Source organism: Heptranchias perlo, chromosome 8, assembly GCF_035084215.1.
Source record: "Heptranchias perlo isolate sHepPer1 chromosome 8, sHepPer1.hap1, whole genome shotgun sequence".
Lineage (NCBI taxonomy): Eukaryota > Metazoa > Chordata > Chondrichthyes > Hexanchiformes > Hexanchidae > Heptranchias > Heptranchias perlo.
This window is the reverse complement of record NC_090332.1, coordinates 557,518-701,696: the sequence shown is the minus strand read 5'-3', so window position 1 is coordinate 701,696 and position 144,179 is coordinate 557,518. Positions and strand designations below refer to the sequence as shown.

The window sequence follows — 144,179 nt, the reverse complement described above, 5'->3', positions numbered from 1 at the left end:
CTGTTCTAAATCTTTTACATTTAATCTTGTATCTATGGCACAGACACGATGGGCCAAATGGCCTCCTTCGTGCCGTAAATTTCTATGATTCCCATCCTTTCAGAATTTTAAACAGTTCTATCATATCATAGTTCCATAGTCTGATACAGCGCAGAAGGAGGCCATTCGGCTCATCATGTTTGTGCCGGCTCTTTGAAAGAGCTGTCCAGTTACTCCCACTCCCCTCCTCTTTCCCCATAGCCCTTTAATTTTTTTCCTTTCAAGTATTTATCCAATTCCCTTTTGAAAGTTACTATTAAATCTGCTTCCACCACCCTTCCAGGCAGTGCATTCCAGATCAGAACAACTCGCTACTTAAAAAATGATTCCTCATGTCACCTCTGGTTCTTTTGCCAATCACCTTAAATCTGTGTCCTCTGGTTACCGACCCTTCTGCCACTGGAAACAGTTTCTCCTTATTTATTCTATCAAAACATTTCATGATTTTGAACACCTCTATCAAATCTCCTCTTAACCTTCTCTACTCTAAGGAGAACAATTCCAGCTTCTCCAATCTCTCCACATAACTGAAGCCCCTCATCCCTGGTACCATTCTAGTAAATCTCTTCTGCACCCCCTCTAAGGCCTTGACATCCTTCCTAAAGTGTGGTGCCCAGAATTCAAAACCATACTCCCGCTGAGGCCTAACCAGTGTTTTATAAAGGTTTAGCTTAACTTCCTTGTACTCAATGCCTCTATTAATAAAACCCAAGATCCCATATGCTTCTTTAACAGCCTTGTCAACTTGTCCTACCACCGTCAAAGATTTGTGTACATACAACCCTGTTGTCTCTCTGTTCCTGCACCCCCTTTAAAATTGTACCATTTAGTTTATATTGCCTCTCCTCATTCTTCCTCGCAAAATGTATCATTTCACACTTCTCTGCATTAAATTTCATCTGCCATGTGTCTGTCTATGTCCTCCTGAAGTCTGTTACTATCCTCCACATTGTTTACCATATTTCCAAGTTTCGTGTCATCTGCAAACTTTGAAATTATACCCTGTACACCCAAGTCTGAGTCATTAATATATATCAAAAACAGCAGTGGTTCTAATACCGACCCCTGGGGAACGCCAATCTATACTTCCCTCCAGTCTGAAAAATAACCGTTCACCACTATTCTCTGCTTTCTGTCCCTTAGCCAGTTTTGTATCCACGCTGCCCCTGTCCCTTTAACCCATGGGCTTTAATTCTAACAAGTCTATTATGTGGTACTGTATCAAATGTCTTTTGAAAGTCCATATACACAACATCAACAGTACTACCCTCATCAACCCTCTCCGTTACTTCATCAAAGAACTCAATCAAGTTAGTCAAACATGAATTTCCTTTAACAAATCTGTGCTGACTTTCATTTATTAGTCCAGACTTTTCCAGGTGCCATTTAATTTTGTCCTGGATTATTGTCTCTAGAAGTTTCCCCACCACCGACGATAGGCTGACCGGCCTTTAATTACCGGGTTTATCCCTCTCCCTGTTTTTGAACAGGGGTGTAACATTTGCAATCCTCCAGTCCTCTGGCACTGCCCCCATATCTAAGAAGGATTGGAAGATTGTGGCCAGAGCCTCCGCAATTTCCACCCTTACTTCCCTCAGTAAACTAGGATACATCCCATCCCGACCGGGTGACTTTTCTCGCCCTATAATCTGTGTTGTTCTAAAAAGACTCAATTGTTAAAATCTTTCTTCATATATATATTTCCTCATGCCACACAACATCCTAGTGAATCTGTGCTGTCCCCTCTCTAAAGCTTCAATATCCTTCCTATAGTGTGGAGCCCAGTACTGCACACAGTACTCCAACTGAGGTCTTATTTAAGATTTTATACAGGCTCATCATCACCTCTTAGCTTTTATATTCTGTACCTTGTGATAAAACCTAAAATGCCATTAGCTTTATTTACAGCCTATTAACCTGAGGTGCTGCCTTTAATGTTCTGTGAACCTGGACCCCCAAATCCCTCTGCTCTGCCACAGCACTGACCCGACTTCCATTCGCAGAATCATTATTGCGGTTATATGTTTACTAAAATGTATCACCTCACACTACTGACATTGAGTTCCATCTGCCACTTTTTAGCCCATTCCCCCACCTTATCGATATCCCTTTGCAGCTTCCTTTGGTCTTCTAAAGAATTAACTATACCTCCTATTTTGGCATCATCATCAAATTCAGTCACCACTCTCTTGAGGCCTTTATCTAAATTATTGATATACACAGTGAACAGAAGTGGCCCCAGAACTGAACCCTGTGGGACATCGCAACCCACTTCCAACCACTCTGGAAAACTCCTACTCTGTTTTCTCCCTTCTAACCAATTTTTAATCCAGTTTACTATCCTCCCCTATTTCCCCTTAATCTTCTCTAGTAATTTCCCATGTCATACCTTGTCAAAGGCTTTCCTGAAGTCCATATACACTACATCCACAGCATTTCCCCCATCTATCATGTCTTAATATTGGGTTCAGTTTTGAGTGTCGCACCATAAGAAGGATATATTGAAGGACCTCATGACTAAGGTTAGAGCATGCAGAGTCAAAGGACAAGTAGCAGAATGGATAGCAAGCTGGCTACAAAACAGAAAACAGAGAGTAGAGGTAGTTACTCAGACTGGCAAGAGGTGGGAAGTGGTGTTCCACAAGGATCAATGCTGGGACCACTGTTGTTCACCATTTACATAAAAGATTTGGACTCAGGAATCGGAAGTACAATTTCAAAATTTGCGGATGGCACCAAATTAAGGGGTATAATTAAGGGCTATAATTAAGAGGAGGAGTACAACAAAATACAAGAAGACATTAATAAACTTGCAGAGTGTGAGTGTAATTGGCAAATGAATTTCAATATAGATAAGTCTGAGGTGGTGCATTTTGGTAGAAAGAATAAGGGGGCCACACACTGCTTGGATAATAAGAGTCTAAATAGGGTTGAGGAGCAGAGGGATCTAGGGGTACAGATACACAAATCACTAAAAGTAGTGACACAAGTTAATAAGGCCATTTAAAAAAAAGAAAACTGAGCACTGGGGTTCATTTCCAGAGGGATAGAATTGAAAAGCAGAGAAGTTATGTTAAACTTGTACAGAACCTTGGTTAGACCACACTTAGAGCACTGTGAACAGTTCTGGTCTCCACATTATAAAAAGGATATAGAGGCACTGGAGAAGGTACAAAAAATATTTACTAGGATGGTAGCAGAAATGAGAGGTTATACTTATCAGCAAAGGCTGAACAGGCTGGGCCTCTTTTCTCTAGAAAAGAGAAGACCAAGAGGTGACCTGATAGAGGTCTTTAAGATTATGAAAGGGTTTGATAGGGTACAAAAGACAAGATGTTTCCACTTGAGGGGGAGACCAGAACTAGGGGCCATAAATATGAGATAGTCACTAATAAATGCAATAGGGAATTCAGGAGAAACTTCTTTATCCAAAGAGTGGATAGAATATGGAACTCACTATCACAAGGAGTAGTTGAGGCGACTAACATAGATACATTTAAGGGGAAGCTAGATAAACACATGATGGAGAAAGGAATAGAAGGATATGCTGATAGGGTGAGATGAAGTAAGGTGGGAGGAGGCTCATATAGAGCATAAACACTGACACAGACCAGTTGGACCGAATGGCCTGTTTCTGTGCTGTATGTTCTATGCAATTCTATGTAATATTAATGAAGAAAGTCCAGCGATGATTCATCAGGATTGTGCCTGGGACAAAGGGTCTGAGCTATGATGAGAAACAGGTAACCTTGGATTATACTCGTTGGAGATAAGAAGGTTAAGGGGTGATCTCACTGAGGTATTTATAATAACGAAGGGAATTGAGTGTAGGTAGGGAATGACTCTTCCCTCTGCTTGGGGAATTGGAACAACGGGACAGAATCGTAGAATTTGAGTGCAGCCAGTTAAAAGGGAATCCTAGAAAAACACAGGGCTATGAGAGTGGGGAATGCACTGACTCAGAGGGTCATAGACACAGAATCAATTGAGATGTTTAAAAGGTAGGTGGATGCTTATTTTGGGACTAAGGGTATAATGGGATATAATGAGAGGATGGGGAATTGGGATTAAAAAGATAAAGAGCTCCCATGGGTACTATAAGGGCAGATCAGGCTTAATGGGCTGAATAGCCAACTCCTGTTCCCAACCTCAACATCTGTCAGTCCAGATTTAGAAAAGAGAATGGCCAGCTGTAATGCAGAAATACTGGTCTTTGTATTTTGTTTGTAGAGTGTGAGACTCGGTTTATAGTTGCTGCTGGGTTTTTTTTTATTCGTTCATGGGACATGGGCATCGCTGGCGAGGCCGGCATTTATTGCCCATCCCTAATTGCCCTTGAGAAGGTGGTGGTGGACCGCCTTCTTGAACCGCTGCAGTCCGTGTGGTGAACGTTCTCCTACAGTGCTGTTAGGTAGGGAGTTCCAGGATTTTGACCCAGTTATGGTTATTTTTGTGCTGTAGAATCTTGCCAATCTAGTGCACTGCTGTTTTCTAAAAGGGGAGTAATAGAGGAAGGTGTACTGACATTCCATATATTGGGAATGATGGAGTAGGGTTTGGTCCTGAAGTTAAGATAATTGAATGTAAGATATCCTGTACACAATCGTTGCCTGTCCGGTGGATCATTTGATGGTTTTACATATTTACGTTGTGCTTCTCATTCCTTTAATTTCAGGCAACCATTCTGCAGAGTAAACTGAATCAAATATTTGAGATAACTATAAGGTAAGTTTTGCGGGAGACCGAAGTACCTACTTACCTTGCACTATGAAATCGTTGAAAAGCCCATCTGAAAACTCAGACAGCTGTGGAGAATTGTGGGTTAAATTGCCATCAGTTTTGTTGAGCCCAATGGAGATAGACAATCAAAGTTTGGTGCTGTACAGTGAATTGTATGGAGGGAAGTTCTTTTTATTCATTTTCAAGCTGTGGGTGTCACTGGCGAGGCCGGTGTTTATTGCCCGCCCCTAATTGCCCTGAGAAGGTGGTGATGGGCCGCCTTCTTGATAGCGGTTTGATACAACTGGGTGACTTGCTCGGCCACTTCAGAGGACAATTAAGAGTCAATCACGTTGGTGTGGGACTGGAGTCACTTACAGGCCCAGACCGGGTAAGGACGGCAGGTTTCCTTCCCTAAAGGACATCAGTGAACCAGTTGGGTTTTTACAACAATCCGACAGCTTCGTGGTCACTTTTACTGAGACCAGCTTTTTATTTCCAGATTTTTTAAACTGAATTCAAATTTGAACTCAAGTTCTCTGGATTATTACTCCAGTAACATAACCACTAAACTATCATGTGAGAAGGCAAAATAAGGGAAATACTGGAAGTTTCTGATCCCACTATAAGGGAGGGGGGAAAGAAAGGGAGGAAAGCTTCAAGGTGAGACCAGAGGTCAAGAGTGAGAACGAATTAGTTCTCAATAAGGTACAAGGATTGAACAATTTGTGGGCTCAACCTCTGGCAAAAATAACTGAAATGATTATTAGATGTTAGATTATTTTAATAAATGATTAATAGAGGAGAATAGATAAACAACAAGAAGCAGGAACGTACCTTATGGTGGTGTATGAAGTACACAGACTATTAAAGGTGAGACAAGTCCCTTCAGGAAGAAATTAAATGGAAATATGATGGAAAATCAGGAAATGATGGTCTTCACTAACAAAGATGGTGGACTTGGCCCAGTGGTAGCACTCTCGCCTCTGAGTCAAAAAATTGTATTGGACTTGAGCACATAATCTAGGCTGATACTTCAGTGCAGTACAGAGGGAGTGCTACACTGTCAAAGCTGCTATTTTTCAGATGAGGTGTTAAACCATGGCCCATGTTGCCTGTTCCACGGCAGTATTCGAAGAAGAGCAGGGGAGCTCTTCCTGATGTCCAGGCCAATGTTTATCCCTCAATCCACACCACTAAAACAGATGAACTGGTCATTTATCTCATTTGCTGCTAGTGGGACCTTGCAGTGCGAATATTGGCTGCTGCATTTACCTACATAACAACAGAGTCAGCACTTCCAAAGTAATTCACTGTGACATGAAACATGCTACACATATGTGTCCTTCCTCTTTCCCTCCCTCCCTTCTGCCCCACCTACCCACCTTCTCACCGTATCCCTCAACATTGGGGTTGTATTCTCTAGAGTTTCGAAGGTTAAGGGGTGATCTGATCGAAGTTTATAAGATATTAAGGGGAACAGATAGGGTGGATAGAGAGAAACTATTTCCGCTGGTTGGGGATTTTAGGAGTAGGGGGCACAGTCTAAAAATTAGAGCCAGACCTTTCAGGAGCGAGATTAGAAAACATTTCTACACACAAAGGGTTGTAGAAGTTTGGAACTCTCTTCCACAAACAGCAATTGATACTAGCTCAATTGCTAAATTTAAATCTGAGATAGATAGCTTTTTGGTAACCAAAGGTATTAAGGGATATGGGCCAAAGGCAGGTATATGGAGTTAGATCACAGATCAGCCATGATCTTTTCAAATGGCGGAGCAGGCACGAGGGGCTGAATGGCCTACTCCTGTTCCTATGTTCCTAACCCCATCCCTCACCTTCTCACCATATCCCTCAAATCCACCCACCCACCTTCTAACCACTCAACCCCAGATATTCACCTTCTCCTCATATCCCCCAACCCCACCTATACACCTTCTCACCATATCCTTCTGTCCCTTCTCTCTCCATAATCATGTCTAATCGTTGTATCACTAACCCGATTTATACTGTGCACTTCAGTCTCCTTCCCTGGAAACTTATTCCTTAATCCTATTATCTTTGTATTTAACCTGTAGATTTACTTGCATCTCTGTCTGGTATAGCTGTATACCTGATACAATAAGAACTGCTACTGGTTTGTAATGTGACCCATATAACCTCACTGAAGAACTGAACGACTGTTAGCCCACTCTCTCACTTTGTCTTTTCTAACCATTTCTCTTTATTTCTAGGCCACCTCCAAGCCCATCAGGCACGATCACGGCTGGTTACGGCCAGACACAGTCCCGGTCAGTGCCAGTTTATGAGATGAAGTTCCCGGATCTTTGTGTGTACTAGCAGGATAACAACACAGCCCAACACCACACTTCATTGGATTGAAGAGATTATGGGTCCCCATCCAGTCCGATTTGCTCATTGTGGGATCGGCCTAGCAGCAGAACCTGTATTAATGTGTCACGACAACCATTCCCCGCAGAATGTTAGCAATCGCACAACTGTTGTTTCCACTGGTACAAACGTATCAGCCATCGTCCTTACAGCTTAGTAGTGCTTTGTTGTTAAGACGTGACGTTTCAGTGTATTGCATATGCTTACCTGAGATCATGGACAGGCTTTACGGCAACTCGGGGCCTCCTGTGGGAGTGTAAGATCAGGCTGGTGAGTACTAGTGGCCAGTTGGGATGAGAAAGTGATGTCTTATATCAATACAATAAACATCCATTGATAATCACAATCTAACAAGGTACCAACACTCCCAGCATTTGCCTCTCAGATGCCACAATCTGGGCCCAGGTTAGGAAGTTTGGTTATGATCTTGACCAATTTCACTTGGTCCATGATCGTCTTGGTTTGGGGTGATTGAGGTAAGCAATGGGACAGTTACATTCTGTTTTAAAATACTGAAAAATCTGTTAACTAACCAGTAGTGCTGGGTAATTGTTCGAATCTGTGGCCCTTTTCTGTTTTGAGTTTCTTTTCTCCCTGATGAACCCTGGCCTCCCAGATTATTGGACAGAGCTCCCTCTGAAATGGGCAGGATGTACACCAGTAATGAGTGACCCCAGGAGGGGAGCAGAGCAGAGGGCCGAATCCTGGCTTCTCCTGACTTGTTTTTTGTGGATTCTGAATTAAGTGGACTTTATTTTATTGCACACTTTCATCGGTCAGCTTACACCTCAGAAATTCTGTCAGTTCCTCTACAAAAAACAGACTGATTGAAACAAGAAAGGCAGTACTGCCTGATCCTGCACTCTCTACCGGGACACTTCAAACAGGGAGCCCTGTTGTCAGGCCAAGCCTGTCTAAAGTTTATTTTTTGTATTATTCTGTGAAGGCAAATATGTTCCATCTTCAGCAACTAGAATGGAATAACCTACATTTTTGACATTGATTATTGTGAATTGATCTCTGAATGTAAGTGTAGTGCTAACAGAAAATATTACTGGTGCACTTCCAGGCTTTACTTGAATTTAAATGGATGTACAGAGTACGGTTTAGCAAATGCTAGATTCCCACCAGCACACTCTCCCACAGTGCCCTTTCCATTCTTTCCGACTTGTACAGCAATAGTGGGGAGTTGTTGGTAGGCACTGGAGTATTTGAAGGAAGTGTTGTACATTGAGCTTTAGTCTCACTTTTTCCACTGAACTCTAAAAAGAAATCTCACCGTGAGCCAGAAGGAGACGCTCACAATCTCTCAGATTTATAGGACTCCTGACAGAATGTTGATGGAACACTGCACTCACAGATACACACACGCTGCATATACAGACATATATACACCCACTGTACACACAGATACAGCGCACACACACCCGTATACACCCACTGTACATACACACCCATTTACACCCACTGTACACACAGATACTGCAGATACACCCCCATATACAGACACTTCACATATGCATACACTGTGCAAACAGACACTGCATATACTTGCACACATACATCCACTATACACACAGGCATATATAGGAACAGTTTCAGGAAGGAGAAGACCTTCGGTCCATCTAGCCCACCTGTCTATATTATTATCATGGTGCCTTTCTAATGATGCTTGAAGTTTCTTATTCCACCACTCATGCCACTAATCTGTTCCACATACTTGCCACCCTTTTATTAAAAAACTTCATCTTGCATTTCCTCTTTTTGTTCTCCTTAATTTGTAAAAATGACCCCATGTTAAAAAAGTTAAAAAACCCCAGTTAAAAAAGCATACAGGATCCTGGGCTTTATAAATAGAGGCATACACAGAGTACAAAAACATGGAAGTCATGATGAACCTTTATAAAACACTGGTTCGACCACAACTGGAGTATAAGAACATAAGAAATAGGAGCAGGAGTAGGCCATCCGGCCCCTCGAGCCTGCTCCATCAACAAGATCATGGCTGATCTTCTACCTCAACGCCATTTTCCTGCACTATCCCCGTATCCCTTGATGCCTTTAATATCTAGAAATCTATCGATCTCTGTTTTGAATGTACTCAATGACTGAGCCTCCACAGCCCTCTGGGGTAGAGAATTCCAAAGATTCACCACCCTCTGAGTGAAGAAATTTCTCCTCATCTCAGTGCTAAATGGCCTACCCCTTATTCTGAGACTGTGACCCCTGGTTCTAGACTCCCCAGCCAGGGGAAACTTCCTCCCTGCATCTACCCTGTCAAACCCTGTAAGAATTTTGAATGTTTCAATGAGATCAGCTCTCATTCTTCTAAACTCTGGAGATTACAGGCCTAGTCTACTCAATCTCTCCTCATACAACAATCCCGCAGTCCCAGGAATCAGTCTGGTGAACCTTTGTTGCACTCCCTCTATGGCAAGTATATCCTTTCTTAGGTAAGGAGACCAAAATTGTACACAATACTCCAGGTGCAGTCTCACCAAGGCCCGATATAATTGCAGTAAGACATCTTTACTCCTGTAATCAAATGCTCCTGTAATAAAGGCCAACATACCATTTGCCTTCCTAATTACTTGCTGCACCTACATGTTAGCTTTCAGTGACTCATGTACAAGGACACCCAGGTCCCTTTGAACATCAACATTTCCCAATCTCTCATCATTTAAAAAATACTCTGCTTTTCTGTTTTTCCTACCAAAGTGGATAACTTCACATTTTTCCACATTATATTCCATCTGCCATGTTCTTGCCCACTTACTTAGCCTGTCTATATCCCCTTGAAGCCTCTTTGCATCCTCCTCACAACTCACATTCCCACCCAGTTTTGTGTCATCAGCAAACTTGGAAATATTACATTTGGTCCCCTCATTCGAATCATTGATATATATTGTGAATAGCTGGGGCCTAAGCACCGATCCCTGCGGTACCCCACTAGTCACAGTCTGCCAACCTGAAAAAGACCCGTTTATTCCTACTCTCTGTTTTCTGTCCGTTAACCAATTCTCAATCCGTGCCAATATATTACCCCCAATTCCATGTGCTCTAACTTGTTCATCCACCTCCTGTGTGGGACCTTATTGAAAGCCTTTTGAAAATCCAAATACACCACATCCACTGGTTCCCCCTTATCTATTCTACTAGTTACATCCTCAAAGAACTCCAATAGGTTTGTCAAACATGATTTCCCTTTCATAAATCCGTGTTGACTCTGCCAAATCCTATTATTATTTTCTAAGTGTCCTGTAATCGCATCCTTTATAATAGATTCTAGCATTTTCCCTACAACTGATGTCAGGCTAACAGGTCTGTAGTCCCTGTTTTCTCTCTCCCTCCTTTCTTAAATAGTGGGGTTACATTTGCTACCCTGCAATCTGCAGGAACCGTTCGAGAATCTTTAGAATTTTGGAAGATGACAACCAATGCATCCACTATCTCTACAGCCACCTCCTTCAAAACCCTGGGATGCAGATCATCAGGTCCTTGGGATTTATTGACTTTCAGTCCCATTAATTTCTCTCGTACTATTTTTTTACTAATACTAATTTCTTTCAGTTTCTCATTCTCGCCAGACCCTTGGTTCTCTAATATTTCTGGGAGGTTTATTGTGTCTTCGTCCGTGAAGACAGACACAAAGTATTTGTTTAATTTCTCTGCTGTTTCCTTATTCCCCATTATAAATTCTCCCATCTCTGTCTGTAAGGAACCACATTTGCCTTCGCCAGTCTTTTCCTTTTTACATACCAATAGAAGTATTGTGTCCAGTTCTGAGCACTGCACTTTAGGAGTGATGTGAAGGCCTTAGTGTGGGTGCAGAAGAGATTTACTGGAATGATTCCAGGGATGAGGGATTTTAGTTATGTGTCTTGACTGGAGAAGCTAAGGTTGTTCTCCTTGGAACAGAGACGGTTACAAGGAGATTTGATAGAGGTATTCAAAATCATGAAGGGTCTAGAGAGAGGAGATAGAGAGAAACTGTCCCCATTGGCGGAAGGGTCAAGAACCAGAGGACATAGATTTAAGGTGATTGGCAAAAGAACCAAAGGTGACATGAGGAAAAACTTTCTTACACAGCGAGTGGTTAGGATCTGTAATGCACTGCCCGAGGGGGTGGTGGAGGCAGATTCAATCATGGCCTTCAAAAGGGAACTGGATAAGTACCTGAAAAGAAAAGATTTGTAGGGCTACGGTGATAGGGTGGGGCAGCGGGACTAGCTGGATTGCTCTTGCATTGAGCCCGCGCGGACTCGATGGGCCGAATGGCCTCCTTCCGTGCTGTAACCTTTCTATGATTCTATGTGCTTAAATTCTGTACACAGCAGAAAAGCTTACTTGGATCTAATTGACCCTAACTTTTCATAATTTTAAATATTTTTATCATACCACCTCTCAATCTTTTCAAGAGAGAAAAGACCCAGGGTAGACAATCTTACCTCGCACGTCATTAAGTTCTGGCATCAACCATGTAGCCCTTCTCTGTACCCCCTCCAATAACTGAATACCCTTCTCTGTACCTCTCCAATAACTGAATACCCTTCTCTGTACCTCTCCAATAACTGAATACCCTTCTCTGTACCCCCTCCAATAACTGAATACTCTTCTCTGTACCCCCTCCAATAACTGAATACCCTTCTCTGTACCTCTCCAATAACTGAATACCCTTCTCTGTACCTCTCCAATAACTGAATATCCTTCTCTGTACCTCTCCAATAACTGAATACTCTTCTCTGTACCCCCTCCAATAACTGAATACCCTTCTCTGTACCTCTCCAATAACTGAATACCCTTCTCTGTACCTCTCCAATAACTGAATACCCTTCTCTGTACCTCTCCAATAACTGAATACCCTTCTCTGTACCTCTCCAATAACTGAATACCCTTCTCTGTACCTCTCCAATAACTGAATACCCTTCTCTGTACCCCCTCCAATAACTGAATACCCTTTTTAAAATGGAGAAACCAAACTACACGCAGTACTCCAGATGTGGTCTGATCAGGGCCAAATAGCATTTTAAAATGATCTATCTTGTATGTTATACCCCTTGCTATATATCCCAACATTCTGTTTGCTTTTTTTACCATCCTGGGACATTTTGCTGATGGTTTTAGTGATCTGTCCACTAAAACTCCACGATCTCTCTCCTGCTCCCATACTTCAAGTACTTTCCCATTCAGCACATAACCCACATTAACCTTCCATCTGCCTAACCTCATAAGTTTACATTTCCCTGTTTTAAACTGCATCTGCCATTTCTCTGCCCACTGTGTCAGCTTGTCAAGATCATGGTTTTGAATTTGTGTGCATTGATATTCAACATGCACACACACTGCACATACACACTGTACTGTATGTACAAACATTACACATATACACACTGTATACAAACACTATATATCCGACATATAAACACACTGCATATACACACACATACACAATGCATATACAAACACTAGATACACACACTGCACGTACACACAAATATACACACTGTATATACAAATACTACACATATATATGTATATATATACTACATACATGCATGCACACACTACACATGCACTACATACACAGGCACAAGCACACAAAGGGACTACAGCTACACACACTCCATATACAGATATACACGCGTACAATGCACAGACACATGTGCACTATACATACACAGCCTCCATACTCCACAGCTGCTCTTAAACTCCTCCTTTAGGTGGTGGTCTAGGCATGTGTGAAGCCTGTACAGCTGACATGAGTTAACTGGGACACCCCAGTAGATATGAAATAAACTTGCAGTCTAATGCTCAAATTAAATGAGCACTGGTTTTGATACATTGCAAAGCAGTTGGTCTCTGGCTCACCATGTCCTGTTAACAGATATTGCCTGTAACACCTTCTGTCCTGCCTTCAAACATGAGCCAAGACTCCTTTTGTCTTTGTTTCCACACCTGTTAGTGGAGGATCAAACGTCTCAGGAACAGAATGCTGCTCCCTTCACCTGTTCCTGGGCTGATTTACCACCTAGTTATTCAATGAAAAAAAGCAGGGGGTAGGTAATTGGATGCATGTATAATACAACCAAAAACTTCACAGGACCTGGACAGCTGTTGAGGCAAGAGAGAAACTCTGTCTTTCTAACCCATTCCCCATTGAGACGGTTCACTCAGAGTGTTGGATCAGGACAAGGAGTCTCTATCTATCCAATCCATTCCCTCATTGGGGTTCAGTCAGATGGTTGGATCAGGACAAGGACTCTGTACATCCACCATCCATCCATTCCAGTGTTGGATTAAGACCAGTACTCTGTCCATTTATCAATCCCACTTTTGCATCAGGAAAACATAGGAACAGGAGTAGGCCATTCAGCCCCTCAAGCCTGTACCGCGATTCAATTAGATCATGGCTGATCTGTATCTTAATTCCATCTACCTGCCTTGTTTCCATGACCATTAATACCCTTACCTAACAAAAATCTATCAATCTCAATTTTGACATTTTCAATTGACCTAGCCTCAACGGCTTTTTGGGGGAGAGACCCCATCCATCTATTCATCCATTCCACTTGGATCAAGTCAAGGACTCTGTATATCCCACCATCCACACATTTCACTGTTGGATCAAGAGACGGATTCTCTGTCTACCCAATGCATTTCCTCATTGGAACAGTTCTGTCATCCACCCATCCAAATGTATTTTGAATTGCAAACAGTCCATCTATCCCACTGTCAGATCAGGAAAAGACATCTGTCCATCATCTATCCCACTGTTGGGTCAAGATAAGGAGTCTGTCCATCATCCATCCCACTGTCAGAGCAGGAGAAAGAGTCTGTCCATCCAACCCATTGTTAGATCAAGAGAAGGACTCTGTACATTCATCCAGCCCAATGTTCCATCATGGATCAAATGGGATAAGGGAAGGGGAATGGGACTAAGGGGAGAGCTCTTGAGAAAGCTGGCATAGGCAGGTTGGGTCGAATGGAGAAAGGCAGGCGATTTGAACTAAGGTATAACTCTTTCAGGGAGAGGGTACAGGGACGATGAGCTGAATTGGGAAAGGGTAGGGCACTGAGGCTAAAGGGATAGCTCTTTTCGAGAGACATAGGGGCGATGTGCTGTAAAATTGTTTGATTCTAGAGTTCCTCCATTGCCAACGAAATCAATTTAAAAGCAACGAATTGCTGAGCACAGTTTTCTTTCCATGTTGGTTTTGCAGGTAATGTCTTCCAGTGAGGAGGTGCAGCCCAGTGCAAGCTGCTTCCAGTGTACCCGCACTGTGCCACTGACCTAGTTCCTGATCTCAGATGGGAAGGAGCTTCCACATCGAATGAGGAAATCGGGAAGGGAGGCTATCCCAGCTGGGGTCTTGTTACAAACCCATCAGAGGACTGGGACAGGCAGCAGCCTGCCATTTCCGAGGGGTGTGTGGGAGAGGGGTTTGGGGATGGAAGGATGAAAAGACAACTTTTGTTTAAAAAAGGAGACAATCACTTTTATTGCAAGAAGCACAGAGACACTAAAACAGGGACAGAGAGTCTGTTGGAGCTCACATGTAGCCTGAACTGCCCAAAGGAAAGCTGAGGTTAACCTCAACACCTGGGTCCAGATAAATAGGCGAAGAAGCAGCCTCCATGCCAATATCAAATTCACAATCCGTAATCTGAATGTAATATTTCTTTACCCTGGTTAGCACCTTCCATTTAAGACAAAGTCAAGACGAAATGTATTCATAAATGTCCCAATTGTAAAGGGTGATGTAGTGTGTTCAACACTGGTCCCTCACCACGAGGACTGGCCTCTGAATCCAGATGAAAGTCTCCTCTGTCTACTGGCTGTCCAGGGTCATACATGAAGTGAGTTTGGCCAGCCTTGGCCCAGTTGAGCCCACAGTACCGAACTACCCCTAATTTGGTGTCAATCCCACACTGTACCGTTGTGAGATTGTGGCAGGGTAGGGGAAGCTTTATCCAGCACTGAGAATATAAGAACACAAAGATTGGTGGCATTGTAAGCAGTGTAGATGAAAACATAAAATTACAAAGGGATATTGATAGATTAGGTGAATGGGCAAAACTGTGGCAAATGGAATTCAATGTAGACAAATGTGAGGTCATCCACTTTGGATCAAAAAAGGATAAAACAGGGTACTTTCTAAATGGTAAAAAGTTAAAAACAGTGGATGTCCAAAGGGACTCGGGGGTTCAGGTACATAAATCATTGAAGTGTCATGTTCAGGTGCAGAAAATAATCAGTAAGGCTAATGGAATGCTGGCCTTTATATCTAAGAGGACTAGAGTACAAGGGGGCAGAAGTTATGCTGCAGCTATACAAAACCCTGGTTAGACCGCACCTGGAGTACTGTGAGCAGTTCTGGGCACCGCACCTTCGGAAGGACATATTGGCTTTGGAAGGAGTGCAGCGTAGGTTTACTAGAATGATACCTGGACTTCAAGGGTTAAGTTACAAGGAGAAATTACACAAATTGGGGTTGTATTCTCTCGATTTTCGAAGGTTAAGGGGTGATCTGATCGAAGTTTATAAGATATTAAGGGGAACAGATAGGATGGATAGAGAGAAACTATTTCCACTGGTTGGGAATTCCAGGAGTAGGGGGCACAGTCTAAAAATTAGAGCCAGACCTTTCAGGAGTGAGATTAGAAAACATTTCTACACACAAAGGGTGGTAGAAGTTTCAAACTCTCTTCCGCAAACGGCAAGTGATACTAGCTCAATTGCTAAATTTAAATCTGAGATAGATAGCTTTTTAGCATCCAAAGGTATTAAGGGATATGGGCCAAAGGCAGGTATATGGAGTTAGATCACAGATCAGCCATGATCTTATCAAATGGCGGAGCAGGCACGAGGGGCTGAATTGCCTACTCCTGTTCTTATGTTCCTATAAGAAATAGGAGCAGGAGTAGGCCATACTGCCCCTCAAGCTTGCTCCGCCATTCAATCAGATCATGGCTGATCTTCGACCTCAACTCCACTTTCCTGCCTGATCCCCATCAGCCTATGGGAGTGCTTGACACTGATACTGGGGGCACCAATTGGAAATTATGACATTTCCAACAGTAACATTCTTCGGCTCCATGAAGAAGAGAGGAATTTAAGATTGGAAAAATCCCAGAGTAATATTGAGTGCAGGTTTAGCTCAGCAGCAGACCCCCTTATGTGGTTTAGGTTATTGGGTATCTTCATTGTTTGACATACCAACAGACGGAACTGAGATAACCAACATCACGGCACAATAACCTTGGAGTTCCTGAATACCAGTGTTTGCATCTCTACTAAATTTGAGCATTCATTTTTGATGGGTCTGCTTTGAATGTAAATGTCTCAGTGGAAAACCTCATGGGGATTGGCCCCATGTTAGGGAGGATTTGAGTAACCTCAGGATGTCCTCACTCTTCAGATGGAAATATCGTGCACCCTCCAGCCAGTTCTGCTATTGGAAATTCTGTGTCATGTGTCAGATTATAACCTTTAGTCATAAAGCAATGTGCAAAAATTGGAATCATTAAATAACCCTTCCCTTCTGCTCGGGACAGGTGGTGGTGGAGTGAGAAAGAGTTGATGCACCAGAGTGACAGCCTTGTATATTGATCAAGAAGGGAATATCACACAGGCAGTGTCCAAAAGCCCTTACGGGGGTGTTGGTTTTGTCATTGTCCCAGTCGATATCCTCAGCTCACTCCTTGTGGTAGTTGGACAACACTTTCAGAGAATGAAGAACATCCTACAAGGTAGGCAACCTCCCTACACACAGTTACATTCTCAGTGATTGAGGTACATGCTTCAAAATGTTAGGCATGAAATTCCTGAGGCCAGGAATGGCAGAAAAGGAGACTTCTGCCCTTGGGGGGAGGGGGGGGGCGGAGTTTTAGTGATGAAGAAGATTGGATATTGAGTCCAGTAGCAAGGATTCTGACCTGGATGGTGTTGATCTTCTTGAGTGTTATTGGAGCTGCACCCATCTAGACAAGTGGAGAGTATTCCATCACACTCCTGACTTGTGCCTTGTAGGTGTTGGAGAGGCTATGGGGAGTCAGGAGGTGAGTCAATCGCTGCAGAATACCCAGCCTCTGACCTGCTCTAGTACCCACTGTATTTATGCGGCTGGTCCAGTTGAGTTTCTAGTCAATGGAGACCCCCAGGATGTTGATGGCGTGGGACTCCGTGATGGTAATGCCATTGAATGTCATGGGGAGGTGGTTTGACTCTCTTGTTGGAGATGGACAATATCTGGCACTTGCATGGCAGGAATGTTACTTACTGCTTATCAGCTCAGGCCTGCATGTTGTCCAGGTCTTGCTGCATGCGGGCATGGACTGCTTCATTAGCTGAGGAATTGTGAATGGAACTGAACACTGCAATCATCAGCGAACAGCCCCACTTCTGACCTTATGATGGAGGGAAGGTGAAACAGATGACGATAGCTGGGCCTAGGACGTTGCCCTGAGGAACTCCTGCTGCAATGTCCTGGGGCTGAGATGATTGGCCTCCAACAACCACAACCATCTTCCTTTGTGCTAGGTAAGATTCCAGCCACTGGAGAGTTTCCCCCCTGATCCCCATTGACTTCACTTCACTTTTACTAGGGCTCCTTGGTGCCACACTGGGTCAAATGCTGCCTTGATGTCAAGGGCAGTCACTCTCAGCTCACCTCAGGAATTCAGCTCTTGTGTCCATGTTTAGACCAAGGCTGCAATGTGAGCTAGTGCTGAATGGTCCTGGCAGAACCCAAACTGAGCATTCTGGAATGAGCAGTGGGAATGGTGTAGGAATGGGCCCTGAGTAATTTCGGAATGAGCTCTGGGAATGGTATACAAATAGGCACTGAGAATGATACCAGAATGGGAACTGGGAATGGGCACTGAGAATGATATTGAAATGGGCAGTGGGAATGGTGTACAATTGGCCACAGAGAGTGATTCTGGAATGGGCAGTGGTAATGATATAGTAATGGGCACTGAGAGTGATTCTGGAATGGGCAGTGGGAATATAGGAATGGGCACTGATGGTGATTTAGGAATGGGCAGTGGGAATGGTGTAGGAATGGGCACAGAGGGTGATTTAGGAATGGGCAGTGGAAATGGTGTAGGAATGGGCACAGAGGGTGATTTAGGAATGGGCAGTGGGAATGGTGTAGGAATGGGCACAGAGGGTGATTTAGGAATGGGCAATGCGAATGTAGGAATGGGCACTGAGAGTGATTTAGGAATGGGCAGTTGGAATGTAGGAATGGGCACTGAGAGTGATTTAGGAATGGGCAGTGGGAATGGTGTAGGAATTGGCACACTAATTCTGGAATGGGCAGTGGAAATGGTGTAGGAATGGGCACAGTGATTCTGAAATGGGCATGGGAAATGGTGTAGAATGGGCACTGAATGATATCAGAATAGCACAGGGAATGGTATTGGATTGGGCACTAAAAAGAATATAGCATTGGGTCCTGGGAGGTCCTCAGAATAGGGATTGGAATGAGATTGGAATGGATGCTGGTACCATTGTTGGAATGGACATTGAGAATGGTGGCTGCCTGGGATGGGTAGTTATCCCCAGGATAGTGTCTTAGGCCCAACTATCTTCAGCTGCTTCATCAATGACCTTCCCTCCATCATAAGATCAGAAGTGAGACTGTTCGCTGATGATTGCAGTGTTCAGCTCCATTCACAATTCCTCAGATAATGAATAGTCCATGGCTGCCTGCAGCAAGACCTAGACAACATTCAGGCTTGGGCTGATAAGTGGAAGGCAACATTCACACCAGACAAGTGCCAGGTAATGATCATTTCCAACAAGAGACAGCCCAGTTATCCCACTGTTCGGTACATGCTACAGGGAGGGGCACCAGGATGAAGCATTATTGAGGAAATACAAGGTGCACGGAAGACTGGGAGAGAGGAAATTTACTAGAATGGTACCAGGGATAAGGGATTTCAGTTATGTAGAGAGATTAGAGTAGCTGGGATTGTTCTCTTTAGAGCAAAGAAGGTTAGGGGGAGATTTAATACAGGTGTTCAAAATTTTGAGGGGTTTTGATAGAGTAGATAGGGAGAAACTGTTTCCACTGGCAGACGGATCAGTAACACAGATTTAAGGTAATTGGCAAAAGAACCAGAGGTGAGATGAGAAGAAATTAGAACAGCATTAGAATAAAGAGTAGTTCAGAAATAGGAGGGATCAGACAGGGGGGAAATGCAAGGCCAACAAAGATGGGTTTGGAGTGCATGTGTGTAATTGCAAGGACCGTGGTAAATAAGGCTGTAAGCTGCAGGCACAAATTGCCACATGGAATTATGATACAGTGGCAATAACAGAGACCTGGCTCAAACAAGGGGAGGGTTGTGTATTTAATATTCCTGGCTACAATGTATTCAGGAAAGATAGGGAAGGAAAAAAAGGAGTGGGAGGGTGACAGTATTGATCAAAGAAACTGTACAGCACTAGAAAGGGATGATGTAGTTGAGGGCTCAAAGACAGAATCAATTTGGTTAGAATTAAGGAACAGTAGAGGAGCTATTACCTTGCTGGGTGTATATTACATGCCACCGAATAGTGGGAAGGAGATAGAGGAGCAAATTTGCAGGCAAATTACAGAAAGATGCAAGAACTTTAGAGTAGTAATAATGGGGGATTTCAATTATCCTAATATAGAGTGGGAAAATAACAGTGTAAAGGGCAAAGAGGGGAAGGAATTCCTGACATGTGTACAAGAGAACTTTCTGGAACAATGTGTTTCCAACCCAACGAGAAAGGAAGCAATGCTGGATCTCGTGTCACCCGTGACTCTGGGTAGCACTCTCGCCTCTGAGTCAGAAGGTCATGGGTTCAAGCCCACTCCAGAGACTGAGCACAAAATCTAGGCTGACACTCCAGTGCAGTACTGAGGGAGTGCTGCATTGTTGAAGGTGCCATCTTTAAGATGAGACATTAAACCGAGGCCCTGTCTGCCCTCTCAGGTGGATGCAAAAGATCCCACGGCCATTATTTCGAAGAAGAGCAGGGGAGTTCTCCCCAGTGTCCTGGCTGATATCTATCCCTCAACCATCATCACTAAAAACAGATTATCTGGTCATTATCACATTGCTGTTTGTGGGATCTTGCTGTGCGCAAATTGGCTGCTGTGTTTCCTACATTACAACAGTGACTACACTTCAAAAATACTTCATTAGCTGTAAAGCACTTTGGGATGTCCTGAGGTCATGAAGAGCACTGTATAAATGCAAGTCTTTTTTTCTAGTTCTGGGGAATGAAGTAGGACAAATAGAGTATGTTTCAGTGGCAGAGCATTTGGGAAACAGTGATCACAATATCATAGGTTTAGACTAGTTATGGAAAAGGACAAGGAAAAATCAAATGTGAAAATATTCACTGGTGGCGGGCTAACTTCAGTGAGTTGAAAAGAGATCTGGCCAATGTGGATTGGAATCAAAGATCGTCAGGTAAAACAGTAAATGAGCAATGGAAAACCTTCAAAGAGGAGATAGTTTGGGTACAGACTAGACACATTCCCACGAAGGGGAAAGGAAGGGCATCCAAAGCTAGAGTTCCCTGGATGACTAAAGATATAGAGATTAAAATGAAACAGAAAAAGGAGGCATATGATAAATGTTGGGTTTATAATTCAGTAGAGAACCAAGCTGAATTCAAAAAGTACAGGGGAGAACTGGAAAAGGAAATAAGAGGGGCAAAGAGAATGTATGAGAATAGATTAGCAAGTAATATAAAAGGGAACCCAAAAGTCTTTTATAAACATATACATAGTAAAAGGGAAGTAAAAGGAAGAATGGGGTCGATTAGGGACCAAAAAGGAGATCTTGAGGAGGCAGAGGGCATGGCTGAGGTACTGACTGAGGTACTTTGCATCTGTCTTCACTAAAGAAGAGGATGCTGCCAATGTCACAGTAAAGGAGGAGGTAGTAGAGAAATTGGATAGGATAAAAATAGATAAAAGGTACTAAAAAGTTTGGCAGCGCTCAAAGTAGAGAAGTCACCCAGTCCAGATAGGATGCATCCGTATATATTAATAACTTGGACTTAAGAACATAAGAACATAAGAAATAGGAGCAGGAGTAGGCCATACAGCCCCTCAAGCCTGCTCCACCATTCAATCAGATCATGGCTGATCTTCAACTCCACTTCCCCCCCCCCGCCAATCCCCCTGACTTGGGTGTACAGGGCACAATTTCCAAATTTGCAGATGACACAAAACTTGGAAGTGTAGTGAACAGTGAGGAGGATAGTGATAGACTTCAAGAGGATATAGACAGGCTGGTGGCACGGGTGGACATGTGGCAGATGAAATTTAACGCAGAAAAATGCGAAGTAACACATTTTGGTATGAAGAATAAGAGACAATATAAACTATAGGACACAATTCTAAAAGGGGTACAGGAACAGAGAGATCTGAGGGTATATGTGCACAAATCGTTGAAGGTGGCAGGGCAGGTTGAGAAAGCGATTAAAGTAGAGAGGGTGCAGAAGAGATTTACTAGAATGATTCCAGAGATGAGGGACTTTAGTTACGTGGTTAAACTGGAAAAGCTGGGGTTGTTCTCATTGGAACAGAGAAGGTTGCGAGGAGATTTGATAGAAGTATTCAAAATCATGAAGGGTCTGGACAGAGTAGATAGAGAGAAACTGTTCCCATTGGCGGAAGGGTCACGAACCAGAGGGCATAGATTTAAGGTGATTGGCAAAAGAACCAAAGGTAACATGAGGAAAAACATTTTTACACAGTGAGTGGTTAGGATCTGGAATGCACTGCCAGAGTAGGTGGTGGAGGCAGACTCAATTATGGCTTTCAAAAGGGAATTGGATAAGTACTTGAAAGGTAAAAATTTGCATGGCTATGGGGATAGGGCAGGGAAGTGGGACTAGCTGGATTGCTCTTGCATAGAGCCAGCATGGACTCAATGGGCCGAATGGCCTCTTTCCGTGCTGTAACCCTTCTATGATTCTTCTATAATCCAAGGTTACTGAGGGAAACAAGGGTGGAAATTGCAGAGCCTCTGGCCACAATCTTCCAATCCTCCTTAGATATGGGGATGGTGCCAGAGGACTGGAGGATTGCAAATGTTACACCCCTGTTCAAAAAAGTGGAGAGGGATAAACCCGACAATTACAAGCCAGTCAGCCTAACATCGGTGATGGGGAAACATTTAGAGACATTAATCCAGGACAAAATTAATTGGCACTTGGAAAAATATGGGTTAATAAATTAAAGCCAGCATGGATTTGTTAAAGGCAAATCGTGTTTGACTAACCTGATGAAGTAACAGAGAGGATTGATGCAGGTAGTGCGATTGATGTGTAGATGGACTTTCAAAGGCGTTTGATAAAGTACCATATAATAGACTTGTTAGCAAAATTGAAGCCCATGGGATTCAAAGGGCAATTGCTGCATGGAAACAAAATTGGCTAAGAGACAGAAAGCAGAGAGTAGTGGTGAACGGTTGATTTTCAGACTGGAGGGAAGTATACAGTAGTGTTCCCCAGGAGTCAGTGTTGGGATCACTGCTCTTTTTGACCTATATTAATGACCTGGACTTGGGTATACAGGGCATAATTTCAAAGTTTTCAGATGACACGAAACTCGGAAATGTAGCAAACTATGTGGAGGATTGTAACAGACTTCAGGAGGACATAGGCAGACTGGTGAAATGGGCAGACATATGGCAGATGACATTTAATGCAGAGAAGTGTGAAGTGATTCACTTTAGTAGAAAGAATGAGGAGAGGGAATATAAATAAAATGGTATAATTTTGAAGGGGGTGCAGGAACAGAGAGACCTGGGGGTGTATGTACACAAATCTTAGAAGGTGGCAGGACAAGTTGAGAAGGCTGTTAAAAAGCACATGGGATCCTGGGCTTTATTAATAGAGGCACAGAGTACAAAAACAAGGAAGTTATGCTAAACCTTTATAAAACACTGGTTAGGCTCCAGCTGGAGAATTGTGTTCAATTCTGGGCACCACACTTTAGGAAGGATGTCAAGGCCTTAGAAAGGGTGCAGAAGAGATTTACTAGAATGGTACCAGGGATGAAAATCTTAAGTTATGTGGAGAGTGTGGAGAATCTGGGGTTGTTCTCCTTAGAGCAAAGAAGGTTAAGAGGAGATTTGATAGAGGTGTTCAAAATCATGAAATGTTTTGATAGAGTAAATAAGGAGAAACTGTTTCCAGTGGCAGAAGGGTCAGTAACCAGAGGACACAGATTTAAGGTCATTGGCAAAAGAACCAGAGGCGACATGAGGAAAAGAAAATTTATGCAGTGAGTTGTTCTGATCTAGAATGCGCTGCCTGAAAGGGCGGTGGAAGCAGATTCAATAATAACTTTCAAAAGGGAATTGGATAAATACTTGAAGTGGAAAAATTTGCAGGACTATGGAGAAAGAGCAGGCGAGTGGGACTAATTGGATAGCTCTTTCAAAGAGCCGGCACAGGCACGATGGGCCGAATGGCCTCCTTCTGTGTTGTATCATTCTATGATAAGGACCGGACAGAGCCTAGGGACACTGCAATGAGTGGCTCATCTCCTGACACATTAAAGCCTCTCCTCCACCTACAAGGCACAAGTCAGGAGTGTGATGGAATACTCTCCACTTGCCTGGATGGGTGCAGCTGCAACAACACTCAAGAAGCTCAACACCATCCAGGACAGAATCCTCGCTGGTGGACTTAATATCCATCCTCTCCACCACAGACGCATTGTGGCTGCAGTGTGTACGATCTACAGGATGCACTCCAGCAACTCACCAAGGTTGCTTTGACAGCACCTCCCTCCCCTGCGACCTTTACCACTGAGAAGAACAATAGCAGCAATGTGGGAACAGCATCATCTCCAGGTTCCTCTTTAAGTCACACACCATCCTGACCTAGACATATATCGCTCTGTAATCTACGCTGCCACTCCTGTGCAGTACTGAGACAGTGTTGCACTGTCGGCGATGCCATCTTTCGGATGAGACCTCTGTTAAACCGAGGCCCCATCTGCCCTCGCAGGTGGACGTAAAAGATTCCGTGGCACTATTTCAAAGAAGAGTAGGGGAGTTCTCCCCGGTATCGTGGCCAATATTCATGCCTCGACCAACATCACTAAAACATGTCATCTCGTCATTATCACATTGCTGTTTCTGGGATCTTGCTGTGTGCAAATTGGCTGCTGCATTTCTTATATTACAACAGTGACTACACTTCAAAAGTACTTCATTGGCTGTAAAGCGCTTTGGGATGTCCTGAGGTTATGAAAGGCACTATATAAATGCAAGTTCTTTCTTTATTGTTAATGCAGTGCGTAAACATTCTACCCGCCTATTTCTTCATTCATTTTACTACACATTTGTGCTTTATCTAGGATTGCAACGGGATCTTGGTAAATTGGGCCAGTGGGCCGATGAATGGCAGATGGAGTTTAATTTAGATAAATGTGAGCTGATGCATTTTGGTAGATCGAATTGGGCCAGGACCTACTCCGTTAATGGTAGGGCGTTGGGGAGAGTTATAGAACAAAGAGATCTGGGAGTACAGGTTCATAGCTCCTTGAAAGTGGAGTCACAGGTGGATAGGGTGGTGAAGAAGGCATTCAGCATGCTTGGTTTCATTGGTCAGAACGTTGAATACAGGAGTTAGGATGTCTTGTTGAAGTTGTACAGGACATTAGTTAGGCCACACTTGGAATACTGTGTACAGTTCTGGTCACCCTATTATAGAAAGGATATTATTAAACTAGAAAGAGTGCAGAAAAGATTTACTAGGATGCTACCGGGACTTGATGGTTTGACTTATAGGGAGAGGTTGGATAGACTGAGACTTTTTTCCCTGGAGAGTAGGAGGTTTAGGGGTGATCTTATAGAAGTCTATAAAATAATGAGGGGCATAGATAAGGTAGATAGTCAAAATCTTTTCCCAAAGGTAGGGGAGTCTATAACGAGGGGGCATAGATTTAAGGTGAGAGGGGAGAGATACAAAAGGGTCCAGAGGGGCAATTTTTTCACTCAAAGGGTGGTGAGTGTCTGGAACGAGCTGCCAGAGGCAGTAGTAGAGGCGGGTACAATTTTGTCTTTTAAAAAGCATTTGGACAGTTACACGGGTAAGATGGGTATAGAGGGATATGGGCCAAGTGCAGGCAATTGGGACTAGCTTAGTGGTATAAACTGGGCGACATGGACATGTTGGGCCGAAGGGCCTGTTTCCATGTTGTAAACTTCTATGATTCTATGATTCCTTCATCATTGATGAGTCAGTATCCTTTAATTCCCTACCTAACACCATTGTGGGAGCACCATCATAGAATCATAGAAAATTTTCGGCACAGAAGGAGGCCATTCAGCCCATTGTGTCCACGCCAGCTGAGAAACGAGCCACCCAGCCTAATCCCACTTTCCCGCATTTGGTCCGTAACCCTGAAGGTCACGGCTCTTCACGTGCACTTTTTAAATGATTTGAGGGTTTCTGCCTCTCCCACCCTCTCAGACAGTGTGTTCCAGACCCACACCAACCCCTGGGTGAAAAAAAATTTCCTAATTTCTGCTCTAATCCTTCTACCAATCACTTTAAATCTATGCCTCCTGGTTATTGACCCCTCCGCTAAGGGAAATAGGTCCTTCCATCATCACATGGACTGCAATCGTTCAAGGAGAAGGCCCACCACCACCTTCTCAGGGCACTGAGGGATCGGCAATAAACGTGGCCTTGCCAGCGATGCCCACATCCCAAGAATAAAAAGAGAAGACATTAGGACAGTGGCTGGTCTGGACACTGGGACGGAGGCTGGTCTGGACACTGGGATGGAGGCTGGTCTGGACACTGGGACAGTGGCTGGTCTGGACACTGTGACGGAGGCTGGTCTGGGCATTTGGATGGAGGCTGGTCTGGACACTGGGACGGAAGCAGGTCAGGACACTGAAAGAAGGCAGGTCTGAACACTGGAACGGTGGCTGGTCTGGACACAGACAGTGGCTGGTCTGGACACTGAGATGATGGCTGGTCTGGACAATGGGATGGTGGCTGGTCTGGACACTGGGACGGAGGCTGGTCTGGACACTGGAAGGAGGCAGGTCTGGACATTAGAACGGTGACTGATCTGGACACTGAGATGATGGCTGGTCTGGACACTGCGACATTGACTGGTCTGGATACTGGGACTGAGGCTGGTCTGGACACTGGGACGGAGGCTGGTCTGGACACTGGGACAGAAGCTGGTCTAGACAATGGGACGGAGGCTGGTCTGGACACTGGGACAAAGGCTGGTCTGGTCACTTGAAGGAGGCTTGCCCGGGACACTAGAAGGAGGCAGGTCTGGACACTGGAACGGTGGCTGGTCTGGACACTGGGAGAGTGGCTGCTCGGGACACTGGGATGGAGGCCAATAGATTGTTGACACTTTACTCTGTTAAAGTTAGAGGATTCGTATAGTACTGCTGCAGATGCACCAGATAACTTTGGTCTGTGATTGACAGAGTGAAGGACTGCACAATCCATTTCACACCATGAACTTGAAACAACATGGAAATAAGCAGACACTCCCAGGAGATTGACTTAGCTTGCAAAAAAGAGTGTATTTGTCATCCTTCATTTACATATTGTACAGCTCAATAAATAGGAAAATATCTTTGCACAGCCCATGACTGGGCATTGGACTCATTGAAGCCTTTATGTACAACATTAGCTCCTTTATTGGTTGCCACATACAGTAAACCAGACAAGGTGCATTGCACAGGTTCTATTTGAAAGATTTTTTTGTTTCAACAACCGCTTCTTATCAACTGCTATTAAAGATCTATTGACTGCTCCTATTTGTTACACCTAAGAATCTTCATTGAGGGTTGTCTATCTATTGGCCTTGAGCATTCTTCTCATGACCATCCTTGATGATGACATTCCTGAAGAGAGTCAGCAGTGGCTTCTGACCTCTCTCATCCCATGACTTCATGAAGCCTCCATAACGCTTGTCTTTCAGTGGGACGCTCCATCGGAAGTGGCCGAATTTGTAATCTTCCCCATCTTTCTTCACCTCTTCTTCAGGCAGCCCATTGTCCATGTTTTCCTGGAGCACATCGTCAAGGTTTGTGAATTGCAATGGTTGAGTGCGCATGCGGTCAGAACCCCAGCTCTGTGCGCCTCCTTTTGGTCCCCTGCCCCACCTGAAGTGGGTCATTTTGTAAATCTTCCCATCCTTCTTCTTGGCATCTTCCAGCACCTCCTCCTCCCCTACTTCTGATGGGTATTCAAAATCCACAGATGCTTCACGCTTGAGTTCAGGTCCCATGTTCTCCACTGACTCATCATCAAAACTATTTGGGTAGACCTTAATGGGCCGTCTCTTCCTGCCCATGGGTTTCCCCCATCGAAAATGTTCCATTGAGTAGGACCTCTTGTCATCTTGCCTTGGAAACAGACTCTCCATCTCCTCACCTTCCAACTGAGAGGTTTGGGACTCTATGGCAGGGAGTTGGTTCAGGAATACTCTGGCAGATACATCTTCTCGCTTGTCACCTGAAGACCCTGTGTTGTTGCCTCTTTTTTTCCCAAACTTGTTCCAGCGGAAATGACCCATGACATAATTCCTGATGCTCTCTGCAATTGGCTGTAGGTGGCCATTGCCAGGGTAGATTGGGGATTCAATTGACTTGTCCACTTTGCAGGCTTCAATACATTCCTGTTGAGAACAAGTGGAAGAAGAATTGTTATTTTCAATATATATTTGTGGTGTACTTTTACTTGGCTGAACACCTTGGAGTTAGTCAGAATAATATATTCAATTCTGTCAAAGGAAGAATTTCTGCATCCCCATTGTCTCTCTGTTTTTCTTCCTGCCCCGAAGTGCTCGCTTTTCTCCCACAGGGACCAGGAGCCTCGGCAATGAGTTTGGCAGGGTACATGATGGTGGAGAGAAGGGAATCACGGCCAAGCCCAATCCAGTCCTCCCAACATCCACACAGGTGTCACTGGACAGTGATCAGGGACAGGAACCCTAGCCCAAGGGCACTCAGGCCAATTTTGATGCTCCCAGCAACATCCCAGATGAGATTGGCTAACTCAGAACCTTCCAGCAAACTATCACAGTCCCAGTGTCTCAACCAAAACCTTGGTCAAAGAGGAAGGTTTTAAGGAGCATCTTAAAGGAGGAGAGAGAGGTGGAGAGGTGGAGAGATGGAGAGGTTTAGAGAGGGAATTCCAGAGCTTAGGTCCGAGGCAGCTGAAGGCACAGCCGCCAATGATGTGGCAAAGGAAATGGGGGATGCACAAGAGGCCAGAATTGGAGGAGCGCAGAGATTTTGGAGGGTTGTAGGGCTGGAAGAGGTTACAGAGATAGGGAGGGGCGAGGCCATGGAGGGATTTGAAAACAAGGGTGAGAATTTTAAATTTGAGGTGTTGCTGGACCGGAAGCCAATGTAAATCAGCGAGCACAGGGATGATGGGTGAACAGGACTTGGTGCGAGTTAGGATATGGGCAGCAGAGTATTAGATGAGCTGAAGATTATGGAGGGTACGACATGGGAGGCCAGCCAGACGAGCATTGGAATAGTCGAGTCTAAAGGTAACAAAAGGTATCAAAAGCATAGACGAAGGTTTCAGCAGCAAATGAGCTGAGGTAGGGGCGGAGACGAGCAATGTTACAGAGTTGGAAGTAGGCGGTCTTGGTGATGGAGCGGATATGTGGTCGGAAGCTCAGCTCAGATTCAAATAGGACGCCTAGATTGCGAACAGTCAGGCTCAGGCTCAGAAATTGGCTAGGGAGAGGGATGGAGTCAATGGTCAGGGAACGGAGTTGGTGGCGGGGGCCGAAGACAATGTCTTACATTACATAGAATTACATAGAATGTACAGCACAGAAACAGGCCATTCGGCCCAATAGGTCCATGCCGGTGTTTATACTGCACACGCGCCTCCTCCCACCTTACTTCATCTAATTCTATCAACATATCCTTCTATTGCTTTCTCCCTCATGTATTTATCTAGCTACCCCTTAAATGTATCTATGCTAGTCGCCTCAACTCCTTGTGGTAGTGAGTTCCACATTCTATCCATTGGGTAAAGAAGTTTCTCCTGAATTCGCTATTGGATTTATTCATGACTATCTTATATTTATGGCCCATAGTTCTGGTCTCCCCCGCAAGTGGAAACATCTTCTCTACGTCTACCCTATCAAACCCTTTTATAATCATAAAGATCTCGATCAGGTCACTCCTCAGTCTTCTCTTTTCTAGAGAAAAGAGCTCCAGTCTGTTCAATCTTTCCTGATAGGTATAACCTCTCAGTTCTGGTATCATCCTAGTAAATCTTTTTTGCACCCTCTCCAATGCCTCTATATCCTTTTTATAATGTGGAGACCAGAACTGTTCACAATACTCCGAGTGTGGTCGAACCAAAGTTCTATACAAGTTTAACATGACTTCCCTGTTTTTCAATTCTGTCCTTCTAGAAATGAACCCCAGTGCTTGATTTGATTTTTTTATTTGTAAACAATTTTACAACACCAAGTTATAGTCCAACAATTTTATTTTAAAATCCACAAGCTTTCGGAGGCTTCCTCCTTCCTCAGGTGAATGTGGAAATTCCACATTCCACATTCACCTGAGGAAGGAGGAAGCCTCCGAAAGCTTGTGGATTTTAAAATAAATTGTTGGACTATAACTTGGTGTTGTAAAATTGTTTACAATTGTCAACCCCAGTCCATCACCGGCATCTCCACATCATGATTTTTTTATGGCCTTATTAACCTGTGTCGCTGCTTTTAGTGATTTGTGTATCTGTACCCCATGATCCCTTTGCTCCTCTATCCCATTTAGACTCTTATTTTCCAAGCAGTATGTGGCCTCCTTATTCTTCCTACCAAAATGTACCACCTGACAATTTTCCATTCATTTGCCAATTATACACCCAGTCTGCAAGTTTATTAATGTCTTCCTGTATTTTGTCACAGTCCTCCTCAGTATGAACTATACCCCCCAATTTGGTGTTAGCCGCAAATCTTGAAATTGTACTTCCAATTTCCGAGTCCAAATCGTTTATGTAAATTGTGAACAACAGTGGTCCCAGCACCGATCACTGTGGAACACCACTTCCCACCTTTTGCCAGTCTGAGTAACCATCTTTAACCCCTACTCTCTTTGTAGCCAGCTTGCTATCCATTCTGCTACCTGTCCCCTGACTCCACATGCTCTGACCTTAGTCATGAGCCTTATCGAAGGCCTTTTGAAAATCCAAATATATTACATCTACGATATTACCCTTGTCTACCCTTTCTGTTAGTTCTTCACAGAATTCAATAAGGTTGATCAAGCCTGACTTTCCCTTCTGAAATCTGTGCTGACTATTCTTTATTATATTTTCGTTCTCCGGATGTTTTTCAATTACATCTTTGAGTAAAGATTCCATTATCTTTCCTACCACCAACATTAAGTTAACTGGCCTACAGTTCCCTGGACTTCTTCTAACGCCCTTTTTAAATATGGAAATAACATTACCATGAGTGCCGGTGTGAGGCTTTCGGTTAGATTGTGTCTTACCATCAGTTTTGAAGCTGAGGACAGCTCCCTGCACTTGCTGCGGTCCCAACACTCTCCCAGCTGTCCCGAGGTCAGAGCCCACACCGTGCCCAACACCACTAGGACTCCGCTCCACATCGACTGCTGCATCATAACAAGGCCTCAGGATCAACAACTCCTGCCAGCAAAGAAAAAGGAAAACGGCATCACTCAGTAACCCTTCCCCCAGCATCCTGTGTCACAGACTGTATCTCTACCGGTGTTAATCCCTCTCCCTCACACTGTCACTCAGTAACCCCTCTCCCCCAGCGCCCTGTGTCACAGACTGTATCTCGACCGGTGTTAATCCCTCTCCCTCACACTGTCACTCAGTAACCCCTCTCCCCCAGCGCCCTGTGTCACAGACTGTATCTCGACCGGTGTTAATCCCTCTCCCTCACACTGTCACTCAGTAACCCCTCTCCCCCCAGCGCCCTATGTTACTGACTGTATCTCTACTAATGACAATCCCTCTCCCTCATACTGTCACTCAGTAACCCCTCTCCCCCAGCACCCTGTGTTACTGACTGTAGCTCTACTGATGTTAATCCAGCTCCCTCACACTGTCACTCAGTAACCCCTCTCCCCCAGCGCCCTGTGTTACTGACTGTATCTCTCCGAATGTCAATCCCTCTCCCTCGTACTGTCACTCAGTAATCCCTCTCCCCCCTGCGCCCTGTGTTACTGACTGTAGTTCTACTGATGTTAATCCCTCTCCCTCATACTGTCACTCAGTAATCCCTCTCCCCCCAGTGCCCTGTGTTACTGACTGTATCTCTCCTGATGTTAACCCCTCTCCCTCACACTGTCACTCAGTAACCCCTCTCCCCCAGCGCCCTGTGTTATTGACTGTATCTCTACTGATGTTAATCCCTCTCCCTCACACTGTCACTCAGTAACCCCTCTCCCCCAGCGCCCTGTGTTATTGACTGTATCTCTACTGATGTTAATCCCTCTCCCTCACACTGTCACTCAGTAACCCCTCTCCCCCAGCACCCTGTGTTACTGACTGTATCTCTACTGATGTTAATCCCTCTCCCTCACACTGTCACTCAGTAACCCCTCTCCCCCAGCGCCCTGTGTCACAGACTCTATCTCTACTGATGTTAATCCCTCTCCCTCACACTGTCACTCAGTAATCCCTCTCCCCCCAGTGCCCTGTGTTACTGACTGTATCTCTCCTGATGTTAACCCCTCTCCCTCACACTGTCACTCAGTAACCCCTCTCCCCCAGCGCCCTGTGTTATTGACTGTATCTCTACTGATGTTAATCCCTCTCCCTCACACTGTCACTCAGTAACCCCTCTCCCCCAGCACCCTGTGTTACTGACTGTATCTCTACTGATGTTAATCCCTCTCCCTCACACTGTCACTCAGTAACCCCTCTCCCCCAGCGCCCTGTGTCACAGACTCTATCTCTACTGATGTTAATCCCTCTCCCTCACACTGTCACTCAGTAACCCCTCTCCCCCCAGCGCCCTGTGTAACTGACTGTATCTCTACTGATGTTAATCCCTCTCCCTCATACTGTCACTCAGTAACCCCTCTCCCCCAGCGCCCTGTGTCACAGACTCTATCTCTACTGATGTTAATCCCTCTCCCTCACACTGTCACTTTAGGTGCAGGTCCAGGTACTTTTTAAAAGATTTGAGGGTCCCTGCCTCTACCACCAATTCGGGCAGTGAATTCCATACACCCACCACCCTCTGGGTAAAATAGTTTTTCCTCATGTCCCCTCTAATCCTTCCGCCAATCAGCTTAAATCTATGTCCTCTAGTTCTTGAACTCTCTGCTAGGGGAAACATGTACTTCCTGTCTACTCTTTTTGGCCCCTCATAATTTTGTACACCTCAATCAAGTCTCCCCTCAGCCTCCTCTGCTCCAAGGAAAACAACCCCAGCCTATCCAATCTCTCCTCGTAGCTGCAATTTTCTTGTAAATCTTCTCTGCACTCTCTCCAGGGCAATTACGTCCTTCCTGTAATGTGATGACCAGAACTGCGCACAATACTCCAGCTGTGTTAATCCAGCTCCCTCACACCGTCACGCAGTAACCCCTCCCCCAGCACCCAGCATCACTGACTGTATCTCTACTGACGTTAATCCAGCTCCCTCACACTATTGATCTCTGTGCTTCCTCCTGATCTTTCTTCATGTGTCATGAGTCCTAACCTGTTGAAGGATATGATGTGAGTGTAGGCGTGGAGCTGGCAGTGAGCAAGCTCCCTGTGAGGATCCCTTGTACCTGATGGCAGCACCTCTGGATTCCAAGGATCTATCCTTGCTCCCCGCCTCCTCCACCTCTACAGGCTGCCCCTTGGCAACATCAACTGCAGACATGGGGTCAGCCTCATATGCTAATGACACCCAGGTCCACCTCACCACCACCTCTCTCCACCCCTCCACTGCCTTTGATTTGTCACGCTGCTTATCTGACATCCAGTATTGGATGAGTTGCCATTTCCTCCAGTTAAACATTTGGAAGACCGAAGCCATTGTTTTTGGACCCTGCCATAAACTCCGTTCCCTAGCCATCGACCGCATCCCCTTCTCTGGTCACTGTCCAAAGCTTAACCAGACCGTTTGCAACCTCGGCGCCCTATTTAACCCTGAGCTGAGCTTCCTACCCCATATCTTCTTCATCACAAAGACAGCCTACTTCCACCTCCATAACATCACCCGCCTCCGACCCTGCCTCAGCCCACCTGCCACTGAAACCCTCATCCGTGCCTTTGTTACCTCCAGACTCGACTATTCCAGTGCTCTCCTGGCTGACCATAGGACCATAAGACCATAAGAGATAGGAGCAGGAGTAGGCCATTCAGCCCCTCGAGCCCGCTCCGCCATTTAATGAGATCGTGGCTGATCTGATTTTTACCTCAACTCCACTTTCCCGCCTTTTCCCCATATCCTTTGCTGATCAAAAATTTGTCTAAACTCAGCCTTGAATGTATTCAATGACTCAGCCTCCACAGCTTTTTGAGGTAAAGAATTCCAAAGATTCACGACCCTCTGGGAGAAGAAATTCCTCCTCATTTCCGTCTTAAATGGGCGACCTCTTATTCTGAGACTATACACCCTAGTTTTAGATTCCCCCATGAGGGTTAACATCCTCTCAGCATCGATCCGGTGGAGTCCCCTCAGAATCTTGTATGTTTCAATAAGATCTCCTCTCATTCTTCTAAACTCCAATGAGTATCGACCCAACCTGTTCAATCTTTCCTCATAAGACAACCTTTCCATACCCGGAATCAACCGAGTGAACCTTCTCTGAACTGCCTCCAATGCAAGTATGTCCTTCCTTAAATAAGGGCACCAGAACTGTACGCAGTACTCCAGGTGTGGTCTCACCAGCACCTTGTACAGTTGTAGCATTACTTCCCTGCTTTTATACTCCATCCCCCTAGAAATAAAGGCCAATATTCCATTTGCCTTCCGGATTACCTGCTGCACCTGTATGTTGACTTTTTGTGTTTCATGTACGAGGACACCCAGATCCCTCTGTACCGCAGGATTTTGTAGTATTTCTCCATTCAAATAATATTTTGCTTTTTTATTTTTCCTCCCAAAGTCGGTGACTTCACATTTTCCCACATTATATTCCATCTGCCAAATTTTTGCCCATTTGCTTAACCTGTCAATATCCCTTTGCAGACACTTTGTGTCCTCATCGCAACTTGCTTTTCCACCTATCTTTGTATCATCAGCAAATTTGGCCACAAGACACTCTGTTCCTTCATCCAAGTCATTGATATATATTGTAAATAGTTGAGGCCCCAGCACTGAGCCCTGCGGCACCCCACTAGTTACAGATTGCCATTTTGAAAATGACCCTTTTATCCCAACTCTGTTTTCTGTTGATTAGCCAATCCTCTATCCATGCCAATATATTACCCCCAACACCTTGAGCTCTTATCTTGTGCAGTAATCTTTTATGTGGCACCTTATCGAATGCCTTTTGGAAGTCCAAATATACAGCATCCATTGGTTCCCCTTTATCCACCCTGCCCGATACTTCCTCAAAGAACTCTTAATAAATTTGTCAGACACGATTTCCCCTTCATAAAACCATGTTGACTCTCCTTGATTGTGTTATGAGTCTCCAAATGTCCTGCTACTACTTCCTCAACAATGGATTCCAGCATTTTCCCGATGACAGATGTCAGGCTGACTGGTCTGTAGTTACCTGCTTTCTGTCTCACTCCCTTCTTGAATAGCGGTGTTACATTTGCGGTTTTCCAATCCGCTGGGACCTTTTCAGAATCTAGTGTATTCTGGAAGATTACAACCAATGCATCCACTGTCTCTGTAGCCACTTCCTTTAAGACCCTCGGATGCAAGTCATCAGGTCCAGGGGACTTGTCAGCTTTTAGCATTAGTTTACCTAGTACTTTTTCTCTAGTGATAGTGATTGTTTTTAGTTCCTCCCTCCCCTTTGCCCCTTGATTTTCTACTATTATTGGTATGTTATTGGTGTCTTCTACTGTGAAGACAGATACAAAATATCTGTTCAATTCCTCTGCATTTCCTTGTTTTCCATTATTATTTCCCCAGTCTCATCCTCTGAGGGACCAATGTTTACTTTAGCTACCCTCTTCCTTTTTATATACTTGTAGAAGCTTTTACTGTCAGTTTTTATATTTCTTGCTAGTTTACTCTCATAATTTATTTTCTCCCTCTTTATTATTCTTTTAGGCATCCTTTGCTGGTTTTTAAAGTTTTCCCAATCTTTGGGCTTACCATTAATCTTTGCCATGTTGTATGCTTTTTCTTTTAACCTGATACCATCCTTTACTTCCTTAGTTAGCCATGATCGGTTCACCCTTTTTGTGGAGTCTTTCCTCCTCACAGGGATATATTTTTGTTGCGAGACATAAAATATCTTTTTAAATGTTTGCCACTGCTAATCCACCATCATACCATCTAATCTGTTTACCCAGTCCACTTTAGCCAATTCCACCCTCATTCCTTTGTAATTGCCCTTATTTAAGTTTAATACAGTAGTTTCAGACCCAAGATCCTCGCTCTCAAACTGGATGTGAAATTCTATCATGTTACGATCACTGCTTCCCAAGGGATACTTCACTTTGAGATCATTAATTAATCCTGTTTCGTTACCCATTACCAGATCCAAAATGGCCTGTTCCCTGGTTGGTTCCCCCACGTATTGGTCTAAAAAACAGTTCCTAATACACTCTATGAACTCCTCCTCAGTGCTAGTTTTGCCAATTTGATTTGTCCAATCTATGTAAAAGTTAAAATCGTCCATGATTATTGCACTACCTTTTTTATAAGCCCCCCTTATTTCCTGATTAATATTTTGCCCTACAGTGTAGCTACTGTTAGGGGGCCTATATACTACTCCCACCAGTGATTTCTTTCTCTTGCTATTTCTTACCTCCACCCAAATTGATTCAACATCTTGATCTTCTGAGCCAAGATCATTCCTCACTATTATACCAATATCATCCTTTATTAACGGAGCTACCCAAAGCTGGCCTTCCACCTTCCACCCTCCGTAAACTTGAGCACTTCCAAAACTCTGCTGCCCGTATCCTAACTCGCACCCAAGTCTCATTCACCCATCACCCCTATGATCGCTGACCTACATTGGCTCCCTGTCGGGTCACGCCTCAAATTTAAAATTCTAATCCTTGTGTTCAAATCCTCCATGGCCTCACCATGTCGGGAAATTATTCACATAAAGAGTGATTAAGGTATGGGATAAACTTCCAGATAGAGTGACAGCAAAAACCATTTAAGAAATACTTGTCTTCTACGGTTGGAGAGGGACGTTAGGATCTCTGAATGGATGCATTAAGATGGGCGAATGGCCTTGCTTACCTTTTATTATCTTATGATCACGTCTCTCTCTATCTCTTTCTCTCTTTGTCTATCTGCCTATTTCCATCTATTTCATAGAATCTTACAGCACAGGAGGCCATTCGGCCCATCGTTCCTGTGCCAGCTCTTTGAAAGAGTTATCCAATTAGTCCCCCTCCCCTGCTCTTTCCCCATAGCCCTGCAAATTTTTCCCCTTCAAGTATTTATCCAATTCCCTTTTGAAAGTTACTATTGAATCTGCTTGCACTACCCTTTCAGGCATGCATTCCAGATCATTCCAACTCGCTGCATAAAAAAATAATAGAATCATAGAAATATACGGCACAGATGCAGGCCATTTGGCCCATCGTGTCTATGCTGGCCGAAAAATAGCTATCCAACCTAATCCCACTTTCCAGCTCTTGGTCCGTAGCCTTGTAGGTTACAGCACCTCACATGCACATTCAAGTACCCTTTAAATGCAATGAGGGTTTCTGCCTCTACCAGCCTTTGAGACAGTGAGTTCCAGACCCCCACCACCCTCTGAGTGAAAAAATTTCTCCTCAACTCCCCTCTAATCCTTCTACCAATCACTTTAAGCCTATGCCCCCTTGTTATTGACCTCTCTGCTAAGGGAAATATGTCCTCCCTATTCACTCTATCTCGGCCCCTCATGATTTTATACACCTCAATTAAATCTCCCCTCAGCCTCCTCTGTTCCAAAGAAAACAACCCCAGCCTATCCAATCTTTCCTCGTGGCTAAAATTCTTCAATCCTGCGAACATCCTCATAAATCTCCTCTGTACCCTCTCTAGTGCAATCACATCTTTCCTGTAATGTGGAGACCAGAACTGTACACAGTACTCAAGTTGTGGCCTAACTAGTGTTTTATACAGTTCTAGCATAACATCCCTTCTATGCTTTGGCTAATAAAGAAAAGTGTCCCGAATGTCTTTTTAACCACCTTATCTACCTGTCCTGCTACCTTCAGGGATCTGTGGACATGCACTCCAAGGTCCCTCACTTCCTCTACACCCTTCAATATCCTCCCATTTATTGTGTACTCCCTTGCCTTGTTTGCCCTCCCCAAATGCATTACCTCACACTTCTCCGGATTGAATTCCATTTTCCACTTTTCTGCCCACCTGACCAGTCCACTGATATCTTCCTGCAATCTACAGCTTTCCTCTTCACTATCAACCACACGGCCAATTTTTGTATCATCTGCAAACTTCTTAATCATGCTCCCTACATTTAAGTCTAAATCATTGATATATCCCACAAAAAGCAAGGGACTTAGTACTGAGCCCTGCGGAACCCCACTGGAAACAGCCTTCCAGTCACAAAAACACTCCCCAACCATTACCCTTTGCTTCCTGCTACTGATTCAATTTTGGATCCAACTTGCCTTGGATCCCATGAGCTTTTACTTTTCTGACCAGTCTGCCATGTGGGACCTTGTCAAAAGCCTTGCTAAAATCCATGTAGACTACATCAAACGCACTACCCTCATCGACCCTCCTTGTTACCTCCTCAAAAAATTCAATCAGTTTAGTCAGACACGACCTTCCCTTAACAAACCCACGCTGACTGTCATTGATTAACCTGTGCCTTTCTAAATAACGATTAATACTGTCCCTCAGAATTGTTTCCAATAATTTGCACACCACCGAGGTTAGGCTGACAGGCCTGTAATTACTCGGTCTATCCCTTTCTCCCTTCTTAAACAACAGTACAATGTTAGCAGTCCTCCAATCCTCCGGCACCACGCCTGTAGCCAAGGAGGATTGGAAAATGATGGTCAGAGCCTCCGCTATTTCCTCCCTTGCTTCTCTTAACAGCCTGGGATACATTTCATCCAGGCCTGGTAATTTATCATCTTTCAAAGATGCTAAACCCTTTAATATTTCCTCTCTCACTATGTTTATCCCATCCAATATTTCACACTCCTCCTCCTTAACTACAATGTTTGCATTGCCCTCTCTTTTGTGAAGACAGACACAAAGTATTCATTAAGAACCATACCCACATCTTCCGCCTCCACACACAGGTTACCTTTTTGGTCTCTAATAGGCCCTACTCTTTCCTTAGTTATCCTCTTGCTCTTTAGTATTTATAAAACATTTTTGCGTTTTCCTTGATTTTACTTGCCAATATTTTTTCATGCCCTCTACTTTGCTTTCCTCATTTCCTTTTCAGTTTCACCCCTGCACTTTAATACTCCTCTAGGCTTTCTGCAGTTTTGAGCTCTCAGTATCGGACATAAGCTTCCTTTTTTTGCCTTATCCTTCCCTGTATGCTCCTTGACATCCAGGGGGCTCGAGATTTGGGAGTCCCACCTTTTATCTTTGTGGGAAATGTCTTGTCATCTCACCCCAGGCTTTTTCCTTGTCTCTCTCGGTCTGTCTCTCCCCATCTCTCTCTCACCTTTCTCTCACACTCCCCTTCTCTCTCCCCGTGCCTTTCCTTCTCTTTCTCTCTCTCCATCTTTCTCGTCCCCATTAACCCTGTGATTTTTATTGTTGACTCACTGATCCTGTTCAGAGGGTTTCTGCACTAGATTCAGGAGTATGATGAGATATTAAATGAATTCCTGCAATAAAATGCTGTAAGAATCCAGTGACAGGCCAGTCAGAGTCTGGACACATTCTCCCAGCGCTGAGGACATGCTGCTCCTGAGGTTAAATGTTTCTTGAACTTTCTAACCTGAGATTTAACCATGAAGGGAAGTTGTTATATCTTCACACTCATTCTCTTGGAGAATCATCTTTATACCAGCTAATAGGGTGGTTAGTCCTATCTGGCAGGATGGTTAAGGGTTCCAACAATCCATATGATAATGGTGGGGGAGGGGCATCCACACCGAGTGGACGTGAGAATCCCACTGGACATCAACCCAGAATTCAGAGCCGGAGCTCCGGTCTCCTCTCCCCGGGACTGTCTGGAGCTCTGGTCTCCACTGCCCAGGACTGTCTGGAGCTCCGGTCTCCTCTCCCCGGGACTGTCTGGAGCTCCGGTCTCCACTCCCCGGGACTGTCTGGAGCTCCAGTCTCCACTCCCCGGGACTGTCTGGAGCTCCGGTCTCCTCTCCCCGGGACTGTCTGGAGCTCTGGTCTCCACTGCCCAGGACTGTCTGGAGCTCCGGTCTCCACTGCCCGGGACTGTGTGGAGCTCCGGTCTCCACTGCTCGGGACTGTCTGGAGCTCCGGTCTCCACTGCCCGGGACTGTGTGGAGCTCCGGTCTCCACTGCTCGGGACTGTCTGGAGCTCCGGTCTCCACTGCCCGGGACTGTGTGGAGCTCCGGTCTCCACTGCTCGGGACTGTCTGGAGCTCCGGTCTCCACTCCCCGGGACTGTGTGGAGCTCTGATTTCCACTCCCCGGGACTGTCTGGAGCTCCGGTCTCCACTGCCCGGGACTGTCTGGAGCTCCGGTCTCCACTCCCCAGGACTGTCTGGAGCTCTGATTTCCACTCCGCGGGACTGTCTGGAGCTCTGGTCTCCACTCCCCGGGACTGTCTGGAGCTCCGGTCTCCACTGCCCGGGACTGTCTGGAGCTCCGGTCTCCACTCCCCGGGACTGTCTGGAGCTCTGATTTCCACTCCCCGGGACTGTCTGGAGCTCCGGTCTCCACTCCCCGGGACTGTCTGGAGCTCCGGTCTCCCCTCCCCGGGACTGTCTGGAGCTCCGGTCTCCACTGCCCGGGACTGTCTGGAGCTCCGGTCTCCACTGCCCGGGACTGTCTGGAGCTCCGGTCTCCACTCCCCGGGACTGTGTGGAGCTCCAGTCTCCACTCCCTGGGACTGTCTGGAGCTCTGATTTCCACTCCCCGGGACTGTCTGGAGCTCCGGTCTCCACTCCCCGGGACTGTCTGGAGCTCTGATCTCCACTGCCCGGGACTGTCTGGAGCTCCAGTCTCCACTCCCCGGGACTGTCTGGAGCTCTGATTTCCACTCCCCGGGACTGTCTGGAGCTCCGGTCTCCACTCCCCGGGACTGTCTGGAGCTCCGGTCTCTACTGCCCGGGACTGTCTGGAGCTCCGGTCTCTACTGCCCGGGACTGTCTGGAGCTCCGGTCTCTACTGCCCGGGACTGTCTGGAGCTCCGGTCTCTACTGCCCGGGACTGTCTGGAGCTCTGATCTCCACTGCCTGGGACTGTCTGGAGCTCCAGTCTCCACTCCCTGGGACTGTCTGGAGCTCTGATTTCCACTCCCCGGGACTGTCTGGAGCTCCGGTCTCTACTGCCCGGGACTGTCTGGAGCTCTGATCTCCACTGCCTGGGACTGTCTGGAGCTCCGGTCTCAACTGCCCGGGACTGTCTGGAGCTCCGGTCTCTACTGCCCGGGACTGTCTGGAGCTCTGATCTCCACTGCCCGGGACTGTCTGGAGCTCCAGTCTCCACTCCCTGGGACTGTCTGGAGCTCTGATTTCCACTCCCCGGGACTGTCTGGAGCTCCGGTCTCTACTGCCCGGGACTGTCTGGAGCTCCGGTCTCTACTGCCCGGGACTGTCTGGAGCTCCGGTCTCTACTGCCCGGGACTGTCTGGAGCTCTGATCTCCACTGCCCGGGACTGTCTGGAGCTCCAGTCTCCACTCCCTGGGACTGTCTGGAGCTCTGATTTCCACTCCCCGGGACTGTCTGGAGCTCCGGTCTCTACTGCCCGGGACTGTCTGGAGCTCCGGTCTCTACTGCCCGGGACTGTCTGGAGCTCTGATCTGCACTGCCCGGGACTGTCTGGAGCTCCAGTCTCCACTCCCTGGGACTGTCTGGAGCTCTGATTTCCACTCCCCGGGACTGTCTGGAGCTCCGGTCTCTACTGCCCGGGACTGTCTGGAGCTCCGGTCTCTACTGCCCGGGACTGTCTGGAGCTCCAGTCTCCACTGCCCGGATCTGTCTGGAGCTCCGGTCTCCACTGGCCGGGACTGTCTGGCGCTCCAGTCTCCACTGGCCGGGACTGTCTGGAATGGGGTTTGAACCCTGCAACTTCTGACTCTGAGCCGGGAATGTTGCCACTGAGCCAAAGGTTCGATCCACAAAGAAAAGTTATTGAACAAAACTGACATAAGATCACCAACAAACCGGAAAGAACATTTTACTTTCAGAGTGAGGAGTCGCCGGCTGTACATAGACAGCACAGATCTGAGTCCTACAGCGCGGAGACTCTCCATAACTCAGTCCTGGTAAGGAAACTTTTGAATTGAGAAACCAACATGAAGATCCAAGACTCACGGATCATCAGAGTGGTTGAATAGAATAAATGAGTAGAGGAGTAATGACTGGATGACACCAAGTTTGGGTTTGGAAAGCCTGAGAGAGTCGGACGATAAGCCGAGGAATCAATGGTGGGGGTGGAGTGGGGAAGAAAGATGATAAACCCCCAAACCCTGAGACAGAGTGGGGAGAGACCCTTGGTCAGAAGGGTCTGGAGACCACCCCCAGGACAATGGAGCATGTGGTGGGAGCTAGCAGAGTGGTGAGAGGAAGTGCAGGAAGATCTGGAAGCAGATTGATTGATATGAGAATAAAGACTGAAAATATTTAACAGGCCTGCGAGAATTTCAGAATGAGATTTAAAGTAGTCAGTCTCTGACAAGTACCGGTGTCCTTCCCCACCGTTGCTGCCAATCCAAGCACTGTGCGCAGAGTAATCTTACCTGTACTTGTTGAACTGTCACTCCTAGCTCCAGCTCTGTCTCCCTGGACCTGCCTCTACTGCAACTCACAGGCTTTTTATACCATCCTTTCTATTTGTATTTCAAAGAGACTCGTCATCACGATTAAATCAACCTTTTCAAGGACAATAATCGCGGAAAAGCTGGAACAGCCAGCACTCGAACCAGAGCTTTTAACAGACGTGGCATGTATAAACAGAACCCCTCCACTCCTTACACACTGCGGGGGATTAGCACCACTCCACACACTGGAAATTTCACAGCATCCTGTCAAAACCTCACGCCTTTCAAAAACTCCACAGGCCACTGACGACACCATTTTTAATTTCAAATCCTTTCCTCTCCGTGAAGCGCTGATTTTAAGCTTCATTGTGCATTTTCACAGAAGCTTTTCAACAGATCAACACTAAATAACCTGGACAATTAAAAGCAGCACTAACACTGGCCCACATCCCCTCTCCTTTTGTCTCTGATCTTCTCCGGTGACAGGGCTGCAGGCAATCTGGTGCCACCTGCCCTGCCTCATTTACTGGAACTAAAATGTTTTCCACCTCATATCAATCTGTAAAGGTCAGAAAACAACACTCAGTCTGGACTGGGGACAGCAGGGGGTTCGAGACCCTCTGATGGGGACTGGGGAGAGCAGGGGGTACGAGACCCTCCGATGGGGACTGGGGAGAGCAGGGGGTACGAAACCCTCTGATGGGGACTGGGGAGAGCAGGGGGTACGAGACCCTCCGATGGGGACTGGGGAGAGCAGGGGGTTCGAGACCCTCTGATGGGGACTGGGGAGAGCAGGGGGTTCAAGACCCTCTGATGGGGACTGGGGAGAGCAGGGGGTTCAAGACCCTCTGATGGGGACTGGGGAGAGCAGGGGGTTCGAGACCCTCTGATGGGGACAGGGGAGAGCAGGGGGTACGAGACCCACTGATGGGGACAGGGGAGAGCAGGGGGTTCGAGACCCTCTGATGGGGACTGGGGAGAGCAGGGATTTGAGACCCTTTGATGGGGACTGTGGAGAGCAGGGGGTTTGAGACCCTCTGATGGGGACTGGGGAGAGCAGGGTGTTTGAGACCCTTTGATGGGGACTGGGGAGAGCAGGGTGTTCGAGACCCTCTGATGGGGACTGGGGAGAGCAGGGGGTTCGAGACCCTCTGATGGGGACTGTGGAGAGCAGGGATTTGAGACCCTTTGATGGGGACTGTGCAGAGCAGGGATTTTGAGACCCTCTGATGGGGACTGGGGAGAGTAGGGGGTTTGAGACCCTCTGATGGGGACTGGGGAGAGCAGGGTGTTCGAGACCCTCTAATGGGGACTGGGGAGAGCAGCGGGTTTGAGACCCTCTAATGGGGACTGGGGAGAGCAGAGGGTTTGAGACCCTCTAATGGGGACTGGGGAGAGCAGAGGGTTTGAGACCCTCTAATGGGGACTGGGGAGAGCAGGGATTTGAGACCCTTTGATGGGGACTGTGCAGAGCAGGGATTTTGAGACCCTCTGATGGGGACTGGGGAGAGTAGGGGGTTTGAGACCCTCTGATGGGGACTGGGGAGAGCAGGGTGTTCGAGACCCTCTAATGGGGACTGGGGAGAGCAGCGGGTTTGAGACCCTCTAATGGGGACTGGGGAGAGCAGAGGGTTTGAGACCCTCCATCTGATGGGGACTGGGGAGAGCAGTGGGTTTGAGACCCTCTAATGGGGACTGGGGAGAGCAGCGGGTTTGAGACCCTCTAATGGGGACTGGGGAGAGCAGAGGGTTTGAGACCCTCTAATGGGGACTGGGGAGAGCAGAGGGTTTGAGACCCTCTAATGGGGACTGGGGAGAGCAGAGGGTTTGAGACCCTCTAATGGGGACTGGGGAGAGCAGAGGGTTTGAGACCCTCTAATGGGGACTGGGGAGAGCAGAGGGTTTGAGACCCTCTAATGGGGACTGGGGAGAGCAGAGGGTTTGAGACCCTCTAATGGGGACTGGGGAGAGCAGAGGGTTTGAGACCCTCCATCTGATGGGGACTGGGGAGAGCAGCGGGTTTGAGACCCTCTAATGGGGACTGGGGAGAGAAGGGGGTTTGAGACCCTCCATCTGATGGGGACTGGGGAGAGAAGGGGGTTCACTGTGCCTTTTCCTGCTCCCTTCTGCATACAGGAACTAAATTCCCGCCTGTTTCGGGCAGGAGCTTCAGCTGCCCATCCCAGGGGCGACCGGAAGATAGAGTGCCCTTAAATCTGACTTGTGGTAGAGTTCCTGACCACTTCCATCCCGTTTGTGCTTCAAATTGAGGGCCTTCTGTAGGCTGGAGCCCCCAAGACTGTCTAGCAGCAGTCTGAACATTCATGAGCAATACTCCCTCCAGGCTTAGGGGTCGCCCTGGAGTTGCCATGCCTCCCCTGGAAAACTGAGGTGCTGGATCATCCAGCACTGCACAGACCCAGCTGGTGGTCTCCTCCATGTTCCCAGCCATGGAAGAACTGTGAGGTCAGAATTCCAGGCACTGCCCCTGAGGAAGGGACCAAACTGATGATCTGGGCAGCAGGAGACTTCTCACCTGTTACCACCGCTTGTTCCTCCTCAGCCATACATTGTGACCGGCCTCCTTGGGGAATTAGGCAGAGGGCGATCGGCCCTGCTTCATGCTCCTCTCCCTCTCTACAACTTTCTCCCTAAAGCCCCAGGAACTGGCACCAGCTGGGAATTAGGCAGAGGGAGGGTCAGCCCTAAGACATTCTCCTCTCCCCCTATATGAACTACTCTTAAAGCCCTAGAGACTGGCACCAGCTGGGATCTAGGCAGAGCGGGAGGTGGGTGTCAGACCTAAGACATCCTCCTTTCCCTCTCTACAACTTTCTCCCTAAAGCCCCAAGAACTGGCAGCAGCTGGGAATTAGGCAGAGGAAGTGGTGGGGGTGGGGGTCGGCTATCCCACAGATACAATAATAGCTGTCAGACTCAGCAAGTTCTTTTCAACAGGAGCTGGCCTGCCAGATCAGCCTTTGTACTAACAGATTGCATTTGTGAGGCTTCGATTAGAGGATAAGTGCACAATTGTTTGGCTACATTGCAGAGAGATGCTCTCAGTCTTCCTGCACACTCTGTTCAATCAATGCTCCTTCCTCGAGCCTCATTTCATTAAACGTGGTCTGCACTGAAAACCTTGAGAAATGAGTCAGTTGGACCCTGAATGAACGATGGTCCATCAGCAGAGAAAACAACCCATCAGTCTAATTTCCTGCTCAGGATAGTGTGAGAGAGGTGCCCCATGTGCTTGTGGCTTGTACCTAATGTAGAAAGAAAGACAAGAGCCTTTTACTGGGTTTTTAATAATGTTCTGTAAAGTGGACCAGTTGAGGAATGCATTAGGAGGAAGGTACACACATCTGGAGCCCTAGCTCACTCTGTCCTAATCAGACCCATTAGAGCTGTGTGGGTGTATGAGGGAAGTCAGAAGTGTATATAATAATCCCTTTAATGAACTCCCAGTGCTCGGGCTCCACAATAGGAAGAGATGGGTCCATTCTGCAGCGTCTGACGGGGGAATGAGAAGTCGGTGAGTGCCAGCTCATGGAGGTCCATCTCCGGGGAGGCTCCTCACTGTACTGCCCACACAATCACTCCGTCCATGACTAAAACACATCCTTCAGGAGTCAGGACGGCAGGCTTCCGACAGCAGACCATAAATAGCAACCGTACATTTTCTAAATGTACATCTAATTTGCTGCATATGTGTTGGTCAAGCAGAAACACAAGTTCCCATCACTGACCTTTCACTGACCCTCGACTTTCCCAATTCCACATAGTCATTTTTAAGAAAGAACTTGCATTTATATAGCAGCTTTTACGACCTCGGGATGTCCCAAAGCACTTTACAGCCAATTAGGTACTTTTGAAATGTAGTCACTGTTGCAATGTAGGAAATGTGGCAGCCAATTTGCACAGAGCAAGGTCCCACAAACAGCAATGTGTTAATGACCAGATAATCTGTTTTAATGAAGATCCTTAGAATCATAGAAGTTTACAACATGGAAACAGGCCCTTCGGCCCAACATGTCCATGTCGCCCAGTTTATACCACTAAGCTAGTCCCAATTGCCTGCACTTGGCCCATATCCCTCTATACCCATCTTACCCATGTAACTGTCCAAATGCTTTTTAAAAGACAAAATTGTACCCGCCTCTACTACTGCCTCTGGCAGCTCGTTCCAGACACTCACCACCCTTTGAGTGAAAAAATTGCCCCTCTGGACCCTTTTGTATCTCTCCCCTCTCACCTTAAATCTATGCCCCCTCATTATAGACTCCCCTACCTTTGGGAAAAGATTTTGACTATCTACCTTATCTATGCCCCTCATTATTTTATAGACTTCTATAAGATCACCCCTAAACCTCCTACTTTCCAGGGAAAAAAGTCCCAGTCTATCTAACCTCTCCCTATAAGTCAAACCATCAAGTCCCGGTAGCATCCTAGTAAATCTTTTCTGCACTCTTTCTAGTTTAATAATATCCTTTCTATAATAGGGTGACCAGAACTGTACACAGTATTCCAAGTGTGGCCTTACTAATGTCTTGTACAACTTCAACAAGACATCCCAACTCCTGTATTCAATGTTCTGACCAAGTCCTTGAGGGATAAATATTGACCAGGGCATGGGGAGAACTCCCCTGCTCATCTTCGAATAGACCATGAGGTCTTTTACATCCACCTGGGAGGAAGACAGGGCCTCGGTTTAACATCTTATCCAAAAGATGGCACCTCTGACAGTGCAGCACTCCACTGGAGTGTCAGCCTAGATTATGGGCTCAGGTCCCTGGAGTGGACTTGAACCCATGACCTATCTGACTCAAAGGCGAGAGTGCTACCCACTGAGCCAAGGCTGACACCTTTGTTTTCCTACTAGTGCCAATTTTCTCCCCTCCTTTGAAAGTGCTGCTCTTCACAAGATACATATAGCTGCGGGGAGGATGGCCAGAATGCTGACCAAGGCGCCATGGAGCAGGAGGCAGTCCAAGGGGGAAGGAGCAGAACAGAAAGGTTGTAGTTAAAGGGATTCAATAATTAGAGGGATAGAGGGTATCCTCTGCATTCACAATCAAGAGTCCAGGAGGGCATGTTGCCTACCTGGTGCCAGGGTAAGGGATATCTTAAATACATACATAGAATTACATACATAGAATGTACAGCACAGAAACAGGCCATTGAAGAGGCTGGAAAGGAATGTGGAAAGGGAGGGTGAAAATCCATTTGTCATGGTCTATGTCGGGACCAACAACATAAGAAAGAACAGGGAGGAGGTCCTGCTGAGGGACTATCAGGAGCTAGGAGCTAAATTAAAAGGCAGGACCATGAGGGTAGTGATCTCAGGACTATTACCCGAGCCACATGCTAATTGGCATAGGGACAGACAGATCAGGAAGGTGAATGTGTGGCTGAAAGACTGGTGTGGGAAAGAGAGGTTCCATTTCATGGGACACTAACACCAGTACTGGGACAGGAAGCAGCTGTACCATTGGGACGGGCTGCATCTGATCTGGGCTGGGACCAGAGTCCTAGCGGAAAGGATAAATAGGGCTGTAGAAAGGACTTTAAACTAATAAAAGGAAGGCAGGTCCGGATAGTAACCCAAAGATAAGAAAAAAGGGAAATGAAGCTAAGGAAGGTAAACTGGAGAACAATATTGACAAACAATTGATAGAATAACAGGGGCAATATTTAAAGGATAGATCGATAGAGTTCAGGAGAAGTATATTACCCTAAAAAATAAGCACAGACTAGTCAAGAATGAGATGTCATGGATAGATAAAAAGGTGAGGATAAAATTGAATCTAAAGAAAAAGGCAAAGAAGATAAACAATAAAGGAAAGGAGGACAAAAGGGAAAATGATGAGCTCAGGAAAAAAGTTAAAAAGACAATTAGGAAGGCAATGAGGAAATATGAAATAAACATATCGAAGAATATTAATATTCTAGAGGGATAGATTTGAAAAGCAGAGAAGTTATGTTAAACTTCTACAGAACCTTGGATAGACCACACTCGGAGTATTGTGAACAGTTCTGGTCTCCATATTCTAAAAAGGATATAGAGGCACTGGAGAAGGTGCAAAAAAGATTTACCAGGATGACACCAGAACTGAGAGGTGATACCTATCAGGAAAGATTGAACAAACTGGGGCTCTTTTCTCTGGAAAACAGAAGGCTGAGGGGTGACCTGATAGAGGTCTTTAAGATTATGAAAGGCTTTGATCGGGTAGATGTAGAGAAAATATTTCCACTTGTGGGGGAGACCAGAACCATGGGCCATAAATATAAGATAGTCACTGATAAATCCAATAGGGAATTCAGGAGAAACTTCTTTACCCAGAGAGTGGTGAGAATGTGGAACTCACTACCACAAGGAGTAGTTGAGGCGAATAGCATAGATGCATTTTTTTTATTCGTTCATGGGATGTGGGCGTCACTGGCGAGGCCAGCATTTATTGCCCATCCCTAATTGCCCTTGCGAAGGTGGTGGTGAGCTGCCTTCTTCAACCGCTGCAGTCCGTGTGGTGAAGGTTCTCCCACAGTGCTGTTAGGGAGGGAGTTCCAGGATTTTGACCCAGCGATGATGAAGGAACGGCGATATATTTCCAAGTTGGGATGGTGTGTGACTTGGAGGGGAACGTGCAGGTGGTGTTGTTCCCATGTCGCTGCTGCCCTTATCCTTCTAGGTGGTAGAGGTTGCGGGTTTGGGAGGTGCTGTCGAAGAAGCCTTGGCAAGTTCTGCAGTGCACACTGGTACACACTGCAGCCAAGGTGCGCCGATGGTGAAGGGAGTGAATGTTTAGGGTGGTGGATGGGGTACCAATCATGTGGACTGCTTTGTCTTGGATGGTGTCGAGTTTCTTGAGTGTTGTTGGAGCTGCACTCATCCAAGCAAGTGGAGAGTATTCCATCACATTCCTGACTTATGCCTTGTAGATGGTGGAAAGGCTTTGGGGAGTCAGGAGGTGAGTCACTTGCTGCAGAATACCCAGCCTCTGACCTGCTCTTGTAGCCACGGTATTTATGTGGCTGGTCCAGTTAAGTTTCTGATCATTTAAGGGGAAGCTAGATAAGCACATGAGGGAGAAAGGAATAGAAGGATATGCTGATAGGGTGAGATAAAGTAGGGAGGGATTAGGCTCGTGTGGAGCATAAACGCTGGCACAGACCCGTTGGGCCGAATGGCCTGTTTCTGTGTTGAATAGTCTATGTAATTCTATGAAATAGTAAAGTATTCTATAGGCACATAAGTAACAAAAGGAGGATTAAGATGAGGACAGGTCACTGAGGAATGAGTGAGATAAACTCACAGGAAACAATGTGGAGGACAGTCTTCAGGAGGGCATAAGCAGACTGGTGGAATGGGCAGACACATGGCAGATGAAATTTAACGCAGAGAAGTGTAAAGTGATAACTTTTGGCAGGAAAAATTAGGAGAGGCAATATAAACTAAATGGTATAATTTTAAAGGGGGTGCAAGAACAGAGAGACCTGGGGGTGTATGTACACAAATCGTTGAGGGTAGCAGGACAAGTTGAGAAGGCTGTTAAAAAAGCATATGGGATCCTGAGCTTTATTAATAGAGGCATAGAGTGTAAAACCTTTATAAAACACTGGTTAGGCTTCAACTGGAGAATTGTGTTCAATTCTGGGCACCACACTTTAGGAAGGATGTCAAGGCCTTAGAGAGGGTGCAGAGGAGATTTACCAGGATAATACCAGGGATGAGGGACTTCAGTTATGTGGAGAGACTGGAGAAGCTGGGGTTGTTCTCCTTAGAGCAGAGAAGGTTAAGAAGAGATTTGATAGAGGTGTTCAAAATCATGAAGGGTTTTGACAGAGTAAATAAGGAGAAACTGTTTCCAGTGGCAGAAGGGTGGGTAACCAGAGGACACAGATTTAAGGTGATCGGCAAAAGAACCCGAGGCAACATGAGGAAACATTTTTTTATGCAGAGTGTTGTAATGATCTGGAATGTACTGCCTGAAAGAGCGGTGGAAGCAGATTCAATAATAACTTTCAAAGGGGAATTGGATAAATACTTGAAGGGAAAAAAATTGCAGGGCTATGGGGAAAGAGCAGGGGAGTGGGACTAATTGGATAGCTCTTTCAAAGAGCCGGCACAGGTACGATGGGCCGAATGGCCTCCTCCTCTGCTGTAACATACTACGATACTGAAATAGCAGGGATACTGAACAGATACTTTGCCTCAGTTTTCACTGAACAGGCTAACAAAGAGGGAATGACAACAGTAGAAGTCAAGAGGGATCTTACAACACTGAAGATAGAAAGAGCGGAGATAGCAGACAAACTAACCAAACTCAATAAGGACATGACCCCAGGTCCAGATGGATTACACCCGCGGATACTCAAAGAAACTCTGGAGCAGATAGCAGGGGCATTAGTGTCCATTTATACACGGTCAATAGAAAGGGAACAGTGCCAGAGGACGGGTGAACAGGTAATGTAATTCCTATCTTCAAAAAGGGAGATAAAACCAATCAAGGGAACTATAGGAACATTGGAACAGGAGTAGGCCATTCAGCCCCTCGTTACTGCTCCGCCATTTGATAAGATCATGGCTGATCTGTGATCTAACTCCATATACCTGCCTTTGGCCCATATCCCTCAATACCTTTGGTTGCCAAAAAGCTATCTATCTCAGATTTAAATTTAGCAATTGAGCTAGTATCAATTGCCGTTTGCGGAAGAGAATTCCAAACTTCTACCAGCCTTTGTGTGTAGAAATGTTTTCTAATCTCACTCCTGAAAGGTCTGGCTCTAATTTTTAGACTGTGCCCCCTACTCCTAGAATCCCCAACCAGCGGAAATAGTTTCTCTCTATCCACCCTATCCGTTCCCCTTAATATCTTATAAACTTCGATCAGATCACCCCTTAACCTTCGAAACTCCAGAGAATACAACCCCAATTTGTGTAATCTCTCCTCGTAACTTAATCCTTGAAGTCCAGGTATCATTCTAGTAAACCTACGCTGCACTCCCTCCAAGGCCAATATGTCCTTCCGAAGGTGCGGTGCCCAGAACTGCTCACAGTACTCCAGGTGCGGTCGAACCAGGGTTTTGTATAGCTGCAGCATAACTTCTGCCCCCTTGTACTCCAGTCCTCCAGATATAAAGGCCAGCATTCCATTAGCCTTATTGATTATTTTCTGCACCTGTTCATGACACTTCAATGATCTATGTACCTGAACCCTTAAGTCCCTTTGGACATCCACTGTTTTTAACTTTTTACCATTTAGAAAGTACCCTGTTTTATCCTTTTTTGATCCAAAGTGGATGACCTCACATTTGTCTACATTGAATTCCATTTGCCACAGTTTTGCCCATTCACCTAATCTATCAATATCGCTTTGTAATTTTATGTTTTCATCTACACTGCTTACAATGCCACCAACCTTTGTGTCATCGGCAAACTTAGATATGGGTTTCGTGTGTGTTCTCGGCGGGGGGGCCTGGATAATCCCGATCCCCAGGTGCGGGACCGGAACGCGCCGCGATCCCGACCACTTCCGGGTTCCACGCTGACGTGCGGGGGTGCGTGCGCAGGCCCCGCTGGTGGGAATCCCGCAGGCAATTAAAGCCAGCGGGATGCCACTTGAGTGTATTTACTTTGCTTGTTCAGGTCATTAAATGACCTGATTCAGCTGTCTTATTAGGAAGTGTGGGATTTTACCTTCAACTCAGACTGTTCCACATACTGGGGGAAACAGTCTCACTCCAACCGGACGTGTTGCAGCCAGCAGCCTGTGGCAGCTGCCAAGGTGCACTCCACAGGGTGGGGGGAGACCCCTCACCCACGCAGGAGGCCACTCCGTCACATAGGGCAATGCCTGCCCTCCACCACCCCCCTCCAAGCCAGAGGAAACCCTGACGTGGAACCGCAGCCCCAGTGCGAGGAAACACCTACCGACCGTGCACAACCCCTCAGACCAACACCTGCCAGATGGGGGCCGCTTCGACATCCTCGGAGGACGAACAGCATCACCAGCCCCAGCAGCCTCGCAGTCCACGCCGTCCGCCTCATCGACGTGGAGCCCCCCAACACGGTGCTGCGGCAAACCCACCTGCACAGCAGGAGGGAGGGCAACCGCAGAGAGAGCTGCGTCGCAGGAGGCACTACCCTCCGCACAGGGTCTACAGACCGAGGCTCAGCTTCATGGACCTCTCCGAGGAGCAGTGCATACGGAGGCTCAGAGTCAATCGCCAGGTAGTCGCCGACATCTGCAGCCTCCTTAATGACGAGCTGCTCCCGGATGGACCAAGCAGCATCTTCCTACCCGTCGCCGTCAAGGTCACCACTGCCCTCAACTTCTTCGCATCCGGATCCTTCCAGGGTGCCACCGGGGACATCACCGGGGTCTGCCAGTCCTCTGCACACAAGTGCATAAGGCAGGTCACCGATGGTTTGTTCCACAGGGCCTCGCACTACATCAACTTCGCCATGGATGAGCGCAGCCAGATGGAGAGGGCGGTTGGATTCCATGCCATGGCCGGCTTCCCACGGGTGCAGGGTGTAATCGACTGCACCCACATCGCAATACGGACACCTCCGCATGAGCCAGGGCTGTTCATCAACAGGAAGGGGTATCATTCCATGAACGCCCAGCTCATCTGTGACCACCGCCAGAGATTCCTACACGTGTGCGCCAGATACCCCGGCAGCTGCCACGATGCCTTCGTCCTCAGGGAGTCCACCGTCCCGCCCATCCTCCAGGCACCCAACACCGGCAACGGCTGGCTCCTAGGCGACAAGGGGTATCCCCTGCACACGTGGCTCATGACACCTCTGAGGAACCCCATCACCGAGCCGCAGCGTCGACACAATGACAGCCACATTGCTACCAGGTCTACAATTGAGCAGACCATAGGGCTGCTCAAGATGCGCTTCAGATGCCTCGATCGTTCTGGGGGAGCGCTGCAATACACACCATTCAGAGTGGGACGAATCATAGTTGTCTTCGGTGCCCTGCACAACATGGCACAACAGAGAGGGGTGCTGCTGGAGGAGGCCCCATCCACACCCGCCACCCACATTGAGGACGACGATGAGGAGGAGGAGGAGGTGGAGGAGGAGGGGGATGAGGAGAAGGCCATGCGAGAGGAGGATGTACGACCCATGCGCCGAACACCGGCTCACCGGGATGCTCGCCAGGCCAGGGAGGCACTCATACGTCAACGGTTCTCCTAGAGTCAGACAGTCTGAGGCGTTCACATCCCATCACCTGCACATACGAGGGGCCATACCAGCCCCCTCCACAGAAGAGTGTTGCCAGTACTCCTGCACCCACAGTAGTGTGCCCAATGGGCGGGAGCAGGTGTTCGTCGTCATGATGGGCTGCACGGAACGCACCTATTGCACAGGCCGCAGAAGAATGGACGAGAGGTGGCAGGAGTGGTGAGAACGATTGTGTTTAATATGTACATGGTGAACGACTATAAACAAAAAGTGTACAAACGAACAGACACCCTGGTGCATTCCCTTTGTGCTTATAACGCCTTTGGCTTTCGTTTCCGGGTACCCCTACGTGGTGCTATCCCTGTGGCTCCAGCAGAGGTGGTGGCAGGTTGCTCCTGTTCTTGCCCTGACCGGGTAGATGCTTTGGGCCGACGGCCCCTGGGTTTCGGTGCCCGTGAGGGCACCTCCACAGACTGCTCCTCCTGCACCTGTGCAGGGGCAGACTCGACCACCTGGAGAGGAGGCACCATTGCAGGTACTGGTTGAGAGGGGGGCAGCGGGTGGGACGTGGGGGTCCCCGCTTCCATGTCCCCGTTCACCATCACCCCTCTCGTGGCCTCGGCCCACATCACCCCTTCCACCCTGCTGGACGGCAGTTTGGATGGCATGTGCAACGCCACCCCTAGTGTATCCGTCAGCCTGTTTATGGCGGCGGAATGTTGCTCAGCCTGAATCCGTACAGCCGTTGTCAGGGCCTGCATGGACTCGATGTTCAGCTGTGCGTGACGCTCGAGGGAGGCCAGCCTGTCCTCCACCGCAGACGTTCCCGCACCTACCCGCGACACTATGTCGCCGATACCCTCCTGTACCTGCGCCACCAATGCCCACATGCAGGAGTTGGACTCCTCCATCACCTGCGCGATCGTGGACAATGCGCATGGCACCTCTCCCAGTACCTCGGCAATGTGCTGGTGCCCCTCAACGACTCTCCTTTTGACTGGTGGCCCCCGGGGTTCAGCATCTGGGTCCGGCTGAGCAGAGCCTGGAGATGAGTGCTCCCACCGACGCAGACCCTCCGCGGCTGCCCCTGCCACCAGGGTCTGCTCATGCTCACACGTGCACGGTGAATCACCATGTGCAAGCCCAACTAGTTGGCGAGGGGGACCCACCGAGGTGCGTGTCTCTGCGCTGGTGGATGGTTGGCTGATATGTGACGATGCACCCTCAGAGACCGGCATGTCCTCTGAGGAATCGCCCTCCTCACACATAGCGCTCGCAGACGGCCCTGCAAGAGAACAAAGGGCACTATGAGGCATGTGCACAAACGTTACGGTGCGCCTGATGGCAGGTGATGATACGGTCACTCGCGATCATGAGTGTTGAGTGTCAGCTTTCCCTTACCGGCCGTTTCTGCAGCGCCAGACTCGCCATCCGCCACGGAGAGGCAATGTTGCGTGCCAGCGAGGTCGAGCGCCTCCACCTCTGCATCCGTTAGTTCGACCTGGGGATTTGTCACTCTTTAGTGCTATTATTTTCTTCATTACTGTTGCTTTACTTATGTTAATTTTATTGAGTCCCTGTCCCCAATTCAATATTAGTTTTCTTGGGATTTCCGGCATGCTGTCCTCTTTTTCAACTGTAAATACTGACGCAAAGTAATTGTTCAACATGTCCGCCATTTCCCCATTGTCAATGACAATATTCCCACTTTCAGTTTTTAAGGGGCCAACACTGCTCCTGACCACCCTCTTTTTCCAAATATAACTATAAAAGTTCTTTGTATTGGTTTTGATATCCCTTGCAAGTTTCTTTTCATACTCTCTTTTTGTAGCCCTTACTATCTGTTTTGTGACCCTTTGATGACCTTTGTATCTTTCCCATTCGCCAGGATCTGTGCCATTTTTTGCCTTTTTGTATGCCCTTTCCTTATGTCTTATACTGTCCCTTACCTCTTTAGTTGTCCATGGCTGTTTTTTTTGGCAAGTGGAGTTCTTGCCCCTCAGGGGTATAAACCGATTCTGTATCACGTTAAATGTTTCTTTAAACATTTCCCACTGATCATCAGTCGTTTCACCCATTAACAGATTTGCCCAGTTTACTGTGGACAGTCTCTGTCTCATCCCATTGAAGTCAGCCTTACCCAAGTCTAGAATCTTAGCAGCTGACTCACTTTTTTCCATTTCAAACACTACATTGAACTCGATCATGTTATGATCACTATTGGATAGATGTTCACGCACAGTTAAGCTGTTAACAAAATCTGGTTCATTACTCATTACTAAATCTAGTATGGCTTGCCCCCTTGTTGCCTCTAGAACATACTGCTGCAGAAAACTATCCCGGACACACTCAAGAAATTCACTACCTTTCTGACAGTTGCTAGTCTGCTTTTCCCCAATCTATGTGAAGGTTAAAGTCCCCCATTAAGACCACTATGCCTTTGTTCCATGCTTGTCTAATCTCTGCATTTATACAATCTAGCACTTCAGAGCTGCTGCCAGGGGTCCCATACACAACTCCCACTATAGTCTTAGATCCTTTCCTATTTCTCAATTCAACCCATAAGGTCTCTATTGGCTGCTTACCTCTCGTTATATCCTCCTTTATCATTAAAGTGATTTCATCTCTAATCACTAAGGCTACTCCTCCCCCTCTTCCATTTTCCCTATCTCTCCTGTAGACCTTATAACCCGCTATATTTAGTTCCCAATCCTGACCATCCTGCAGCCATGTCTCAGTAATAGCTATCATGTCATACACTCTAATTTGAATTTAAACCTGTAGTTCATTTAATTTATTCCTTATGCTCCGTGCATTTGTATATAGAACTCTTAGTTGGGCCACACACCCTAGCCTGACCTTCAGCTTTGATGCTGGGTTAATTGCCTTACGCCTTCTAGTTTTCACTTTATCTGTAGTGTCTAAAGTACACTTTCTTTCTGCTGCTTTTCCCTTTCACTTGTTCTTGAACAACTGTTTGTCCTATTTGTATTGTAGATTTCCCCTGGGTCTTCCCCTCTCTTGCTGCTCTCAACTTTATTCCCTTCTGACTCCCCGCTCAGGTTCCCATCCCCCCGCCACTCTAGTTTCAACCTTCCCCAACAGCACTAGCAAACACCCCCGCGAGGACATTGGTCCTGGTCCTGCTCGGGTGTCACCCGTCCCGCTTGTACAGGTCCCACCTTCCCCAGAACCGGTCCCAATGTCCCAGGAATCTAAATCCCTCCCTCCTACACCATCCCTGCAGCCACGCATTCATCCTGTCTATTCTCCTGTTCCTATACTCACTAGCACGTGGCACTGGTAGTAATCCTGAGATCACTAGCTTTGAGGTCCTGCTTTTTAATTTATCTCCTAACTCCTTGAATTCACCTTGCAGGACCTCATCCCTTTTTTTAACTATGTCGTTGGTACCGATATGGACCACGACTACTGGCTGTTCACCCTCCCCCTCCAGAATGCCCTGCAGCCGTTCCGTGACATCCTTGACCCTAGCACCAGGGAGGCAACATACCATCCTGGAGTCACGTTTACGGCCGCAGAAACGCCTATCTGTTCCCCTTACAATTGAATCCCCTATCACTATAGCCCTGCCACTCTTCTTCCTCCCCTCCTGTGCAGCAGAGCCACCCGTGGTGCCACGAATTTGGCTCTTGCTGCTTTCCCCTGATAAGCCATCTCCCCCAATAGTATCCAAAGCAGAATATCTGTTTGAGAGGGAGATGGCCCCAGGAGACTCCTGCTCTACCTGCCTAGTCCTTTTACTCTGCCTGGCGATCACCCATTTCCTTTCTGCCTGCGTAATCTTTACCTGCGGTGTGACCACCTCACTGAACGTGCTATCCACGATAGTCTCAGCATCGCGGATGCTCCACAGTGAGTCCACCCGCAGCTTCAGCTCCGAAATGCGGTTTGCCAGTAGCTGCAGCTGGACACACTTCCTGCACACATGGTCACCAGGGACACTGGTAGTGTTCATGACTTCCCACATAGTGCAGGAGGAGCAGATCACGGGTGCGAGCTCTGCTACCATGACTTGCCTTAGATTTACACCGCGCTCACCTCTCAGACTCTCCTCCCGCTCTCAGTCTCTCCTTTTATACTGCCCTCACCTCACGGACTCTGCTGCACTATAGACCAGTTAGCTTAACGTCAGTAGTAGGAGAGATACTAGAATCTTTGTTAAAAGATTAAATCGCAAAACATCTAGAGGATATAATAAAAATAGTCAGCATGGATTTCTAAAAGAAAGGTCGTGTTTAACAAACTTTTTTGAATTCTTTGAAGAAATAACAGACTAGACAAGAGTAATGCAGTGGATGTGGGTACACATGGACTTTCAGAAGGCCTTCGATAAGGTGCCCCATGAAAGACTCGTGACAAAGTTCAGGGTGTGTGGGAGCAGAATGGATTGAAAGATGGCTTCAACCATTGTTTAAAAAGGGTACAAGGGAAAGGCCGAACATTTATAGGCCGGTCAGTCTTACCTCGGTGGTGGGCAAACTATTGGAATCAATACTGAGGGAGAGGATAAACTGTTACTTGGAAAGGCATGGTTTAATCTGGGATAGTCAGCATGGATTTGTTCAGGGAAGGTCATGCCTTACAAATCTGATTAAATTCTTTGAGGAAGTAACGAGGAGGATTGATGAGGGTAGCGCAGTGGATGTTGTCTACATGGATTTTAATAAGGCATTGGACAAGGTGCCACATGGCGTACTGGTCAGGAAGGTAAAAGCCCATGGGATACAGGAATTGGATCCAAAATTGGCTCAGTAACAGGAAACAAAGGGTAAAAGTCGATGGATGTCTTTGCGAATGGAAATCCGTTTCCAGTGGTGTGCCACAGGGCTCAGTGTTGGGTCCCTTGCTGTTTATGGTATATATTAATGATTTCAACTTGAACGTAGGGGGCATGATTGGCAAATTTGCAGACGACACAAAAATTGGCCGTGTAGTTGATAGTGAAGAGGATAGCTGTAGACTCCAAGAAGATATCAATGGGTTGGTGGAGTGGGCGGAAAAGTGGCAAATGGAGTTCAACCCGGAGAAGTGTGAGGTAATGAACTTAGGGAGGGCAAACAGTAAAAGGGAATACGCAGTAAATGGGAATATATTGAGAGGGGTAGAGGAAGTGAGAGACCTTGGAGTGCATGTGCACAGGTCCCTGAAGGTGGCAGTACAGGTAGATAAGGTTGTGAAGAAGGCATACGGAATGCTCTCCGTTATTAGCCGAGGTATAGAATACAAAAGCAGGGATGTAATGATGGAACTGTATAAAACGCTGGTAAAGCCACAGCTGGAGTATTGTGAGCAGTTCTGGTCACCACATTACAGGAAGGACGTAATTGCTCTGGAGAAAGTGCAGAGAAGATTTACAAGAATGTTGCCAGGGCTTGAAAATTGCAGCTCCGAGAAGAGATTGGTGGAAGGATTAGAGGGGACATGAGGAAAAACTTTTTTACCCAGAGGGTGGTGGGTGTATGGAATTCGCTGCCCGAATTGGTGGTAGAGGCAGAGACCCTCAACTCTTTTAAAAAGTACCTGGACCTGCACCTAAAGTGCTGTAAGCTGCAGGGCTACGGACCGGGTGCTGGAAGGTGGGATTAGAATGGGCACCTGGTTGTTCTTCGAGCTGGCGTGGACACGATGGGCCAAATGGCCCCCTTCTGTGCTGTATCTTTTCTATGGTTCTATTTCTATGGTTCCAAATCAGAAACCAGAGGGTAGGAGTTAGGGGAAGTCTCTCAGGCTGGCAGAAAGATGGAAGTGGTGTCCCGCAAGGATCCATGCTGGTACCACTGTTGTTCACTGTATACATAAATGATTTGGACATGGAAACTGAATTGGATCAGCCACATAAATGCCGTAGGTACTAGAGCAGGTCAGAGGCTGGGTATTCTGCAGCAATTGGCTCACCTCCTGACACCCCAAAGCACTTCCAACACCTAGAAGGACAAGGGCAGCAGGTTCATGGTAGCACCATCACCATCAAGCTCCTCTCCAAGTCACACACCATCCTGGCTTGGAAATATATCGCCGTTCCTTAATCATCGCTGGGTCAAAATCCTGGAACTCCCTACTTAACAGCACTGCGAGAGAACCTTCACCACACAGACTGCAGAGGTTCAAGAAGAAGGCCAACCACCACATTCTCAAGAGCAACTAGGGATGGGCAATAAATTTCGGCCTTGTCAGCGATGCCCATATCCCAAGAATTAATTTTTTTAAATTGGAAGTATAGAATCATAGAAAATTTACGGCACAGAAGGAGGCCATTCAGCCCATCGTGTCCGCACCAAACAAAAATGAGCCACCCAGCTTAATCCCACTTTCCAGCACTTGGTCCGTAGCCTTGTAGGTTACGGCACTTCAGGTGCACATCCAGGTACTTCTTAAATGAGTTGAGGGTTTCTGCCTCTACCACCTTTCAGGCAGTGAATTCCAGACGCCCACCATCTTCTGGGTGAAAAAACATTTCCTCAGCTCCCCTCTAATCCTTCTACCAATCACTTTAAATCTATGCCCCCTGGTTATTGACCTCTCTGCTAAGGGAAATAGGTCCTCCCTATCCACTCTATTTAGGCCCCTCATAATTTTATACACCTCAATTAAATCACCCCTCAGCCTCCTCTGTTCCTAAGAGAACAACCCCAGCCTATCCAATCTTTCCTCATAGCTAAAATTCTCCAGTCCTGGCAACATCCTTGAAAATCTCCTCTGTACCCTTTCTAATGCAATTACATCCTTCTTGTAATGTGGTGACCAGAACTGTACACAGTACTCAAGCTGTGGCCTAACCAGTATTTTATATATGGTGTAGAAATTAGCAGATGATACCAAATTGGGGAGTATAGCTAATAATATGAAGGATTGCATCAAAATACGGGAAGACAGAAACTGATTTGTAGAGTGGGCAGATAAATGACAAATGAGATTCAATATAGCGAATTGTGAAGTGATTCATTTTGTAGGAGGAATAAGGAGGCCACTTATTCTTTGCAAGGTCAGAACTAAATAGGACAGAGGAGCAAAGAGATCTGGGAATACAGATACATAAATCACTAAAAGTAGCAACACAAGTTGATAAGGCCATAAAGAGTGCAAAGCACTGGAGTTCATTTCTGGAGGAATGGAATACAAAGCAGTGAGGGAATGTTAGATTTACACTTGGAGTTACTGTATGCAGTTCTGGTCTCCATATTACAAAAACTATACTAAAGCAATGGAGAAAGTGCAGAAAAGATTTTCAGTGATGTTACCAGAATTGAGAGGATGCAACTATCAGGAAAGACTGAACAGGCTGGGACTCTTTTCTTTGGAAACAAGAAGATTAAGAGGAGACCTGATAGAGGTCTTTAAAATTTAGTTCAGAGGAGAGATTCGAGAAACTGGGTTTCTTTTTATCAGAACAGAGAAGGTGAAGGGAAGATCTGATCAAGGGGTTCAGCATTATGAGGGGTTTTGATAAGGTAAATCGGCGGAAGGTATCACTGGTGACCATTCTGATCAAGTGGCCATGAGGAGGTAGTAAGGACATTGGTGACGTCTGGAGTGTCAGCTGTTACTGCTTCAGTAGATGCCATGAGGGTCAGCCTGACCCATGGGAGTTGGGCAAGTACAGTGGTACCGTGGTTATGTTACTGGACTAATAATCCAGAGAACATGAGTTCATATCCTACCATGGCAGGATCACTAATGTTCCTCCTGTCTCCACATTAATGTAAAGTATATTTTAAACACTTACCTTGTTGGTTGCGGTCTGCAGCTGCCTTTTTAAGGACCTCCTTTTAGGCCTCAATGTAGACCAGGTTTTCCTGAGTGCAGCTGGCACCAGCTGCCTCAAGGTAAACCAATCTTGCAGTGGGGGCCTCAAACAAGCATCAGGCCCCTTATTTCCATATGGGCAAAGGGACTAATAGCTGTTTCAGGTGTGGGCACTGCACGCCGATTTTTTGGCCTTTACCAATATTGTGGGCGATGCACTTCCTGCACGTAATGAGCGTGTGCTTTCTGCCCGCCATATTGGTTAGCGTCCGAGAAACGGGCGCAGTGCAGTTGAATCTCTAGGCCCCATTGTTTGCAGATCCTTTATGTTTTCAGGGGGGTGAGTGGGTTCCTCCAGAGCTGGGGGCTGCGGATCTTTTGTCTGATTCACCTGCTGTTTTTCTTTCAGTTCCTTGCACTGTTCAAGATGAGGACTGACAAGAGGAGCCACAAAGGCAGCGCGTCCTTGAACAGAATGCGAGAGAGCTGAAGGGGGAGAAGACAATGACTGAAGGAGATGGCTCCACCTCCACTCAATGACTTCTCAAAACAAAACAAAATGCATCACGAAGCTGGAGAGAGGCTGAGAACAGACGGAATCCCATCAGTCTGCACCTTCCTGCGACTCAGAGTCAGGAAGACTCTGCCCCCCACCCCCAGCCCCCGCTCCCAGCCCCTGCTTCCAGCCTGTACACCCACAGGGATGAGGTACAGTGGGGATATAGCAGGAAACTGCCTGTGGGCCGTACTTTGGAGTTCCTGGGTCTGGGTAATGTCAGGTGAGCCCCACAATGAGAGCGAGAGGCACCGTCAGGTAAGGAGAGGCCTGCCCCAGTGTGGACAGTACAGTAACCAGGCTTTACCAAACAGGAGGTGCAGGCTCATCGCCACCTTGCCTCAGCTGGAGGGCCAGCAGTGTCCCGACATGTTCAGATGTTCAGAGCAGGTGTCCTACTGGCTGCAGGAGAATGAAGACAGGAAGTGGCAGGTCGTGGGGGTGAAGGAGATGATGTCCCAGCTACAAGAGGAACTGAGAAACCATCAACATCGCATCAAAGTTCTGGAGCTGCAGGTGAGCTTGGGTCACCGGACAATGAAACCAGAGAGAGCAAAGGCGAGCATTACAAACATCTCCGCTTACAGAAGGGTCCTGACGCTGAGACTTCAGGGCTCAAAACCAAGGGGAGGGTGAGGGGCGGTCATCTCCTGGTGTAAATCCCGGAATTTGCCCAACGCCACCAAACGAAACTTGTAATCACACGTCCCGCCACCAATCAAAGGCCGCATCCCTCTGAAGAACTCCCGGCACTGGGGTACCCACCTCATCCTACATCACTGGCCTTGTAAAGGGCAGGCGGAGGCTGCTTCCATAGAAACATAGAAACATAGAAAATAGGAGCAAGAGTAGGCCATTTGGCCCTTCGGGCCTGCACCGCCATTCAAAATGATCATGGCTGATCGTCTAACTCAGTTCCCTGTTCCCACTTTTTCCCCATATCCCTTGATCACTTTAGCATTAAGAAATATACCCCACACAATAAATTCCCCACACAACTGAACAGCAACACCCGCACCCTGGCACACCCATCACCGAGCCTAATATCTAACCAACACACATTCGATTTCTGAAGTCCCCCTCTGTAAAAGGAGGGCAACAGTGTATATTATACAATAACACACCGTGTGTTACTGGGTATAATGCTCCTGTATATATTATATAATAACACACCATGTGTTACTGGGTATAATGCTCCTGTATATATTATACAATAACATACCGTGTGTTACTGGGTATAACACTCCTGTATATATATTATATAATAACACACTGTGTTACTGGGTATAACACTCCTGTATATATTATACAATAACATACCGTGTGTTACTGGGTATAACACTCCTGTATATATTATACAATAACACACCGTGTGTTACTGGGTATAACACTCCTGTATATATTATACAATAACACACCGTGTGTTACTGGGTATAACACTCCTGTATATATATTATATAATTACACACCGTGTGTTACTGGGTATAACACTCCTGTAAATATATTATATAATAACACACCGTGTGTTACTGGGTATAACGCTCCTGTATATATATTATATAATTACACACCGTGTGTTACTGGGTATAACACTCCTGTATATATATTATATAATAACACACCGTGTGTTACTGGGTATAACACTCCTGTATATATTGTATAATTACACACTGTGCGTTACTGGGTATAACACTCCTGTATATATATTATACAATACCACACCATGTGTTACTGGGTATAACACTCCTGTAAATATATTATATAATAACACACCGTGTGTTACTGGGTATAACGCTCCTGTATATATATTATATAATTACACACCGTGTGTTACTGGGTATAACACTCCTGTATATATTATATAATAACACACCGTGTGTTACTGGGTATAACACTCCTGTATATATATTATATAATAACACACCGTGTGTTACTGGGTATAATGCCCCTGTATATATTATATAATAACACACCGTGTGTTACTGGGTATAACACTCCTGTATATATATTATATAATAACACACCGTGTGTTACCGGGTATAACACTCCTGTATATATATTATACAATACCACACCGTGTGTTACCGGGTATAACACTCCTGTATATATATTATACAATACCACACCGTGTGTTACTGGGTATAACACTCCTGTATATATATTATATAATTACACACCGTGCGTTACTGGGTATAATGCTCCTGTATATATTATATAATAACACACCGTGTGTTACTGGGTACAACACTCCTGTATATATATTATATAATAACACACCGTGTGTTACTGGGTATAACACTCCTGTATATATTATATAATACAACACCGTGTGTTACTGGGTATAACACTCCTGTATATATATTATATAATAACACACCGTGTGTTACCGGGTATAACACTCCTGTATATATATTATATAATAACACACCGTGTGTTACTGGGTATAACACTCCTGTATATATTATATAATTACACACCGTGCATTACTGGGTATAACACTCCTGTATATATATTATATAATAACACACCGTGTGTTACCGGGTATAACACTCCTATAAATATATTATATAATACCACACCGTGTGTTACTGGGTATAACACTCCTGTATATATATTATATAATAACACACCGTGTGTTACTGGGTATAACGCTCCTGTATATATTGTATAATAACACACCGTGTGTTACTGGGTATAACACTCCTGTAAATATATTATATAATTACACACCGTGTGTTACTGGGTATAACACTCCTGTATATATTTTATAATAACACACCGTGTGTTACTGGGTATAACACTCCTGTATATATATTATATAATTACACACCGTGTGTTACTGGGTAATACACTCCTGTAAATATATTATATAATAACACACCGTGTGTTACTGGGTGTAACACTCCTGTAAATATATTATATAATAACACACCGTGTGTTACTGGGTGTAACACTCCTGTATATATATTATATAATTACACACTGTGCGTTACTGGGTCAGGGGGTAATGATGGGGCAGGGGGTAATGATGGGGCAGGGGGTAATGATTGGGCATGGGGTAATGATGGGGCATGTGGTAATGATGGGCCAGGGAGTAATGATGGGGCAGGGGGTAATGATGGGGCAGGTGGTAATGATGGGGCAGGGGGTAATGATGGGGCAGGTGGTAATGATGGGGCAGGGGGTAATGATGGGGCAGGTGGTAATGATGGGGCAGGGGGTACCTATGCTGACTGTTGTACCAGTGGCCTCTCCCTGAATTGTCTAACGGATTGGTTGTGATATTTTCCAGCTGGGGGAACAGGGTCAGAAAGTGTCGGCCCTGGAGGGCCGGGTACAGCAGGTGGAGCAGCGATACAGTGAGACCAACACCCTGCTGCACATCCATGCCTCCCTCATCTACGACATGCAGACACAAGTACACAGCCTGTCGACACTACTGGACAAGGCTCAGAGGAACAGCAACTGCTCACTCCTCCACCCTCTGCTCGAGCAGCCCCAACACTCAGGTACCTCCTCGTTTACTCTTCCTCTCTCCTGACACTTATTGGGCTAACAGGGCTCACCGTTATTAATGGGCAAATCGAAGAGCAAGTTCCGGCGACCACACATGTGCAATCAAACGTGGAAATCCCGAACTTGCTTTTCCTGATTCCCCGTTGATCTGAAAGCTTCATGTTAAAGGGATATCGCAGGTTGGAATCAATGGACCAGCGCCAACTTACTCTCCTGCCCAGCTGGAAACTAACTATTCTCACCAGAAAGAAGGTACGCTGTGTTATATCAAGTCCAAACTAACTTCTAATGGCGTCGTAAGTATTAATGACTGCCAAACAACCTCTCTGGCACTGAAAATTAACTTTTTAAAATGTAACATCTCATTACTCCCGATTTTGATCTTACCCTCTCTTTATTTTGCTTTTTCTATCTGATTTTATAGTACATTTACTAATCTTATCTGACACTTCCTAGTTCTTACTCTGCACAGTTTGTGAATGAAATTCACTTCCTGGTTCTCACAGTCTGGCTTGCTTCAAGCTGATTACTGGAGGGGACAGAGAGATCCTTTCCCCGCTCACACAGCCTGGGAAACGCTGCAGTTTTTTGAGCTCGCATTTGAAGTAAGTTGACGCAGTAACTTAGTGGGTGAATTCAAATCTAAGGAGTGGCGAGCACCATTATTTCACTGCTCAGAGCAATTTCTGGGCTATTATCCAATACTCCCCACCCACTGAAGGAGTGGCCTCTCGTTAGGGGACAGGCCCCAGGTATCCCAGGTACCCCCACTCCACAAAGTTCATTCTTCATGTGTCAGCCCAGACAATGAGTGTGGGCTGGATATTTGACCATGGAGGGCATCACAACTGAGCCTGATCCTGTCCTCATCTGGAATCCAACAGGTGGCACTGGACAGCGATCAGGAGCAAGAATCCTGGCTGACTTTCCCCTCCCTAACTGTGGGGCTCAGTCCCACATTGGGCGGTGTTCACCTGTTCCGTGGAGCTCAGTCCCATGCCGGGTGGTGCTCTTGTAGGCTGAACTGAGGGTGGGGGAGGGGGAGGGGCTGAGCAGAGGGAGGGGGAGGGGCTGAGCAGAGTGAGGGGAGGGGCTGAGCAGAGGGTGGGGGAGGGGCTGAGCAGAGGGAGGGGAGGGGCTGAGCAAAGGGAGGGGAGGGGCTGAGCAGAGGGAGGGGAGGGGCTGAGCAGAGTGTGGGGGAGGGGCTGAGCAGAGTGTGGGGGAGGGGCTGAACAGAGGGAGGGGAGGGGCTGAGCAGAGTGAGGGGGAGGGGCTGAGCAGAGGGTGGGGGAGGGGGCAGAGGGAGGGGGAGGGGCTGAGCAGAGGGTGGGGGAGGGGGCAGAGGGAGGGGGAGGGGCTGAGCAGAGGGAGGGCAGGGTCTGTGCAGAGGGAGGGGAGGGGCTGAGCAGAGGGTGGGGGAGGGGGCAGAGGGAGGGGGAGGGGCTGAGCAGAGGGAGGGGAGGGGCTGAGCAGAGGGAGGGGGAGGGGCTGAGCAGAGGGAGGGGGAGGGGCTGAGCAGAGGGAGGGGGAGGGGCTGAGCAGAGGGAGGGGGAGGGGCTGAGCAGAGGGAGGGGGAGGGGCTGAGCAGAGGGAGGGGGAGGGGCTGAGCAGAGGGAGGGGAGGGGCTGAGCAGAGGGAGAGGGAGGGGGAGGGGCTGAGCAGAGGGTGGGGGAGGGGCTGAGCAGAGGGTGGGGGAGGGGCTGAGCAGAAGGAGGGGGAGGGGCTGAGCAGAGGGTGGGGGAGGGGCTGAGCAGAGGGTGGGGGAGGGGCTGAGCAGAGGGAGGGGGGAGAAGCTGAGCAGAGGGAGGGGAGGGGCTGAGCAGAGGGTGGGGGGAGAGGGGGCAGATGATAAATGTGACCGGAAAGCCCAGATCCCGGTGGGTTTGTACTCAGGTTTCAGAGTCTCGGGCCTGAGCCTCTGGTGTTGGTGACCCCCTCCTCCCACCAGATGTTCTCACCCATCCGTCTTTCTTGCCTCTCCCAGATCTACAATACATACGGAACTGCCCCATCGATTGTGCATCCATCTACTATAACGGGGTTCGTGGCAACGGAATCTACACCATCATCCCCTCCATCGGGGGAGTGCCCACCAGGGTCTACTGCGACATGGACACTGCAGGTAGGGAGAGGGCTCCTCTCGGGGGGGCCTCAGGCTGTGTTACTGTAACCCTGGGGTAGCCTTGTAGTGAGCACCATCAGGGCCTACACGGGCAAGACATCCTCGGGAAGAGCCCTCTAATAGTGACCCCGCAAAAGGTTGCAAGGTCAAGGGGAGCTCCCCTCATTCACATTAAACCACAGAGTGACCCCCCCCACCCCAGAAAGAAAAGGAGTGTACCACCTTGGACCCCTCTGTAAGGGGAACAAAACGTCAACAACATTGCCTCAAACTTCGGGGTCCAGCCCATGCTCTGGAACTGAACCCCTGGGTGGTCCCCATTTCCACTATTGGACTTTGGAAGCCTAGTCAACCTTGTGGGGTAAATTTTCATCTTCACAACATGGGTGGAAATCTGGCGGAGCAGACCACCCATTATAGAATCTGCCAAATGTCGGAGGAGAGGCTAAACCGAGGCCCACTTTGCCCTCTCTGGTGGATGTAAAAGACCCCATGGCACTATTTCGAAGAAGAGCAGGGGAGTTCTCCCCGGTATCCTGGCCAATATTTATCCATCAAACAACATCATTAAAAAAATTAAAAACATTAATTAAAATTAAACCAACAGATTATCTGGTCATCATCTCATTGCTGTTTGTGGGATCTTGCTGTGTGCAAATTGGCTGTGTTAATAACAACAACAACAACAACTACAACTACAACTACTCGCATTTATATAGCGCCTTTAACGTCGTAAAACGTCCCAAGGTGCTTCACAGGAGGGTTATCAATCAAAATTTGACACGAGCCACATCAGGAGACATTGGGACAGGTGACCAAAACCTTGGTCAAAGAGGTAGGTTTTAAGGAGCGTCTTAAAAGAGGAGAGAGAGGCGGAGAGGTTTAGGGAGGGAATTCCAGAGCTTAGGGCCCAGGCAGCTAATGGCACGGCCGCCAATGGTGCAGTGATTAAAATCGGGGATGTGCAAGAGGCCAGAATTGAAGGATAGCAGAGATCTCGGAGGGTTGTAGAGCTGGAGGAGGCTTCAGAGATAGGGAGGGGCGAGGTAATGGAGGGATTTGAAAACAACAATGAAAATTTTAAAATTGAGGCGTTCCCGGACCGGGAGCCAATGTAGGTCAGCGAGCACAGGGGTGATGGGAGAACGGGACTTGTTGCAGGTCAGGATACGGGCAGCAGAGTTTTGGATGATCTTAAGTTTATGGAGGATGGAAGATGGGAGCCCGGCCAGGAGAGCATTGGAATAGTTGAGTCCGGAGGCATGGATGAGGGTTTCAGCAGCAGATAAGGTGAGACGGGGCAGAGACGGGCGATGTTACGGAGGTAGAAGTAGGTGGATGTAAAAGATCTCATGCCGCTATTCAAAGATGAGCAGGGGAGTTCTCCCCAGTGCCCTGATCAATATTTATTCCTCAACTGTTATCACTAAGACAGATTATCTGGTCATTAACACATTGCTGTTTGTGGGACCTTGCTCTGTGCAAATTGGCTGCCACATTTCCTACATTGCAACAGTGACTACATTTCAAAAGTACTTAATTGGCTGTGAAGCGCTTTGGGTCATCCTGAGGTTGTGAAAGCTGCTATGTAAATGCAAGTTCTTTCTTAAAAATGACTATGTGGAATTGGGAAAGTCGAGGGTCAGTGAAAGGTCAGTGATGGGAACTTGTGTTTCTGCTTGACCAACACATATGCAGCAAATTAGATGTACATTTAGAAAATGTACGGTTGCTATTTATGGTCTGCTGTCGGAAGCCTGCCGTCCTGACTCCTGAAGGATGTGTTTTAGTCATGGACGGAGTGATTGTGTGGGCAGTACAGTGAGGAGCCTCCCCGGAGATGGACCTCCATGAGCTGGCACTCACCGACTTCTCATTCCCCCGTCAGACGCTGCAGAATGGACCCATCTCTTCCTATTGTGGAGCCCGAGCACTGGGAGTTCATTAAAGGGATTATTATATACACTTCTGACTTCCCTCATACACCCACACAGCTCTAATGGGTCTGATTAGGAAGGGAAGTTGGGTGGTCAGCAGTTTGGTGGGAATAAGATTGAGGGAGCAGGAGGTGGGTCTCATGGTCAAGATGAGCTTGGAGAGGGCATGAGGGGAGATAGGAGAGAAACTAGAGAAAGGAGCGAGTTCAGGGTGAGGGCAGGGGGGAACCATAGAGGAAGTTTGGCTTGGTGGGCCAGGGGAAGGGAGGGAAGCAGCAGAGGCAGCTGAACGGATGGTCTCAATCTTAGTGACAAAGAAATCCATGAGCTCCTCGCACTTGTTGTTGGAGGTGAGGGTGGAGGGGGCAGGGGAGAGGGGTTTGTCGTGGAGAAAAGAAGCCGGGGATTATCTTTGCATTCCAGGATGATCCTGGAGTAATGAGCACTTTTTGCAGAGGAGAGCAGGACCCGATAGACCCAGATCTGGCTATGAATGGCTAAACCAGTTGTCCGCCATAAACGTTCAAGTCTGCGGCGATGAACTGAAGGGACCAAAGATGAGGGCCGTACCAGCGGGAACAATCAGGGTGAGAGAGAATGGTTTTAATGGGGACAAGGGCGTCAAAGCTGGAGGTACATCACAACAGTGACTACACTTCAAAAGTACTTCATTGGCTGTAAAGCGCTTTGGGTCATCCTGAGGTTGTGAAAGATGCTATATAAATGCAAGTCTTTTTTTCTTTCTTACCTGGAATCAGCCCCCTCTCTGGGCCTTCAGAGGTGCAGTATTGGCTCAAATCTACTCTGTCCAGGTTCATAGATTGACTGAGAGTTTCTGGAATATTTTCCTGGTTGTGTTTATAATTAAATCTTCTTGTCTCCACCACAGGAGGAGGCTGGACCATGGTCCAGCAGAGGATAGATGGCTCCACAGACTTCAACAGAGGCTGGAAGGAATATAAAGAGGGATTTGGAGAACTTTCTAGGGAGTTCTGGTTGGGCAATGATCACATCCATGACATCACGAGCCAAGGGGACTATTCCCTGCGCATTGACCTGGAGGATTGGGATTACAGGCACAAGTATGGGCTGTATGACAGCTTCAGGTAGGAGAAGCATCGAAATCCAGTGACAAGTGGACAGACGACCCACAATCCGAATCAGCGACAAACAGCTCCCCCACACTGTCAATCACAGAGTGAGAGATAAACCCCTCCCCCACACTGTCAATCACAGAGTGAGATAAACCCCTCCCCCACACTGTCAATCACAGTGAGATAAACCCCTCCCCCACACTGTCAATCACAGAGTGAGATAAACTCCTCCCCCACACTGTCAATCACAGAGTATGGGATAAACCCCTCCCCCACACTGTCAATCACAGAGTGAGATAAACCCCTCCCCCACACTGTAAATCACAGAGTGAGAGATAAACCCCTCCCCCACACTGTAAATCACAGAGTATGGGATAAACCCCTCCCCCACACTGTCAATCACAGAGTGAGAGATAAACCCCTCCCCCACACTGTCAATCACAGAGTGAGATAAACCCCTCCCCCACACTGTCAATCACAGAGTGAGAGATAAACCCCTCCCCCACACTGTCAATCACAGAGTGAGATAAACCCCTCCCCCACACTGTCAATCACAGAGTGAGAGATAAACCCCTCCCCCACACTGTCAATCACAGTGAGATAAACCCCTCCCCCACACTGTCAATCACAGAGTGAGAGATAAACCCCTCCCCCACACTGTCAATCACAGTGAGATAAACCCCTCCCCCACACTGTCAATCACAGAGTGAGGGATAAACCCCTCCCCCACACTGTCAATCACAGAGTGAGATAAACCCCTCCCCCACACTGTCAATCACAGTGAGATAAACCCCTCCCCCACACTGTCAATCACAGTGAGATAAACCCCTCCCCCACACTGTCAATCGCAGAGTGAGATAAACCCCTCCCCCACACTGTCAATCAGAGTGAGATAAACCCCTCCCCCACACTGTCAATCACAGAGTGAGATAAACCCCTCCCCCACACAGTCAATCACAGAGTGAGATAAACCCCTCCCCCACACTGTCAATCACAGAGTGAGATAAACCCCTCCCCCACACTGTCAATCACAGAGTGAGATAAACCCCTCCCCCACACTGTCAATCACAGAGTGAGAGATAAACCCCACCCCCACACTGTCAATCACAGAGAGGGAGCGTTGAACCCCTCCCCCACACTGTCAATCACAGAGTGAGATAAACTCCTCCCCCACACTGTCAATCACAGTGAGATAAACCCCTCCCCCACACTGTCAATCACAGAGTGAGGGATAAACCCCTCCCCCACACTGTCAATCACAGAGTGAGATAAACCCCTCCCCCACACTGTCAATCACAGAGAGGGAGCGATAAACCCCTCCCCCACACTGTCAATCACAGTGAGAGATAAACCCCTCCCCCACACTGTCAATCACAGAGTGAGATAAACCCCTCCCCCACACTGTCAATCACAGAGTGAGAGATAAACCCCTCCCCCACACTGTCCATCACAGAGTGAGATAAACCCCTCCCCCACACTGTCAATCACAGTGAGAGATAATCCCCTCCCCCACACTGTCCATCACAGAGTGAGATAAACCCCTCCCCCACACTGTCAATCACAGAGTGAGAGATAAACCCCTCCCCCACACTGTCAATCACAGAGTGAGGGATAAACCCCTCCCCCACACTGTCAATCACAGAGTGAGAGATAAACCCCTCCCCCACACTGTCAATCACAGAGTGAGATAAACCCCTCCCCCACACTGTCAATCACAGAGTGAGATAAACCCCTCCCCCACACTGTCAATCGCAGAGTGAGATAAACCCCTCCCCCACACTGTCAATCACAGAGTGAGGGATAAACCCCTCCCCCACACTGTCAATCACAGAGTGAGAGATAAACCCCTCCCCCACACTGTCAATCACAGAGTGAGATAAACCCCTCCCCCACACTGTCAATCACAGAGTGAGAGATAAACCCCTCCCCCACACTGTCAATCACAGAGTGAGATAAACCCCTCCCCCACACTGTCAATCACAGAGAGGGAGCAATAAACCCCTCCCCCACACTGTCAGTCACAGAGTGAGATAAACCCCTCCCCCACACTGTCAATCACAGAGAGGGAGCGATAAACCCCTCCCCCACACTGTCAATCGCAGAGTGGGATAAACCCCTCCCCCACACTGTCAATCACAGAGTGAGAGATAAACCCCTCCCCCACACTGTCAATCACAGAGTGAGATAAACCCCTCCCCCACACTGTCAATCACAGAGTGAGAGATAAACCCCTCCCCCACACTGTCAATCACAGAGTGAGATAAACCCCTCCCCCACACTCTCAATCACAGAGTGAGAGATAAACCCCTCCCCCACACTGTCAATCACAGAGTGAGAGATAAACCCCTCCCCCACACTGTCAATCACAGTGAGATAAACCCCTCCCCCACACTGTCAATCACAGTGAGATAAACCCCTCCCCCACACTGTCAATCACAGAGTGAGATATAAACCCCTCCCCCACACTGTCAATCACAGAGTGAGATAAACCCCTCCCCCACACTGTCAATCACAGAGTGAGAGATAAACCCCTCCCCCACACTGTCAATCACAGAGTGAGATAAACCCCTCCCCCACACTGTCAATCGCAGAGTGAGATAAACCCCTCCCCCACACTGTCAATCACAGAGTGAGATATAAACCCCTCCCCCACACTGTCAATCACAGAGTGAGATAAACCCCTCCCCCACACTGTCAATCACAGAGTGAGAGATAAACCCCTCCCCCACACTGTCAATCACAGAGTGAGATAAACCCCTCCCCCACACTGTCAATCGCAGAGTGAGATAAACCCCTCCCCCACACTGTCAATCACAGAGTGAGAGATAAACCCCTCCCCCACACTGTCAATCACAGAGTGAGATAAACCCCTCCCCCACACTGTCAATCACAGAGTGAGAGATAAACCCCTCCCCCACACTGTCAGTCACAGAGTGAGAGATAAACCCCTCCCCCACACTGTCAGTCACAGAGAGGGTGCGAAAAACCCCTCCCCCACACTATCAATCACAGAGTGAGATAAACCCCTCCCCCACACTGTCAATCACAGAGTATGGGATAAACCCCTCCCCCACACTGTCAATCACAGAGTGAGAGATAAACCCCTCCCCCACACTGTCAGTCACAGAGAGGGAGCGATAAACCCCTCCCCCACACTGTCAATCGCAGAGTGAGATAAACCCCTCCCCCACACTGTCAATCACAGAGTGAGAGATAAACCCCTCCCCCACACTGTCAATCACAGAGAGGGAGCGATAAACCCCTCCCCCACACTGTCAATCACAGAGTGAGAGATAAACCCCTCCCCCACACTGTCAATCACAGAGTGAGATAAACCCCTCCCCCACACTGTCAATCACAGAGTGAGGGATAAACCCCTCCCCCACACTGTCAATCACAGAGTGAGGGATAAACCCCTCCCCCACACTGTCAATCACAGAGTGAGAGATAAACCCCTCCCCCACACTGTCAATCACAGAGTGAGGGATAAACCCCTCCCCCACACTGTCAATCACAGAGTGAGAGATAAACCCCTCCCCCACACTGTCAATCACAGAGTGAGAGATAAACCCCTCCCCCACACTGTCAATCACAGAGTGAGAGATAAACCCCTCCCTCACACTGTCAATCACAGAGTGAGGGATAAACCCCTCCCCCACACTGTCAATCACAGAGTGAGATAAACCCCTCCCCCACACTGTCAATCACAGAGAGGGAGCGATAAACCCCTCACCCACACTGTCAATCACAGTGAGAAATAAACCCCTCCCCCACACTGTCAATCACAGAGAGAGATAAACCCCTCCCCCACACTGTCAATCACAGAGTGAGAGATAAACCCCTCCCCCACACTGTCCATCACAGAGTGAGATAAACCCCTCCCCCACACTGTCAATCACAGTGAGAGATAAACCCCTCCCCCACACTGTCCATCACAGAGTGCGATAAACCCCTCACCCACACTGTCAATCACAGAGTGAGGGATAAACCCCTCCCCTACACTGTCAATCACAGAGTGAGATAAACCCCTCCCCCATACTGTCAATCACAGAGTGAGATAAACCCCTCCCCCACACTGTCAATCACAGTGAGAGATAAACCCCTCCCCTACACTGTCAATCACAGAGTGAGGGATAAACCCCTCCCCTACACTGTCAATCACAGAGTGAGAGATAAACCCCTCCCCCACACTGTCAATCACAGAGTGAGATAAACCCCTCCCCCACACTGTCAATCACAGAGTATGGGATAAACCCCTCCCCCACACTGTCAATCACAGAGTGAGAGATAAACCCCTCCCCCACACTGTCAATCACAGAGTGAGATAAACCCCTCCCCCACACTGTCAATCACAGAGTGAGAGATAAACCCCTCCCCCACACTGTCAATCACAGAGTGAGAGATAAACCCCTCCCCCACACTGTCAGTCACAGAGTGAGAGATAAACCCCTCCCCCACACTGTCAGTCACAGAGAGGGTGCGAAAAACCCCTCCCCCACACTATCAATCACAGAGTGAGATAAACCCCTCCCCCACACTGTCAATCACAGAGTATGGGATAAACCCCTCCCCCACACTGTCAATCACAGAGTGAGAGATAAACCCCTCCCCCACACTGTCAGTCACAGAGAGGGAGCGATAAACCCCTCCCCCACACTGTCAATCGCAGAGTGAGATAAACCCCTCCCCCACACTGTCAATCACAGAGTGAGAGATAAACCCCTCCCCCACACTGTCAATCACAGAGAGGGAGCGATAAACCCCTCCCCCACACTGTCAATCACAGAGTGAGATAAACCCCTCCCCCACACTGTCAATCACAGAGTGAGAGATAAACCCCTCCCCCACACTGTCAATCACAGAGTGAGATAAACCCCTCCCCCACACTGTCAATCGCAGAGTGAGATAAACCCCTCCCCCACACTGTCAATCACAGAGTGAGAGATAAACCCCTCCCCCACACTGTCAATCACAGAGTGAGATAAACCCCTCCCCCACACTGTCAATCACAGAGTGAGAGATAAACCCCTCCCCCACACTGTCAATCACAGAGTGAGATAAACCCCTCCCCCACACTGTCAATCACAGAGTGAGAGATAAACCCCTCCCCCACACAGTCAATCACAGAGTGAGATAAACCCCTCCCCCACACTGTCAATCACAGAGTGAGATAAACCCCTCCCCCACACTGTCAATCACAGAGTGAGATAAACCCCTCCCCCACACTGTCAATCACAGAGAGTGAGCGATAAACCCCTCCCCCACACTGTCAATCACAGAGTGAGAGATAAACCCCACCCCCACACTGTCAATCACAGAGTGAGGGATAAACCCCTCCCCCACACTGTCAATCACAGAGTGAGAGATAAACCCCTCCCCCACACTGTCAATCACAGAGTGAGAGATAAACCCCTCCCCCACACTGTCAATCACAGAGTGAGAGATAAACCCCTCCCCCACACTGTCAATCACAGAGTGAGAGATAAACCCCTCCCCCACACTGTCAATCACAGAGTGAGGGATAAACCCCTCCCCCACACTGTCAATCACAGAGTGAGATAAACCCCTCCCCCACACTGTCAATCACAGAGAGGGAGCGATAAACCCCTCCCCCACACTGTCAATCACAGTGAGAAATAAACCCCTCCCCCACACTGTCAATCACAGAGAGAGATAAACCCCTCCCCCACACTGTCAATCACAGAGTGAGAGATAAACCCCTCCCCCACACTGTCCATCACAGAGTGAGATAAACCCCTCCCCCACACTGTCAATCACAGTGAGAGATAAACCCCTCCCCCACACTGTCCATCACAGAGTGCGATAAACCCCTCCCCCACACTGTCAATCACAGAGTGAGGGATAAACCCCTCCCCTACACTGTCAATCACAGAGTGAGATAAACCCCTCCCCCATACTGTCAATCACAGAGTGAGATAAACCCCTCCCCCACACTGTCAATCACAGTGAGAGATAAACCCCTCCCCCACACTGTCAATCACAGAGTGAGGGATAAACCCCTCCCCCACACTGTCAATCACAGAGTGAGGGATAAACCCCTCCCCCACACTGTCAATCACAGAGTGAGATAAACCCCTCCCCCACACTGTCAATCACAGAGTGAGAGATAAACCCCTCCCCCACACTGTCCATCACAGAGTGAGATAAACCCCTCCCCCACACTGTCAATCACAGTGAGAGATAAACCCCTCCCCCACACTGTCCATCACAGAGTGAGATAAACCCCTCCCCCACACTGTCAATCACAGAGTGAGAGATAAACCCCTCCCCCACACTGTCCATCACAGAGTGAGATAAACCCCTCCCCCACATTGTCAATCACAGAGTGAGGGATAAACCCCTCCCCTACACTGTCAATCACAGAGTGAGAGATAAACCCCTCCCCCACACTGTCAATCACAGAGTGAGATAAACCCCTCCCCCACACTGTCAATCACAGAGTATGGGATAAACCCCTCCCCCACACTGTCAATCACAGAGTGAGAGATAAACCCCTCCCCCACACTGTCAATCACAGAGTGAGATAAACCCCTCCCCCACACTGTCAATCACAGAGTGAGAGATAAACCCCTCCCCCACACTGTCAATCACAGAGTGAGAGATAAACCCCTCCCCCACACTGTCAGTCACAGAGTGAGAGATAAACCCCTCCCCCACACTGTCAGTCACAGAGAGGGTGCGAAAAACCCCTCCCCCACACTGTCAATCACAGAGTGAGATAAACCCCTCCCCCACACTGTCAATCACAGAGTATGGGATAAACCCCTCCCCCACACTGTCAATCACAGAGTGAGAGATAAACCCCTCCCCCACACTGTCAGTCACAGAGAGGGAGCGATAAACCCCTCCCCCACACTGTCAATCGCAGAGTGAGATAAACCCCTCCCCCACACTGTCAATCACAGAGTGAGAGATAAACCCCTCCCCCACACTGTCAATCACAGAGAGGGAGCGATAAACCCCTCCCCCACACTGTCAATCACAGAGTGAGAGATAAACCCCTCCCCCACACTGTCAATCACAGAGTGAGATAAACCCCTCCCCCACACTGTCAATCACAGAGTGAGATAAACCCCTCCCCCACACTGTCAATCACAGAGTGAGATAAACCCCTCCCCCACACTGTCAATCACAGAGTGAGGGATAAACCCCTGCCCCACACTGTCAATCACAGTGAGAGATAAACCCCACCCCCACACTGTCAATCACAGAGTGAGATAAACCCCTCCCCCACACTGTCAATCACAGAGAGGGAGCGATAAACCCCTCCCCCACACTGTCAATCACAGAGTGAGAGATAAACCCCTCCCCCACACTGTCAATCACAGAGTGAGATAAACCCCTCCCCCACACTGTCAATCACAGAGTGAGATAAACCCCTCCCCCACACTGTCAATCACAGAGTGAGAGATAAACCCCTCCCCCACACTGTCAATCACAGAGTGAGAGATAAACCCCTCCCCCACACTGTCAATCACAGAGTGAGGAATAAACCCCTCCCCATACTGTCAATCACAGAGTGAGATAAACCCCTCCCCCACACTGTCAATCACAGAGTGAGAGATAAACCCCTCCCCCACACTGTCAATCACAGAGTGAGGGATAAACCCCTCCCCCACACTGTCAATCACAGAGTGAGAGATAAACCCCTCCCCAACACTGTCAATCACAGAGTGAGAGATAAACCCCTCCCTCACACTGTCAATCACAGAGTGAGGGATAAACCCCTCCCCCACACTGTCAATCACAGTGAGAGATAAACCCCTCCCCCACACTGTCAATCACAGAGTGGGATAAACCCCTCCCCCACACTGTCAATCACAGAGTGAGAGATAAACCCCTCCCCAACACTGTCAATCACAGAGTGAGGGATAAACCCCTCCCCCACACTGTCAATCACAGTGAGAGATAAACCCCTCCCCCACACTGTCAATCTCAGTGAGAGATAAACCCCTCCCCCACACTGTCAATCACAGAGTGAGAGATAAACCCCTCCCCCACACTGTCAATCAAAGAGTGAGATAAACCCCTCCCCCACACTGTCAATCACAGAGTGAGGGATAAACCCCTCCCCCACACTGTCAATCACAGTGAGAGATAAACCCCTCCCCCACACTGCAAATCACAGTGAGATAAACCCCTCCCCAACACTGTCAATCACAGAGTGAGAGATAAACCCCTCCCTCACACTGTCAATCACAGAGTGAGGGATAAACCCCTCCCCCACACTGTCAATCACAGTGAGGGATAAACCCCTCCCCCACACTGTCAATCACAGAGTGGGATAAACCCCTCCCCCACACTGTCAATCACAGAGTGAGAGATAAACCCCTCCCCAACACTGTCAATCACAGAGTGAGGGATAAACCCCTCCCCCACACTGTCAATCACAGTGAGAGATAAACCCCTCCCCCACACTGTCAATCACAGAGTGAGATAAACCCCTCCCCCACACTGTCAATCACAGTGAGAGATAAACCCCTCCCCCACACTGTCAATCACAGTGAGAGATAAACCCCTCCCCCACACTGTCAATCACAGTGAGAGATAAACCCCTCCCCCACACTGTCAATCACAGAGTGAGAGATAAACCCCTCCCCCACACTGTCAATCACAGAGTGAGATAAACCCCTCCCCCACACTGTCAATCACAGAGTGAGGGATAAACCCCTCCCCCACACTGTCAATCACAGTGAGAGATAAACCCCTCCCCCACACTGCAAATCACAGTGAGATAAACCCCTCCCCCACACTGTCAATCACAGAGTGAGGGATAAACCCCTCCCCCACACTGTCAATCACAGAGTGATATAAACCCCTCCCCCACACTGCAAATCACAGTGAGATAAACCCCTCCCCCACACTGTCAATCACAGAGTGAGATAAACCCCTCCCCCACACTGTCAATCACAGAGTGAGAGATAAACCCCTCCCCCACACTGTCAATCACAAAGTGAGAGATAAACCCCTCCCCCACACTGTCAATCACAGAGTGAGAGATAAACCCCTCCCCCAAACTGTCAATCACAAAGTGAGAGATAAACCCCTCCCCCACACTGTCAATCACAGAGTGAGATAAACCCCTCCCCCACACTGTCAATCACAAAGTGAGAGATAAACCCCTCCCCCACACTGTCAATCACAGAGTGAGATAAACCCCTCCCCCACACTGTCAATCACAGAGTGAGATAAACCCCTCCCCCACACTGTCAATCACAGAGTGAGATAAACCCCTCCCCCACACTGTCAATCACAGAGTGAGATAAACCCCTCCCCCACACTGTCAATCAGAGTGAGATAAACCCCTCCCCCACACTGTCAATCAAAGAGTGAGGGATAAACCCCTCCCCCACACTGTCAATCACAGAGTGAGAGATAAACCCCTCCCCCACACTGTCAATCACAGAGTGAGAGATAAACCCCTCCACCACACTGTCAATCACAGAGTGAGATAAACCCCTCCCCCACACTGTCAATCACAGAGTGAGATAAACCCCTCCCCCACACTGTCAATCACAGAGTGAGATAAACCCCTCCCCCACACTGTCAATCACAGAGTGAGATAAACCCCTCCCCCACACTGTCAATCACAGAGTGAGAGATAAACCCCTCCCCCACACTGTCAATCACAGAGAGGGAGCGATAAACCCCTCCCCCACACTGTCAATCACAGTGAGATAAACCCCTCCCCACACTGTCAATCACAGAGTGAGATAAACCCCTCCCCCACACTGTCAATCACAGTGAGATAAACCCCTCCCCACACTGTCAATCACAGTGAGATAAACCCCTCCCCACACTGTCAATCACAGTGAGAGATAAACCCCTCCCCCACACTGTCAATCACAGAGTGAGATAAACCCCTCCCCCACACTGTCAATCACAGAGTGAGAGATAAACCCCTCCCCGACACTGTCAATCACAGAGTGAGAGATAAACCCCTCCCCCACACTGTCAATCACAGAGTGAGATAAACCCCTCCCCCACACTGTCAATCACAGAGTGAGAGATAAACCCCTCCCCCACACTGTCAATCACAGAGTGAGAGATAAACCCCTCCCCCACACTGTCAATCACAGAGTGAGATAAACCCCTCCCCCACACTGTCAATCACAGAGTGAGATAAACCCCTCCCCCACACAGTCAATCACAGAGTGAGATAAACCCCTCCCCCACACTGTCAATCACAGAGTGAGATAAACCCCTCCCCCACACTGTCAATCACAGAGTGAGATAAACCCCTCCCCCACACTGTCAATCACAGAGTGAAATAAACCCCTCCCCCACACTGTCAATCAGAGTGAGATAAACCCCTCCCCCACACTGTCAATCACAGAGTGAGATAAACCCCTCCCCCACACTGTCAATCACAGAGTGAGAGATAAACCCCTCCCCCACACTGTCAATCACAGAGTGAGATAAACCCCTCCCCCACACTGTCAATCACAGAGTAAGATAAACCCCTCCCCCACACTGTCAATCACAGAGTGAGGGATAAACCCCTCCCCCACACTGTCAATCACAGAGAGGGAGCGATAAACCCCTCCCCCACACAGTCAATCACAGAGTGAGATAAACCCCTCCCCCACACTGTCAATCACAGAGTGAGATAAACCCCTCCCCCACACTGTCAATCACAGTGAGATAAACCCCTCCCCCACACTGTCAATCACAGAGTGAGATAAACCCCTCCCCCACACTGTCAATCACAGAGTGAGAGATAAACCCCTCCCCCACACTGTCAATCACAGAGTGAGGAATAAACCCCTCCCCATACTGTCAATCACAGAGTGAGATAAACCCCTCCCCCACACTGTCAATCACAGAGTGAGGGATAAACCCCTCCCCCACACTGTCAATCACAGAGTGAGATAAACCCCTCCCCCATACTGTCAATCACAGAGTGAGGGATAAACCCCTCCCCCACACTGTCAATCACAGAGTGAGATAAACCCCTCCCCCATACTGTCAATCACAGAGTGAGGGATAAACCCCTCCCCCACACTGTCAATCACAGAGTGAGATAAACCCCTCCCCCATACTGTCAATCACAGAGTGAGATAAACCCCTCCCCCACACTGTCAATCACAGAGTGAGAGATAAACCCCTCCCCCACACTGTCAATCACAGAGTGAGGAATAAACCCCTCCCCATACTGTCAATCACAGAGTGAGATAAACCCCTCCCCCACACTGTCAATCACAGAGTGAGGGATAAACCCCTCCCCCACACTGTCAATCACAGAGTGAGATAAACCCCTCCCCACACTGTCAATCACAGAGTGAGGGATAAACCCCTCCCCCAAACTGTCAATCACAGTGAGAGATAAACCCCTCCCCCACACTGTCAATCACAGTGAGAGATAAACCCCTCCCCCACACTGTCAATCACAGAGTGAGAGATAAACCCCTCCCCCACACTGTCAATCGCAGAGTGAGATAAACCCCTCCCCCACACTGTCAATCACAGAGTGAGGGATAAACCCCTCCCCCACACTGTCAATCACAGTGAGATAAACCCCTCCCCCACACTGTCAATCACAGAGTGAGGGATAAACCCCTCCCCCACACTGTCAATCACAGAGTGAGATAAACCCCTCCCCCACACTGCAAATCACAGTGAGATAAACCCCTCCCCCACACTGTCAATCACAGAGTGAGAGATAAACCCCTCCCCCACACTGCAAATCACAGAGTGAGATAAACCCCTCCCCCACACTGTCAATCACAGAGTGAGAGATAAACCCCTCCCCCACACTGCAAATCACAGTGAGATAAACCCCTCCCCCACACTGTCAATCACAGAGTGAGAGATAAACCCCTCCCCCACACTGCAAATCACAGAGTGAGATAAACCCCTCCCCCACACTGTCAATCACAGAGTGAGAGATAAACCCCTCCCCCACACTGTCAATCACAAAGTGAGATAAACCCCTCCCCCACACTGTCAATCACAGAGTGAGGGATAAACCCCACCCCCACACTGTCAATCACAGAGTGAGATAAACCCCTCCCCCACACTGTCAATCACAAAGTGAGATAAACCCCTCCCCCACACTGTCAATCACAAAGTGAGATAAACCCCTCCCCCACACTGTCAATCACAGAGTGAGATAAACCCCTCCCCCACACTGTCAATCACAGAGTGAGATAAACCACTCCCCCACACTGTCAATCACAGTGAGAGATAAACCCCTCCCCCACACTGTCAATCACAAAGTGAGATAAACCCCTCCCCCACACTGTCAATCACAGAGTGAGATAAACCCCTCCCCCACACTGTCAATCACAGAGTGAGATAACCCCTCCCCCACACTGTCAATCACAGAGTGAGATAAACCCCTCCCCCACACTGTCAATCACAGAGTGAGATAAACCCCTCCCCCACACTGTCAATCACAGAGTGAGATAAACCCCTCCCCCACACTGTCAATCACAGAGTGAGATAAACCCCTCCACCACACTGTCAATCAGAGTGAGATAAACCCCTCCCCCACACTGTCAATCACAGAGTGAGATAAACCCCTCCCCCACACTGTCAATCACAAAGTGAGAGATAAACCCCTCCCCCACACTGTCAATCACAGAGTGAGATAAACCCCTCCCCCACACTGTCAATCACAGAGTGAGATAAACCCCTCCCCCACACTGTCAATCACAGAGTGAGATAAACCCCTCCCCCACACTGTCAATCACAGAGTGAGATAAACCCCTCCCCCACACTGTCAATCACAGTGAGATAAACCCCTCCCCCACACTGTCAATCACAGTGAGAGATAAACCCCTCCCTCACACTATCAATCACGGAGAGGGAGCGATAAACCCCTCCCCCACACTGTCAATCACAGAGTGAGATAAACCCCTCCCCCACACTGTCAATCACAGAGTGAGATAAACCCCTCCCCCACACTGTCAATCAGAGTGAGATAAACCCCTCCCCGACACTGTCAATCACAGAGTGAGATAAACCCCTCCCCCAAACTGTCAATCACACAGTGAGGGATAAACCCCTCCCCCACACTGTCAATCACAGAGTGAGAGATAAACCCCTCCCCCACACTGTCAATCACAGTGAGAGATAAACCCCTCCCCCACACTGTCAATCACAGAGTGAGGGATAAACACCTCCCCCACACTGTCAATCACAGAGTGAGAGATAAACCCCTCCCCCACACTGTCAATCACAGTGAGATAAACTCCTCCCCCACACTGTCAATCACAGAATGAGATAAACCCCACCCCCACACTGTCAATCACAGAGTGAGATAAACCCCACCCCCACACTGTCAATCACAGAATGAGATAAACCCCTCCCCCACACTGTCAATCACAGAGTGAGATAAACCCCTCCCCCACACTGTCAATCACAGAGTGAGATAAACCCCTCCCCCACACTGTCAATCACAGACTGAGAGATAAACCCCTCCCCCACACTGTCAATCACAGAGTGAGATAAACCACTCCCCCACACTGTCAATCACAGAGAGAGATAAACCCCTCCCCCACACTGTCAATCACAGACTGAGAGATAAACCCCTCCCCCACACTGTCAATCACAGAGTGAGATAAACCCCTCCCCCACACTGTCAATCACAGAGTGAGATAAACCCCTCCCCCACACTGTCAATCACAGTGAGATAAACCCCTCCCCCACACTGTCAATCACAGAGTGAGGGATAAACCCCTCCCCCACACTGTCAATCACAGAGTGAGAGATAAACCCCTCCCCCACACTGTCAATCACAGAGTGAGAGATAAACCCCTCCCCCACACAGTCAATCACAGAGTGAGATAAACCCCTCCCCCACACTGTCAATCACAGAGTGAGGGATAAACCCCTCCCCCACACTGTCAATCACAGAGTGAGATAAACCCCTCCCCCACACTGTCAATCACAGAGTGAGATAAACCCCTCCCCCACACTGTCAATCACAGAGTGAGATAAACCCCTCCCCCACACTGTCAATCACAGAGTGAGAGATAATCCCCTCCCCCACACGGTCAATCACAAAGTGAGATAAACCCCTCCCCCACACTGTCAATCACAAAGTGAGAGATAAACCCCTCCCCCACACTGTCAATCACAGAGTGAGATAAACCCCTCCCCCACACTGTCAATCACAGAGTGAGATAAACTCCTCCCCCACACTGTCAATCACAGAGTGAGGGATAAAACCCTCCCCCACACTGTCAATCACAGAGTGAGAGATAAACCCCTCCCCCACACTGTCAATCACAGAGTGAGATAAACCCCTCCCCCACACTGTCAATCACAGAGTGAGATAAACCCCTCCCCCACACTGTCAATCACAGAGTGAGAGATAAACCCCTCCCCCACACTGTCAATCACAGAATGAGATAAACCCCTCCCCCACAATGTCAATCACAGTGTGAGGGATAAACCCCTCCCCACACTGTCAATCACAGAGAGGGAGCGATAAACCCCTCCCCCACACTGTCAATCACAGAGTGAGATAAACCCCTCCCCCACACTGTCAATCACAGAGTGAGATAAACCCCTCCCCCACACTGTCAATCACAGTGAGATAAATCCCTCCCCCACACTGTCAATCACAGAGTGAGGGATAAACCCCTCCCCCACACTGTCAATCACAGAGAGAGATAAACCCCTCCCCCACACTGTCAATCACAGAGTGAGATAAACCCCTCCCCCACACTGTCAATCACAGAGTGAGATAAACCCCTCCCCCACACTGTCAATCACAGAGTGAGATAAACCCCTCCCCCACACTGTCAATCACAGAGTGAGAGATAAACCCCTCCCCCACACTGTCAATCACAGAGTGAGATAAACCCCTCCCCCACACTGTCAATCACAGAGTGAGATAAAGCCCTCCCCCACACTGTCAATCACAGAGTGAGGGATAAACCCCTCCCCCACACTGTCAATCACAGAGTGAGAGATAAACCCCTCCCCCACACTGTCAATCACAGAGTGAGATATCCCCTCCCCCACACTGTCAATCACAGTGAGAGATAAACTCCTCCCCCACACTGTCAATCACAGAGAGAGATAAACCCCTCCCCCACACTGTCAATCACAGAGTGAGAGATAAACCCCTCCCCCACACTGTCAATCACAGAGTGAGATATCCCCTCCCCCACACTGTCAATCACAGTGAGAGATAAACTCCTCCCCCACAATGTCAATCACAGTGTGAGGGATAAACCCCTCCCCACACTGTCAATCACAGAGAAGGAGCGATAAACCCCTCCCCCACACTGTCAATCACAGAGTGAGATAAACCCCTCCCCCACACTGTCAATCACAGAGTGAGATAAACCCCTCCCCCACACTGTCAATCACAGTGAGATAAATCCCTCCCCCACACTGTCAATCACAGAGTGAGGGATAAACCCCTCCCCCACACTGTCAATCACAGAGAGAGATAAACCCCTCCCCCACACTGTCAATCACAGAGTGAGATAAACCCCTCCCCCACACTGTCAATCACAGAGTGAGATAAACCCCTCCCCCACACTGTCAATCACAGAGTGAGAGATAAACCCCTCCCCCACACTGTCAATCACAGAGTGAGATAAACCCCTCCCCCACACTGTCAATCACAGAGTGAGATAAACCCCTCCCCCACACCGTCAATCAGTGAGATAAACCCCTCCCCCACACTGTCAATCACAGAGTGAGATAAAGCCCTCCCCCACACTGTCAATCACAGAGTGAGGGATAAACCCCTCCCCCACACTGTCAATCACAGAGTGAGAGATAAACCCCTCCCCCACACTGTCAATCACAGAGTGAGATATCCCCTCCCCCACACTGTCAATCACAGTGAGAGATAAACTCCTCCCCCACACTGTCAATCACAGAGAGAGATAAACCCCTCCCCCACACTGTCAATCACAGAGTGAGATAAACCCCTCCCCCACACTGTCAATCACAGAGTGAGATAAACCCCTCCCCCACACTGTCAATCACAGAGTGAGAGATAAACTCCTCCCCCACACTGTCAATCACAGAGTGAGATAAACCCCTCCCCCACACTGTCAATCACAGAGTGAGAGATAAACCCCTCCCCCACACTGTCAATCACAGAGTGAGATATCCCCTCCCCCACACTGTCAATCACAGTGAGAGATAAACTCCTCCCCCACACTGTCAATCACAGAGTGAGATAAACCCCTCCCCCACACTGTCAATCACAGAGTGAGATAAACCCCTCCCCCACACTGTCAATCACAGAGTGAGATAAACCCCTCCCCCACACTGTCAATCACAGAGTGAGATAAACCCCTCCCCCACACTTTCAATCACAGAGTGAGATAAACTCCTCCCCCACACTGTCAATCACAGAGTGAGATAAACCCCTCCCCCACACTGTCAATCACAGATTGAGGGATAAACCCCTCCCCCACACTGTCAATCACAGAGTGAGATAACCCCTCCCCCACACTGTCAATCACAGAGTGAGATAAACCCCTCCCCCACACTGTCAATCACAGTGAGATAAACCCCTCCCCCACACATTCAATCACAGAGAGAGATAAACCCCTCCCCCACACTGTCAATCACAGAGTGAGGGATAAACCCCTCCCCCACACTGTCAATCACAGAGTGAGATAAACCCCTCCCCCACACTGTCAATCACAGAGTGAGATAAACCCCTCCCCCACACTGTCAATCACAGAGTGAGATAAACCCCTCCCCCACACTGTCAATCACAGAGTGAGATAAACCACTCCCCCACACTGTCAATCACAGAGAGAGATAAACCCCTCCCCCACACTGTCAATCACAGACTGAGAGATAAACCCCTCCCCCACACTGTCAATCACAGAGTGAGATAAACCCCTCCCCCACACTGTCAATCACAGAGTGAGATAAACCCCTCCCCCACACTGTCAATCACAGAGTGAGATAAACCCCTCCCCCACACTGTCAATCACAGAGTGAGATAAACCCCTCCCCCACACTGTCAATCACAGAGTGAGGGATAAACCCCTCCCCCACACTGTCAATCACAGAGTAAGATAAACCCCTCCCCCACACTGTCAATCACAGAGTGAGGGATAAACCCCTCCCCCACACTGTCAATCACAGAGTGAGAGATAAACCCCTCCCCCGCACTGTCAATCACAGAGTGAGAGATAAACCCCTCCCCCACACTGTCAATCACAGAGTAAGATAAACCCCTCCCCCACACTGTCAATCACAGAGTGAGAGATAAAACCCTCCCCCACACTGTCAATCACAGAGTGAGAGATAAACCCCTCCCCCACACTGTCAATCACAGAGTGAGATAAACCCCTCTCCCACACTGTCAATCACAGAGTGAGATAAACCCCTCCCCCACACTGTCAATCACAGTGAGAGATAAACCCCTCCCCCACACTGTCAATCACAAAGTGAGAGATAAACCCCTCCCCCACACTGTCAATCACAGAGTGAGAGATAAACCCCTCCCCCACACTGTCAATCACAGAGTGAGGGATAAACCCCTCCCCCACACTGTCAATCACAGAGAGCGATAAACCCCTCCCCCACACTGTCAATCACAGAGTTAGATAAACCCCTCCCCCACATTGTCAATCACAGAGTGAGATAAACCCCTCCCCCACACTGTCAATCACAGAGTGAGAGATAAACCCCTCCCCCACACTGTCAATCAGAATGAGATAAACCACTCCCCCACACTGTCAATCACAGAGTGAGATAAACCCCTCCCCCACACTGTCAATCACAGAGTGAGATAAACCCCTCCCCCACACTGTCAATCACAGAGTGAGATAAATCCCTCCCCCACATTGTCAATCACAGAGTGAAATAAACCCCTCCCCCACACTGTCAATCAGAGTGAGATAAACCCCTCCCCCACACTGTCAATCACAGAGTGAGGGTTAAACCCCTCCCCCACACTGTCAATCACAGAGTGAGAGATAAACCCCTCCCCCACACTGTCAATCACAGTGAGAGATAATCTCCTCCCCCACACTGTCAATCACAGAGAGAGATAAACCCCTCCCCGACACTGTCAATCACAGACTGAGAGATAAACCCCTCCCCCACACTGTCAATCACAGAGTGAGATAAACCCCTCCCCCACACTGTCAATCACAGAGTGAGATAAACCACTCCCCCACACTGTCAATCACAGAGTGAGATAAACCCCTCCCCCACACTGTCAATCACAGAGTGAGATAAACCCCTCCCCCACACTGTCAATCACAGAGTGAGATAAACCCCTCCCCCACACTGTCAATCACAGTGAGATAAACCCCTCCCCCACACTGTCAATCACAGTGAGAGATAAACCCCTCCCCCACACTGTCAATCACAGAGTGAGATAAACCCCTCCCCCACACTGTCAATCACAGAGTGAGATAAACCCCTCCCCCACACTGTCAATCACAAAGTGAGAGATAACCCCTCCCCCACAATGTCAATCACAGAGTGAGATAAACCCCTCCCCCACACTGTCAATCACAGAGTGAGATAAACCCCTCCCCCACACTGTCAATCACAGTGAGATAAACCCCTCCCCCACACTGTCAATCACAGAGTGAGATAAACCCCTCCCCCACACTGTCAATCACAGAGTGAGGGATAAACCCCTCCCCCACACTGTCAATCACAGAGTGAGATAAACCCCTCCCCCATACTGTCAATCACAGAGTGAGGGATAAACCCCTCCCCCACACTGTCAATCACAGAGTGAGATAAACCCCTCCCCCACACTGTCAATCACAGTGAGATAAACCCCTCCACCACACTGTCAATCACAGAGTGAGATAAACCCCTCCCCCACACTGTCAATCACAGTGAGATAAACCCCTCCACCACACTGTCAATCACAGAGTGAGATAAACCCCTCCCCCACACTGTCAATCACAGAGTGAGAGATAAACCCCTCCCCCACACTGTCAATCACAGTGAGATAAACCCCTCCACCACACTGTCAATCACAGAGTGAGATAAACCCCTCCCCCACACTGTCAATCACAGAGTGAGAGATAAACCCCTCCCCCACACTGTCAATCAGAGTGAGATAAACCCCTCCCCGACACTGTCAATCACAGAGTGAGATAAACCCCTCCCCCAAACTGTCAATCACAGAGTGAGGGATAAACCCCTCCCCCACACTGTCAATCACAGAGTGAGAGATAAACCGCTCCCCCGCACTGTCAATCACAGAGTGAGATAAACCCCTCCCCCACACTGTCAATCACAGAGTGAGGGATAAACCCCTCCCCCACACTGTCAATCACATAGTGAGAGATAAACCCCTCCCCCACACTGTCAATCACAGAGTAAGATAAACCCCTCCCCCACACTGTCAATCACAGAGTGAGGGATAAACCCCTCCCCCACACTGTCAATCACAGAGTGAGAGATAAACCCCTCCCCCGCACTGTCAATCACAGAGTGAGAGATAAACCCCTCCCCCACACTGTCAATCACAGAGTAAGATAAACCCCTCCCCCACACTGTGAATCACAGAGTGAGAGATAAAACCCTCCCCCACACTGTCAATCACAGAGTGAGAGATAAACCCCTCCCCCACACTGTCAATCACAGAGTGAGATAAACCCCTCCCCCACACTGTCAATCACAGAGTGAGGGATAAACCCCTCCCCCACACTGTCAATCACAGTGAGAGATAAACCCCTCCCCCACACTGTCAATCACAAAGTGAGAGATAAACCCCTCCCCCACACTGTCAATCACAGAGTGAGAGATAAACCCCTCCCCCACACTGTCAATCACAGAGTGAGAGATAAACCCCTCCCTCACACTGTCAATCACAGAGTGAGGGATAAACCCCTCCCCCACACTGTCAATCACAGAGAGGGAGCGATAAACCCCTCCCCCACACTGTCAATCACAGAGTGAGATAAACCCCTCCCCCACACTGTCAATCACAGAGTGAGATAAACCCCTCCCCCACACTGTCAATCACAGAGTGAGATAAATCCCTCCCCCACATTGCCAATCACAGAGTGAAATAAACCCCTCCCCCACACTGTCAATCAGAGTGAGATAAACCCCTCCCCCACACTGTCAATCACAGAGTGAGATAAACCCCTCCCCCACACTGTCAATCACAGAGTGAGATAAACCCCTCCCCCACACTGTCAATCACAGAGTGAGATAAACCCCTCCCCCACACTGTCAATCACAGAGTGAGATAAACCCCTCCCCCACACTGTCAATCACAAAGTGAGAGATAACCCCTCCCCCACACTGTCAATCACAGAGTGAGATAAACCCCTCCCCCACACTGTCAATCACAGAGTGAGATAAACCCCTCCCCCACACTGTCAATCACAGTGAGATAAACCCCTCCCCCACACTGTCAATCACAGAGTGAGATAAACCCCTCCCTCACACTGTCAATCACAGAGTGAGGGATAAACCCCTCCCCCACACTGTCAATCACAGAGTGAGATAAACCCCTCCCCCACACTGTCAATCACAGAGTGAGGGATAAACCCCTCCCCCTCACTGTCAATCACAGAGTGAGATAAACCCCTCCCCCACACTGTCAATCACAGTGAGATAAACCCCTCCCCCACACTGTCAATCACAGAGTGAGATAAACCCCTCCCCCACACTGTCAATCACAGAGTGAGAGATAAACCCCTCCCCCACACTGTCAATCAGAGTGAGATAAACCCCTCCCCGACACTGTCAATCACAGAGTGAGATAAACCCCTCCCCCAAACTGTCAATCACAGAGTGAGGGATAAACCCCTCCCCCACACTGTCAATCACAGAGTGAGATAAACCCCTCCCCCACACTGTCAATCACAGAGTGAGATAAACCCCTCCCCCACACTGTCAATCACAGAGTGAGATAAACCCCTCCCCCACACTGTCAATCACAGAGTGAGATAAACCCCTCCCCCACACTGTCAATCACAGAGTGAGATAAACCCCTCCCCCACACTGTCAATCACAAAGTGAGAGATAACCCCTCCCCCACACTGTCAATCACAGAGTGAGATAAACCCCTCCCCCACACTGTCAATCACAGAGTGAGATAAACCCCTCCCCCACACTGTCAATCACAGTGAGATAAACCCCTCCCCCACACTGTCAATCACAGAGTGAGATAAACCCCTCCCCCACACTGTCAATCACAGAGTGAGGGATAAACCCCTCCCCCACACTGTCAATCACAGAGTGAGATAAACCCCTCCCCCACACTGTCAATCACAGAGTGAGGGATAAACCCCTCCCCCTCACTGTCAATCACAGAGTGAGATAAACCCCTCCCCCACACTGTCAATCACAGTGAGATAAACCCCTCCCCCACACTGTCAATCACAGAGTGAGATAAACCCCTCCCCCACACTGTCAATCACAGAGTGAGAGATAAACCCCTCCCCCACACTGTCAATCAGAGTGAGATAAACCCCTCCCCGACACTGTCAATCACAGAGTGAGATAAACCCCTCCCCCAAACTGTCAATCACAGAGTGAGGGATAAACCCCTCCCCCACACTGTCAATCACAGAGTGAGAGATAAACCCCTCCCCCACACTGTCAATCACAGTGAGATAAACTCCTCCCCCACACTGTCAATCACAGAGTGAGGGATAAACCCCTCCCCCACACTTTCAATCACAGAGTGAGATAAACCCCTCCCCCAAACTGTCAATCACAGAGTGAGGGATAAACCCCTCCCCCACACTGTCAATCACAGAGTGAGAGATAAACCCCTCCCCCACACTGTCAATCACAGTGAGATAAACTCCTCCCCCACACTGTCAATCACAGAGTGAGGGATAAACCCCTCCCCCACACTGTCAATCACAGTGAGATAAACCCCTCCCCCACACTGTCAATCACAGAGTGAGATAAACCCCTCCCCCACACTGTCAATCACAGTGAGATAAACCCCTCCCCCACACTGTCAATCACAGAGTGAGAGATAAACCCCTCCCCCACACTGTCAATCACAGAGTGAGAGATAAACCCCTCCCCCACACTGTCAATCACAGAGTGAGATAAACCCCTCCCCCACACTGTCAATCACAGTGAGATAAACCCGTCTCCCACACTGTCAATCACAGTGAGATAAACCCCTCCCCCACACTGTCAATCACAGAGTGAGATAAACCCCTCCCCCACACTGTCAATCACAGAGTGAGAGATAAACCCCTCCCCCACACCGTCAATCACAGTGAGATAAACCCCTCCCCACACTGTCAATCACAGAGTGAGATAAACCCCTCCCCCACACTGTCAATCACAGAGTGAGGGATAAACCCCTCCCCCGCACTGTCAATCACAGAGTGAGATAAACCCCTCCCCCACACTGTCAATCACAGAGTGAGGGATAAACCCCTCCCCCACACTGTCAATCACATAGTGAGAGATAAACCCCTCCCCCACACTGTCAATCACAGACTAAGATAAACCCCTCCCCCACACTGTCAATCACAGAGTGAGGGATAAACCCCTCCCCCACACTGTCAATCACAGAGTGAGAGATAAACCCCTCCCCCGCACTGTCAATCACAGAGTGAGAGATAAACCCCTCCCCCACACTGTCAATCACAGAGTAAGATAAACCCCTCCCCCACACTGTCAATCACAGAGTGAGAGATAAAACCCTCCCCCACACTGTCAATCACAGAGTGAGAGATAAACCCCTCCCCCACACTGTCAATCACAGAGTGAGATAAACCCCTCCCCCACACTGTCAATCACAGAGTGAGATAAACCCCTCCCCCACACTGTCAATCACAGTGAGATAAACCCCTCCCCCACACTGTCAATCAGAGTGAGATAAACCCCTCCCCCACACTGTCAATCACAGAGTGAGATAAACCCCTCCCCCACACTGTCAATCACAGAGTGAGATAAACCCCTCCCCCACACTGTCAATCACAAAGTGAGAGATAACCCCTCCCCCACACTGTCAATCACAGAGTGAGATAAACCCCTCCCCCACACTGTCAATCACAGAGTGAGATAAACCCCTCCCCCACACTGTCAATCACAGTGAGATAAACCCCTCCCCCACACTGTCAATCACAGAGTGAGATAAACCCCTCCCCCACACTGTCAATCACAGAGTGAGGGATAAACCCCTCCCCCACACTGTCAATCACAGAGTGAGATAAACCCCTCCCCCACACTGTCAATCACAGAGTGAGGGATAAACCCCTCCCCCTCACTGTCAATCACAGAGTGAGATAAACCCCTCCCCCACACTGTCAATCACAGAGTGAGATAAACCCCTCCCCCACACTGTCAATCACAGTGAGATAAACCCCTCCCCCACACTGTCAATCACAGAGTGAGATAAACCCCTCCCCCACACTGTCAATCACAGAGTGAGAGATAAACCCCTCCCCCACACTGTCAATCAGAGTGAGATAAACCCCTCCCCGACACTGTCAATCACAGAGTGAGATAAACCCCTCCCCCAAACTGTCAATCACAGAGTGATTGATAAACCCCTCCCCCACACTGTCAATCACAGAGTGAGAGATAAACCCCTCCCCCACACTGTCAATCACAGTGAGAGATAAACCCCTCCCCCACACTGTCAATCACAGTGAGATAAACTCCTCCCCCACACTGTCAATCACAGAGTGAGGGATAAACCCCTCCCCCACACTGTCAATCACAGTGAGATAAACCCCTCCCCCACACTGTCAATCACAGAGTGAGATAAACCCCTCCCCCACACTGTCAATCACAGTGAGATAAACCCCTCCCCCACACTGTCAATCACAGTGAGATAAACCCCTCCCCCACACTTTCAATCACAGAGTGAGATAAACCCCTCCCCCACACTGTCAATCACAGTGAGATAAACCCCTCCCCCACACTGTCAATCACAGAGTGAGAGATAAACCCCTCCCCCACACTGTCAATCACAGAGTGAGAGATAATCCCCTCCCCCACACTGTCAATCACAGTGAGATAAACCCCTCCCCCACACTGTCAATCACAGAGTGAGATAAACCCCTCCCCCACACTGTCAATCACAGAGTGAGATAAACCCCTCCCCCACACTGTCAATCACAGAGTGAGAGATAAACCCCTCCCCCACACTGTCAATCACAGTGAGATAAACCCCTCCCCACACTGTCAATCACAGAGTGAGATAAACCCCTCCCCCACACTGTCAATCACAGAGTGAGATAAACCCCTCCCCCACACTGTCAATCACAGAGTGAGGGATAAACCCCTCCCCCACACTGTCAATCACAGAGTGAGATAAACCCCTCCCCCACACTGTCAATCACAGAGTGAGGGATAAACCCCTCCCCCACACTGTCAATCACATAGTGAGAGATAAACCCCTCCCCCACACTGTCAATCACAGAGTAAGATAAACCCCTCCCCCACACTGTCAATCACAGAGTGAGGGATAAACCCCTCCCCCACACTGTCAATCACAGAGTGAGAGATAAACCCCTCCCCCGCACTGTCAATCACAGAGTGAGGGATAAACCCCTCCCCCACACTGTCAATCACAGAGTGAGAGATAAACCCCTCCCCCACACTGTCAATCACAGAGTGAGAGATAAAACCCTCCCCCACACTGTCAATCACAGAGTGAGAGATAAACCCCTCCCCCACACTGTCAATCACAGAGTGAGATAAACCCCTCCCCCACACTGTCAATCACAGTGAGAGATAAACCCCTCCCCCACACTGTCAATCACAGAGTGAGAGATAAAACCCTCCCCCACACTGTCAATCACAGAGTGAGAGATAAACCCCTCCCCCACACTGTCAATCACAGAGTGAGATAAACCCCTCCCCCACACTGTCAATCACAGTGAGAGATAAACCCCTCCCCCACACTGTCAATCACAGAGTGAGAGATAAACCCCTCCCCCACACTGTCAATCACAGAGTGAGGGATAAACCCCTCCCCCAAACTGTCAATCACAGAGAGGGAGCAATAAACCCCTCCCCCACACTGTCAATCACAGAGTGAGATAAACCCCTCCCCCACACTGTCAATGACAGAGTGAGATAAACCCCTCCCCCACACTGTCAATCACAGAGTGAGATAAATCCCTCCCCCACATTGTCAATCACAGAGTGAAATAAACCCCTCCCCCACACTGTCAATCAGAGTGAGATAAACCCCTCCCCCACACTGTCAATCACAGAGTGAGGGTTAAACCCCTCCCCCACACTGTCAATCACAGAGTGAGAGATAAACCCCTCCCCCACACTGTCAATCACAGAGAGAGATAAACCCCTCCCCCACACTGTCAATCACAGACTGAGAGATAAACCCCTCCCCCACACTGTCAATCACAGAGTGAGATAAACCCCTCCCCCACACTGTCAATCACAGAGTGAGATAAACCCCTCCCCCACACTGTCAATCACAGAGTGAGATAAACCCCTCCCCCACACTGTCAATCACAGAGTGAGATAAACCCCTCCCCCACACTGTCAATCACAGAGTGAGATAAACCCCTCCCCCACACTGTCAATCACAGAGTGAGATAAACCCCTCCCCCACACTGTCAATCACAGAGTGAGATAAACCCCTCCCCCACACTGTCAATCACAGAGTGAGATAAATCCCTCCCCCACACTGTCAATCACAGAGTGAGATAAACCCCTCCCCCACACTGTCAATCACAGAGTGAGAGATAAACCCCTCCCCCACACTGTCAATCAGAGTGAGATAAACCCCTCCCCCACACTGTCAATCACAGTGAGAGATAAACCCCTCCCCCACACTGTCAATTACAGAGTGAGATAAACCCCACCCCACACTGTCAATCACAGAGTGAGATAAACCCCTCCCCCACACTGTCAATCACAAAGTGAGAGATAACCCCTCCCCCACACTGTCAATCACAGAGTGAGATAAACCCCTCCCCCACACTGTCAATCACAGAGTGAGGGATAAACCCCTCCCCCACACTGTCAATCACAGAGTGAGATAAACCCCTCCCCGACACTGTCAATCACAGAGTGAGATAAACCCCTCCCCCACACTGTCAATCACAGAGTGAGGGATAAACCCCTCCCCCACACTGTCAATCACAGAGTGAGATAAACCCCTCCCCCACACTGTCAATCACAGAGTGAGAGATAAACCCCTCACCCACACTGTCAATCACAGAGTGAGATAAACCCCTCCCCCACACTGTCAATCACAGAGTGAGGGATAAACCCCTCCCCACCACTGTCAATCACAGAGTGAGAGATAAACCCCTCCCCCGCACTGTCAATCACAGAGTGAGATAAATCCCTCCCCCACACTGTCAATCACAGTGAGATAAACCCCTCCCCCACACTGTCAATCACAGTGAGAGATAAACCCCTCCCCCACACTGTCAATTACAGAGTGAGATAAACCCCTCCCCCACACTGTCAATCACAGAGTGAGGGTTAAACCCCTCCCCCACACTGTCAATCACAGAGTGAGAGATAAACCCCTCCCCCACACTGTCAATCACAGTGAGAGATAATCTCCTCCCCCACACTGTCAATCACAGTGAGATAAACCCCTCCCCCACACTGTCAATCACAGTGAGAGATAAACCCCTCCCCCACACTGTCAATTACAGAGTGAGATAAACCCCTCCCCCACACTGTCAATCACAGAGTGAGGGTTAAACCCCTCCCCCACACTGTCAATCACAGAGTGAGAGATAAACCCCTCCCCCACACTGTCAATCACAGTGAGAGATAAACCCCTCCCCCACACTGTCAATCACAAAGTGAGAGATAACCCCTCCCCCACACTGTCAATCACAGAGTGAGATAAACCCCTCCCCCACACTGTCAATCACAGAGTGAGATAAACCCCTCCCCCACACTGTCAATCACAGTGAGATAAACCCCTCCCCCACACTGTCAATCACAGAGTGAGATAAACCCCTCCCCCACACTGTCAATCACAGAGTGAGGGATAAACCCCTCCCCCACACTGTCAATCACAGAGTGAGATAAACCCCTCCCCCACACTGTCAATCACAGAGTGAGGGATAAACCCCTCCCCCTCACTGTCAATCACAGAGTGAGATAAACCCCTCCCCCACACTGTCAATCACAGAGTGAGATAAACCCCTCCCCCACACTGTCAATCACAGAGTGAGATAAACCCCTCCCCCACACTGTCAATCACAGAGTGAGAGATAAACCCCTCCCCCACACTGTCAATCAGAGTGAGATAAACCCCTCCCCGACACTGTCAATCACAGAGTGAGATAAACCCCTCCCCCAAACTGTCAATCACAGAGTGAGGGATAAGCCCCTCCCCCACACTGTCAATCACAGAGTGAGAGATAACCCCCTCCCCCACACTGTCAATCACAGTGAGAGATAAACCCCTCCCCCACACTGTCAATCACAGTGAGATAAACTCCTCCCCCACACTGTCAATCACAGAGTGAGGGATAAACCCCTCCCCCACACTTTCAATCACAGAGTGTGATAAACCCCTCCCCCACACTGTCAATCACAGAGTGAGATAAACCCCTCCCCCACACTGTCAATCACAGTGAGATAAACCCCTCCCCCACACTGTCAATCACAGAGTGAGAGATAAACCCCTCCCCCACACTGTCAATCACAGAGTGAGAGATAAACCCCTCCCCCACACTGTCAATCACAGAGTAAGATAAACCCCTCCCCCACACTGTCAATCACAGAGTGAGAGATAAAACCCTCCCCCACACTGTCAATCACAGAGTGAGAGATAAACCCCTCCCCCACACTGTCAATCACAGAGTGAGATAAACCCCTCCCCCACACTGTCAATCACAGAGTGAGATAAACCCCTCCCCCACACTGTCAATCACAGTGAGAGATAAACCCCTCCCCCACACTGTCAATCACAAAGTGAGAGATAAATCCCTCCCCCACACTGTCAATCACAGAGAGAGATAAACCCCTCCCCCACACTGTCAATCACAGAGTGAGGGATAAACCCCTCCCCCACACTCTCAATCACAGAGAGCGATAAACCCCTCCCCCACACTGTCAATCACAGAGTGAGAGATAAACCCCTCCCCCACACTGTCAATCACAGAGTGAGATAAACCCCTCCCACACACTGTCAATCACAGAGTGAGATAAACCCCTCCCCCACACTGTCAATCACAGAGTGAGATAAATCCCTCCCCCACACTGTCAATCACAGTGAGATAAACCCCTCCCCCACACTGTCAATCACAGTGAGAGATAAACCCCTCCCCCACACTGTCAATCACAGAGTGAGATAAACCCCTCCCCCACACTGTCAATCACAGAGTGAGATAAACCCCTCCCCCACACTGTCAATCACAAAGTGAGAGATAACCCCTCCCCCACACTGTCAATCACAGAGTGAGATAAACCCCTCCCCCACACTGTCAATCACAGAGTGAGATAACCCCCTCCCCCACACTGTCAATCACAGTGAGATAAACCCCTCCCCCACACTGTCAATCACAGAGTGAGATAAACCCCTCCCCCACACTGTCAATCACAGAGTGAGGGATAAACCCCTCCCCCACACTGTCAATCACAGAGTGAGATAAACCCCTCCCCCATACTGTCAATCACAGAGTGAGGGATAAACCCCTCACCCACACTGTCAATCACAGAGTGAGATAAACCCCTCCCCCACACTGTCAATCACAGAGTGAGACAAACCCCTCCCCCACACTGTCAATCACAGTGAGATAAACCCCTCCCCCACACTGTCAATCACAGAGTGAGATAAACCCCTCCCCCACACTGTCAATCACAGAGTGAGAGATAAACCCCTCCCCCACACTGTCAATCAGAGTGAGATAAACTCCTCCCCGACACTGTCAATCACAGAGTGAGATAAACCCCTCCCCCAAACTGTCAATCACAGAGTGAGGGATAAACCCCTCCCCCACACTGTCAATCACAGAGTGAGAGATAAACCCCTCCCCCGCACTGTCAATCACAGAGTGAGATAAACCCCTCCCCCACACTGTCAATCACAGAGTGAGGGATAAACCCCTCCCCCACACTGTCAATCACATAGTGAGATAAACCCCTCCCCCACACTGTCAATCACAGAGTAAGATAAACCCCTCCCCCACACTGTCAATCACAGAGTGAGGGATAAACCCCTCCCCCACACTGTCAATCACAGAGTGAGAGATAAACCCCTCCCCCGCACTGTCAATCACAGAGTGAGAGATAAACCCCTCCCCCACACTGTCAATCACAGAGTGAGAGATAAAACCCTCCCCCACACTGTCAATCACAGAGTGAGAGATAAACCCCTCCCCCACACTGTCAATTACAGAGTGAGATAAACCCCTCCCCCACACTGTCAATCACAGAGTGAGAGATAAACCCCTCCCCCACACTGTCAATCACAGAGTGAGATAAACCCCTCCCCCACACTGTCAATCACAGAGTGAGAGATAAACCCCTCCCCCACACTGTCAATCACAGAGTGAGAGATAAACCCCTCCCCCACACTGTCAATCACAGAGTGAGGGTTAAACCCCTCCCCCACACTGTCAATCACAGAGTGAGAGATAAACCCCTCCCCCACACTGTCAATCACAGTGAGAGATAAACCCCTCCCCCACACTGTCAATCACAAAGTGAGAGATAACCCCTCCCCCACACTGTCAATCACAGAGTGAGATAAACCCCTCCCCCACACTGTCAATCACAGAGTGAGATAAACCCCTCCCCCACACTGTCAATCACAGTGAGATAAACCCCTCCCCCACACTGTCAATCACAGAGTGAGATAAACCCCTCCCCCACACTGTCAATCACAGAGTGAGGGATAAACCCCTCCCCCACACTGTCAATCACAGAGTGAGATAAACCCCTCCCCCACACTGTCAATCACAGAGTGAGGGATAAACCCCTCCCCCTCACTGTCAATCACAGAGTGAGATAAACCCCTCCCCCACACTGTCAATCACAGAGTGAGATAAACCCCTCCCCCACACTGTCAATCACAGAGTGAGATAAACCCCTCCCCCACACTGTCAATCACAGAGTGAGAGATAAACCCCTCCCCCACACTGTCAATCAGAGTGAGATAAACCCCTCCCCGACACTGTCAATCACAGAGTGAGATAAACCCCTCCCCCAAACTGTCAATCACAGAGTGAGGGATAAGCCCCTCCCCCACACTGTCAATCACAGAGTGAGAGATAAACCCCTCCCCCACACTGTCAATCACAGTGAGAGATAAACCCCTCCCCCACACTGTCAATCACAGTGAGATAAACTCCTCCCCCACACTGTCAATCACAGAGTGAGGGATAAACCCCTCCCCCACACTGTCAATCACAGAGTGAGATAAACCCCTCCCCCACACTTTCAATCACAGAGTGTGATAAACCCCTCCCCCACACTGTCAATCACAGAGTGAGATAAACCCCTCCCCCACACTGTCAATCACAGAGTGAGATAAACCCCTCCCCCACACTGTCAATCACAGTGAGATAAACCCCTCCCCCACACTGTCAATCACAGAGTGAGAGATAAACCCCTCCCCCACACTGTCAATCACAGAGTGAGAGATAAACCCCTCCCCCACACTGTCAATCACAGAGTAAGATAAACCCCTCCCCCACACTGTCAATCACAGAGTGAGAGATAAACCCCTCCCCAACACTGTCAATCAGAGTAAGATAAACCCCTCCCCCACACTGTCAATCACAGAGTGAGAGATAAACCCCTCCCCCACACTGTCAATCACAGAGTGAGATAAACCCCTCCCCCACACTGTCAATCACAGAGTGAGATAAACCCCTCCCCCACACTGTCAATCACAGTGAGAGATAAACCCCTCCCCCACACTGTCAATCACAAAGTGAGAGATAAATCCCTCCCCCACACTGTCAATCACAGAGAGAGATAAACCCCTCCCCCACACTGTCAATCACAGAGTGAGGGATAAACCCCTCCCCCACACTCTCAATCACAGAGAGCGATAAACCCCTCCCCCACACTGTCAATCACAGAGTGAGAGATAAACCCCTCCCCCACACTGTCAATCACAGAGTGAGATAAACCCCTCCCACACACTGTCAATCACAGAGTGAGATAAACCCCTCCCCCACACTGTCAATCACAGAGTGAGATAAATCCCTCCCCCACACTGTCAATCACAGTGAGATAAACCCCTCCCCCACACTGTCAATCACAGTGAGAGATAAACCCCTCCCCCACACTGTCAATCACAGAGTGAGATAAACCCCTCCCCCACACTGTCAATCACAGAGTGAGATAAACCCCTCCCCCACACTGTCAATCACAAAGTGAGAGATAACCCCTCCCCCACACTGTCAATCACAGAGTGAGATAAACCCCTCCCCCACACTGTCAATCACAGAGTGAGATAAACCCCTCCCCCACACTGTCAATCACAGTGAGATAAACCCCTCCCCCACACTGTCAATCACAGAGTGAAATAAACCCCTCCCCCACACTGTCAATCACAGAGTGAGGGATAAACCCCTCCCCCACACTGTCAATCACAGAGTGAGATAAACCCCTCCCCCATACTGTCAATCACAGAGTGAGGGATAAACCCCTCACCCACACTGTCAATCACAGAGTGAGATAAACCCCTCCCCCACACTGTCAATCACAGAGTGAGACAAACCCCTCCCCCACACTGTCAATCACAGTGAGATAAACCCCTCCCCCACACTGTCAATCACAGAGTGAGATAAACCCCTCCCCCACACTGTCAATCACAGAGTGAGAGATAAACCCCTCCCCCACACTGTCAATCAGAGTGAGATAAACCCCTCCCCGACACTGTCAATCACAGAGTGAGATAAACCCCTCCCCCAAACTGTCAATCACAGAGTGAGGGATAAACCCCTCCCCCACACTGTCAATCACAGAGTGAGAGATAAACCCCTCCCCCGCACTGTCAATCACAGAGTGAGATAAACCCCTCCCCCACACTGTCAATCACAGAGTGAGGGATAAACCCCTACCCCACACTGTCAATCACATAGTGAGATAAACCCCTCCCCCACACTGTCAATCACAGAGTAAGATAAACCCCTCCCCCACACTGTCAATCACAGAGTGAGGGATAAACCCCTCCCCCACACTGTCAATCACAGAGTGAGAGATAAACCCCTCCCCCACACTGTCAATCACAGAGTGAGAGATAAAACCCTCCCCCACACTGTCAATCACAGAGTGAGAGATAAACCCCTCCCCCACACTGTCAATCACAGAGTGAGATAAACCCCTCCCCCACACTGTCAATCACAGAGTGAGATAAACCCCTCCCCCACACTGTCAATCACAGTGAGAGATAAACCCCTCCCCCACACTGTCAATCACAAAGTGAGAGATAAACCCCTCCCCCACACTGTCAATCACAGAGTGAGAGATAAACCCCTCCCCCACACTGTCAATCACAGAGTGAGGGATAAACCCCTCCCCCACACTGTCAATCACAGAGAGGGAGCGATAAACCCCTCCCCCACACTGTCAATCACAGAGTGAGATAAACCCCTCCCCCACACTGTCAATCACAGAGTGAGATAAACCCCTCCCCCACACTGTCAATCACAGAGTGAGATAAATCCCTCCCCCACATTGTCAATCACAGAGTGAAATAAACCCCTCCCCCACACTGTCAATCACAGAGTGAGATAAACCCCTCCCCCACACTGTCAATCAGAGTGAGATAAACCCCTCCCCGACACTGTCAATCACAGAGTGAGGGTTAAACCCCTCCCCCACACTGTCAATCACAGAGTGAGATAAACCCCTCCCCCACACTGTCAATCACAGAGTGAGATAAACCCCTCCCCCACACTGTCAATCACAGAGTGAGATAAACCCCTCCCCCACACTGTCAATCACAAAGTGAGAGATAACCCCTCCCCCACACTGTCAATCACAGAGTGAGATAAACCCCTCCCCCACACTGTCAATCACAGAGTGAGATAAACCCCTCCCCCACACTGTCAATCACAGAGTGAGATAAACCCCTCCCCCACACTGTCAATCACAGAGTGAGATAAACCCCTCCCCCACACTGTCAATCACAAAGTGAGAGATAACCCCCCCCCCACACTGTCAATCACAGAGTGAGATAAACCCCTCCCCCACACTGTCAATCACAGAGTGAGATAAACCCCTCCCCCACACTGTCAATCACAGTGAGATAAACCCCTCCCCCACACTGTCAATCACAGAGTGAGATAAACCCCTCCCCCACACTGTCAATCACAGAGTGAGGGATAAACCCCTCCCCCACACTGTCAATCACAGAGTGAGATAAACCCCTCCCCCACACTGTCAATCACAGAGTGAGGGATAAACCCCTCCCCCTCACTGTCAATCACAGAGTGAGATAAACCCCTCCCCCACACTGTCAATCACAGAGTGAGATAAACCCCTCCCCCACACTGTCAATCACAGTGAGATAAACCCCTCCCCCACACTGTCAATCACAGAGTGAGATAAACCCCTCCCCCACACTGTCAATCACAGAGTGAGGGATAAACCCCTCCCCCACACTGTCAATCACAGAGTGAGAGATAAACCCCTCCCCCACACTGTCAATCAGAGTGAGATAAACCCCTCCCCGACACTGTCAATCACAGAGTGAGATAAACCCCTCCCCCAAACTGTCAATCACAGAGTGATTGATAAACCCCTCCCCCACACTGTCAATCACAGAGTGAGAGATAAACCCCTCCCCCACACTGTCAATCACAGTGAGAGATAAACCCCTCCCCCACACTGTCAATCACAGTGAGATAAACTCCTCCCCCACACTGTCAATCACAGAGTGAGGGATAAACCCCTCCCCCACACTGTCAATCACAGTGAGATAAACCCCTCCCCTACACTGTCAATCACAGAGTGATATAAACCCCTCCCCCACACTGTCAATCACAGAGTGAGATAAACCCCTCCCCCACACTTTCAATCACAGAGTGAGATAAACCCCTCCCCCACACTGTCAATCACAGAGTGAGATAAACCCCTCCCCCACACTGTCAATCACAGTGAGATAAACCCCTCCCCCACACTGTCAATCACAGAGTGAGAGATAAACCCCTCCCCCACACTTTCAATCACAGAGTGAGATAAACCCCTCCCCCACACTGTCAATCACAGAGTGAGAGATAAACCCCTCCCCCACACTTTCAATCACAGAGTGAGATAAACCCCTCCCCCACACTGTCAATCACAGTGAGATAAACCCCTCCCCCACACTGTCAATCACAGAGTGAGATAAACCCCTCCCCTACACTGTCAATCACAGAGTGAGATAAACCCCTCCCTCACACTGTCAATCACAGAGTGAGGGATAAACCCCTCCCCCACACTGTCAATCACAGAGTGAGATAAACCCCTCCCCCACACTTTCAATCACAGAGTGAGATAAACCCCTCCCCCACACTGTCAATCACAGAGTGAGATAAACCCCTCCCCCTCACTGTCAATCACAGTGAGATAAACCCCTCCCCTACACTGTCAATCACAGAGTGAGATAAACCCCTCCCCCACACTGTCAATCACAGAGTGAGATAAACCCCTCCCCCACACATTCAATCACAGAGTGAGATAAACCCCTCCCCCACACTGTCAATCACAGAGTGAGATAAACCCCTCCCCCACACTGTCAATCACAGTGAGATAAACCCCTCCCCCACACTGTCAATCACAGAGTGAGAGATAAACCCCTCCCCCACACTGTCAATCACAGAGTGAGAGATAATCCCCTCCCCCACACTGTCAATCACAGAGTGAGATAAACCCCTCCCCCACACTGTCAATCACAGTGAGATAAACCCGTCTCCCACACTGTCAATCACAGTGAGATAAACCCCTCCCCCACACTGTCAATCACAGAGTGAGATAAACCACTCCCCCACACTGTCAATCACAGAGTGAGAGATAAACCCCTCCCCCACACTGTCAATCACAGAGTGAGATAAACCCCTCCCCCACACTGTCAATCACAGTGAGATAAACCCCTCCCCCACACTGTCAATCACAGAGTGAGATAAACCCCTCCCCCACACTGTCAATCACAGAGTGAGGGATAAACCCCTCCCCCACACTGTCAATCACAGAGTGAGATAAACCCCTCCCCCACACTGTCAATCACAGAGTGAGGGATAAACCCCTCCCCCTCACTGTCAATCACAGAGTGAGATAAACCCCTCCCCCACACTGTCAATCACAGAGTGAGATAAACCCCTCCCCCACACTGTCAATCACAGAGTGAGATAAACCCCTCCCCCACACTGTCAATCACAGAGTGAGAGATAAACCCCTCCCCAACACTGTCAATCAGAGTGAGATAAACCCCTCCCCGACACTGTCAATCACAGAGTGAGATAAACCCCTCCCCCAAACTGTCAATCACAGAGTGAGGGATAAACCCCTCCCCCACACTGTCAATCACAGAGTGAGAGATAAACCCCTCCCCCACACTGTCAATCACAGTGAGAGATAAACCCCTCCCCCACACTGTCAATCACAGTGAGATAAACTCCTCCCCCACACTGTCAATCACAGAGTGAGGGATAAACCCCTCCCCCACACTTTCAATCACAGAGTGAGATAAACCCCTCCCCCACACTGTCAATCACAGAGTGAGATAAACCCCTCCACCACACTGTCAATCACAGTGAGATAAACCCCTCCCCCACACTGTCAATCACAGAGTGAGAGATAAACCCCTCCCCCACACTGTCAATCACAGAGTGAGAGATAAACCCCTCCCCCACACTGTCAATCACAGAGTGAGAGATAAAACCCTCCCCCACACTGTCAATCACGGAGTGAGAGATAAACCCCTCCCCCACACTGTCAATCACAGAGTGAGATAAACCCCTCCCCCACACTGTCAATCACAGAGTGAGATAAACCCCTCCCCCACACTGTCAATCACAGTGAGAGATAAACCCCTCCCCCACACTGTCAATCACAAAGTGAGAGATAAACCCCTCCCCCACACTGTCAATCACAGAGAGAGATAAACCCCTCCCCCACACTGTCAATCACAGAGTGAGGGATAAACCCCTCCCCCACACTCTCAATCACAGAGAGCGATAAACCCCTCCCCCACACTGTCAATCACAGAGTGAGAGATAAACCCCTCCCCCACACTGTCAATCACAGAGTGAGATAAACCCCTCCCACACACTGTCAATCACAGAGTGAGAGATAAACCCCTCCCCCACACTGTCAATCAGAGTGAGATAAACCCCTCCCCCACACTGTCAATCACAGAGTGAGGGATAAACCCCTCCCCCACACTGTCAATCACAGAGTGAGATAAACCCCTCCCCCACACTGTCAATCACAGAGTGAGATAAACCCCTCCCCCACACTGTCAATCACAGAGTGAGATAAACCCCTCCCCCACACTGTCAATCACAGAGTGAGATAAATCCCTCCCCCACACTGTCAATCACAGTGAGATAAACCCCTCCCCCACACTGTCAATCACAGTGAGAGATAAACCCCTCCCCCACACTGTCAATCACAGAGTGAGATAAACCCCTCCCCCACACTGTCAATCACAGAGTGAGATAAACCCCTCCCCCACACTGTCAATCACAAAGTGAGAGATAACCCCTCCCCCACACTGTCAATCACAGAGTGAGATAAACCCCTCCCCCACACTGTCAATCACAGAGTGAGATAAACCCCTCCCCCACACTGTCAATCACAGAGTGAGATAAACCCCTCCCCCACACTGTCAATCACAGTGAGATAAACCCCTCCCCCACACTGTCAATCACAGAGTGAGGGATAAACCCCTCCCCCACACTGTCAATCACAGAGTGAGATAAACCCCTCCCCCATACTGTCAATCACAGAGTGAGGGATAAACCCCTCACCCACACTGTCAATCACAGAGTGAGATAAACCCCTCCCCCACACTGTCAATCACAGAGTGAGACAAACCCCTCCCCCACACTGTCAATCACAGTGAGATAAACGCCTCCCCCACACTGTCAATCACAGAGTGAGATAAACCCCTCCCCCACACTGTCAATCACAGAGTGAGAGATAAACCCCTCCCCCACACTGTCAATCAGAGTGAGATAAACCCCTCCCCGACACTGTCAATCACAGAGTGAGATAAACCCCTCCCCCAAACTGTCAATCACAGAGTGAGGGATAAACCCCTCCCCCACACTGTCAATCACAGAGTGAGAGATAAACCCCTCCCCCGCACTGTCAATCACAGAGTGAGATAAATCCCTCCCCCACACTGTCAATCACAGAGTGAGGGATAAACCCCTCCCCCACACTGTCAATCACATAGTGAGAGATAAACCCCTCCCCCACACTGTCAATCACAGAGTAAGATAAACCCCTCCCCCACACTGTCAATCACAGAGTGAGATAAACCCCTCCCCCACACTCTCAATCACAGAGTGAGGGACAAACCCCTCCCCCACACTGTCAATCACAGAGTGAGAGATAAACCCCTCCCCCGCACTGTCAATCACAGAGTGAGAGATAAACCCCTCCCCCACACTGTCAATCACAGAGTAAGATAAACCCCTCCCCCACACTGTCAATCACAGAGTGAGAGATAAACCCCTCCCCCACACTGTCAATCACAGAGTGAGATAAACCCCTCCCCCACACTGTCAATCACAGAGTGAGATAAACCCCTCCCCACACTGTCAATCACAGTGAGAGATAAACCCCTCCCCCACACTGTCAATCACAGAGTGAGGGATAAACCCCTCCCCCACACTGTCAATCACAGAGAGGGAGCGATAAACCCCTCCCCCACACTGTCAATCACAGAGTGAGATAAACCCCTCCCCCACACTGTCAATCACAGAGTGAGATAAACCCCTCCCCCACACTGTCAATCACAGAGTGAGATAAATCCCTCCCCCACATTGTCAATCACAGAGTGAAATAAACCCCTCCCCCACACTGTCAATCACAGAGTGAGATAAACCCCTCCCCCACACTGTCAATCACAGAGTGAGATAAACCCCTCCCCCACACTGTCAATCAGAGTGAGATAAACCCCTCCCCCACACTGTCAATCACAGAGTGAGGGTTAAACCCCTCCCCCACACTGTCAATCACAGAGTGAGATAAACCCCTCCCCCACACTGTCAATCACAGAGTGAGATAACCCCCTCCCCCACACTGTCAATCACAGAGTGAGATAAACCCCTCCCCCACACTGTCAATCACAAAGTGAGAGATAACCCCTCCCCCACACTGTCAATCACAGAGTGAGATAAACCCCTCCCCCACACTGTCAATCACAGAGTGAGATAAACCCCTCCCCCACACTGTCAATCACAGAGTGAGATAAACCCCTCCCCCACACTGTCAATCACAGAGTGAGATAAACCCCTCCCCCACACTGTCAATCACAAAGTGAGAGATAACCCCTCCCCCACACTGTCAATCACAGAGTGAGATAAACCCCTCCCCCACACTGTCAATCACAGAGTGAGATAAACCCCTCCCCCACACTGTCAATCACAGTGAGATAAACCCCTCCCCCACACTGTCAATCACAGAGTGAGATAAACCCCTCCCCCACACTGTCAATCACAGAGTGAGGGATAAACCCCTCCCCCACACTGTCAATCACAGAGTGAGATAAACCCCTCCCCCACACTGTCAATCACAGAGTGAGGGATAAACCCCTCCCCCTCACTGTCAATCACAGAGTGAGATAAACCCCTCCCCCACACTGTCAATCACAGAGTGAGATAAACCCCTCCCCCACACTGTCAATCACAGTGAGATAAACCCCTCCCCCACACTGTCAATCACAGAGTGAGATAAACCCCTCCCCCACACTGTCAATCACAGAGTGAGAGATAAACCCCTCCCCCACACTGTCAATCACAGAGTGAGATAAACCCCTCCCCCACACTGTCAATCACAGTGAGATAAACCCGTCTCCCACACTGTCAATCACAGAGTGAGATAAACCCCTCCCCCACACTGTCAATCACAGAGTGAGATAAACCCCTCCCCCACACTGTCAATCACAGTGAGATAAACCCCTCCCCCACACTGTCAATCACAGAGTGAGAGATAAACCCCTCCCCCACACTGTCAATCAGAGTGAGATAAACCCCTCCCCGACACTGTCAATCACAGAGTGAGATAAACCCCTCCCCCAAACTGTCAATCACAGAGTGATTGATAAACCCCTCCCCCACACTGTCAATCACAGAGTGAGAGATAAACCCCTCCCCCACACTGTCAATCACAGTGAGAGATAAACCCCTCCCCCACACTGTCAATCACAGTGAGATAAACTCCTCCCCCACACTGTCAATCACAGAGTGAGGGATAAACCCCTCCCCCACACTGTCAATCACAGTGAGATAAACCCCTCCCCCACACTTTCAATCACAGAGTGAGATAAACCCCTCCCCCACACTGTCAATCACAGAGTGAGGGATAAACCCCTCCCCCACACTGTCAATCACAGTGAGATAAACCCCTCCCCCACACTGTCAATCACAGAGTGAGATAAACCCCTCCCCCACACTGTCAATCACAGTGAGAGATAAACCCCTCCCCCACACTGTCAATCACAGAGTGAGAGATAAACCCCTCCCCCACACTGTCAATCACAGAGTGAGAGATAAACCCCTCCCCCACACTGTCAATCACAGAGTGAGAGATAAACCCCTCCCCCACACTGTCAATCACAGAGTGAGATAAACCCCTCCCCCACACTTTCAATCACAGAGTGAGATAAACCCCTCCCCCACACTGTCAATCACAGAGTGAGATAAACCCCTCCCCTACACTGTCAATCACAGAGTGAGATTAACCCCTCCCCCACACTGTCAATCACAGAGTGAGATAAACCCCTCCCCCACACTGTCAATCACAGTGAGATAAACCCCTCCCCCACACTGTCAATCACAGAGTGAGAGATAAACCCCTCCCCCACACTGTCAATCACAGAGTGAGAGATAAACCCCTCCCCCACACTGTCAATCACAGTGAGATAAACCCCTCCCCCACACTGTCAATCACAGAGTGAGATAAACCCCTCCCCCACACTGTCAATCACAGTGAGATAAACCCCTCCCCCACACTGTCAATCACAGAGTGAGAGATAAACCCCTCCCCCACACTGTCAATCACAGAGTGAGAGATAAACCCCTCCCCCACACTGTCAATCACAGAGTGAGAGATAATCCCCTCCCCCACACTGTCAATCACAGTGAGATAAACCCCTCCCCCACACTTTCAATCACAGAGTGAGATAAACCCCTCCCCCACACTGTCAATCACAGAGTGAGATAAACCCCTCCCCCACACTGTCAATCACAGTGAGATAAACCCCTCCCCCACACTGTCAATCACAGAGTGAGAGATAAACCCCTCCCCCACACTGTCAATCACAGAGTGAGAGATAATCCCCTCCCCCACACTGTCAATCACAGAGTGAGATAAACCCCTCCCCCACACTGTCAATCACAGTGAGATAAACCCGTCTCCCACACTGTCAATCACAGTGAGATAAACCCCTCCCCCACACTGTCAATCACAGAGTGAGATAAACCACTCCCCCACACTGTCAATCACAGAGTGAGAGATAAACCCCTCCCCCACACTGTCAATCACAGTGAGATAAACCCCTCCCCACACTGTCAATCACAGAGTGAGATAAACCCCTCCCCCACACTGTCAATCACAGAGTGAGGGATAAACCCCTCCCCCACACTGTCAATCACAGAGTGAGATAAACCCCTCCCCCACACTGTCAATCACAGAGTGAGGGATAAACCCCTCCCCCACACTGTCAATCACAGAGTGAGATAAACCCCTCCCCCACACTGTCAATCACAGAGTGAGGGATAAACCCCTCCCCCACACTGTCAATCACAGAGTAAGATAAACCCCTCCCCCACACTGTCAATCACAGAGTGAGGGATAAACCCCTCCCCCACACTGTCAATCACAGAGTGAGAGATAAACCCCTCCCCCGCACTGTCAATCACAGAGTGAGATAAACCCCTCCCCCACACTGTCAATCACAGAGTAAGATAAACCCCTCCCCCACACTGTCAATCACAGAGTGAGAGATAAACCCCTCCCCCGCACTGTCAATCACAGAGTAAGATAAACCCCTCCCCCACACTGTCAATCACAGAGTGAGAGATAAACCCCTCCCCCGCACTGTCAATCACAGAGTGAGAGATAAACCCCTCCCCCACACTGTCAATCACAGAGTAAGATAAACCCCTCCCCCACACTGTCAATCACAGAGTGAGAGATAAAACCCTCCCCCACACTGTCAATCACAGAGTGAGAGATAAACCCCTCCCCCACACTGTCAATCACAGAGTGAGATAAACCCCTCCCCCACACTGTCAATCACAGTGAGAGATAAACCCCTCCCCCACACTGTCAATCACAAAGTGAGAGATAAACCCCTCCCTTACACTGTCAATCACAGAGTGAGGGATAAACCCCTCCCCCACACTGTCAATCACAGAGTGAGGGATAAACCCCTCCCCCACACTGTCAATCACAGTGAGATAAACCCCTCCCCCACACTTTCAATCACAGAGTGAGATAAACCCCTCCCCCACACTGTCAATCACAGAGTGAGGGATAAACCCCTCCCCCACACTGTCAATCACAGTGAGATAAACCCCTCCCCCACACTGTCAATCACAGAGTGAGATAAACCCCTCCCCCACACTGTCAATCACAGTGAGAGATAAACCCCTCCCCCACACTGTCAATCACAGAGTGAGAGATAAACCCCTCCCCCACACTGTCAATCACAGAGTGAGATAAACCCCTCCCCCTCACTGTCAATCACAGAGTGAGAGATAAACCCCTCCCCCACACTGTCAATCACAGAGTGAGAGATAATCCCCTCCCCCACACTGTCAATCACAGAGTGAGATAAACCCCTCCCCCACACTGTCAATCACAGTGAGATAAACCCGTCTCCCACACTGTCAATCACAGTGAGATAAACCCCTCCCCACACTGTCAATCACAGAGTGAGATAAACCCCTCCCCCACACTGTCAATCACAGAGTGAGGGATAAACCCCTCCCCCACACTGTCAATCACAGTGAGATAAACCCCTCCCCCACACTGTCAATCACAGAGTGAGGGATAAACCCCTCCCCCACACTGTCAATCACAGAGTGAGATAAACCCCTCCCCCACACTGTCAATCACAGAGTGAGGGATAAACCCCTCCCCCACACTGTCAATCACAGAGTAAGATAAACCCCTCCCCCACACTGTCAATCACAGAGTGAGGGATAAACCCCTCCCCCACACTGTCAATCACAGAGTGAGAGATAAACCCCTCCCCCGCACTGTCAATCACAGAGTGAGAGATAAACCCCTCCCCCACACTGTCAATCACAGAGTAAGATAAACCCCTCCCCCACACTGTCAATCACAGAGTGAGAGATAAACCCCTCCCCCACACTGTCAATCACAGAGTGAGATAAACCCCTCCCCCACACTGTCAATCACAGTGAGAGATAAACCCCTCCCCCACACTGTCAATCACAAAGTGAGAGATAAACCCCTCCCCCACACTGTCAATCACAGAGTGAGAGATAAACCCCTCCCCCACACTGTCAATCACAGAGTGAGGGATAAACCCCTCCCCCAAACTGTCAATCACAGAGAGGGAGCGATAAACCCCTCCCCCACACTGTCAATCACAGAGTGAGATAAACCCCTCCCCCACATTGTCAATCACAGAGTGAGATAAACCCCTCCCCCACACTGTCAATCACAGAGTGAGAGATAAACCCCTCCCCCACACTGTCAATCACAGAGTGAGATAAACCCCTCCCCCACACTGTCAATCACAGAGTGAGATAAACCCCTCCCCCACACTGTCAATCACAGAGTGAGATAAACCCCTCCCCCACACTGTCAATCACAGAGTGAGATAAATCCCTCCCCCACACTGTCAATCACAGTGAGATAAACCCCTCCCCCACACTGTCAATCACAGTGAGAGATAAACCCCTCCCCCACACTGTCAATTACAGAGTGAGATAAACCCCTCCCCCACACTGTCAATCACAGAGTGAGATAAACCCCTCCCCCACACTGTCAATCACAAAGTGAGAGATAACCCCTCCCCCACACTGTCAATCACAGAGTGAGATAAACCCCTCCCCCACACTGTCAATCACAGAGTGAGGGATAAACCCCTCCCCCACACTGTCAATCACAGAGTGAGATAAACCCCTCCCCCACACTGTCAATCACAGAGTGAGGGATAAACCCCTCCCCCACACTGTCAATCACAGAGTGAGATAAACCCCTCCCCCACACTGTCAATCACAGAGTGAGATAAACCCCTCCCCCACACTGTCAATCACAGTGAGATAAACCCCTCCCCCACACTGTCAATCACAGAGTGAGAGATAAACCCCTCCCCCACACTGTCAATCAGAGTGAGATAAACCCCTCCCCCACACTGTCAATCACAGAGTGAGGGATAAACCCCTCCCCGACACTGTCAATCACAGAGTGAGATAAACCCCTCCCCCACACTGTCAATCACAGAGTGAGGGATAAACCCCTCCCCAACACTGTCAATCACAGAGTGAGAGATAATCCCCTCCCCCGCACTGTCAATCACAGAGTGAGATAAACCCCTCCCCCACACTGTCAATCACAGAGTGAGAGATAAACCCCTCCCCCACACTGTCAATCAGAGTGAGATAAACCCCTCCCCGACACTGTCAATCACAGAGTGAGATAAACCCCTCCCCAACACTGTCAATCACAGAGTGAGAGATAAACCCCTCCCCCGCACTGTCAATCACAGAGTGAGATAAATCCCTCCCCCACACTGTCAATCACAGTGAGATAAACCCCTCCCCCACACTGTCAATCACAGTGAGAGATAAAACCCTCCCCCACACTGTCAATCACAGTGAGAGATAAACCCCTCCCCCACACTGTCAATCACAGTGAGAGATAAAACCCTCCCCCACACTGTCAATTACAGAGTGAGATAAACCCCTCCCCCACACTGTCAATCACAAAGTGAGAGATAACCCCTCCCCCACACTGTCAATCACAGAGTGAGATAAACCCCTCCCCCACACTGTCAATCACAGAGTGAGGGATAAACCCCTCCCCCACACTGTCAATCACAGAGTGAGATAAACCCCTCCCCCACACTGTCAATCACAGAGTGAGGGATAAACCCCTCCCCCACACTGTCAATCACAAAGTGAGAGATAACCCCTCCCCCACACTGTCAATCACAGTGAGATAAACCCCTCCCCCACACTGTCAATCACAGTGAGAGATAAACCCCTCCCCCACACTGTCAATTACAGAGTGAGATAAACCCCTCCCCCACACTGTCAATCACAGAGTGAGATAAACCCCTCCCCCACACTGTCAATCACAAAGTGAGAGATAACCCCTCCCCCACACTGTCAATCACAGAGTGAGATAAACCCCTCCCCCACACTGTCAATCACAGAGTGAGGGATAAACCCCTCCCCCACACTGTCAATCACAGAGTGAGATAAACCCCTCCCCCACACTGTCAATCACAGAGTGAGGGATAAACCCCTCCCCCACACTGTCAATCACAGAGTGAGATAAACCCCTCCCCCACACTGTCAATCACAGAGTGAGATAAACCCCTCCCCCACACTGTCAATCACAGTGAGATAAACCCCTCCCCCACACTGTCAATCACAGAGTGAGAGATAAACCCCTCCCCCACACTGTCAATCAGAGTGAGATAAACCCCTCCCCGACACTGTCAATCACAGAGTGAGATAAACCCCTCCCCCACACTGTCAATCACAGAGTGAGGGATAAACCCCTCCCCAACACTGTCAATCACAGAGTGAGAGATAATCCCCTCCCCCGCACTGTCAATCACAGAGTGAGATAAACCCCTCCCCCACACTGTCAATCACAGAGTGAGAGATAAACCCCTCCCCCACACTGTCAATCAGAGTGAGATAAACCCCTCCCCGACACTGTCAATCACAGAGTGAGATAAACCCCTCCCCAACACTGTCAATCACAGAGTGAGAGATAAACCCCTCCCCCGCACTGTCAATCACAGAGTGAGATAAATCCCTCCCCCACACTGTCAATCACAGTGAGATAAACCCCTCCCCCACACTGTCAATCACAGTGAGAGATAAAACCCTCCCCCACACTGTCAATCACAGTGAGAGATAAACCCCTCCCCCACACTGTCAATCACAGTGAGAGATAAAACCCTCCCCCACACTGTCAATTACAGAGTGAGATAAACCCCTCCCCCACACTGTCATTCACAGAGTGAGATAAACCCCTCCCCCACACTGTCAATCACAAAGTGAGAGATAACCCCTCCCCCACACTGTCAATCACAGAGTGAGATAAACCCCTCCCCCACACTGTCAATCACAGAGTGAGGGATAAACCCCTCCCCCACACTGTCAATCACAGAGTGAGATAAACCCCTCCCCCACACTGTCAATCACAGAGTGAGGGATAAACCCCTCCCCCACACTGTCAATCACAGAGTGAGATAAACCCCTCCCCCACACTGTCAATCACAGAGTGAGATAAACCCCTCCCCCACACTGTCAATCACAGTGAGATAAACCCCTCCCCCACACTGTCAATCACAGAGTGAGATAAACCCCTCCCCCACACTGTCAATCACAGAGTGAGAGATAAACCCCTCCCCCACACTGTCAATCAGAGTGAGATAAACCCCTCCCCCACACTGTCAATCACAGAGTGAGGGACAAACCCCTCCCCAACACTGTCAATCACAGAGTGAGAGATAAACCCCTCCCCCGCACTGTCAATCACAGAGTGAGATAAACCCCTCCCCCACACTGTCAATCACAGAGTGAGGGATAAACCCCTCCCCCACACTGTCAATCACATAGTGAGAGATAAACCCCTCCCACACACTGTCAATCACAGAGTGAGAGATAAACCCCTCCCCCACACTGTCAATCACAGAGTAAGATAAACCCCTCCCCCACACTGTCAATCACAGAGTGAGAGATAAAACCCTCCCCCACACTGTCAATCACAGAGTGAGAGATAAACCCCTCCCCCACACTGTCAATCACAGAGTGAGATAAACCCCTCCCCCACACTGTCAATCACAGAGTGAGATAAACCCCTCCCCCACACTGTCAATCACAGTGAGAGATAAACCCCTCCCCCACACTGTCAATCACAAAGTGAGAGATAAACCCCTCCCCCACACTGTCAATCACAGAGTGAGAGATAAACCCCTCCCCCACACTGTCAATCACAGAGTGAGGGATAAACCCCTCCCCCACACTGTCAATCACAGAGAGGGAGCGATAAACCCCTCCCCCACACTGTCAATCACAGAGTGAGATAAACCCCTCCCCCACATTGTCAATCACAGAGTGAGATAAACCCCTCCCCCACACTGTCAATCACAGAGTGAGAGATAAACCCCTCCCCCACACTGTCAATCACAGAGTGAGATAAACCCCTCCCCCACACTGTCAATCACAGAGTGAGATAAATCCCTCCCCCACATTGTCAATCACAGATTGAAATAAACCCCTCCCCCACACTGTCAATCAGAGTGAGATAAACCCCTCACCCACACTGTCAATCACAGAGTGAGGGTTAAACCCCTCCCCCACACTGTCAATCACAGAGTGAGAGATAAACCCCTCCCCCACACTGTCAATCACAGAGTGAGATAAACCCCTCCCCCACACTGTCAATCACAGAGTGAGATAAACCCCTCCCCCACACTGTCAATCACAGAGTGAGATAAATCCCTCCCCCACACTGTCAATCACAGTGAGATAAACCCCTCCCCCACACTGTAAATCACAGTGAGAGATAAACCCCTCCCCCACACTGTCAATCACAGAGTGAGATAACCCCTCCCCCACACTGTCAATCACAGAGTGAGATAAACCCCTCCCCCACACTGTCAATCACAGAGTGAGATAAACCCCTCCCCCACACTGTCAATCACAGAGTGAGATAAACCCCTCCCCCACACTGTCAATCACAGAGTGAGAGATAAACCCCTCCCCCACACTGTCAATCAGAGTGAGATAAACCCCTCCCCCACACTGTCAATCACAGAGTGAGGGATAAACCCCTCCCCAACACTGTCAATCACAGAGTGAGAGATAAACCCCTCCCCCGCACTGTCAATCACAGAGTGAGATAAACCCCTCCCCCACACTGTCAATCACAGAGTGAGGGATAAACCCCTCCCCCACACTGTCAATCACATAGTGAGAGATAAACCCCTCCCACACACTGTCAATCACAGAGTGAGAGATAAACCCCTCCCCCACACTGTCAATCACAGAGTAAGATAAACCCCTCCCCCACACTGTCAATCACAGAGTGAGAGATAAAACCCTCCCCCACACTGTCAATCACAGAGTGAGAGATAAACCCCTCCCCCACACTGTCAATCACAGAGTGAGATAAACCCCTCCCCCACACTGTCAATCACAGAGTGAGATAAACCCCTCCCCCACACTGTCAATCACAGTGAGAGATAAACCCCTCCCCCACACTGTCAATCACAAAGTGAGAGATAAACCCCTCCCCCACACTGTCAATCACAGAGTGAGAGATAAACCCCTCCCCCACACTGTCAATCACAGAGTGAGGGATAAACCCCTCCCCCACACTGTCAATCACAGAGAGGGAGCGATAAACCCCTCCCCCACACTGTCAATCACAGAGTGAGATAAACCCCTCCCCCACATTGTCAATCACAGAGTGAGATAAACCCCTCCCCCACACTGTCAATCACAGAGTGAGAGATAAACCCCTCCCCCACACTGTCAATCACAGAGTGAGATAAACCCCTCCCCCACACTGTCAATCACAGAGTGAGATAAATCCCTCCCCCACATTGTCAATCACAGATTGAAATAAACCCCTCCCCCACACTGTCAATCAGAGTGAGATAAACCCCTCACCCACACTGTCAATCACAGAGTGAGGGTTAAACCCCTCCCCCACACTGTCAATCACAGAGTGAGAGATAAACCCCTCCCCCACACTGTCAATCACAGAGTGAGATAAACCCCTCCCCCACACTGTCAATCACAGAGTGAGATAAACCCCTCCCCCACACTGTCAATCACAGAGTGAGATAAATCCCTCCCCCACACTGTCAATCACAGTGAGATAAACCCCTCCCCCACACTGTAAATCACAGTGAGAGATAAACCCCTCCCCCACACTGTCAATCACAGAGTGAGATAACCCCTCCCCCACACTGTCAATCACAGAGTGAGATAAACCCCTCCCCCACACTGTCAATCACAGAGTGAGATAAACCCCTCCCCCACACTGTCAATCACAGAGTGAGATAAACCCCTCCCCCACACTGTCAATCACAGAGTGAGGGATAAACCCCTCCCCCACACTGTCAATCACAGAGTGAGATAAACCCCTCCCCCACACTGTCAATCACAGAGTGAGGGATAAACCCCTCCCCCACACTGTCAATCACAGAGTGAGATAAACCCCTCCCCCACACTGTCAATCACAGAGTGAGATAAACCCCTCCCCCACACTGTCAATCACAGTGAGATAAACCCCTCCCCCACACTGTCAATCACAGAGTGAGGGATAAACCCCTCCCCCACACTGTCAATCACAGAGTGAGATAAACCCCTCCCCCACACTGTCAATCACAGAGTGAGAGATAAACCCCTCCCCCACACTGTCAATCAGAGTGAGATAAACCCCTCCCCGACACTGTCAATCACAGAGTGAGATAAACCCCTCCCCCAAACTGTCAATCACAGAGTGAGGGATAAACCCCTCCCCCACACTGTCAATCACAGAGTGAGAGATAAACCCCTCCCCCACACTGTCAATCACAGTGAGAGATAAACCCCTCCCCCACACTGTCAATCACAGTGAGATAAACTCCTCCCCCACACTGTCAATCACAGAATGAGATAAACCCCTCCCCCACACTGTCAATCACAGAGTGAGAGATAAACCCCTCCCCCACACTTTCAATCACAGAGAGAGGTAAACCCCTCCCCCACACTGTCAATCACAGAGTGAGATAAACCACTCCCCCACACTGTCAATCACAGAGTGAGATAAACCCCTCCCCGACACTGTCAATCACAGACTGAGAGATAAACCCCTCCCACACACTGTCAATCACAGAGTGAGAGATAAACCCCTCCACCACACTGTCAATCACAGAGTGAGGGATAAACCCCTCCCCCACACTGTCAATCACAGAGTAAGATAAACCCCTCCCCCACACTGTCAATCACAGAGTGAGAGATAAAACCCTCCCCCACACTGTCAATCACAGAGTGAGAGATAAACCCCTCCCCCACACTGTCAATCACAGAGTGAGATAAACCCCTCCCCCACACTGTCAATCACAGTGAGATAAACCCCTCCCCCACACTGTCAATCACAAAGTGAGAGATAAACCCCTCCCCCACACTGTCAATCACAGAGTGAGAGATAAACCCCTCCCCCACACTGTCAATCACAGAGTGAGGGGTAAACCCCTCCCCCACACTGTCAATCACAGAGAGGGAGCGATAAACCCCTCCCCCACACTGTCAATCACAGAGTGAGATAAACCCCTCCCCCACATTGTCAATCACAGAGTGAGATAAACCCCTCCCCCACACTGTCAATCACAGAGTGAGAGATAAACCCCTCCCCCACACTGTCAATCACAGAGTGAGATAAACCCCTCCCCCACACTGTCAATCACAGAGTGAGATAAATCCCTCCCCCACATTGTCAATCACAGATTGAAATAAACCCCTCCCCCACACTGTCAATCAGAGTGAGATAAACCCCTCCCCCACACTGTCAATCACAGAGTGAGGGTTAAACCCCTCCCCCACACTGTCAATCACAGAGTGAGAGATAAACCCCTCCCCCACACTGTCAATCACAGAGTGAGATAAACCCCTCCCCCACACTGTCAATCACAGAGTGAGAGATAAACCCCTCCCCCACACTGTCAATCACAGAGTGAGATAAATCCCTCCCCCACACTGTCAATCACAGAGTGAGATAACCCCTCCCCCACACTGTCAATCACAGAGTGAGATAAACCCCTCCCCCACACTGTCAATCACAGAGTGAGATAAATCCCTCCCCCACACTGTCAATCACAGAGTGAGATAACCCCTCCCCCACACTGTCAATCACAGAGTGAGATAAACCCCTCCCCCACACTGTCAATCACAGAGTGAGATAAACCCCTCCCCCACACTGTCAATCACAGAGTGAGATAAACCCCTCCCCCACACTGTCAATCACAGAGTGAGGGATAAACCCCTCCCCCACACTGTCAATCACAGAGTGAGATAAACCCCTCCCCCACACTGTCAATCACAGAGTGAGATAAACCCCTCCCCCACACTGTCAATCACAGTGAGATAAACCCCTCCCCCACACTGTCAATCACAGAGTGAGGGATAAACCCCTCCCCCACACTGTCAATCACAGAGTGAGATAAACCCCTCCCCCACACTGTCAATCACAGAGTGAGAGATAAACCCCTCCCCCACACTGTCAATCAGAGTGAGATAAACCCCTCCCCGACACTGTCAATCACAGAGTGAGATAAACCCCTCCCCCAAACTGTCAATCACAGAGTGAGGGATAAACCCCTCCCCCACACTGTCAATCACAGAGTGAGAGATAAACCCCTCCCCCACACTGTCAATCACAGTGAGAGATAAACCCCTCCCCCACACTGTCAATCACAGTGAGATAAACTCCTCCCCCACACTGTCAATCACAGAATGAGATAAACCCCTCCCCCACACTTTCAATCACAGAGAGAGGTAAACCCCTCCCCCACACTGTCAATCACAGAGTGAGATAAATCCCTCCCCCACATTGTCAATCACAGATTGAAATAAACCCCTCCCCCACACTGTCAATCAGAGTGAGATAAACCCCTCCCCCACACTGTCAATCACAGAGTGAGGGTTAAACCCCTCCCCCACACTGTCAATCACAGAGTGAGAGATAAACCCCTCCCCCACACTGTCAATCACAGAGTGAGATAAACCCCTCCCCCACACTGTCAATCACAGAGTGAGATAAACCCCTCCCCCACACTGTCAATCACAGTGAGATAAACCCCTCCCCTACACTGTCAATCACAGTGAGATAAACCCCTCCCCCACACTGTAAATCACAGTGAGAGATAAACCCCTCCCCCACACTGTCAATCACAGAGTGAGATAACCCCTCCCCCACACTGTCAATCACAGAGTGAGATAAACCCCTCCCCCACACTGTCAATCACAGAGTGAGATAAACCCCTCCCCCACACTGTCAATCACAGAGTGAGATAAACCCCTCCCCCACACTGTCAATCACAGAGTGAGGGATAAACCCCTCCCCCACACTGTCAATCACAGAGTGAGATAAACCCCTCCCCCACACTGTCAATCACAGAGTGAGGGATAAACCCCTCCCCCACACTGTCAATCACAGAGTGAGATAAACCCCTCCCCCACACTGTCAATCACAGAGTGAGAGATAAACCCCTCCCCCACACTGTCAATCAGAGTGAGATAAACCCCTCCCCGACACTGTCAATCACAGAGTGAGATAAACCCCTCCCCCAAACTGTCAATCACAGAGTGAGGGATAAACCCCTCCCCCACACTGTCAATCACAGAGTGAGATAAACCCCTCCCCCACACTGTCAATCACAGTGAGATAAACTCCTCCCCCACACTGTCAATCACAGAATGAGATAAACCCCTCCCCCACACTTTCAATCACAGAGAGAGGTAAACCCCTCCCCCGCACTGTCAATCACAGTGAGATAAACCCCTCCCCCACACTGTCAATCACAGTGAGATAAACCCCTCCCCCACACTGTCAATCACAGAGTGAGATAAACCACTCCCCCACACTGTCAATCACAGAGTGAGATAAACCCCTCCCCCACACTGTCAATCACAGACTGAGAGATAAACCCCTCCCCCACACTGTCAATCACAGAGTGAGATAAACCCCTCCCCCACACTGTCAATCACAGAGTGAGATAAACCCCTCCCCCACACTGTCAATCACAGTGAGATAAACCCCTCCCCCACACTGTCAATCACAGAGTGAGATAAACCCCTCCCCCACACTGTCAATCACAGTGAGATAAACCCCTCCCCCACACTGTCAATCACAGAGTGAGAGATAAACCCCTCCCCCACACTGTCAATCACAGAGTGAGATAAACCCCTCCCCCACACTGTCAATCACAGTGAGATAAACCCCTCCCCCACACTGTCAATCACAGAGTGAGAGATAAACCCCTCCCCCACACTGTCAATCACAGAGTGAGAGATAAACCCCACCCCCACACTGTCAATCACAGAGTGAGATAAACCCCTCCCCCACACTGTCAATCACAGAGTGAGAGATAAACCCCTCCCCCACACTGTCAATCACAGAGTGAGGGATAAACCCCTCCCCCACACTGTCAATCACAGAGTGAGGGATAAACCCCTCCCCCACACTGTCAATCACAGAGTGAGATAAACCCCTCCCCCACACTGTCAATCACAGAGTGAGGGATAAACCCCTCCCCCACACTGTCAATCACAGAGTGAGAGATAAACCCCTCCCCCACACTGTCAATCACAGAGTGAGAGATAAACCCCTCCCCCACACTGTCAATCACAGAGTGAGAGATAAACCCCACCCCCACACTGTCAATCACAGAGTGAGATAAACCCCTCCCCCACACTGTCAATCACAGAGTGAGAGATAAACCCCTCCCCCACACTGTCAATCACAGAGTGAGGGATAAACCCCTCCCCCACACTGTCAATCACAGAGTGAGGGATAAACCCCTCCCCCACACTGTCAATCACAGAGTGAGATAAACCCCTCCCCCACACTGTCAATCACAGAGTGAGGGATAAACCCCTCCCCCACACTGTCAATCACAGAGTGAGAGATAAACCCCTCCCCCACACTGTCAATCACAGAGTGAGAGATAAACCCCTCCCCCACACTGTCAATCACAGAGTGAGAGATAAACCCCTCCCCCACACTGTCAATCACAGTCCCTCCTTCTCCTCCAGGCCAGTGATCTGACCACTCCCAGTGCTGCTCACAGCTGCAGGGGTGATTTGGTGATAATGGGGGTGCTGTTGGGGGTGAGGAGCTGCATCGCAAGAAACCAGCAGTGAGAATTAGGATAGGGAGCAGCAGAAGCTTTGTTGCACAGAGGGTTGTGGGATTTACTGTGGATTTAGTGATTGAAGCAGAGTCAATGTCAACATTTAAGAATAGGTTGGCAGGGTGGTTGAAGGAAAGGGGATAAAGGGTCAGGACGGGACATGGGATTAGTTTACTGCTGGTCTGGAGGATCGACCCCAACAGGGACTGGATGAGCTGAGTGGCCTGTTTCTGTGCTGTTATCTCTGGGTAAGAGCCCCCTCAGTGACACCAAGTGGCCACAGCCTCCAACTACATGCAGATGCAAAGCGGTTGAATTGTTCCAGCATCACAACGTGTTAGATTGTGGGAAAATACTACCAAAAACATCACGTTACAGGAGTCATATGGAGCTGTGGACATGATTAACATTGAAAGGGACTGAGGGGAATATCGGTCAACACATGACTGACAATGTAATATAGAGATGGTCAGAAAATGCTCCAAACTCCCTCCCTGAGCTCAGTTGCACACAGTTTGGGGGTATGGGGTTATAGGGGCATGGGGGTGTGGGCATGGTGGTATGGGGCATGGGGGTAGGTGGTGTTGAGAGATATGGAGAGAAGGTGGGTAGGTGGAGTTAAGCTACGAGAAGGGATAGGCCTTTTAACCCTGTGAGCCATTCTGTGTCTGACAGTATTGAGGATGAGGCCAATCTCTACCGCCTGCATGTCGGAGGTTTCAATGGAACAGTGGAGGACTCCTTCGCCTGGTACCACGATAAGAGGAGCTTCAGCACGCCCGACACTGGCAACATCTGCGCTGAGATCTCTCATGGAGGCTGGTGGTATCACCAGTGCTTCTTCTCCAATCTCAATGGGGTTTACTACAAGGTAACTGCCTCCAACTCTCAACCAATCTCTGCCGCCGGCTTCCTTTGCCACATCAGAGAGAGGGAACTTGGTTGTGGACTCCTCAGTTCAACATCCTATAGACATGAGCAGCTCACACACCTTCACCCCAGGGGCAGGTACAGCACGGGTTAGATAGAGGGTAAAACTCCTTCTACACTGTCCCATCAAACACTCCCAGGGCAGGTACAGCACGGGTTAGATACAGAGTAAAACTCCCTCTACACTGTCCCATCAAACACTCCCAGGGCAGGTACAGCACGGGTTAGATACAGAGTAAAACTCCTTCTACACTGTCCCATCAAACACTCCCAGGGCAGGTACAGCACAGGTTAGATACAGAGTAAAACTCCTTCTACACTGTCCCATCAAACACTCCCAGGGCAGGTACAGCACGGGTTAGATACAGAGTAAAACTCCTTCTACACTGTCCCATCAAACACTCCCAGGGCAGGTACAGCACGGGTTAGATACAGAGTAAAACTCCTTCTACACTGTCCCATCAAACACTCCCAGGGCAGGTACAGCACGGGTTAGATACAGAGTAAAGCTCCCTCTACACTGTCCCATCAAACACTCCCAGGGCCGGTACAGCACAGATTAGATACTGAGTGACGACACCCAGCTCTACCTCACCACTACCTCTCTCAACCCCTCCACTGTCACTGATTTATCACACTGCTTCTCTGACGTCCAGTACTGGATGAGCAAAAATTTCCTCTAATTAAATATTGGGAAGACCAAAGACATTGTTTTTTGTCCCCGCCAAAACTCTGTTCCCTGGCCACCGACTCCATCCCTCTCCCTGGCCACCGTCTGAGGCTGAACCAGACTGTTTGCAAACTTGGAGTCCTATTTGACCCTGAGATGAGCGTCCAACCACATATCATCTCCATCACCAAGATCACCAACTTCAACCTTCTTAATATCACCTGTCTCCATCCCTGACTCAGCTCATCTGCTGCTGAAACCCTCATCCGTGCCTTTGATACCTACAGACTGGACTATTCCAATGCTCTCCTGGCTGACCTCCCATCTTCCACCCTCCATAAACTTGAGCTCATCCAAAATTCTGCTGCCCGTATCCTAACTCGCACCAAGTCCCGTTCTCCCATCACCCCCTGTGCTCGCTGACCTACACTGTCTCTCAGTCTAGGAAAGTCACGATTTTAAAATTCTCATCCTTGTTTTCAAATCCCTTCATGGCCCTCGCCCCTCCCTATCTCTGTAACCTCCTCCAGCCCTACAACGCACCCAGATCTCTGCGCTCCTCTAATTCGGGCCTCTTGCGCATCCCCGATTTTAATCGCTCCATCATTGGCGGCCGTGCCTACAGCTGCCTAGGCACTAAGCTCTGGAATTCCTTCCCTAAACTTCTCTGCCTTTCTACCTCTCTCTCCTCCTTTAATGTGCTCCCTATAATGTACCTCTTTGACCAAGGTACCTCTCTGTTCCTCCCCCTCTTCCCTCCCTCTCTCTTTCCCTTCCCTCTCTCTATTCTTCCCCCTCTCTCTCCCATCCCCCTCTCTCCCAGGGGATGTGGTCTATACTGTCCCATCAACCATGGGAGTATGGGTTCAGCTTTGTCACCTACAAGCCATTTGTTGAGTCCTCCCAATCCTACTTCCACTCCCCACTCCCTCCTCCCCCTCTCCAATCTCCCTCCCTCTCTCTGTTCCTTCCCCTATCTCTTCCCTCCCCCTCTCTGTTCCTCTCCCTCTCTTTCCCCCTCCCTCTCTCTGTTCCTCTCCCTCTCTTTCCCCCTCCCTCTCTCTGTTCCTCTCCCTCTCTCCCCCTCCCTCTCTCTGTTCCTCTCTCTCTCTCTCTCCCCCTCCCTCTCTCTGTTCCTTCTCTATCTCTTTCTCCCACACCCCCTCCCTCCCCCTCGCTCTCTCTCCCCTCCCTCTCTGTTCCTCCTGCTCCCTCTCTCTACCCCTCCTTTTCTCTCCCCCACTCTCTATTTCTCTCCCTCCCTCTCTCTCTGTTCTTTCCCCTTTCTCTCCCTCTGCCTCTCTCACGCCCTCCCTCTCTCTCATCATTCCTCTCTCTGTTCCTCCCCTCCATCTCTCTCACCTCCCTCTCTATCTCCCCCTCCCTCTCTATCTCTCCCTCTCCTCTCTGTTACTTCCTCTCTCCCCCTCTCTCTCTCCTCTCTCGCCCACCTTCACTCACCCTTCCCTCTCTCGTCTTCCCTCTCTCTCCCTTCCCTCTCTCCCCACTTTCCTCTCCACCTCTCTCTGTTCCTTTCCCTCCCTCTCTCTCTCTCGCCTTCCCTCTCTCTCACTCCCTCTCTCTCCTTCCGTCTTCCTGTTCCTCCCTCTCCCTCTCTCCCCTTGATCTCTTTGTTCCTCCCCTCCCTCTCCCTCCCCTCCCTCTCCCTCCCCTCCCTCTTCCTCCCCTCCCTCTCTCTCTCCATCCCTCTATCTGTTCCTCCCCTTCCCCTGTCTCCCCCTCTCTTGCTTTACCCCTCCCTCTCTCTCCCTTCCCTCTTTCTCCCCTCCCCCTCCCTCCCCCCTCTCTCAGTTTCTCCCACCTCTGACCCCATCCCTCTCTCTCCTCTCTCTCTCTCTTCCTCCCACCTCTGACCCCATCCCTCTCTCTTCTCTCCCTCCCTCTGTTCCTCACCCTCTCTCTCCCCTTCCCACTCTCTATTCCTCCTCCCCCTCTATCACCCACCTCTCTGCTCCTCCCCTTCTTCCCTCCCTCTCTCTATTCCTCCCCATCCCTCTCCCTCCCTTCCCTCTCTCTCCCTCCCTCTCTCCTCCATCTTCCTGTTCCTCCCTTCCCCATCTCCCCTTGATCTCTTTGTTCCTCCCCTCCCTCACTCTCCCCCTCCATCTCTCTCCCTCTCCCTCCCCTCTCTCACTCTCCCCTCCCACTCTCGCTCTCCCTTTATCTCCCCTCCCTCTCTTTCCCCGTCCTTCTCTCTGTTCCTCCCACTCCCTCTCCCTTCCCCCTCTCCTCTTCCTCTCTCTCTCTCCTCCGTCTTCCTGTTCCTCTACCTCTCTCTCCCGCACTCTCTCTGTTCCTCCCCTCCCTCTCTCTCCCCCACTCTCTCTGTTCCTCCCCTCCCTCTCTCTCCCCCTCCCTCTATCTGTTCCTCCCCTTCCCCTGTCTCCCCCTCCCTCTCTCTCTCCCTCCATCTCTCAACCCCTCCCTCTTCGTGTTCCTCTCTCTCCCCTCTCTGTTCATGTCCCTCCCTCTTTCTCTCCCTCTCTCTCCTCTCCCTATCTCTCTCCTCCATTTTCCTGTTCCTCCTATCCCTCTCTCTCCCCCTCCCTCTCCATCCCCGTCCCTCTATCTCTCCCTCCCTCTCTCTTGCCCTCCCTCTCTCTCCCCCTCCCTTTCTCTCGCCCTCCCTCTCTCTCCCCCTCCCTCTCTCTGCACCCCCCACCCGCTCTCACTCCCGCCCCCCGATCTCACACTGTCCCTCTCTCTCCCCCACAGGGTGGAAGATACGAGAAGGGCCAGAAGCCCCTGGGACCTGATGGTGTTGTGTGGTACAGTTGGAGAAACTCCGATTACTACTCCCTGAAGAAGGTGTCAATGAAGATTCGCCCAAGAAACTTTCGTCCACACCTGTCCCCTGACTGAACCCCAGAGGGTATGGGAGGGCCCCTGTGACGTCAGCTCCAGATAACCTCGGGTGTCTGCTCCAATCTGTCCAAGGACAGGAGCAGGCCACAACAAGCCCCCACCCACCCACCCACAAACCATATCCCCAACCCACTCCCATATCCCCAAGCCAACCACCATATCCTCAACCCACTCACCATATCCTCAACACAGCCACCGAATCCCTAACCCACCCAATATATCCCCAACCCACCACCATATTCCCACACCCACCTACCATATCCCAAACAACCCACCATATCCCCTACCCACTCACCATATCCCCTACCCACTCACCATATCCCCTACCCACTCACCATATCCCCTACCCACTCACCATATCCCCTACCCACTCACCATATCCCCTACCCACTCACCATATCCCCTACCCACTCACAATATCCCCCAACCAACCATCATTTCCCCAACCCACTCACCATATTCCCCCACCCACCTACCAGTCCTTTGTTCCTCTACACCTCTCAGTATCCTCCCATTTATTGTATATTCCCTTGCCTTGTTTGCCCTCCCCAAATGCATTACCTCACACTTCTCTGGATTGAATTCCATTTGCCCATCTGACCAGTCCATTGATATCTTCCTGCAGTCTGCAGCTTTCCTCCTCATTATCAACCACACGGCCAATTTTTGTATCATCTGCAAACATCTTGATCAAGCCCCCCCACATTTAAGTCCAAATCATTAATATATATCACAAAAAGCAAGGGACCCAGTACTGAGCCTTGCGGAACCCCACTGGAAACAGTCTTCCAGTCACAAAAACACCCCTCAACCATTACTCTTTGCTTCCTGCCACTGAGCCAATTTTGGATCCAATTAGCTACTTTCCCTTGGATCCCATGGGCTTTTACTTTTTTGACCAGTCTGCCATGTGGGACCTTGTCAAAAGCCTTGCTAAAATCCATGTAGACTACATCAAACGTGTTACTCTCATTGACCCTCCTTGTTACCTGCTCAAAAAATTCAATCAAGTTAGTCAGACACAACCTTTCCTTAACAAACCCATGCTGACTGTCATTGATTAACCTGTGCCTTTCTAAATAACGATTAATACTGTCCCTCAGAATTGATTCCAATAATTTGCACACCACCGAGGTTAGACTGACTGGCCTGTAATTACTCGGTCTATCCCTTTCTCCCCTTTTAAACAACGGTACAACGTTAGCAGTCCTCCAATCTTCCAGCACCACGCCTGTAGCCAGGAAGGATTGAAAATGATGGTCAGAGCCTCCGCTATTTCCTCCCTTGCTTCTCTAAGCAGCCTGGGATACATTTCATCCAGGCCTGGTGATTTATCTACTTTCAAAGGTGCTAAACCCCTTAATACTTCCTCTCTCACAATGATTATCCCATCCAATATTTCACACTCCTCCTCCTTAACTACAATCTCTGCATCGACCCCCCACTTTTGTGAAGACAGACACAAAGTATTCATTAAGAACCATACCCACATCTTCCGCCTCCACACATTGGTTACCTTCTTGCTCTCTAATAGGCCCTACTCTTTCCTTTGTTATCCTCTTGCTCTTTATGTATTTATAAAACATTTTTGGGTTTTCCTTAATTTTACCTGCTAGTATTTTTTCATGCCCTCTCTTTACTTTCCTAATTTCTGTTTTAATTTCACCCCTGCACTTTCTATACTCCTCTAGGCTTTCTGCAGTATTGAGCTGTATGTTCCTCGTCATCCAGGGGGCTCGAGATTTGGCAGTCCCACCCTTTATCTTTGTGGGAACATGTTTACTCTGAACCCCTTGAATCTCCCCCTTGAATGCCTCCCACTGCTCTGGCACTGATTTACCTTCAAGTAGCTGTTTCCAGTCCACTTTTGCTAAATCACTTCTCAGCTTAGTAAAATTGGCCTTTCCCCAATTTTTACTCCTGTTCTATCTTTGTCCTTTTCCATAACTAAATCTAACTGAATTATGATCACTACCACCAAAATTCTCTCCCAGTGATACTCCTTCCACCTTCCCAGCTTCATTCCCTAAAACTTAATCCAGAACTGCCCCGCCTCTTGTTGGGCTTGCTACGTATTGGCTAAAATAGTTCTCCTAGAAACATATATAAAAATAGGAGCAAGATTAGGCCATTCGGCCCTTCGGGCCTGCTCCACCATTCAAAATGATCATGGCTGATCGTCTAACTCAGTACCCTGTTCCTGTTTTTTTCCCCATATCCCTTGATCCCTTTAGCATTAAGAAATATATCTATCTCCTTCTTGAATATATTTAATGACTTGGCCTCCACTGCCTTCTGTGGTAGAGAATTCCACAGGTTCACCACCCTCTGAGTGCAGAAATTTCTCCTCATCTCGGTTCTAAATGGCATACCCCGTATCCTGAGACTGTGATCCCTGGTTCTGGACTCCCCAGCCATTGGGAACATCCTCCCTGCATCTAGTCGTCTAGTCCTGTTAGAATTTTATATGTCGCGATGAGATCACCTCTCATTCTTCTAAACTCTAGTAAATATGGGCCTAGTCGACCCAACCTCTTCTCATACGTCAGTCCTGCCATCCCAGGAATCAGTCTGGTAAACTTTCATTGCACTCCCTCCATGACAAGGACATCCTTCCTCAGATAAGGAGACCAAAACTGCACACAATACTCCAGATGTGGTCTCACCAAGGCCCTGTATAACTGCAGTAAGACATCCCTGCTCCTGTACTCAAATCCTCTTGCAATGAAGGCCAACATACCATTCGCCTTCCTAACTGCTTGCTGCACCTGAATGCTCGCTTTCAGCGACTGGTGTACAAGGACACCCAGGTCTCGTTGCACCTCCCCTTTTCCCAATCTATCACCATTCAGATAACAATCTGCCTTTCTGTTTTTACAACCAAAGTGGATAACCTCACATTTATCCATGTCATACTGCATCTGCCATGTTCTTGCCCACTCACCCAACTTGTCTAAATCACATTGGAGCCTCTTTGCATCCTCCTCACAGCTCACATTCCACCCCAGCTTTGTGTCGTCTGCAAACTTGGAAATGTTACATTTGGTTCCCTCATCCAAATCATTGATATATATTGTGAATAGCTGGGGCCCAAGCACTGATCCCTGCGGTACCCCACTAGTCACTGCCTGCCACCCCGAAAAAGACCCATTTATTCCTACTCTCTATTTCCTGTCTGTCAACCAATTCTCAATCCATGCCAGTATATTCCCCCCAATCCCATGTGCTTTAATTTTGCACACTGCTTCTCCTGAATGAAATTTAAGAATTCTGCACCCTCTGTACCTTTTGCACTGATTCTATCCCAGTTAATATTCAGGTAGTTGAAATCCCCTACTATTACTGCCCTATTGATTTTGCACTTCTCAGAAATTTGCCTGCATATTTGCTCCTCTATCTCCCTCTGACTGTTTGGGGGTCTATACACTCCCAGCAGTGTGACTGCCCCTTTTTTGTTCTTTAGCTCAACCCATATGGCCTCATTTGATGATCCTTCTAACATATCATCCCTCCTCACAGCTGTAATTGTTTCTTTAACCAATGTTGTCACCCCCCTCCTTTTTTATCCCCCTCTTTATCTCGTCTGAAAACCCTGTAACCAGGAATGTTGAGCTGCCATTCCTGCCCCTCTTTAAGCCATGTTTCTGTAATATCTAAGATATCGTACTGCCACGTGTCTATCTGTGCCCGCAGCTCATCTGCCTTATTCACTATACTTCTTGAATTGAGGTAGATACCATTAAGCATTGCCAAACTCCTTTGTTGTCTTTTGTTTCCTCTGCCTTCCAAACTCACTTACTAATTTTCTGCCTTCCACTTTCAGCTCTGCTTCTCTCCTTTCTGAATCTACGCTTAGGTTCCCAACCCCAAGCTAGTTTAAACCCTCCCCAACAGCATTAGCAAATCTCCCCTTGAAGATATTGGTCCCGGCCCTGTTGAGGTGCAACCCTTTCGGCTTGTACAGGTCCCACCTCCCCCAGAACCGGTCCCGATGCCCCAGGAATCTAAAGCCCTCCCTCCTGCACCATCTTTCCAGCCACGTATTCATCTGCTCTATCCTCCTATTTCTATACTCCCTCTGTCACCCTGTCCCCCGATCCTCTGTCCCCCTGTCCCCTTGTCCTCTGTCCCCCTCTCCTCTCTCCCTCTGATCTCTGTCCCCCTGTCCCCTTGTCCTCTGTCCCCCTCTCCTCTCTCCCTCTGATCTCTGTCCCTCTGTCCCCTTGTCCTCTGTTCCCCTCTCCTCTCTCCCTCTGATCTCTGTCCCTCTGTCCCCCTGTCCCCTTGTCCTCTGTCCCCCTCTCCTCTCTCCCTCTGATCTCTGTCCCTCTGTCCCCTTGTCCTCTGTCCCCCGCTCCTCTCTCCCTCTGATCTCTGTCCCCCTGTCCCCTTGTCCTCTGTCCCCCTCTCCTCTCTCCCTCTGATCTCTGTCTCTCTGTCTCTCTGTCCCTCTGTCCCCTTGTCCTCTGTCCCCCTCTCCTCTCTCCCTCTGTCCCCCATCTCTCTATCCTCCTGTCCTCTGTCCTTTTGTTCCCCTGTCCTGTGTCCCCATGAAACCTTTGTCCCTCTGTCCCCTTATCCCTCTGTCCTCTGTCCCTTTGTCCCCCTGTCCTCTGTCCCCCTCTCCTCTCTCCCTCTGATCTCTGTCCCCCCGTCCCCCGTCCCCCTGTCCCCCTATCCCCCTGTCTCTCTGTCCCGTGGCACCGGGAGTAATCCAGAGATTGCTACCATTGAGGTCCTGCTTATTAATCTCTTTCTTAATTCCTTAAAATCTACCTGCAGGACCTCATCCCTCTTTCTACCTATTCATGTTCTGATTCAGTCTCAGGATTGCCTACAGGGCTGTTCTCACTTGCCCCTGATGTGACTACCCTGTGGAGCAGAACCAATTCCAGCTGCACTCCCAACTTTCTCCTCTTTCATTTCAGTTTTAAATAATGTCGAACAATAAAATCTCTGTTTACAACACTGGTCTGTGAATCACTGTACAAAGTGCAAACAGGAACCTGACACAGAGGGACAGGGGTCACAGGGTCAGAGGACAGGGGGTCAGGGGAACCCAAGGGACAGGAGACAAGGACATGGGGACAGAGGAGAAGGGGACAGAGGGACGGGGACAAGGGGACAGAGGATAGGGACACAGAGGACAGAGGTACAGAGGGACAGAAGGAAAGAGAGACGGGGGACAGAGGGACGGGCACAAGGGGACAGAGGACAGGGGGACAGAGGGGCAGGGGATAGAGGGGCAGAGGGACAGGGGGACAGTGGGACAGAGGACGGGGGAACAGAGGGACAGGGGAACAGAGGGACAGGAAAGGGGGACAGAGGGACCATAAGACGATAAGAGACAGGAGCAGGAGTAGGCCATTCGGCCCCTCGAGCCTGCTCCTCCCTTCAGTGAGATCATGGCTGATCTGATTTTTACCTCAACTCCACTTTCCTGCCTTTTCCCCATATCCTTTGACTCCATTGCTGATCAAAAATTTGTCTAACTCAGCCTTGAATGTATTCAATGACCCGGCCTCCACAGCTTTTTGGGGTAAAGAATTCCAAAGAGTCATGACCCTCTGGGAGAAGAAATTCCTCCTCATTTCCGTCTTAAACGGGCGACCCCTTATTCTGAGACTATGCCCCCTAGTTTTAGATTCCCCCATGAGGGGTAACATCCTCTCAGCATCTACCCTATCGAGTCCCCTCAGAATGTTATATGTTTTAATAAGATTTCCTCTCATTCTTCTAAACTCCAATGAGTGTAGACCCAACCTGTTCAATCTTTCCTCATAAGACAGCCCTTCCATACCCGGAATCAACCTAGTGAACCTTCTCTGAACTGCCTCCAATGCAAGTATGTCCTTCCTTAAATAAGGGCACCAGAACTATACGCAGTACTCCAGGTGTGCATTAGAGAACAAGGGATGGGGACAGGGGGACAGAGGGACAGGGGGACAAAGAGATGGGGACAGAGGGACAAGACAGAGGGACAGAGGTCAAGGGGACAGAGGGACGGGGACAGGGAGACAGAGGACTCTGTCTCTCTCTTTCTGTCTCTGTTTCTCTCTCAGTCTTGCTCTCTGTCTCGCTCTATCTCTTTCTGTCACTCAGTCTCTCACCGTGTCTTTCTCTCTCTCTGTCCCTCTCTGTCTGTCTCTTTCACTCTCTGTCTCTCTCTATGTCTGTCTGTCTCTCGATCTGTCTGTTTCTCTCTGTCGCCCTCTGTCCCTCTCTCTGTATGTCTCTCTGTCCCCCTGTCTATGTCTGTCTCTCTCTCTGTCTCACTCTCTCCCTCTGTCTGTCTTTGTCTGTCTCCCTCTAAGTCTGTTGATCTTCCTTTCTTTCTGTCTCTCACTGTTCCTATCCCTGTCTCATTCTTGTCACTCTGTCTCTCTCTCTCTCTGTATCTCTGCCTGTATCTGTCTCTCTGTTCCTGTCTCCCTCTCTCTCTGCCTCTGTCTCTGTCTCTGTCTTTCTTTCTGTCATAAGAACGTAAGAAACAGGAGCAGGAGTAGGCCAAATGGCCCCTCGAGCCTGCTCCGCCATTCAATAAGATCGTGGCTGATCTTTGACTTCAACTCCATTTTCCTGCCCGATCCCCATATCCCTTGATTCCCTCAGACTCCAAAAATCTATCGATCTCAGTCTTGAATATATTCAACGACTGAGCATCCACAGCCCTCTGGGGTAGAGAATTCCAAAGATTCACAACCCTCTGAGTGAAGAAATTCCTCCTCATCTCAGTCTTAAATGTCCGACCCCTTATCCTGAGACTATGCCCCCTAGTTCTAGACTCTCCAATCAGGGGAAACAGCCTCTCAGCATCTACCCTGTCAAACCCCTCAGAATCTTATATGTTTCAATGAGATCACCTCTCATTCTTCTAAACTCCAGAGAATATAGACCCATTCTGTTCAATCTCTCCTCATAGGACAACCCTCTCATCCCAGGAATCAATCTAGTGAACCTTTGTTGTATCGCCTCTAAGGCAAGTATATCCTTCCTTAGATAAGGAAACCAAAACTGTACACAGTACTCCAGGTGAGGTCTCACCAAAGCCCTGTACAATTAACTCTACTCCGGCAATCTCTATACTCTTCCATTAGTTTTAAGATAGCTATGGAGAATGATAGGTCTGGCCGAAAAGTTAAAATTCTAAATTGGGGAAAGGCCAATTTTGATGGTATTAGACAGGAACTTTCAGAAGTTGATTGGGAGAGTCTGTTGGCAGGCAAAGGGACGTCTGGTAAGTGGGAGGCTTTCAAAAGTATGTTAACCAGGGTTCAGGGTAAGCACATTCCTTATAAAGTGAAGGGCAAGGCTGGTAGAAGTAGGGAACCTTGGATGACTCGGGAGATTAAGGCCCTAGTCAAAAAGAAGAAGGAGGCATATGACATGCATAGGCAGCTGGGATCAAGTGGATCCCTTGAAGAGTATAGAGATTGCCGGAGTAGAGTTAAGAGAGAAATCAGGAGGGCAAAAAGGGGACATGAGATTGCTTTGGCAGATAAGGCAAAGGAGAATCCAAAGAGCTTCTACAAATACGTAAAGGGCAAAAGAGTAACTAGGGAGAGAGTAGGGCCTCTTAAGGATCAACAAGGTCATCTACGTGCGGAACCACAAGAGATGGGTGAGATCCTAAATGAATATTTCACATCGGTATTTACGGTTGAGAAAGGCATGGATGTTAGGGAACTTGGAGAAATAAATAGTGATGTCTTGAGGAGTGTACATATTACAGAGAGGGAGGTGCTGGAAGTCTTAACGCGCATCAAGGTAGATAAATCTCCGGGACCTGATGAAATGTATCCCAGGACGTTATGGGAGGTTAGGGAGGAAATTGCGGGTCCCCTAGCAGAGATATTTGAATCATCGACAGCTACAGGTGAGGTGCCTGAAGATTGGAGGGTAGCAAATGTTGTGCCTTTGTTTAAGAAGGGCGGCAGGGAAAAGCCTGGGAACTACAGACCGGTGAGCCTGACATCTGCAGTGGGTAAGTTGTTAGAGGGTATTCTGAGAGACAGGATCTACAGGCATTTGGAGAGGCAGGGACTGATTAGGAACAGTCAGCATGGTTTTGTGAGAGGAAAATCATGTCTCACGAATTTGATTGAGTTTTTTGAAGGGGTAACCAAGAAGATAGATGAGGGCTGTGCAGTAGACGTGGTCTACATGGACTTTAGCAAAGCCTTTGACAAGGTACCGCATGGTAGGTTGTTACATAAGGTTAAATCTCACGGGATCCAAGGTGAGGTAGCCAATTGGATACAAAATTGGATTGACGACAGAAGACAGAGGGTGGTTGTAGAGGGTTGTTTTTCAAACTGGAGGCCTGTGACCAGCGGTGTGCCTCAGGGATCGGTGCTGGGTCCGCTGTTATTTGTTATTTATATTAATGATTTGGATGAGAATTTAGGAGGCATGGTTAGTAAGTTTGCAGATGACACCAAGATTGGGTGGCATTGTGGACAGTGAAGAAGGTTATCTAGGATTGCAACGGGATCTTGATAAATTGGGCCAGTGGGCCGATGAATGGCAGATGGAGTTTAATTTAGATAAATGTGAGGTGATGCATTTTGGTAGATCGAATCGGGCCAGGACCTACTCCGTTAATGGTAGGGCGTTGGGCAGAGTTATAGAACAAAGAGATCTAGGAGTACAGGTTCATAGCTCCTTGAAAGTGGAGTCACAGGTGGATAGGGTGGTGAAGAAGGCATTCGGCATGCTTGGTTTCATTGGTCAGAACATTGAATACAGGAGTTGGGATGTCTTGTTGAAGTTGTACAAGACATTAGTAAGGCCACACTTGGAATACTGTGTACAGTTCTGGTCACCCTATTATAGAAAGGATATTATTAAACGAGAACAAGTGCAGAAAAGATTTACTAGGATGCTACCGGGACTTGATGGTTTGGCTTATAGGGAGAGGTTGGATAGACTGAGACCTTTTTCCCTGGAGAGTAGGAGGTTAAGGGGTGATCTTATAGAAGTCTACAAAATAATGAGGGGCATAGATAAGGTAGATAGTCAAAATCTTTTCCCAAAGGTAGGGGAGTCTATAACGAGGGGGCATAGATTTAAGGTGAGAGGGAGAGATACAAAAGGGTCCAGAGGGGCAATTTTTTCACTCAAAGGGTGGTGAGTGTCTGGAACGAGCTGCCAGAGGCAGTAGTAGAGGCAGATACAATTTTGTCTCTTAAAAAGCATTTGGACAGTTACATGGGTAAGATGGGTATAGAGGGATATGGGCCAAGTGCAGGCAATTGGGACTAGCTTAGTGGTATAAACTGGGCGACATGGACATGTTGGGCCGAAGGGCCTGTTTCCATGTTGTAAACTTCTATGATTCTATGATTCTAATTGCAGTAAGACTTCCTTACTCTTGTACTCCAACCCTCTTTCAATAAAGGCCGACATACCATTTGCCTTCCTAACTGCTTGCTGTACCTGCATGTTAACTTTCTGTGTTTCATGGACAAGGACACCGAAATCTTTCTGAACACCAACATTTAGTAGTTTCTCACCATTTAAAAAATATTCTCTTTTTCTATTCTTCCGACCAAAGTGAATAATCTCACATTTCCCCACATTATACTCCATCTGCCAACTTCTTGCCCACTCACTTAACCTGTCTATATCCCTTTGCAGACTCTTTGTGCCCTCCTCAGCTTACTTTCCCACCTAGCTTTGTATCATCAGCAAACTTGGATACATTACACTCGGTCCCTTCATCTAAGTCATTAATATAGATTGTAAATAGCTGAGGCCCAAGCACTGATCCTTGCTGCACCCCACTAGTTACAGCCTGCAAACCTGAGAATGACCTGTTTATCCCTACTCTGTTTTCTCTCCGTTAACTAATCCTCTATCCATGCTAATATATTACTCCCAACCCCATGAGCACTTATCATGTGCAACAAACTTTTGTGTCGCACCTTATCGAATGCCTTTTCAAAATCCAAATATACTATATCCACTGGTTCCCCTTTATCTACTTTGCTAGTTACATCCTCAAAAAACTCCATTAGATTTGTCAAACACGATTTCCCTTTCATAAAACCATGTTCACTCTGTCTAATCCTGCAAAGTCGATGGGCCCCGACAACATCCCAGCTGTAGTGCTGAAGTCTTGTGCTCCAGAACTAGCCACGCCTCCAGCCAAGCTGTTCCAGTACAGCTACAACACTGGCATCTACCCGACAATGTGGAAAATTGCCCGGGTATGTCCTGTCACAAAAAGCAGGACAAATCCAATCCGGCCAATTACCGCCCTATCAGTCTACTCTCAATCATCAGGAAAGTGATGGAAGGTGTCATCGACAATGCTATCAAGTGGCACTTGCTCACCAATAACTTGCTCACCGATGCTCAGTTTGGGTTCCGCCAGGACCACTCGGCTCCAGATCTCATTGCAGCCTTGGTCCAAACATGGACAAAAGAGCTGAATTCCAGAGGTGAGGTAAGATTGACTGCCCTTGACATCAAGGCAGCATTTGACCGAGTGTGGCACCAAGGAGCCCGAGTAAAATTGAAGTCAGTGAAATCAGGGGGAAAACTCTCCAGTGGCTGGAGTCATACCTAGCATAAAGGAAAATGGTAGTGGTTGTTGGAGGCCAATCATCTCAGCCCCAGGACTTTTTTTTATTCGTTCATGGGATGTGGGCGTCACTGGCGAGGCCAGCATTTATTGCCCATCCCTAATTGTCCTTGAGAAGGTGGTGATGAGCTGCCTTCTTGAATCACTGCAGTCCGTGTGTTGAAGGTTCTCCCACAGTGCTGTTAGAGAGTTCCAGGATTTTGACCCAGCGACAATGAAGGAACGGCGATATATTTCCAAGTCAGGATGGTATGTGACTTGGAGGGGAACGTGCAGGTGGTGTTGGTCCCATGTGCCTGCTGCCCTTGTCCTTCTAGGTGGTAGAGGTCATGGGTTTGGGAGGTGCTGTCGAAGAAGCCTTGGTGAGATGCTGCAGTGCATCCTGTGCATGGTACACACTGCAGCCACTGTGCGCCGGTGGTGAAGGGAGTGAATGTTTTGGGTGGTGGATGGGATGCCAATCAAGCGGGTTGCTTTGTCCTGAATGGTGTCAAGCTTCTTGAGTGTTGTTGGAGCTGCACTCATCCAGGCAAGTGGAGAGTATTCCATCACACTCCTGACTTGTGCCTTGTAGATAGTGGAAAGGCTTTGGAGAGTCAGGAGGTGAGTCACTCGCCACAGAATACCCAGCCTCTGACCTGCTCTTGTAACCACAGTATTTATATGGCTGGTCCAGTTAAGTTTCTGGTCAATGGTGACTCCCATGATGTTGATGGTGGGGGATTCGGCAATGGTAATGCCGTTGAATGTCAAGGGGAGGTGGTTAGACTTTCTCTTGTTGGAGATGGTCATTGTCTGGCGTGAATGTTACTTTCCTCTTAACAGCCCAAGCCTGGATGTTGTCCAGGTCTTGCTGCATGTGGGCATGGACAGCTTTATTATCTGAGGGGTTGCGAATGGAACTGAACACTGCAATCATCAGCGAACATCCCCATTTCTGACCTTATGATGGAGGGAAGGTCATTGACGAAGCAGCTGAAGATGGTTGGGCCTCGAACACTGCCCTGTGGAACTCCTGCAGCAATGTCTTGGGGCTGAGATCGATTGGCCTCCAATAACCACCACCGTCTTCCTTTGTGCTCGGTATGACTCCAGCCACTGGAGAGCTTTCCCCCTGATTCCCATTGACTTCAATTTTACTCGGGCTCCTTGCTGCCATACTTGGTCAAATGCTGCCTTGATGTCAAGGGCAGTCACTCTCACCTCACTTCTGGAATTCAGCTCTTTTCTCCATGTTTGGATCAAGGCTGTAATGAGGTCGAGAGCCGAGTGGTCCTGGTGGAATCCAAACTGAGCATCGGCTGAGCAGGTTATAGAAGAGCAAGTGCCGCTTGATAGCACTGTCGACGACACCTTCCATCACTTTGCTGATGATTGAGAGCAGACTGATGGGGCGGTAATTGGCCGGATTGGATTTGTCCTGCTTTTTGGGACAGGACATACCTGGGCAATTTTCCACATTGTTGGGTAGATGCCAGTGTTGTAGCTGTCCTGGAACAGTTTGGTTAGAGGCGCAGCTAGTTCTGGAGCACAAGTCTTCAGCACTACAGCTGGGATGTTGTTGGGGCCCATAGCCTTTGCTGTATCCAGTGCACTCAGCCGTTTCTTGATATCACGTGGAGTGAATCGAATTGGCTGAAGACTGGCTTCTGTGATAGTGGGGATATCGGGAGGAGGCCGAGATGGATCATCCACTCGGCACTTATGGCTGAAGATGGTTGCAAATGCTTCATCCTTGTCTTTTGCACTCACGTGCTGGACTCCGCCATCATTGAGGATGGGGATGTTTACAGAGCCTCCTCCTCCCGTTAGTTATAGAATCATAGAATCATAGAAGTTTACAACATGGAAACAGGCCCTTCGGCCCAACATGTCCATGTCGCCCAGTTTATACCACTAAGCTAGTCCCAATTGCCTGCACTTGGCCCATATCCCTCTATACCCATCTTACCCATGTAACTGTCCAAATACTTTTTAAAAGACAAAATTGTACCCGCCTCTACTACTGCCTCTGGCAGCTCGTTCCAGACACTCACCACCCTTTGAGTGAAAAAATTGCCCCTCTGGACCCTTTTGTATCTCTCCCCTCTCACCTTAAATCTATGCCCCCTCGTTATAGACTCCCCTACCTTTGGGAAAAGATTTTGACTATCTACCTTATCTATGCCCCTCATTATTTTATAGACTTCTATAAGATCACCCCTAAACCTCCTACTTTCCAGGGAAAAAAGTCTCAGTCTATCCAACCTCTCCCGAAAAGACGAACCATCAAGTCCCGGTAGCATCCTAGTAAATCTTTTCTACACTCTTTCTAGTTTAATAATATCCTTTCTATAATAGGGTGACCAGAACTGTACACAGTATTCCAAGTGTGGCCTTACTAATGTCTTGTACAACTTCAACAAGACATCCCAACTCCTGTATTCAATGTTCTGACCAATGAAACCAAGCATGCCGAATGCCTTCTTCACCACCCTATCCACCTGTGACTCCACTTTCAAGGAGCTATGAACCTGTACTCCTAGATCTCTTTGTTCTATAACTCTGCCCAACGCCCTACCATTAACGGAGTAGGTCCTGGCCCGATTCGATCTACCAAAATGCATCACCTCACATTTATCTAAATTAAACTCCATCTGCCATTCATCGGCCCACTGGCCCAATTTATCAAGATCCCGTTGCAATCCTAGATAACCTTCTTCACTGTCCACAATGCCACCCAATCTTGGTGTCATCTGCAAACTTACTAACCATGCCTCCTAAATTCTCATCCAAATCATTAATATAAATAACAAATAACAGCGGACCCAGCACCGATCCCTGAGGCACACCGCTGGTCACAGGCCTCCAGTTTGAAAAACAACCCTCTACAACCACCCTCTGTCTTCTGTCGTCAATCCAATTTTGTATCCAATTGGCGACCTCACCTTGGATCCCGTGAGATCTAACCTTATGTAACAACCTACCATGCGGTACCTTGTCAAAGGCTTTGCTAAAGTCCATGTAGACCACGTCTACTGCACAGCCCTCATCTATCTTCTTGGTTACCCCTTCAAAAAACTCAATCAAATTCGTGAGACATGATTTTCCTCTCACAAAACCATGCTAACTGTTCCTAATCAGTCCCTGCCTCTCCAAATGCCTGTAGATCCTGTCTCTCAGAATACCCTCAAACAACTTACCCACTACAGATGTCAGGCTCACCGGTCTGTAGTTCCCAGGCTTTTCCCTGCCGCCCTTCTTAAACAAAGGCACAACATTTGCTACCCTCCAATCTTCAGGCACCTCACCTGTAGCTGTCGATGATTCAAATATCTCTGCTAGGGGACCCGCAATTTCCTCCCTAACCTCCCATAACGTCCTGGGATACATTTCATCAGGTCCCGGAGATTTATCTACCTTGATGCGCGTTAAGACTTCCAGCGCCTCCCTCTCTGTAATATGTACACTCCTCAAGACATCACTATTTATTTCCCCAAGTTCCCTAACATCCATGCCTTTCTCAACTGTAAATACCAGTTGTTTAATTGTTCACCACCATTCACGACTGGATGTGGCAGGACTGCAGAGCTTTGATCCAATCCATTGGTTGTGGAATCGCTTAGCTCTGTCTATAGCATGTTGCTTCTGCTGTTTAGCATGCATGTAGTCCTGAGTTGTAGCTTCACCAGGTTGACACCTCATTTTTCGGTATGCCTGGTGCTGCTCCTGGCATGCTCTTCCACACTCCTCATTGAACCAGGTTTGATCCCCTGGCTTCTTGGTAATGGTAGAGTGAGGAATATGCTGGGCCATGAGGTTACAGATTGTGCTGGAACACAATTCTGCTGCTGCTGATGGCCCTCAGCACCTCATGGATGCCCAGTTTTGAGCTGCTGGATCTGTTCTGAATCTATCCCATTTAGCACGGTGATAGTGCCACACAACACGTTGGATGGTGTCCTCAGTGCGAAGATGGGACTTCACCTCCACGAGGACTGTGAGGTGGTCACTCCTACCAATACTGTCATGGACAGATGCATCTGCGATAGACTGGTGAAGTCGAGATCAAGTAGGATTTTCCCTCATGTTGATTCGCTCACCACCTGCCGCAGGCCCAGTCTGGCAGCTATTCCTTCAGAACTCGGCCAGCTCGGTCAGTCGTGGTGCTACCGAGCCACTCTTGGTGATGGACATTGAAGTCCCCCACCCAGAGTACGTTCTGTGCCCTTGCTACCCTCAGTGCTTCCTCCAAGTGGTGCTCAACATGGAGGAGGACTGATTCATCAGCTGAGGGAGGACGGTAGGTGGTAATCAGCAGGAGGTTTTCTTGCCCATGTTTGACCTGATGCCATGAGATTTCCTGGGGTCCGGAGTCAAAGTTGAGGACTCCCAGGGCCACTCCCTCCTGACTGTATATCATTTTGCTGCAGGAGTTGCTCAGGGCAGTGTCCTAGGCACAACCGTCTTCAGCTGCTTCATCACTAACCTTCCCTCCATCATAAGGTCAGAAATGGGGATGTTCGCTGATGATTGCACAGTGTTCAGTTCCATTCGCAACCCCTCAAATAATGAAGCAGTCCGAGCCTGCATGCAGCAAGACCTGGACAACATCCAGGCTTGAGCTGATAACGGGAAGTAACATTCGCGCCAGATAAGTGCCAGGCAATGACCATCTCCAACAAAAGAGAGTCTAACCACCTCCCCTTGACATTCAACGGCATTACCATCGCCGAATCCCCCACCATCAACATCCTGGGGGTCACCATTGACCAGAAACTTAACTGGACCAGCCATATAAATACTGTGGCTACAAGAGGTGGTCAGAGGCTGGGTATTCTGCGGCGAGTGACTCACCTCCTGACTCCCCAAAGCCTTTCCACCGCCTACAAGGCACAAGACAGGTGTGTGATGGAATACTCTCCACTTGCCTGGATGAGTGCAGCTCCAACAATACTCAAGAAGCTCAACACCATCCAGGACATAGCAGCCCACTTGATTGGCACCTCATCCACTACCCTAAACATTCACTCCCTTCACCACCGGCGCACTGTGGCTGCAGTGTGTACCATCCACAGGATGCACTGCAGCAACTCGCCAAGGCTTCTTCAACAGCACCTCCCAAACCCGCGACCTCTACCATCTTGAAGGACAAGAGCAGCAGGTACATGGGAACAACACCACCTGCACGTTCCCCTCCAAGTTACACACCATCCCGACTTGGAAATATATCACCGTTCCTTCATCGTCGCTGGGTCAAAATCCTGGAACTCCCTTCCTAACAGCACTGTGGGAGAACCTTCATCACACGGACTGCAGCGGTTCAAGAAGGCGGCTCACCACCACCTTCTCAAGGGCAATTAGGGATGGGCAATAAATGCCGGCCTCGCCAGCGACGCCCACATCCCATGAACGAATAAAAAAAAATGATATTATGATTTTCTAAGTGCTCCATTACCACATCTTTAATAATGGATTCCAGCATCTTCCTGACTACTGATGTCAGGCTAACTGGCCTGTAGTTCCCTGTTTTCTCTCTCCTTTCTTGAATTTGCTATGTTCCACTCCACTGGGACCATTATAG

The 144,179-nt window shown here is 48.8% G+C and overlaps 3 protein-coding genes across 3 annotated transcripts in view; 2 read left to right on the top strand and 1 right to left on the bottom strand.

The window, feature by feature from the left end:
• The window catches only part of LOC137324322 (protein EFR3 homolog B-like), a 100,586-nt gene extending 90,861 nt beyond the window's left edge, over window positions 1-9,725 (top strand). Inside the window, exons 22-23 of the mRNA XM_067988470.1 lie at window positions 4,715-4,764; window positions 6,993-9,725. Coding sequence (XP_067844571.1) covers window positions 4,715-4,764; window positions 6,993-7,098 — 156 coding nt within the window. The 3' untranslated portion in view covers window positions 7,099-9,725. The remainder of the gene's footprint in view (window positions 1-4,714; window positions 4,765-6,992) is intronic.
• A 17,056-nt stretch (window positions 9,726-26,781) lies between these two features.
• Window positions 26,782-30,804, bottom strand: pomca (proopiomelanocortin a). The gene is made up of 2 exons (XM_067988243.1): window positions 30,673-30,804; window positions 26,782-27,818 (listed from the first exon to the last, which is right to left on the bottom strand). Exons 1-2 carry the CDS (start codon window positions 30,802-30,804, stop codon window positions 26,994-26,996), a joined length of 957 nt encoding a protein of 318 aa, XP_067844344.1. The 3' UTR covers window positions 26,782-26,993.
• A 31,121-nt stretch (window positions 30,805-61,925) lies between these two features.
• On the top strand, window positions 61,926-128,025 carry LOC137324285 (fibrinogen-like protein 1). Its single transcript, XM_067988426.1, has 6 exons — window positions 61,926-62,225; window positions 65,002-65,218; window positions 67,210-67,347; window positions 70,174-70,390; window positions 124,218-124,413; window positions 127,879-128,025. The coding sequence occupies exons 1-6, from the start codon at window positions 61,926-61,928 to the stop codon at window positions 128,023-128,025; spliced, it is 1,215 nt and encodes a 404-aa protein (XP_067844527.1).
• The last annotated feature ends 16,154 nt before the right edge of the window (window positions 128,026-144,179 follow it).

Coding starts and splice junctions, on each gene's coding strand:
- pomca (XM_067988243.1), bottom strand. CDS start 30,804: ATGATGCAGCAGTCGATGTGGAGCGGAGTCCTAGTGGTGTTGGGCACG. Junction 27,819..30,672: donor CCTCAGCTTCAAAACTGATG/GTAAGACACAAT, acceptor TGTTCTCAACAG/GAATGTATTGAAGCCTGCAA.
- LOC137324285 (XM_067988426.1), top strand. CDS start 61,926: ATGTCAGGTGAGCCCCACAATGAGAGCGAGAGGCACCGTCAGGTAAGG. Junction 62,226..65,001: donor TCAAAGTTCTGGAGCTGCAG/GTGAGCTTGGGT, acceptor GATATTTTCCAG/CTGGGGGAACAGGGTCAGAA. Junction 67,348..70,173: donor CTGCGACATGGACACTGCAG/GTAGGGAGAGGG, acceptor TCTCCACCACAG/GAGGAGGCTGGACCATGGTC.